Raw genomic sequence first — 144179 nt, forward strand, 5'->3', positions numbered from 1 at the left:
CACAAATGGAACATCTGCAAGGATGATATCTTTCTGAATGCCATGTACAATGAGGTGGTCACACCGCAGGTAAAGAGTGCACAGGCAGCAAGGGAACGGGTGACTGCCAGACAGAGTAAAACCACTCGGCAGGTAGTGCAGGAGTCCCCTGGGTCCCTCTCCTTCTCCAACAGAATTTCCGCTCTGGATACTGCTGGGGGAGAAGGTTTCTCAAGGGAAAGCAGCAAGAGCCAAGTCTGTGCCACCATGAGTGGCTCAGCTGCACAGGTTGGGAGGGGGACAAAAAAGAGTGCGAGAGCAATAGTGATAGGGGATTCTATTGCAAGGGGAACAGATACACGTTCCTGCGGCTGCAGAGGTGACATCAGGATGGTATGTTGCCTCGCTGGTGCCAGGGGTCAAGGATGTCACTGAAAAGCTACACGAACTTCTGAAGGGGGAGGGTGGACAGCCAGAGGCCGTGGTCCATATCAGTACCAACGACATTAGCAAAAAGAGGGATGAGGTCCTGAAATCAGAATATAGGGAGCTAGGAAATAAATTAAAAAGCAGGGCCTCAAAGGTAGTAATCTCAGGATTACTCCAAGTGCCATGTGCTAGTGAGATCAGGAATAGGAGAATAGGCTGGATGAATGAGTGGATGGAGAGATGGTGTAGGAGGGAGGGATTTAGACTCCTGAGGCATTGGGATCGATTCTGGGGAAGTTGGGACCTGGACGGGTTGCACCCCAGCAGGACCGGGACCAATATCCTCGCAGAGGTATTTGCTAGTACTGCGGGGGAGGGTTTCAACTTAGGAGGATGGGAATCTGAATGGGGAGAAACAAGAGAGGGAAACAAAGATAGGAATGAAAGACAGAAAATTAGAAAGCAAAAGTGGGAGGCAGAGAAAACAAGGGCTAGCAGCTAATAGGGCCGTAGTACAAAAAAAAGTGTAAAAATGTTAAAAAGCCTAAAGGCACTGTATCTGAATGCATGGAGCATTCACAATAAGGTAGACAAATTAACAGCGCAAGTAGATGTAAACGGGTACAATGTGATTGCAATTACGGAGACAGTTGCAGGATGACCAAGGCTGGGAACTAAATATCCAAGGGTATTCAATATTTGGGAAGGACAGGCAAAAAGGAAAAGGAGGTGGCATGGCATTGTTAGTTAGGGATGAAATCAGTGTGATAATGAGAGGGTATTGGCTCAGAATCAGCCTGGGTGGAGCTAAGAAGCAACAAGGGTCAAGAACATTAATGGGAGTTGTCTATAGATCTCCAAACAGTAGTGGTAAGGTAGGGGATGGCATTAAACAGGAAATTAGAGATGCATGTAACAAGGGTGCTACAGTAATCATGGGTGACATATAGACTGGGCAAACCAAATTAGTAATAATACTGTAGCGAATGAATTCCTGAAGTGTGTACAAGACGGTTTTTTAGACCAGTATGTCGAGGAACCAACCAGAGAATAGGCTATCCTAGATTTGGCATCGTGGAATGAGAAGGGGTTAATTAATAATCTTGTTGCATGGGGTCCTTTAAGGAACAGTGACCATAACATGATAGAGTTCTTCATTAGGATGGAAAGTGAAGTGGTCTGATCCGAAGCTAGGGTCCTAAATCTAAACAAAGGAAACTACGAAGGTAAGAGGTGTGAGTTAGCTAAGGTAATGGCTAATATTTAAGGAACAAATGTATGCTTTGCAACAGTTATACATTCCTTTCTGGTGCAAAAACACAACAGGAATAGCAGCCCAACCATGGCTAACAAGAGAAGTTAAGGATAGTATTAGATCTGAAGAGGAGTCATAAAGAGTTGCTAGAAAAAGTAACAAGCCTGAGGATTGGGAGCAGTTTAGAATTCAGCAAAGGAGGACCAAGAGATTGATTAAGAAGGGAAAAATAGAGTAGGAGAGTAAACCTGCAAGGAACATAAAAGCGGACTGTATAAGCTTCTATAAATATGTAAAAAGAAAAAGATTAGTGAAGACAAATGTAGGTCCCATACAGTCCAAAACAGAAGAATTTATAATAGAGAACAAGGAAATGACAGAGTAATTAAACTTTAACTTAATTTAACTTAAACTTTAGTTCTGTCTTCACAGAGGAAGACACAAATAACTTCTCAGAAATGTAAGAGAACCAAGAGTCTAGTGAGAAGGAGGAATTGAAGGAAATTAGTGTTACTAAACAAAATAGTACTGGAAAAATGAATGGGACTGAAAGCTGATAAATCCCCAGGGCCCGATAATCTACATCCCAGGGCACTAAAGGGGGTGGCCGTGGAAATGGTGGATACGTTAGTTCTCATCTTCCCAAATTCTGTAGACCCTGGAACAGTCCCGGCAGATATAGTTCCAAGTCAGGATCATGTGTGGCTTGGAGGGGAAATTGCAGGTGGTAGGGTTCCCGTGCATTTCCTGCCCTTGTCCTTCTAGGTGGTAGAGCTTGCAGATTTGGAAGGTGATGTCGAAGGAGGCTTGGTGAGTTGCTGCAGTGCATCTTTGTGGATGGTAAGGCAAATGGAGTGCAGCTGGGCTAACTGAGTGAAGATTTGGAGTTTGATGAGAGGGGGAGTTTTAAGTGTTAATCTTAAATTTTGCTCTTAAAATCTAATCTAGTCTGTAATTAGCAGTAATTGGAAAATACTGTCTAAGAAGGCTAAGTTCTTTCTTTCTTGCAGTTTAGTCAGGGTAAACTCACTCTCAGCTGCAGGAGCGGAGTAATTAATTAGCTAACTGGTTGAATATGGTTACTGTAGCCCCAGTTCAGTTTACTATAAATTCAGGGTTCTTTAGTGCAACCTTGGCAAACGGAGTGCAGCTGAGCTAACTGAGTGAATTTGGAGTTTGGTGAGCGGGGGAGTCAGAGGAAGTGTTTGTTTCCTATTTCTATTTTTCAGTTGTTTTTTGCTCTACTGCAGGGGAAGGAGCTAGCTGTTTGGTGAGTATCTGGTAAGTTGGTAAGTTCTATTCTATCACTAAGATTTAAAATAGTAGACAAACTGGTGATAAAGCTAATAAAATATATTAAAAAAACCAACACAAACAAGTGATTAATATAATTAAATAATTGTTTAAAACACATTAAGGATGGCAGGACCGGTGATGTGTCAAGACTGCAGCAGGTCACGTTGTGATCCAGGGTAAACACGTCTGCAGTAAACGTTTGCAGCTTGAGGAACTTCAGCTCAGAGTCATTGAGCTGGAGGCTGAGATGCAGACTCTGTGGCATATCAGGAAGGGGGAAGTTACCAGGAGCCAGTCACACCACTTAGCATAGAGTCTTGTGATTTGGTCAGTGGTCAGGGACAGAAGGGTGTTACTGCGAATGAGGCAGGTAAGGGGACCCAGAGGGCAGGAGCGCAGGAGTGTTAGCCTCTGCAATTGTCTAATAGGTTTGAGGTCCCCTCAGCTTGTTTAGATGAGAGCAGGGTCTGCTGGGTGGGTGAGAAAACTGACCATGGCAGCGTGACAGGAAGCCATCCAAGTGGGAGGGGAGAGCAAAAAGGAATGTAGTGGTAGCAGGGGACAGTAAAGTGAGGGGAATTGACACTGTTCTCTGTAGCAAAGAGCAAGAGTCCAGATGCCGTATTGCTGCCCAGTGCCAGGGTTCAGAACATGTGCTCAGGCCTGGAGATGAACTCTCAGCGGGAGGGGTTGAATCTGGTTGTCGTGATCCACGTAGGTACTAATGACATAGATAGAACTAGGAAAGAGGTTCCGTGTAGACAGTATGAGGAGCTAGGCACTAAATTGAAAAGCAGAACCTCAAAGGTTATAATCTCTGGATTATTACCACAGCCACGTGTACGTTGGCATGGGGTACATAAAATTAGAGAGGTGAATACATGGCTGCAAAACTGGTGTGGGAGAAGTGGGTTCCAGTTTGTGGGGCACTGGCACCAGTACTGGGGAAATTGGGTCTGAACTGTTGGGACAACCTACACCTGAAGTGAGCTGGAACCAGTGTGCTTGTGAACCGCATAACTAGGGAAGTAGAGAGGGTTTTAAACTGAGAGCAAGGGATCAAATGTGGAAAGGTGTGGTATATCAAAGTGTAGAGACAAGGTAAGAGAGGAAAATAGTAATATGGGAATTGAAGGTCAGAGAATGGCAGGAAGGGATAGAGAGAAAAAACCTAAAAATGTACAAAGAATCAAGCCAAGATGTCATAAAGATAACTAAAAGACTAAACTAAAGGTTCTGTATCTGAATGTGCGTGGCATTCATAACAAAGTAAACAAATTGATAACGCACATTGAAGTAAGTAAATATGATCTGATAGCCATTATGAAGACCTGGCTGCAGGATGACAAGGATTAGGTCCTGAATATTGAGGGGTATATGATATTCGAGAAGAATAGGAAGCTAGGTAAAGATGGAGGGGTAGCACTGTTGATCAAGGATGTTATCTGTGCAATAGTTAGAGATGATCTTGGTTCAGAGGATCAGGGTACGGAATCAGTTTGGGTGGAGATGAAGAATAGTAGAAGTAAGTCACTAGTTGGAGTGGTCTACAGGCCCCTAACAGTAACCACAATGTAGGACAAGGTATACAAGAAATATTGGGCGCTTGTGATAAAGGACCGGCAATAATCATGGGTGAATTTAATCTACATATAAACTGGAAAAATCCGATTGGCATTAATAGCCTGGATGAGGAGTTCATAGAATGCTTTCGAGATAGTTCCTTAGAGCAGCACATTCTGGAACAAACCAGAGAACAGGTTGAATTAGATTTGGTATTGTGTAATGTGACAGGATTAATTAATGACCTGAGAGTGTTTTTTTTTATTCCTTCATGAGATGTAGGCTTCACTGGCTGGGCCAGCATTTATTGCCCGTCCCTACTTGCCCTTGAGAAGGTGCTGGTGAGCTGCCTTCTTGAACCGCTGCAGTCCATGTGGTGTGGGTACACCTACAGTGCTGTTAGGAAGGGAGTTCCAGGATTTTGACCCAGCGACAGTGAAGGAACAGTGATATACTTCCAAATCAGGATGGTGAGTGGCTTGGAGGGGAACTTCAAGTGGTGGTGTTCCCATGTATCTGCTGCCCTTGTCGTTCTAGATGGTAGTGGTCATGGGTTTGGAAGGTGCTGTTGAAGGAGCCTTGGTGAATTCCTGTAGTGCATCTTGTAGATGGTACACACTGCTGCTACTGTGTGTCAGTGGTGGAGGGAATGAATGTTTGTGGATGTGGTGCCAGTCAAGCAGGCTGCTTTGTCTTGGATGGTGTCAAGCTTCTTGAGTGTTGTGGGAACTGCACTCATTCAGGCAAGTGGGGAGAATTCCATCACACTCTTGACTTGTGCCTTGTATATGGCGGACAGGCTTTGGGGAGTCAGGAGGTGAGTTACTGGTGAGGTGGCTGGCAGAAAACAGAGTGTGCATAAATGGGTCTTTGTCTGATTGGCAGGATGTGACGAGTGGAGTCCCACAGAGGTCTGTGCTGGGGCCTCAACTTTTTCTAATTTACATCAATGACTTAGATAAGGGTAGTGAAGATATAGTAGCTAAATTTGCAGATGACACAAAGTTAGGTAGGAAAGTATACTGTGAAGAAGATATAAGGAGCTTTCAGATGGATATAGTGAATGGACAGAAATCTGGCAGATGGAGTATAATGTGGGAAAATATGAAGTTCACTTTGGCTGGAAGAATAAAAAAGCAGAGTATTACTTAAACAGAGAATGACTGCAGAATTCCGAGGTGCAGAAGGATCTAGGTGTTCTCGTGTATGAGTCACAAAAAGCTAGTATGCAGGTACAGCATGTAATCAAGAAGGCTAATGGAATGCTATCCTTTAGTATGAGAGGAATTGAACATAAAAGTAAGGATGTTATGCTTCAGTTATACAGGGCATTGGTACTCAAATGCTGTGTGCAGCTTTGGTCTCCTTATTTAAGGAAGGATGTAAATGCATTGGAGGCAGTTCAGAGGAGGTTTACTAGATTGATACCTAGAATGAGTGGGTTGTTTTATGAGGATAGGCTGGAGAAGCTGGGCTTGTTTCCACTGGAAATTAGAAGAGTGAGAGGTGATTTGATTGAAGTATTATAAGATCCTGAACGGTCTTGACAAGGTGAATGGATGTTTGCTCTTGTGGGTAAGTCCAGAACTAGGGGACACTGTTTTAAAATTAGGGGTTGCCTTTCTAGGACAGAGGAGGAGAATTTTTTCTCTTGGGGTTGTGTGACTTTGGAACTCTCTGCCTCAGAAGGCAGTGCAGGCGGGGTCACTGAATACTTTTAAGGCAGAGGAAGATACATTCTTGTTAGGCAAGGGAATCAAAGGTTATCAGGGCTAGATGAGAATGTGGAACTTGAAATACAAACACATCAGCCATAATCTGATTGAATGGTGGAGCAGGCTCAAGGGACCGAATGGCCTACTTCTGCTCCTATTTCGTATATTCATATTATTGCCACTGTGCCTTGGTGGTGGAGGGAGTGAACGTTGAAGGTAGTGGATGGGGTGCCAATCAAGCGGGCTGCTTTGTCCTGGATGGTGACAAGCTTCTTGAGTGTTGTTGGAGCTGCACTCATCCAGGCAAATGGGGAGTATTCTATCACACTCCTGACTTGTGCCTTGTAGATGTGCCTTGGACAGACTTTGGGTCTACTTTCTTGCGATCAGTGAAAGCAGTTGGGTACATTTAAGTCTCAATTCCAGCCTCACTCTAAAGCTTTGAGCATATAACCCAGGCCGACATTTGAATGCAGTTGAGGGATTACAGCACTGGTAGAGATGCTCTCTTTCAGTTGAGACATTAAACAACGGACCCCTCTGCTCTAGCAGGTGGATGTAAAAGAACCCTTGTTAAACAGGAACATCTTAGTGATTGGTCAGAATGACTTACTCTTAACTCAGGATTATGGCATGACTTCATTGAATTATCAGTTTAAAAAGCAGTAATATTGTGCCATATTTGTGGAGTAGTGATTCCAGAATATGGAACTAGGAACCTGGAGGGTACAGGAATTCTAGGATCCTAGAAGATACGGGAATTCTTCTGGACTCAAGTGAAGAGGTGAGGCCATTCAATTTGGCAAAGTCATGCTTTAACCATACAGTACAACCAATTGGAATGGCCACAGGAATGGGAAAAATCCTACTGGCTTTTAGCAGTGTTTGAACTTGAATTTGTCACAGCCTCGGGACATTCCAAAACACTTCAAAAAAGGAAGAATTTGCACTTTTTACAGACTTCCACGGCTTCAGGATATGCCAAAACACATTACAGCTAATGAAGTACGTTTGAAATGTAGTCATTGCTGTAAATGTAGGAAACACAGCAGCCAACTTGCACACAGCAAGCTCCTGTAAACACCAATGTGACAATAACCAATTAGTGATGTCAGTTGAGGGAACAATATTGGACAGGACACCAGGGAGAACTCCTGCTGCTCTTTTTCCGATGGTGCCAAGGGATCTTTACGTTCATCTGAAAGGGCGATTGGGACCTTGCTTTAATGTCTCATCCAAAAAAAAAGGCACCTTGGACAGTCCCTGAACTGCACTGAAGTAAATGGTTTGTTTTGAAGTGCAATGCTGGTTGTTGTATTTGCAAATACATTATTCATTATGTTTACAGCAAAATCCCACAAAAGTGAAGTTGCTTATTTGCATATTAACTTTTCAAAGCAACATTAAAAAGTTTTTTAAACTACTTTTTTTGATTTGTTAACATTTACTATAGTAGCTGAATTAATATCAATACCAATCTAACCATTAACTCTGGGGTCGCTTCTGACACATTAGTTAAGATACTGTCCAGCACAGTGACTGAGCATCATCAGCATTCACTGAATTAACATAATTACACACAAAATGAAACATACTCAATGATATAGGAAATGGAAACTGCCATTCGTTTATTAAATGTGCTCGACATTGACAGTGTAAAATGTGACACCCACCCACACCCCACTTGCTGAGGAGTCTAGTTACTCTAAGACATCAGGCTCTCCCTTCATTGCGGCTGGGTCAAAATCCTGGAGCTCCCTGACCCTGATAGGGTGCTGCAGCTGTTCAAGAAGGCGGCTCACCACCACCTCCTCAAGGGCAATTAGGGTAGGGCAATAAATGCCGGCCTGACCAGCGACACCCACACTCCCTGAAAAAAACAAATAAAAAAAAACCATAGGCGTACATACGTGAAATATCCTGTTCCTTTACAACTTTCCAGGAATCAATTACTGTACCCCTTCATTTCAATGCTCTTGGGTCTCCAGACATCGGAATCGTGCAAGGAATTGTCTGAATGCCTTAAGCCTGAATCAAATGAAGCTCCGAATGCTTGTTTGATGGTTGCAAAGGTCAGTCCCAGCTTCGGGTCGGCTCTACCTTAACCTCAGTTCACTGAGTGACCTCACAATAACCTAAAGTGACGGTGAGGACCATTCCCTCCCCCCCACCCACAAGTTTCGAGCAACAACGGAGTGTTGAGCGCGAAAACCAGCAGACCTGCCATTGAGTTGCTGGTGTGGTTAATCTAGGAATAATCGCAGTACAAATGGTAGAAAGCTGGTGTGATAGATCACTTCGACCAGGAAATCCATTCGGAAACACACATGTCCAGACCTGGCTGCAGCTGATGCCCAATTGCTACTTCCAAACCCAAGAACACATGAAAGGCAGAGCACAAGTCTGTAACGACATCTTTCCTCACCATTTCCTCGCATCCATTTCCACTGTAATGAAACATAAGCACCTTATATTGTGACCTCCTCTACCTCCCCATAATAATAAGTAATTGACGGGAACCTCAGTCTAACCTTCCAGCATCTGGGAATCAGAGATAAGATCCCTAAAAACTGGTCCAGGTTGCAGCGCCGTCTGAAGTATTAAAGTGACGTTTAACATCCAATGATTTTTCTCCAGGGTTGCACACAGCAGTGACCTGGAGATTTATCTTCAATTCAAGGAGACTCCAGGCCAATCCTGGAGGGTTGGCAACCCTACTTTGTCCTAAAGCTCTGGAATTCCCTCCCTAAACCTCTTTGTGGCTTACCACTTCCTTTCTTTTAAATGTTCCTTATTATCTCTTTGACAAAACTCCTGGTTACCTGTCCTAATGAATTTCATGTGGCTTGGTGTCAAATTTTGTTTGATAAAGGCTCTTTGAGGTCCTTTACTATTGTTAAAAGTGATGTCTAAATGCAGGTTGCTTGTTGCTGTACTGACACGGTAATGTTGCACATATCCCTTCACACGTTTCTCCCATCTTCTAACCACTGCAGTGAAATGAAAAGAATAGTAAACTATCAAACTGTGTTAATGTAATTTAGTCTAATTTCTTCTGCTCATCCTAGCTTCAAAATCAATGAAGTATACCATTCTCTCCAGTAGTGAGTTGAATTCCACCACAAATTAGCCCGATCCTCCTGTGGAGAATTTACGCCACAATTTACCTGAAAAATAATTAGAATACGCTGCAGCAAGCATAAGACAGATAATGACAATGGTTAGTTAATTAATTTCAATTGTTGATTTCTCTGGGAATTTCAAGTCAGATTGTACAATTAAATGCTGTGGGAGTATAATGATAATTATATCTAAAAAAAAATCTAATCCAATACTTTTCACAAGAGTATTTTGAAAGTTTCATTTTATCACTGTTGACTGGAACCAGGATCAATTTGTCGTGGAATCGTTAAGAAATTAATCAAAACACAGCAGTGCTGATAATAGAATGCTGCATTTAGTCAATGTTCATTTACATGGGGCAGCAAATTATTCAAAGATATAAACAGGGACAATATTGAATAAATATAAACACCAAGAACAACTGTTTTTTTTATGTAATTCTCACTATTGTGAAGCAATGGCTGGGAAATGTGTTGTACTTCATCTGTAAATTGACATCAACAAGTGGCTTCAGGTGCAATACAAAAACATATGAACATAAGAAATAGGAGCAGGAGTAGGTCTCACAGCTCCTCAAGTTCCAACCAAGTCTGATCTTTTACCTCATTTCTACTTTTCCTTTGATCCATTCAGTATCCAAAAAAAAATTCTTTCTGTTTTGAATATAGTAAATGATGCAGCTCTCTGCAATAGAGATTTGCAAAGGTCCACAACCCTCTTATCTCAGTCCAAGAGGCCTGACCTCATCCTGAAACGCTAGATTCTCCAACCTAGGGATATAGTCTCTCAGCTTCTAGCTTGCCAAGCCTCCTCAGAATTTATACATGTCAAAGAGATCACCTCTCATTCTTCTAAGCTCAATAGAATATAGGCACATTCTACTTGATCTCTCCTCATAGCTCTCTCATCCCAGAGATCAGTCCAGTGAATCAATCTTTGATGCACTGCCTCCAAGGAAAGTACATCCATTAATTAAGGAGACAAAAACCATACACTCTACTCCAGGTGTAGACTCACAATACCCCTATATAATTGCAAGCCTTCCTTATTTATACTCCAATGCTCTTGCCATAAAAATTAACACACCATTTTTACCTTGCAAATTGTTTGTTGTACCTTGCATGCTAACATCCTTGTGATCTATTCCCCTGAAGGCCAACATTTAATATTCTTCCACCATTTAAAAAAAATGTCACATTTCTCCAAATTATACTCCATCTGCCAACTTCTTGCCCACTCACTACAGGATCTGTTTCCTAGCCACTGCTTTGATCCATGTGCTAAAATTTTTTTTATAAAGCAGCTGCATCATCTCCAGAAGCAATGTTGTCTCTTTTATGTGTTTCTGTTGTGATTCTTGTATCTTGACCCACCAGATGCAACAATCTAAGTGAGATTGGTGATCTCAACGACGTTAATTAAGCAATTTCATCGTGCCACTGTATTTACTGGGTTTGGAGCCATGACAAGTCAAGGAAAAGAGCAGAGTGGCACAGAATTATGAGTCACTCACGCCATAACTTCCTGAATAGTAATCGCATGGCTTTATATTGCTCAGGGAATCCCTGCTGAGACATCAAGAGACCATGAAAGCTGAGATAAAGGAAAAAATAAAACTAGGATGTGCATACTTGTAAAGAAACCAAGAGCTTGGAGGGAAGTTTCAACCTGATCAGAGGAATTAATGAGGATGTTCCTGGACCAATAGTTGTGGTGAGACAGATAAATCAGAATATCTAGCTCATCATTGGGTGAGTTTTGCTGTCAACAGGCCCTGTACCAATTGTCATTCAAACCAAATTAGACAGAAGTTGTGAAAATTTGCATTAATGAGATTTCCGAATGCTGCTACTACAGATCGAGCGTACTTTTGTTAGGTTTAACAAAATTCCTAATGGACAATTGATGGTTTCACATGCCTGGATTCACAATAACGACTGATTTGTTCTCAGTTATGCATCTAGGGCACTGCATACCATTTTCTGCAGTAGCAGCTTAGTTGCAACTTATTGTGCAAATTATCTCTTTTAATAAACACCCAAACACTTGTTTGGACATTGCATATACATGGTAGAACATTTCATATTTTTTAACCTTAATTTGTTCATTAGTCTGATCAAAAAACACTCTCCATTACCTCCAATATATGTTGCCATGAGAATAAAAGGAATGATCCATAGTTCCTGCTTTCATGCCATCTAAGTTATTACGTGATCTTTTTCATTTGGCTTATGATTTTAATATTGGTAACAGGAAGTGGAAAACTAAATCAAAAGCTGATTATATTTATTGAAATGCATTTTATCATCAGCCTGAGAGAATATTTTTGTTATTCATTCCAAGTAGTGGCATTACACCATGCCACCACCTTCCAAACTCCACCGTGTCGCCAGTGTTAAATCATTTAACTTTCACTTAGATTTAATTATGCAGCAGTTTGAATTGCGCATAAAGCCTGACACAAGGCCAGGTTTTGCTTAAAGGGGGCATCTCAAGGTGTTCCTCAATTTGTTGGTGCACGTTTAGGTTTTAAAACTTTGCTCTGTAGGAATGAATGAGGCTTCACACATTATTATTTACTTTCTGGGTCAGAGAGGTGGCCTGCCAGTCAGTAATAATCATTATGCTGTTAAAAACTTGCTGGTGCTAATAATTACCAGACTTCACTGTGGTGAGTTTGATGGGCAAGTAAAATGCAGATAACAATTCTGAAAATCACAGGAAGGTTAAGTGCAGTTTCGCAGATACAGCAATTTGCAATTCATGGTGGACCTCTTTCTTGCTGAGGGCCGCTGGCTGATTTATGCATCAATAATAGCTTGCATCATTCAGATGCTGTCAGATTCAGATGCTATCATTTTTCAGCAAAATCTAGGCAAATGGCATGAATTTCTCTCTTTCCCGATGTTTGTTTGAAGCCAGAGCCGATTCAAGAGAATCTAGGTATCCAGCAACAGTGATGGCGTTGAGCAGGGTATGTTGTCAATCATGTTGAAGTATTCTCACAGACAGCAAACCACAAAGTAAATACAATGATGATCCTTCACTTTTAATTAAATTTGACAGAAAGTAATACACATGGAATTAGAAGCTGAAAAATCATGGACATATTTAAAAAGATGAAATTTTGTCATAATGGAGAAATTTAACATTCCACAGTTTTTCAGGGTCAGAGAGGTTCTTGAGCTGTAATTATGAACTTAGTACACCATTGAAAACCCAGTTACACCTTTTTCTATAAAGATGTAACTTTTTCAGGGCCTTTACAGTGAAACTAATAGTATAAAAGGGCAAGTTTTTGGTAGTTCAGCGATTTCCAATTATTTGCATTCTGGGGAGACTTTAACATTGCGCCCTCTGTAGATGCGTAATAGAATCACTCACGTTAACTTCTAGATTTCTGCATTTAATTTTACATGTGCGGACTCCAGAAGTTGCATCGGTTTCAGAGGAGTAATGATAGCCAATACTGACAGTTTCACCATCATTACTATCGCAAAAGTTCGAACTGATGTTAGTTCCTCTCATTATGTTGATTCATGTGCAACAAAATAAGACACAGGGGGAATGAAAACAGAATAAAAAACATCGCAAATCTTGTATTTGCATACTGCCGCATCATGCCCTGTTGTCATTTTTTACATAACCATTGCAACTCAAATTGTGACTTTGTAGTAAATTAGCAGGAAGTAACTTTTGTCCTACAGTCAGCAGAGGAAGATCAAACTTTATTAATTGAAACTGCTTGCATACAAAATATATTGCACTTCAACCAAACAATATCAACATAAAACCAAATTATTTGTTTTCACTACTATGTACAGAGAAAAATATTGCCCCTGTTGCAGATTCATATACTGTAAGGTCAATCTACCCTTGTTAATCATCTACACTAAGTTAACACAATAGTCCATAGTGGACAGGTACATAAACAAAGCTTTTTCCTCCCAAATACTGTACATTCCCAAAAATAAATAACTACAAATCATCAGTTTGGCAACAATCTTCAGGCATTTTATGCCTTTCAAACAGTACACTATTTAATTCTTTACATTTATGCTTGTACATCAAATGCAGAGCTGTAAAGAAAAAAGTGCCCTCCCACAGACTGATCAATGCCATACAAACTTCAGTGCAAGGATTTCTGATCCTTTACTGTTCAGCTAGATGCATATATAAGGAAAATCATGAAATCATGAAAAGCATGCATTCTTCTGTAAAGGTTCCCCAATATTTAACCACACTTTTTTATCTACATACATGTATAATACAATGTAACTGTCTTCTGCTCATTTAGCTTCCCTGATTTCTGCAACTATAGTAAGGTTACCCCCTTCTGGCAAGTTATATTGAAGGCACAGATCAAACAATATACTCTGTTTTTAATTTTCTTCTTAAAAAGGAGTTTTGCTAAGTGAAATGAAAATGGTTACATCACAAATATTCCACCTGTCCACCAAAAGACAAAGTGGACCGTGTGCATCAAATGTGCACAAATGAGTTTTATGTCTTTGGCCTAATAGGTTTCTCTAAATGACATGTAAGCATCCGGTTTGTATGGTTAATGAAAGGAAATTTAGAGAGAACAACACTCTACAGGAATGCGCTTTAAGATACTCCATTCACCAGCACTTGCTGGTTGTCTGTGGGACTCTCTGGCTTCTCTTTCTTCTGAGCACGTTCCTTGCCCACGCGTTGTCGAGTGCTCTCAGCAAAGACATTTGGGCTGTGTGAAGCTTTCGTCACGACACTCCTCTCATTATTGCTGTCAATTCTGATCTAGAACAAATCAGAAAGTGTTCAGAAATGAAATGTTGAACCCGTAACATTTAACATACATCAGAGACAAGGTGCAATATTGGAACTTACAAAAAATAGTTGATAAAATTAGAACCGTATTAAACTTAAAGAGTGCAGCACAGCCAATACCTTGAATAGACAGATTTTCCATACATATTCTTGATAGTCTCACAGCTCGTGGCTTGAGGCAGATGAACAGATCAAACTCTCAGATAGTGCAGCAAATGCTGATGTTAAAGAATGGATCCATCCTTGTTTTCTATTGATGGAGATATCTTTCTAAGCTATGATTGCAACCTTGGTCAAACATGTTTCACCAGGATAGTACCTTTAACCTTTCCAGTCAGCCTTTTATACAAACTCTGCCACACACAGCCTGCCTCACATTAAGTCCCAATCACCCATCACCCTTGTCCTTGAAAGGAACATAGGAACAGAAGGCCATTCAGCCCATCGAACCTGCTCCGCCATTAAATTAGATCATGGCTGATTGTCTACTTCAATGTCATTTCCCCACGCTATCCCCATATCCCTTGATGTAATTAGTCTCCAGAAACCTATTGATTTCTGTCTTGAACATGCTCAATGATTGAGCATCCACAGCCCTCTGGGGTAGAGAATTCCAAAGATTCACCACCCTCTGAATGAAGAAATTCCTCCTCATCTCAGTCTTAAATGGTCTATCCCTTATCCTGAGATTATGACTCCTGGTTCCAGGCTCACCAGCCAGGAGAAACATCTTGTCTACATCTACCCTGTCACGCTCTAAGAATTTTGTAAGTTTCAATGAGGTCACCCCTCATTCTTCGAAACTCTAGGGAGTAAAGACCCAGTTTCCTCAATCTCTCCTCATAAGGCAATCCCACCACCCCAAGGATTAATATGGCAAACCTTTGTTGCACTCCCTCTATGTCAACTATATCCCTCCTTAGATAAGGGGACCAAAACTGTGCACAATGCTCCAGGTGAGGTCTCACCAAGGTTCTATATAACTGCAGTAAGACATCCTTACTCCTATTCTCAAATCCTCTAGCGATTAAAGCCAACATACCATTTGCCTTCCGAATTGCTTGCTGAACCTGCATATGCCAGCTTTCAGTGAATCATGAACAGGACACCCAGGTCCCTTTGGACACTTGTACTTTCCAACCTCTTACCGTCTAAGAAATATTTCCCTTCCTGTTTTTTCTACCTAAATGAATAAATTCACACTTATACACATTATATTCCATCTGCCATGTTCTAACCCATTCAGTTAGCGAATTTGGAAATATTACAATTGCTCCCCATATCCAAATCATTTATATAGATTGTGAACAGCTATGGACATTGCAGTACCCCCCACTAGTCTCAGCCATCGTGAGAATGATCTGTTTATTCCTACTCTCTGCTTTCTGCCTGCTAACCAATTCTCAATCCGTACTAGTATATTTTCTGTAATCTCATGTGCTCTAATTTTATTTACTAACCGCCTGACTGGGACCTTATCAAAGCCTTTTGAAAATCCTAATACACAATATCCACTGGTTCTCCTTTATCCATGCTACAAGTAACATCCTCAAAAAACTCCATCAAGTTTGTCAAACATGATTTCCCTTTCATAAATCCATGTTGACTCTGCCCAATTTTACAATTCTTTTTTTAAATGTCCAGTTTTCACATTCTTTATAACAGATTCTAACAATTTTCTTAGTACTGACATCAAACTAACAGGTTTGCAGTTCTCCAATCTCCCTCTTCCCCCCATCTTAAATAGTGAGCTGACATTTGCAACTTTCCAATTTGCAGGAACCTTTCCAGAATCTACAGAATTTTGAAAGATAACCACCAATGCGTCCACTATCTCTACAGCCACCTCCTTCAACATTCTGGGATGGGACAGCTGTCTCACAGATTAGTCAAGCAACACCCTGACATAGTCACACTCACGGAATCATACCTGACAGAAAATGTCCCAGACACCACCAACCCTGAGTATGTCCTGTCCCACCGGTAGGACAGACCCAGCAGAGATGGCGGCACAGTGGTGTATGGTCAGGAGGGAGTTGCCCTAGGAGTCCTCAACATTGACTCCGGACCCCATGAAGTCTCATGGCATCAGCTCAAACACGGGCAAGGAAACTAGCTGCTGATTACCACGTACCATGCCCCCTCAACTGATGAATCAGTGCTCCTCCCCGTTGAACATCGCTTGGAGGATGCACTGAGGGTGGCAAGGAGAAAGAATGCAGTCTGGATGGGGGGCTTCAGTGTCCATCACCAAGAGTGGTTCGGTAACACCACTACTGACCGTGCTGGTCGAGTCTTAAAGGACATAGCTGCTAGACTGGGTCTGCGGTAGGCAGTGAGGGAACCAAAAAGAGAGAAAAACATACTTGATCTCATCCTCACCAACCTGCATGCTGCAGATGCATCTGTCCATGACAGTATCGGTAGAAGTGACCACCGCACAGTTCTTGTGGAGATGAAATCCTGTCTTCACATTGAGGATACCCTCCATCATGTTGTGTGGCACTACCACAATGCTAAATGGGATAGATTTCGAACAAATCTAGCGACTCAAGACTATGCAATGATGAGGCACTTTGGGCCATCAGCAGCAGCAGAATTGTACTCAACCACAATCTGTAACCTCTTGGCCCAGGACATTCCCCACTTTACCATTACCACCAAGCCAGGGGATCAACCCTGGTTCAATAAAAAGTGGAGGGCATGCTAGGGGCAGCACCGGGCATACCTAACAATGAGGTGCCAACCTGGTGAAACTACAACACAGGGCTACTTGCATGCCACATAGCATAAGCAGCAAATGATAGACAGAGCTAAGTGACTGTACAACCAACGGATCAGATTTAAGATCTGCAGTCCTGTCACATCCAGCCGTGAATGGCGGTGGACAATTAAACAACTCACTGGAGGAGGCGGCTCCACAAATATCCCCGTCCTCAATGATGGAGGAGCCCAGCACATCAGTGCAAAAGATAAGGCTGAAGCACTGGCTACAATTTTCAGCCTGAAATACCGAGTGGATGGTCCATCTTGGCCTCCTCCAGAGGTCCCCAGCATCACAGATGTCAGTCTGCAGCCGATTCCAATCACTTCACATGATATTAAGAAACGGCTGAATGCACTGGATAGTGCAAAGGCTATGGGCCCCAACAATATTCCGGCAATAGTACTGAAGACTTGTGCTCTAGAACTTGCGGTGCCCCGAGCCAAGCTGTTCCAGTACATCTACAACAATGTGGAAAGCTGTCCAGGGATGTCCCATATACAAAAAGCAGGACAAATCCAACCTGGCCAATTACCGCCCCACAGTTTACTCTTGATCATCAGTAAAGTGATGGAAGGAGTCATCAACAGTGCTATCAAGTGGCATTTGCTTAGCTATAACTTGCTCACTGATGGTCAGTTTAGGTTCCGCTAGGGCCACTCAGCTCCTGATCTCATTACAGCCTTGTTTCAAATATGGACAAAAGTGCTGAACTCTCGAGGTGAGGTGAGGGTGACTGCCCTTGACATCAAGGCCGCATTTTACCGAGTGTAGCATCAAGGAGCCCTAGCAAAACTGGAGTCAATGGGAATCAGGGGAAAAACTCTCCACTGGTTGGAGTCATACCCAGCACAAAAGATGATGGTTGTGGTTGTTGGGGTCAGTCAACCCAGCTCAGGACATCAATGCAGGAGTTCCTCAGGGTAATGTCCTAGGCCCAACCATCTACAGCTGCTTCATCAATGATCTTCCTTCCATCATTAGGTCAGAAGTGGGGATGTTCGCTGATGATTGCACAATGTTCAGCACCATTCGTGACTCCTCAGATTCTCATGCAGTTCATGTCCAAATACAGCAAGAGCGGGACAACATCAAGGCTTTGGCTAACAAGTGGCAAGTAATATTCATGCCACACAAGTGCCAGGCAATGGCCATCTCCAACAAGAGAGAATCTAAGCATTGCCCCATGACATTCAATGGCATTACCATTGCTGAATCCATCACTATCAATGTCCTGGAGGTTACCATTGTCCAGGAACTGAACAGGACTAGCCATATAAATACTGTGGCTACAAAAGCAGGTCAGAGTCTCGGAATCCTGCGCCGAGTAACTCACCTCCTGACTCCCCAAAGCCTGTCCACAATCTACAAGACACAAGTCAGGAGTGTGATGGAATACTGCCCCCTTGCCTGGATGAGTGCAGCTCCAACACCACTCAGGAAGCTTGATACCATCCAGGGCAAAGCAGTCCGCTTGATTGGCACCCCATCCACAAACATTCACTCTCTCCACCGCTGACGCACAGTGGCAGCAGTGTGTACCATCTACAAGATGCACTGCAGAAACTCACCAAGGGTGCTTAGACAGCACTTTCCAAACCCACAAGTACTGCCATCTAGAAGGACAAGGGGAGCTGATGTGTGGGAACACCTGGAAGTTCCCCTCCAAGCCATTCACCACCCTGACTTGGAAATATATCGCTGTTCCTTTACTGTCGCTGGGTCAAAATCCTGGAACTCCCTTCCTAACAGCACTGTGGGTGTACCTATGCCTCATGGACTGCAGCAGTTCAAGAAGGCAGCTTACCACCACCTTCTTTAGGGCAATTAGGGATAGGCAATAAATGCTGGCCTAGGCAGTGAAGCCCATATCCCTCGAATGAATAAAAACTCATCTGGTCCAGGGGGTTTATTACTCTTCAATCCAGTTAACTTTTCAAGTACTACCTCTTTACTAATACTAATTTCTGTTAGTTCCTCAGGGCAGAATTTTCCCAGAATTGCACTAAGTACGGTAGCGGGCGGGTAAAATGGTGTCCTACCTGCCGATGAAAATGGTGGATTTTCACGCCGTATCTTCCTGAGCCCGCCTCATTATATATTCATTCCCGTGAAACACGCCGTTTCCATGGCAGGCGGGCTCTCATTCACCCGCTCGCCATCACCCCACTGTTGCATCACGCCGGCCGCCATCTTTAAAAGGCAGCCACCAGCAAAGCACTCATCGCCACCAGCTCACCACCACTGCCCGGAGACATGGCCAGCAAAGGAAAAAAGACTACAGCCCCCGCTTCAACGTCAGGTTTCTCAAGTGACTGCTGGATGCTGTGGAGGTCCACTGGGAAGTGGTCTACCCCCACTCTGGCCGCAGGATGGGTAGCAATGTCACCAATATGGCTTGGGAGGCGAGGGCAGCGCGAACGCCCTGCAGAGGAGTCAGCCACCCAGTGCTGCAAAAGGATGAATGATCTCCTTCATTCCACCAGGGCAAGTCACTCTTTTCATCGCTCCCAACTCACAAAACCCCTCACACACCCACAGGGCCCTCACTCACTGCCAGTGCAAGGGACATCATCATTCACTCTTTCACATACACCGTCATTGTCTTCATCCAGTCCATGGGACCACTCACCACCCACAGGCCAGGCATACTTATCATCTGGTCCGGCAGGTGTCCTGACACACACTCCCCATCTCTATCCATGCAGGACAAACTGGCTCACAACAGGAGGGAAAGGTTGCAGGCAGCAGGAAGTATGCTGGAATTCAAAGTTCTGACAGAATTCGAAAACAGAGCCATCCAGCTGGACGGCGAGGATCTGCACCAGTCCTGTGCTGATGGTGAGGTCAGCGCTGCTCTACCAAGTGAGGATCCAACAGTGCAACATCCATCAGACAACCATGCCGTGAGTGAGGTGTCCTCTTTTACAGGCCACTGCCATGCACTAATTATCTCCCCTTGCTTTCGCAGGCACATCTGGGAAGCAGCTGACAGAGTCCACGACCCAGAGCCTCCAAGCCAGCTCCAAAGAAACCTCTGAAGAGGAATCTGAAGGCACCCTCCCTGAAGTTCCGTCACAGCGCTCACCCACACCCACCACCAGCGCAGAGACACACACCTTGGTGGGACCAGCCTCGGGATCACAATCTGGTGAGCACATTGCGTTTTCTGATCCGCAGCAGGCGGAGGCAGCGACTTGCCAGATTTCCGGCACTTGGAGGACTGCTGGAGGCCAGAACGTTGCTGATTCCGAGTCAGATGATGAGCCTCTGGACTCGGTCATGGCACAGTTGCTGGAGCTGCAAAGGCAAGCTCGGGAACAACAGGAAGCGCTGTCCACTGCACTCCTCAGATTGCAAGGCACAATGGAGGAGTCTGTCCGTCTTCAGACTGAGGTGATAGTGCCAGCATTGCAATGCACCGAAGTCAACACTGGCAGGATGGCAGCCGCCATGGAGACCTTGGTCCTCGACCTCACTCCTGCACTGCTGCGCGAGCTTAACTCCATCGCTGATGCCATAGTTGGCCTCCAACAGTGTGTACGCGAGAGGGGTGCTGGTCAGCTTGATCTCACTCCAGCTACCCCTTCCGCTCACGGAGTCAGCCAGGGGTCCTCGGGCACTCATAGGGAGAAGGATCAGCAGGTGCATGCTGCGGGGCCATCCAACCAGGCGACTCTGGTAGGGATCGGTCCATCTGACTTTCCTCTTCCTGTGACCTCCACAGATCCAGCTTCACAGGCCGAGGAGGGTGCCACTGCCACACAGCAGGACCCCGAAAGCAGGCTGAGGTCCTCCAAGTCTTGCCCCTCCAGAGGATGCCCACCAAAGTCATCACAGACAGGGCGTCACAGTTACCAGGCTGCCTCCATCTCTGCTGTGGATGTCCGGGAGCACCAAGGCGTAGCGGCAGGGTTAGGAAAGTTAAGGAGAATTAGTTGCACAGCCTGGGCACAGATGTTAATCACTTGTACATAATGTTCACTACTGTCAATAAACTCCCAAGAATGTCTCCCTGCCTATGGCTCCTTGTTCTTATGAGCAGTGTTCTTGTCATTCAGATGTGAAACCTTTCTGCAAAAGATAAAAGGCAGGTGTCTCAGTCCAGGGTCTCTTCCCTGTGCTCTGTGCAGCCTTCAGGCCACAGTGATGGTCCAGCCTCACACTCCCTGGAAACATTACTGATGCCTGCACCTCGGCAGTGCTGGTCATTGCTGCCAGCAGGTAGTGGGCAAGCGCCACAGAGTTCTCTCATTCTCTCTGCGTCCTCTCAGCACATTTAAGGTGGGGCTGGCCCCCATCACACTAGCATCTGTGACCGGTGATGCTGTGCACCAGCTCCTGAAGGGTTGAGGTGCTGAAGATGGACACGGCATCAGATGCGTCTAATATTTCACGGCTGCGTCTCTGAGATGGCCCTGATCATGGAGGGCAAGCGAGCTGCCCTCGGCAAGACAGGAGTCCGACATTCTCAGAGGCTGTGTGAAGATCTATGGAGTGTCCTCACTGCATCATCCTTCTGCGATCTAGCGACTATTAGGGCCTCCACTGAATCTCCATGACAGGAGCATTCTCACAGAGGCTACTGGTGCTGCAATAAGCCAGACTTGAGTCAAACGTTCACAAGTGCGATGTGAGGACACCTCACTGCAAGTCGTCATCAGCCTCCACAAATCTGGCAACTATCAGTGCCTCCCGGGTGCTTCTGCCTCATCTAGCCAGTGCGAGAGCCTCAACCCCGTCGTCGTCACCACCAAGGACCCCCTCACCCACATCCCCGTCAGCGTCCTCCTCATCAGAGGAGACATGCAGCTCCTCCATCTCCTCCTCAGCCAGCTCCTCAGCCCATTGTAGCGGCAGGTTGAAAAGGGCGCAGCAGATGATGGCGTTGCGTGACATCCTCTGCTGACTGTATTGCAGGGCTCCACCAGACCGGTCCGGGCATCGGAACCGCATCTTCAGCATCCCGACGGTCTGCTCCACCAAGTTGCGGGCTGCTGCATGAGCCTCATTAGGTATGGGTATCATCAGCCACGGCCTCTGCGAGTAGCCCTTGTCCCCAAGGAGCCGATCCTGCAGCCTCTGTGGACCCTGGAAGACTGCAGGGATCTGCTAGCGACTCAGGATGTAGGTGTCGTGCACACTCCCTGGCAACTGTGCGCATATCTGCACACATGTCCCCCATGTCACAGGTTGACAGGGCAACCATGCAGCGCACTCATCTCTGGCCATCCGAGGGGGGAACCAGCATTCTCCAGGAAGCATTAAGAGGCAGCCACACAGGGTCAGGAAAGGTGCTAAGTACAGCCATGATAACCACGTCTCTCTCTCTTTCATGTTGTAGGAGGACCACGTCAGGATCATGGATTCTGGTGACCTAGCTGTATGCCTGATGGTCTACAGAGACCGTAGAAGGCGGAGGAAAGAGCAATTGAGGCACCTGGCCACGCAAAGGCAGGAGCAGCAACTTCAGGAAGAAGGGGCAGCAGGGGCTCCCGCACACGCTGCCCAGGAGTGACAGTGAACCGTGGGTGATCGGCGCCTAGCAACACCCAGGGTCTATAGACAGCACCTGCCATTCCTGCAGAGGACTGAGAACCAGTGTCGCCGATGACTGCGTAGGTCTAGGGACCTGGTGGTTCATACCTGCCACTTACTGCAGGACTTGGCACCAAGGGGACATGGAGGGCATCCACTGCCAGTGGTTGTGAAAGTGACCGTGGCGCTTTCTGGTGGTCACATATCAGCTGCACGTCTAGTGAGTGGAAGCACTTGCGGTTGATGAAGTTCACTGAGTGTGGCGATGGTGACGCGAGCGCCACGAGTGCAGTTAATCGCACTCTGCACCTGCGGGAACCCCGAGATCAGGGTGAATCCAATGGCCCTTGCATCCTGGCTGTCCCGGTCCTGGGCGGAATGCACAAAGTTGTGTGCCATGGAGAAGATGGCATTCGTGACCTTATGGATGCATCTGTGGGTGGTGGATTGTGAAATCCCCCAGAGGTCACCTGTGGAGCTCTGAAAGGAGCCACTGGCATAGAAATTGAGCACTGTGGTCACTTTCACAATCCAAACCAGGATGCTGAGATTGCAAGGGGCTGTGAGTGCCTCCAGCAGTGACTGCTACATGGCCAGCATTGATGAGGAGATTGTATGTGTGCAGTCCAACTGCTCCGCAGTCCAATAAAGTGGTTGCGGACTTGAAGTCTGTGCCGGGTTGGTGGGTGTCGTGGGGGGTATGATATGGAGCACATGGTGGCCTTTTGATGGCTCCGCTTTGTTTGCATGGACGGGCAGGGTAGGAGCCTGGCCCCAATCATATCACTGTGACTGCGCCTGATCTGTCTTAGTTGCAGAGTCACGGTCACTTTATACAGGTGTCCCTAATGCGTGGATACTTTCCTCGCTTACCCTGCCCCGCACCTGTGTGCGGGATGCAGCGGCAGGGCACCCCTCACACCACCCCCCACCCCCCTCAGCAGTTGCTTCTGAGGCTGGCCAGCACTTGCCCCCAGACACCCGCCACCCCTCAGCAGTCGCCTGCGGGGCCAGGCATCCGTTTCCCATGCACCCCTGGCGCCCGAGGCCTGTAAACAACAGGCGAGCCGTGGAGAACGCTGCTGCTCACTCACCTCAGTTCCCCCAAAGTGAAGGCCGCCAAGTGCACGTCGCCTGCGTGCTGTTGTGAAACACGTCGGCGTGCTTTCCTGCCGACGTGGACAGACGATATGGCGGGGTTCCAAGAGCCTGGCGGGATGGCCTTTTAATTATATGCTAATGTATTACAATTAGCTCCCCCGCCAACCGATGGCGGGAAACGCGGTCCGCCGTCGGCAGGAAGATCGCGACCTGCCTTCATGCCATCGTGAAGTGGGTCCCGCCATATTTTCCGCGCACGCCACCTATCACACCCGGCGCCAGCGGGCTCAGAAAATTCCGCCCTCAGTTTCACAAGTCCCTTGGTTGCCTAGTATTTCTGGGAGATTTTCTGTAGCCTCTTCTGTGAAGACAGACACAAAATAGCTGTTTATTTTCTCTGCCATTTCCAGTTCTCCATTATAAATTCCCCTGCCCCCACCTGTAATGGGCCCACATTTGTCCTTGTTAATGTTTTCCTTTGAAGGTTTTACAGTCCACCTTTATGTTCCTCACTGCTTTGCATTCATATTTTCTTTTCCCTTTCTTAATCATCTCTTCATCTTCCTTTTCTGGGTTCTACATTGCTCCCAATCCTCAGGCTTACCATTTTTTCTGGCATCCTTATAATCCACTTCCTTTGATCTAATGTGTGATCTCCTTTGGCTCTCACCTTGACCTTGTTTACAAATCCACCCCCGCTGTGGACTCATCTTTTCCAATTGCTGACAGCCTAAACCTTCTACCCCATGTTCAATAGTCTTTGTGCTCGATCTGTTTTTGGCATGCTCGTTACCCTGTCTCCACTGCTCCATCATCAGTGAGTGGGTCTTTAGTTGAGCTACCCTTGCCTTACTACTACTTTCCTCACATTAAAAAGCCTCCTCAAATCCATGTTTACAGTCAACCCTGCCAACTGCTTTACTGTTGTGTACCATCTTCATCTGTGAACCACCTTGGGAGAATTTACTGGATTGTATTGAAGGGTGCTATATAAATACAAGCTCATGTGTCAAAGATTGTTTTGCCATGCTGCATCATAATGTGGCAGGATGCCAATTCTTTCATACCTGTGATTCCCCATATAGTGGCTTCCCAATCTTGATAGTGCCAGCAAAAAGAGAGAAAAGTAAAAAGTATGTTTAAAACATGCTGGGAAAAAATGTTCAAACAAGTGTACTTTCCATGAAATCTCCTAAGCAGCAGGCTAAGAACGCAGAACTTTCAACATATATATATTGCCTTGCTAGTACAACATTTTATACATTTCAGAATGCCAAACTTCCATTCTCAGAGAGATAAACAGGAGAACCCACCTGAAGGCAACTCAAATGCCAATGACCCAAAATGATTACATCAAATACAAGTGGATATTTTAGTAAATGTGCACAGCAGACAAAAAGAGAAAAACATCAGTTGCTGACTGCAAAGGATTGCCATCTTGGGTTAAAATTTGGTTGGCAAACAGTGATTCATCACAATATCCAACTAATTTACTGATCAAACAGCAGAAATTTAACACATGTATTCGGGTAAAGGGGTACAAAAAAAAAACTGGAAAAAATCTGACACTTCTTGATCTGAAGCAATGTAAATTGAAACTTTTGTATAAAGTCAGTGTGGGAACTGACTGTGTAAAAGGCTGGATTGGGGTCAAAGTGGTGGATGTTGGTACTGTACAGTGTGTATGTATGATGGGCCACTAAAAAAATTGAGCATCACTCTGCAAACTTACGACACTTAATCAAGACTCAGCTGAAGTGCTCTGTGTTTTGCATTTTATGCTCTTATTTGTCAAATTTTCAAAAACCAAACCCCAGCCTTCAGCGATGCACAGCTTTCCTGCCTCTTTCACAAGATGCTGTTATTTGTACACTGGGTCTTTCACTTTGGTAAACAGGTCTATATATTCTGCAATGAAAGGTGCCATTGGATCATTGACAGTATATCTGAAGCTAGGACAGGGAGATCAAATGTATGACATTTGAAAATCTATAACATCTATAAAGCTGAAAATCCTAATTTTTGGTCTGTTTTAGTTAATATTTCATACTTGTTTATTTAAGGAAATAAACTGTGACCAGTTTTATTAGATTTTGAAGATCATTTGTTTTGTCAAAAGGAACAATCTCCACAGATGCAATGTGAAAGACGCAGCTCCAGACCTTTTAAGTAACAGAATATAGTCTTTACAAACTGTGCCTCTCTGAACTGTGCAACAGAAAAGCACAATTGAAAGGTTACCTGCAGTGAGCTGTCTGTCGTCCTGGTTTTTGAGTCTCTTGATGAATTGCGTTTACGGATGTCTGCCCTCAAGAATTCATCTAAAATGCCAACCAAAAAAAAATCATTTTAGATCAGGACTGCAGAGTACAATTAAATTATTCAGGCAGTTGTCAGCTAGTGATAGAAACCCACACACACAGATGCACACACACAGACAGACAAAATGAACTTCAATATTTCCAATCCTCAAAGCGAGACTGTTATCCAGCTACGTAAGCATGCACAATATTGCAATCTGTTCAGACGCAGAACGTGTCCGTATTACCCAGCTACACACACACTGTCAATACCGTCAAAAAATAGCACACAGTCTGCACACTTATTCAGAGTTCAATTTACAAACTTAATTCACTTGGATTGTAATGTTAAAAATTGTGATTTAAATTAGTTACATGTTCACTTATTTAATATTCTCCATTTGGATGCTAGGTGCATCCAAAAAAGACAGCTAAATCTCTCTTTAAAAGTTGAAATGCATGGAGATGGCAATAGTACACTCTTGCTAATTACCTGAAGTTGCCGATGGATTTTTGTTGCTCCCACGGCCACGCCCTCCACCGCGGCCACGCCCAGCATTTCCCCGCCTACGACTGTCACCCCGACGTGAATATGGTTCCCTTTCTTCATCTGTTGGCGCCAGCGACCAATCACTTAGCTCATCTCTGTGTTCAGATTCAGTCTCAGAGGCATTGGATGCTTCAGAGTTATTACCTTAGCAGCCAGGAGGAAGAAAAGCAAAAATCAGTTATGGCATAGTAAAACCTCGCTTAAGAAAAGCTAGTCTATTCCCATTTAACCCTTCCATTTGCATCCTCAGTTCCTTCAGCCAGAAAGATGGGATGTCCAGGCAGCAAGTATAAGCCAACCATTCCATTCACTGCAAAAACACAGCAGTAACCATCTGTTATTGAGTAGGAAACTTGACGCTACACAATGGTGGGTCTTTCAAGAACACAAGAAATAAAAGTAGGCCATAGGGCCCGTTGAACCTGCTCCGTCACTCAATACAATCATGGCTGATCTTGGGCTTCAACTCCATTTTCCCGCCCACTCCTCATATCCCTTAATTCCCTGAGAGACTAAAAATCTATCTCAGCCTTAAATGTATTCGATGATAGACCATCCATAACCCTCTGGGGGAGAAATTCCAAAGATTCACAACCCTTTGAGTGAAGTAATTTCTTCTCATCTCAGCCCTGCAGCAGTTCAAGAAGGCAGCTCACCAACACCTTCTCAAGGGCAATTTGGGATAGGCAATAAATGCTGGCCTTGACAGCGATGCCTACATCCTATGAATGAATAAAAAGAAAAACAATTGGCCGCTTATTCTGAGGCTGTGCCCCTGTGTTTTAGATTCCTTGACCAGCGGAAACAATCTCTCAGCATCTACTCCTTCAAATTCCTTCAGAATTTTATAGGTTTCAAGGAGTTTGCCTCTCATTCTTTTAAGCTCCAGATAACTTTGATCCAAATTACTCAGCCACTCATCATAGGACAACCCCTTAATCACAAGGACCAATTTAGTGAACTCTCGCTGTGCTGCCTCCAATGAAAGTGTACCCTTTCCTAAATTTGGAGACCAAAACTGCACACAGTACTCCAGATGTGGTTTCACCAAAACCCTGCACAATTTTAGCAAGGATGGATGAATGAAAATGGGCCAAATGGCCTTACTCAATAAGGTCAGGTAGAATGGATCACTATTAAGGCTGGGATTCAAAAATCACACACACATGAATTTTTCACTGGGTAAAAAAGCTCCACATTTATTAGAATTTGAAAAAGTAAAATTGTTTTAAAAACAGAGCAATAATCCTGCAACAAACTTTGTTGCTTGAAATAGCGAATTTTCTCCTAAACTGGGGCTATATATATTTAAGAATATTGAACCTGATGCATAGCCTGGACCTCGTCTGCCACGCCCTCGACTGCTGTAGGGTCTGCCCCCACGCAAGTAACTTGTACTTTCATCGGTTGAGTAACCCCTTTCTTTGTCGGGGCGGTTTGCAGGGGTCCTCAATCCTGCGCCCATCTGCCGAAGTTGTTCATCAATTTGTAAACGTTCCATGCGCAGCTGGTCAACCTCCTGTACAAAAAGCACAAAGGTCTTTAGTGTGGCCAAATTCACCAGAACAAGAATTACATATCAGGATCTCCAGAACATAGAAACCAGGGCTTGACCAATGCTCGCAGGACTATTTATTCTCAAGATTTGATCTGGCTCGTAATTCACATTATTTGAATTGGGTGGGGGGTGGACGCAATGAGTAAGAGAATGCATCCATTTTGGCAGATTTTGGCATTGTTCTCTGCACACAGATCTACAACGCCCAACTGTGGAATATCAGTTCACAGGAGATTTAGAACACAAAATGCTGCAGCTTAAAGCCTGATTTACCGATGACGTTTTTCAGCTGACATACATGTGCCAGAATGGGCATCAAACATTACACTGCACTTGACCCTTCTACTGACAAGATGACATTGAGTCTTAGCAATAACCTTGGAAACAGGCTTTTTGGTTTTTTGAAACTTTTGCAGATCGACAATAGCTTAACTTTTTCTACTGCTAACCCAAACAAGCTGGCATTTTCATGCCAGATCGTGCGGTTACGAATAGATTAGGTGCTCTTTGTACCTGAAAAACACGGGGGAGATTGAGTGCTATGAAACCTCTAATACTTAAGAAAGGCTCAAGGGGCAATTAGCAATTGTGGCATGGGAAAACTGTTGAAACAATTCTAATGGATGAACACTAAAGAAATGTTAACTGGTAAGCATGAATTTAGGTAGCAGAAACTATGCTGAAGTAACTCATCACAAGATATAACGTGGACAAATAAAATGCAACTGTTTTGCATTTGGATTTCAGAAGCTAAGGAATCATAGAACAAGAGGTAAGTATAATCGCTGGATAGAGGATTAGTTTAAAAGTAGGAAACAGACTACAGCTAACAATAGGGACTTCTCAAGCTTGAAAGTTCAGCCTGGATAGGGGAGAAACCGGTATTGGGTCTTTGCTGTTGAATGCAGGCAGTGTAAACAAAACCTTTGTGACACCAAAACTGGAAGCACACCAAATAGGGGGGAAACGATGTAACCAGTTCAGAGGGAATTTGGTTCTTTCAGTTGTGGATAAATGGGACAAGGAGCCAAAGTGAGGGATATGTATTAAATAGAACAGTCGAACAACACTGTGTTAAGTAAGGAGATCCAGAGGTTATGGTGGATAAAGCTATTAAGATGTCATTCCAGTGTTCATCTGTATTAAAAAAAAATCAAGGTAGATGACTAAATTGAGGGATGAAGTACATCTAAAGCAATGCTCATGTTGCTGTGCAAGACCTGTGACAACTCTGGTCAACTAATAATAGAATGGATATTATGTTTTTATATACAGATATTACTGTCCTTGGGACACAATTCCAGGTGTCAAATTGATCAAAGTTTGAGGAAGGCTTCAGGTAGTTAGGCAAATTACTTAAGAAACAAAGGAATAGGAGTAGGCCATGCAGCCCCTCATTCCTAATCTGTCATTCACTTAGATCATGGCTGATCTGCACTTCACCACCATTTACCTATTGTTCCATATCCCTCGATACCCTTACCCAATAAAGGGTGAGCAGAATGCGAAGACCATGTCTGATCCTTCATCATTAGTACATTTCACTTGAAACAGCACGAAACTCAAAAATCTTCTAATAAGTGGGTAGTTAGAGGCAGGGTGGGTCCTATTAGGGACAAAGAATGTGATTTATGCTTAGAGGTGCTGGGCAAGGCTAGAATATTAATGGCCCAGGTCTACCGGCCTCCCAAAGATGTGCTGGGGACCTCTCGGAAATCCCCACGCATTGATTACATGGAAATTGCCTGGGAAGTTTCAACTTCCATTGGGCAATTCCCCTGCGCCTAGAACCCTCCGAAATTCTGAGTTAAAGTCAGAGACATCAGATGGTTCCAACTCTCTTAGCAGAATAGTTACCCAGGAAAAGTTAGAAGTATTAAAACCAGTTCCAAATCTAGGGTAACTATACTGATGACTCACCGACTCCTCTTCCTGAACCTCCCGACTACCTCCTCAACCCAACTACATCCCCCCAAAAGGCAACTATCCTCTCCAACCCGAATACCCTCGCCATCCTGGCTATCCCAACCCCCCAACCGTCTCCAAGTGCCAATTAAACACCCCCACCCCGACTACCCTCCTGAACACCTGACTATTCCCCCACCCTCCCAACCCACTCCACACCCTCACCCACTTACCTGCTACCCTACCCCCTCACCCACTTACCTTACACACTTACCTTCCTTCTGTAACTTCCCAAAGTGGATTGGAACATTTAAACTTATTGGGACATGGTAGCTGGTGCCGTAAGATGGGGGCATGGGTTGGTTTCTCCCAATGCTGCTACACTACAAAGGAAGGACTGCAGGAGCAGGTATGCTCCATGTTTCTCCTTATTTAAGGAAGGATGTAAATGTGTTGGAAGCAGTTGAGAAAAAGTTTACTAAACTAATATCTGGATTGGGTAGGCTGTCTTATGAGGAAAGGTTGGAAAGGCTAGGCTTGTGTCTGCTGCAGTTTAGAAGAGTAAGAGGCAGCATATAAGATAGAGGGGTCTTGACAGGGTCAATGTGGAGAGGGTGTTTCCCCTTGTGGGATAATCTAGTACTGAGGACACTGTTTAAAAATAAGGGTCGTACATTTAGGACAGAGATGAGGAGAATTTTTTTCTTAGAGAGTTGTGAGTCTTTGAAACTCTCTTGCTCTAAAGGCGGTGGAAGTAGAGGCTTTGAATATTTTTCAGGCAGAGCTGGATAGATTCTTGATAAGCAAGGGGGTGAAAGGTTATCGGATGTAGGCAGGAATGTGGAGTTGAGGTTACAATAAGATCAGCCATGATCTTTTTGAATGGCGGAGCAGGATCAAGGGGCCAAGTGGCCTACTCCTGCTCTTAACTCGTATGGCACAGTTCTAAAGTGTGCCGGGTCAGAGGGGCCTAGGGTTAGGGTTCATGCATATAGATCTTTGAAGGTAGCAAGACATATTGAAAGGGTAATTAGCAATGCGTACTTGGACTTCATAGATAGAGGTACTGAGTTAAAAAGCAGGGAAGTTATGCTGAACTTTTATAAAGCTCTGGTTAGGCCACAACTGAAGTTTTGTATCCAGTTCTGGTGATCACACTTCAGGAAGAATGTGAGGACTCTTGAGAATGTGTTAAGGAGTTTTGCCAGAATGGTTCCAGGTATGGGGGCTTTTAGTTACAAGGTTAGGCTGTTTTCCTTGGAGGAAAGGAGACTAAGGGGAAATTTGCCAGAAGTGTACAAGATTGACAGGTATACAAAAAAAAAACTTCTCATTAGCTGATCATACAAGAATGATGGGACAGATTTAAGGTTTTGTGCACAAGATACAGGTGGGGATACAAGGAAGGCTTTTTTGTACCTAGTTGTAATGACCTGGAAGTTGCTGCATGAGGGTGGTGGAAGCAGTGACGATCAATGATTTCAAAAGGAAACTGGATTCGCACTTGAGAGAAATTAACATGCAGGGCTATGGGGTTAGAGCAGGCAAATGGGACTGATTGGGTTCCTCTACAGAGTGCCGGCATTGATTCAATGGGACGAATGGTCTCGTGAGCCATAATGATTCTATAACCCTAACCAGTGTCGAAAGTCTGTGCAATGAGCCATTTCTACGGGTTACAGCGGGATTAAATTTTCATTAGCCTTACAACCTGCAGTTTACTCTGCAACAAATGGGGTACAAACAGAGGGGCCTAACATCAGCAGCCTCGCCGAGGGTATCTGATACTGGAGGATGTTGCTAGCCCTTTTTATCCAATGATTTAGCTGATTAAGGCAGTAAGTAGCTTAGTCACAAAAACTAGGAAACCCTCAGGCTCAACAGTCAGCTAGTGTCTGTCTGGTCAACAGATAGATCTCATTTTAAATATATGCCTCGAAGGTGTGTGACTGGCAAGGCAGCACAAATCACCCATTTGCAGTATTATGACAACTTTCAGCAACCCTAGGTTTAGGGGGGCAAGGTAGGAAAATAATTAAAATGGGCTAGCGTTCCCTGTGGTGAATATCATGTTTCTGTGTACATGCATGTGTGGGACACTGGGGAAATTATTATTTTTTATTATTCATTCATGGGATGTGGGTTCGCTGACTAGGCCAGTATTTATTGCCCATCCGTAGTTGCCCTTGAGAAGGTGATGGTGAGCTGCTTCTTGAACCGCTGCAGTCAATGCGGTGTAGGCACACCCACAGTGCTGTTAGGAAGGGAGTTCCAGGATTTTGACTCAGCGACAGTGAAGGAACGGCAATATATTTCCAAGTCAGGATGGTGAATGACTTGGAGGGGAGCTTCCAGGTGGTGGTGTTCCCATCCATCTGCTGCCTTTGTCCTTTTAGATGGTAGCGGTTGTGGGTTTGGAAGGTGCTGTCGAAGGAGCCTTGGTGAATTTGTGCATTGCATCTTGTAGATGGTACACGCTGCTGCTAACGTGCGTCGGTGGTAGAGAGACTGAATGTTTGTGGATGTGGTGCCAATCAAGCAGGCTGCTTTGCCCTGGATGGTGTCAAGCTTTTTAAGTGTTGTGGGAGCTGCACTCATTCAGGCAAGTGGGGAGTATTCCATCACACTCCTGGCTTGTGCCTTGTAGATAGTGGACAGGCTTTTGGGGTGTCAGTGGGTGGATTAGACGTTGCACGATTCCTAGCCTCTGACCTGCTCTTGTAGCCACAGTATTTATATGGCCAGTCCAGTTCAGTCTCTGGTCAAAGATAACCCCCAGGATGTTCATAGTGGGGGAATTCAGTGTTGCTAATGCCATTGAACATCAAGGGGTGATGGCTGGATTCTCTCTTGTAGGAGATGGTCATTGCCTGGCACTTGTGTGGCGCGAATGTTACTTGCCACTTGTCAGCCCAAGCCTGGATATTGTCCAGGTCTTGCTGCATTTGGACATGGACTGCTTCAGTATCTGAGGAGTCACAAATGTTGCTGAACATTGTGCAGTTATCAGCGAACATTCCCACTTCTGACCTTATGATGGAAGGAAGGTCATTGATGAAGCAGCTGAAGATGGTTGGGCTGAGGACAATACCCTGAGGAACTCCTGCGGTGATGTCCTGGGCCTGAGATGACTGACCTCTAACAACCACAAGCACCTTCCTTTGGGCTAGGTATGAATCCAACCAGTGGAGAGTTTTCCCCATGATTCCTACTGACTCCAGTTTTGCTAGGGCTCCTTGATGCCACACTTGGTCAAATGCGGCCTTGATGCCAAGCACAGTCACTCTCACCTCATCTCGGGAGTTCAGCTCTTTCGTCCATGTTTGAACCAAGGTTGTAATGAAGTCAGGAGCTGAGTGGTCCTGGCAGAACCCAAACTGGGCATAAGTGAGCAAGTTATAGCTGAACAAGTGTCTCTTGATAACACTGCTGATGATCCCTTCCAATACTGATGATGGAGAGTAGACTGATGGGGCACTAATTGGCCGGGTTGGATTTGTCCTGCTTTTTGTGTACAGGACATACCTGGGCAATTTTCCACATAGCTGGGTAGATGCCAGTGTTGTGGATGTACTGGAACAGCTTGCTAGGGGCACGGCAAGTTCTGCAGCACAAGTCTTCAGTACTGTTGCTGGAATATTGTCAGGGCCCATAGCCTATGCAGTATCCAGTGCCTTCAGCTGCTTCTTGATATCACGTGGAGTGAATCGAATTGGCGGAAGACTGGCATCTGTGATGCTGGGGACCTCCGGAGGAGGGTGAGATGGATCATCCACTCGGCACTTCTGGCTGAAGATTGTAGCAAATGCTTCAGCCTCATCTTTTGCACTGACGTGCTGGGCTCCTCCATCATGGTGGATGGGGATATTTGTGGAGCCTCCTCCTCCAGTGAGTTGTTTTATTGTCCACCACCATCCACGACTGGATGTGGCAGCACTGCAGAGCTTAGATCTGATCCGTTGGTTGTGGAATCGCTTAGCTCTGCCTATCACTTGCTGCTTATGCTGTTTGGCACGCAAGTAGTCCTGTGTTATAGCTTCGCCAGGTTCTCACCTCATTTTTAGGTATGCCTGGTGCTGCTCCTGGCATGCCTTCCTGCACTCTTCATTGAACCAGGGTTGATCCCCTGGTTTGATGGTAGTGGTAAGAGTGTGGGATACGCCTGGTCATGAGGTTACAGGTTGTGGTTGTATACAATTCTGCTGCTGCTCATGGATGCCCAGTCTTGAATTGTTAGATCTGTTTTGAAATCTATCCAATTTAGCACGGTGGTAGCGCCACACAACACGATGGACGGTATCCTCAATGTGAAGGCAGAAGTTCGTCTCCACAATGACTGCGTGGTGGTCACTCCTATCGATACTGTCATGGACAAATGCAACTGCGGCAGGTTGGTGAGGATAAGGTCAAGTATGTTTCTCCCTCCCGTTGGTTCCCTCACCTACTGCTGCAGACCCAGGTTAGCAGCTATATTATTCAGAACACCGCCAGCTCGGTCAGTAGTGGTGCTACTGAGCCACTCTTGGTGATGCACATTGAAGTCCCCCACCCAGAGTGCATGCTGCGCCCTTGCCACCCTCCATGTTCAACATGGAGGAGCACTGATTCATCCACTGAGGGAGGGCGGTACGTGGTAATCAGCAGGAGCTTTCCTTGTTCATGTTTGACCTGATGCCATGAGACTTCATGGGGTCTGGAGTCGATGTTGTGGACTCCCAGAGCAACTCCGTCCCGAATGAATACCACTGTGCCGCCACCTCTGTTGGGCCTGTCCTGCCAGTGAGACAGGACATGCTCGGGGGTGGTGATGGTGGTGTCTGGGACATTATCTGAAAGGTATGATTCTGTGACGATGACCATGTCAGGCTGTTGCTTGACCAGTCTGTGAGACAACTCTCCAATTTTGGCACTAGGGCCCAGATGTTAGTAAGGAGGGCTTTGCAGGGTCTAGGTCACTGCCAGGTGGTCCATCCGTTTTCATTCCTTTTTTGTGACTTTGTAGAGGTTTGATACAACTGAGTTGCTCGGCCATTTCAGAGGGCATTTTTAGAGTATACCACAAGAGTCACGTGTAAGGATGACAGATTTCCTTCCAAAAAGGGCATTAGGGAACCAGATGGGTTTTTACAACAATTGACAATGGTTTCATGGTCATCATCAGACTTTTAGTTCCAGATTCTGATTGAATTCAAGTTCCACCATCTGCCGTGGTGGGATTTGAACCCGGGTCCCCAGGACATTACCCTGGGTCTCTGGATTACTAGTCCAGCAACAATAACACTACGCCATTGCCTCCCCTTGACAGGATCAGACTGGGGTGCGATGATCCCTGTGGAAATATAGCTCGCTGATACTTACTGTCTTGACACAATAAGAGGTTTAAGAGGGGTTCAGGGAAGGAACGGAGAAACATGCAAGAAGGAGATTAAGAAATTTCTCTTGGTCTATGTCTCTTTACTGGAGTCTGTTCTACATAACAGAAAGAGATCGCAGGGCAAGTAATGGACTGTGGTCCACATTGCGAACAGGATACATTTACATCAGAAGAAGTTGAGCAGCAGTGCAAACCCTTCTGACAAATTCAACATAGATGCTTGGATAACCAAAGATATACAAAAGAACTACCCTAACTGAGCTGGAGAAATACAGAACACCAAAGGGAAGCTTCAGCCACTGTAACCATGTGGCTACTGGCAGCTAAGAGGATCAAGGGTTTCGGTTTTTAATGTTTGCATATCTGGGGAGTAGGGTTTTCTTTTTGCACCCTACAAATCTCAGCTTGTAAACAGGGAACCAGAAAGCCGAGGTCTAGATTGCAGAAGAAAGAAAATTAAAAATCACCAATTTACGTTTCGAAATACTGTAACCCTCATGTGGTTTGCTCATTATTTATGCAAATTTGCGCATCATGGACTTGCATACAAATGAAGGCCTTTAAACATATAGAAAACAATTTACAAATATTTGACATTCAGAGAAAATGCAATGTTTCCTCAGAAAAAAATGCATCTGGTGTGGAAAGGATGCAAAATTACCAAGTCATCTAAACACTGGCAACAGCAGTGTGCCTCGGAATAGGGGAGGAAGAGAGAAGGTTCAAGAGAAATGTGGAAGAGGAATAGAAGAGGGGGGTGAATGAGAGGTTGGTTGTTTAAAGTGAAGAGGCAGAAGGATGCTGAGTGGTAAGAGGAAGAAACAAAGGAGGGAGGTGCAGGGAAATGGGGAGAGAGGAGAGGGGTAGCATGGCAAAGGAGAATGGAGATGGTAACAGAGGGTTGGAGACATATGCAAGTGGAAGAGATGACAGGGAGAAAGAAATCACTATGTCTCCTGTCAACGCAATACAGCTGCGCAAGATGGCTACCAATACCCATCTGCACTGGTCCATGCATGCGCAGAAATCCAATGATGTCACTGCTAGAGTCTGCAGCCTGGAACTCAGTGTGGCAAAAGGGGGAGGGAAGGATTTGCAGGCAGGAAATTAAGATCTTTTCCTTGTGGGATATTTTACTTCAGTCATGTTAGTGAGTTTTTCTAAACTCTGTCTCATTGTCCCAGTAATGTAAGTGGATTGTAGGTTGCTGTGAGTGTTAGAGGAGGCAATATAGCCTAACACTCACAGCAACCTACAACCCACTTACATCACTGGGATAGAGAGGCAGAATTTAGAAAAGCTCACTAACATGACTGCAGTAAAATACCCTACAAGGAAAGGATTTTAGTTTCCCATCTGCAGATCCTTCCTTTCTAACTTCCCCTATAAATATGGCGGTCGTTAACCCGGGCCTGTCATCAGCAGACAAGTGCGTACGCATGGCATTGGCAGCAAAACGCTGCCGAAAGAAAAAGGATTGGAGGTTTGGAGCTGGATGGGAAGAGGCAACTGCTGGAGATCTTGAGATGATGAGGTCATGGAAAAGGAGACAGGGAGAGAGGTGGGAGCAGCTAAGATAGGGCAACTACCACATTAGGGAGTGGGCAGTAAACTTTCACAGCAGAAGCTAGGGATGGGCCTGCTTACATTTTCCCAATGAAGTGATGGGGTTGAGGTCAACATTTCAAATCCCTTCCAGATGGATAACGGGCTGCAAATTCAAAAACTCTTCTGTGGAGTGGTCAAACACAAAGTATTAAACTAAAATTGGGTCCACATGCCCATAAACACTCCTAGTAGGGGGTGGAACTGAGATCAGTTTGCAAGACTGAAAACAGCCTTAAAAGTGGGTGGAGCCATTGCATTTGCAGATGAAGAGAATGCGCAACAGGTTGGTGGTGGCGTATGGTCAGTGGAACAGCAGGACTTGAAGACCCAATCAGCAAAGGGCAGGATGGAGTCAGAATAATGTGCCTTTAAAAGACAGGGGTATTCTATCTGGCTTTTAGTTACTGCATTTCCTAATCTTTAAGGAATCAGAAATGGTGCTCCTTTGGAGCCACCTAGAGGACTGTGGAAATTATTGGGGACTGCTAAGGATATTTCACTTCATTACTTACTTCTAAATCAATTTTTAAAATTGTTTTCATTCTTTTTAAACACTATATTTTAAGCTTATAATGCACAACCTGACAATGTGCAAGGTGTTTCACATATGGTTGTGATCCATGACTGTTTAACATGTTAAAGGATGTTAATTTTTCATAATTGAGTTAAGGTTGGGAAACGAATCACAATAAGCACAACAGTAGGTAATTTACTGAGGTTATATTTCAATGCATGTACGAGCATCAGCCAAGTACTTGGTAACAAATGAAAAAACACATAACAAAACGTTATGTCCTTTAGCAGAAGCAAAATACTGTGGATGTTCGAACCTGAAATAAAAACAGAAAATGGTGGAAATACTCAGCAGCTCAAGCAGCATCTACGGAGAAAGAAACACACTCAGCAATTTGGGTCTATGATTTTTTTCATTCAAACAGGGAGAAGTTGTAAGAAAATACAGAGACAATGAAAAGGGGGCAGGGAGAAAAGAACAAAAGGGAAGATTTGTGAAAGGACAGGAGTGATTAAATGACAAACGTAATACTGCAAAGTTAAAAACAGAAGCAGACAAGACAAAAAAGATGAGTCCAGAGGAGGTGCAAATGTTTCAGCAATATAGGAGAAGAGGGACTCATGGAAAATTCAGGCGAAGAGAAGTCTCCCATGGCCCAAGAACGTGGTGGAGAAAAGTGGTTAGACCCCGGTGGTGTGGACTACCCAGCTGGCAGTGTACCGTTAGGAAATTGCCAAACCCAAGTATCAGCCAACATATCCTCCACTCCTGGTGGCTATGGTGCAGCCATCCTCCATTAACAGCACCTGCTCTCCCACAGAAAATAGGAGTGGTGCTTCAGGTCTAAAGTATGTTAAACTCTCTTTGTTGAGTCTGGAAGGCTGTACAAGTGACCAGTAGAAAGCTGAGAAGCTGTTCCTTGAGCTTGTGTTGAGCTTCATTGGAATGGTATAGGAGGCCAAGGGTGGAGAGGGCAGACTGGGATGGAGAACCCTTTAGCACTATTTAGGCACAACAGTAAAACATTGAAACTGAGAGGGGCAAAAAGTTAAACGAAATTTTGTTAAAATAGATCAATCCTGGCCGACTTTATTCACTTTTGACAATATCAGTAGTGATGCCAGTGAAACCATTCCTCTTTTATTAAATAGCCAGAACAGAAACATTAAGTTAAAAAAAAAATCAAAATACAGTCCTGTTAAGGGAACTTTCATCTCTTACCTTTAAGTAGTTCAGATGGTAGTCCAATAGAACACGTGCATTGCTTATGCTCTCCTTTGTTCCAACAAACACAAAAGGAACCATGCCCTGTAAGTGATTTTTGGATTAAGTGCCATATTTAAGCCTCATATAAAACAAATACCTCCCTGATTAGCAAGTTATTTTTGGGAAAAAATTATAACAAAGTCATTCTGAAACATTGAAAACACATGATAAAATTGCAAGATATACTGTAAGCCAATCTCAATCTTATTTTTAAACAGATGGTTCATGCCTTGTTAGCACATGTGCAAGTCCTGGTTCATTTAAGAAGCTTTGTTAATTCATGACACACACACACACAAACAAAAAGACACTCTCACAGCATTCAGGGTCACTGGTCATGGCAGCTGAGAAGTTACTTTATTTTTTTTATATAATTAAGTGGGATTCTTAGATGTTTAGCTGTGTGTTTCAGAGAAGAGATTGAGCGATTCCATTCATTTTCCCCACCTGGTGAATTCAGCAGCTTTGGTTATTTTTGTGAAGTAACCATTGAACATTTCATTCTATTTTTACCAAATTCTAACAGATGGAATAGACTGAAATTTTCTGAAAATCTTGCTTTTTAAGCCAGCCTGATTTATAGAGATGACATTTTTTTGTTAATGCTGAAATATTTCCACTTTTTCGATCAATAAAAAGAAAATTATAAATTCGTCAGAAGGGAGCCTTTGAAGTGGATAAAGCCATGCCTGCAAAATTCTGCCTTACAAATTTTCATCCAGTACAGAAGGTCAATCAAAAGAGTAGAAAAGATTTTGTCTAATATTTACACAGCATTATGATTTCACTAACAACATTATCCCCAATTTCTTCCCATTTACTTCTTGAAGTGACTCCTGCAAGGGTTTAGTTCCATGGTCACCAACTGTTTACAAATAGCATAACCTGGCCTTGTGTAAAGAATTAGCTTTCTATTTATATCATTTCATCATGTTCTCAGGACATCACAAAGAAACTGTGAACTATTTTCAAATACTTTCATGCTCTCTTGTTATATAGGCAAACATGGCAGCCAATTTACACACTGACACAAGCAAATGAAATAAATGTTACTCTGCTTTGGGCCATATTGGTTGAGGAAGGAAACTTGCCCGAGACACCAGTTAACCCTGATGATCTTTAAGTGTCACAGTATGTTTTACATCACCTGAACAAGCAGACAGTGTTGCGATTTACTATCTCGTCTGAACATTAGCATCTGACAATGCAGCACTTCTTTGCACTGACATGAAGTGTTGTCTGATGTATTTAAGTCCTACAGTGGGACTTCCGATTCAGAGGCAAAGATGTTTCAGCCACATATTCTTAGTTAGATTGATCAGAGGGAAGGGCTTAACAAACAAGCTCTGGCAGCTTAGTGAATGACTCACCTTGCTGTCAGAAGTCAGAATACAAACCCAACCTCAAAAGTGTTGGTGTTCACTTGATAAGACAAGTAGTCATTAACCACATTCCAGGAATTGCAATGCACCAATTTACAGGCATTCTTGGAGTTTAGTCAAATAAATGCTTCAATTGTTTCATTTAGTTCCAGGGTGATAGATCTGGGAAGCTTTATGAACTCAAACTGTAGGGGAACAGTACTTCAATGGAAAATGTCCCAACAGGCAACTGCATTGCTAAGTTTAATCAATTTCTTATAAATGTTGCAACATTAAGTTTAGAAGTTTACTTTTAAAGTACTTTTTGAGCTGGATGCTCTGTATAGTGAGAAAATGCAAAATGACACATCAAAAAAGATCTTTTTGCAAAACAAGAACACTTAATAATTTGACTGGCTTTATATTCCATTTTAAACTACTGGTAGATTTATAATCAGCCCTTTTTATTTCCATGTTACTTGTATATTGGTAGGCTTGTGGCCCTGCAAAGTTGCGATGTGCAACTTTATCAATATGACATTTGAGACAAAACAAGTGCCAGTATGACAGGCAAACAATAAATGCTGTGTAATTAAGGTTAATTAGAACCAACAATCTATGCTTCAAATGTTTTTGTTGCTTGTGGAGTCTCTCTGCAGATTGCAAATAATGGCTTCATAGTAAAATAAAACAGTGACACAAAATTTTCACATAGAAAAGTGTGACACACATCACAAAATAATCTGCCTAAAAATTGTAAATCTTGCATCTAAGCAGGATTCTTGCCAGCAAAGACTTGTGTCCTGTTGTCACATATGCCAGGTGTCAAATTTTCTCAATGTCCTTTTCTTTATAATGGTAACCCATTTAAAATGATTGTAGCTGCAGGGTGTGGGCTGTATTTTCCCCACAAAACTTATCATTTTAAATCTTACCTCCCCTGTCACTCAAAATTTCTAATTTCTAAAATAAGGATTTATGCTTTTAAAAAAATCTTACCTTTTGCAATAACTTGACCACATTTATCCACTGAATTGTCCCTCTAATACCTTTTATTAAAATGTTTCTTTAAAGGGTTTAGACTTTCTGCGAAGTGTGGTCTTGGACTTAATAATTTTATCTTAAGTTGTGATGATGTGGTTAATTTGGTCTGTACACTTCGAGCATGTGCAGCATACCTGATTTCCCAGAATGTATCAGTACCACTGAATAAGCTGTACTGATGCAACATTTTCTTTAGCTTCTAACCGTTTCTGTTCAGGTGCTTTTCAAAATTAGTTGAAGAAAAACTAGAGAATAAATTTCAAAATCTTAAGGCAAAACTTGTATCGAGTATCTTGCAAACATGCATGTCTAAGGCTGAGAAAAACAATTAATTACACATGTGCTGCACCTTGTGTTCTTTTAAATTTCATACTGACCAGTGAGAGGAAACATAAGATTTCCTTATGTTAATTTTAGATAAAATAAAAATTGCATTTTGAAGCCACCATTTATCTCACCTATGTATATTCGAGTTAGGTCACAACGACAAGACAGAGGTTCTAATCTCTAATATCCATGAGACAATTTGAGAAAGGGGAAAAATGGTGGTGCTTATTCCTTATTCCAATTTAGTTTCTTCAAAAGCTAAGTTATCTGGAAGGATGAATTCTAGGACCTGGGTTTGCATGAATTTTGTGGCTAGGAAATTGAGTGAGAGTGATTTCACTGCTAAAATAACTCAAACATTTGTGCATGTTTATATTTTTCTTTGGCTAAACTTTAAAACAGGCAAATCATACCAAAGTGGTAAATAAAAAAAAATCAGTTTTTTCAGTGCATTCAGATAATCAGTTTCAACAATCTCCTTGAGTTGTTGCCCAGAAAGCCTTGTTATTAAGGTCCCACATTATTATTGAGTGGTTACTTGGACTTGCTGGTTCAAGGGGAAAGTCTTAGGAAATAAATGGAGGGTTGTTATGGTTTTCTGTCGATACTTTTCCAGTGTTAGGCCTTTTGATTTAATTAGCTAGATATTTAATTGGTGACTTGAATGAAAAGAGGTGATTTTGAGCCATTTATGATTGTTTTACTCCATGGAAACGTGATGCCTTACAAGGGTGAACTCTAAGATGTGACACTTGAGCTGTGATGCCACTGAGTCCACACTTTCAGGTGTGATACCTTTCCAAGGTATCATGTAATGAATATGTGCAAGCTCAGGCCTTTCAAATTCGTGCTGACAAATCTCACTGCGCTGCTCACAGCAAGTTAGAGATAGTGCTACTTTGTAAGGATAGGAATATTACACTATGCGGAATATAGCGCATTAATCTTTTGTTTTATGTGTAGATGCACCTGAGGATGCAAAATTTAACTGCCATTACGTAAATACAGGGTGAATTCATTGAAATCAATTAAGGGTGCGCAGACATTCCAACTCTGATGTTTGGCGTTTACACAGAGTACTTCGTTTCTCCTTGGTTTAAGCTTGAGCCAGAAATTTCAATTTCCCAAAGGTGCATCCCAGAGATAAAAATGTGCACTAGAGGTGTGTTTTTTCCTGTGGCATTGTATGGTAATGAGGTTTTAGAATGATAGTGATTTTATGTCATGTATTATGAGGGAAACTGATTTCTGACAACTGGAAAAATCAAATTCTGATGCAGTATTCTGCAATTTTTAATTGGTGCTTGAGATCTAATTCTTTAATTCCTTCCATTTTCTGTGAAGCCTGTACATGTAACCTTGATTATTATGCATAGTTACCTGTGTGTTTGAGCTTTATCTCCTTTTAAAAAGAAGAAATAATCAGAAGACGGTAGGCAACAAGTAACACACTGTAGGCAGGTATGTTGAGGTTAGCAATACCTCTGCCAGATTTAGTAGCACATATAAAGCGCTTCAAGGGCACTGGGGTGTGGTGCTGGGTTTCACAGTATTAATATGGTGGAGCCTAGGACTTGGTGATAACCAGCAATTGGAATCTAGGACAAAAACAAAAATATCTGGAAAAACTCAGCAGGTCTGATAGCATCTGCAGAGAGGAATACAGTTAACGTTTCAAGTCCGAATGACTCTTCATCTGATGAGTTTATCCAGGTATTTTTGTTTTTGTCCTAGATTTCCAGCATCCGCAGTATTTTGCTTTTATATTGGAATCTAGGATTTTGATTTACTAGAAAATATGGGCCTGAGTTTACTAGATGATTTCAGGGTCTTAACGGGAGCAGGGTGTGGAGTGGTGGGAAGTTGTTGCTGAATGGGCATCACAAGTGTCAACCTTCTCAAGTATGTCAGATCCTAAGAGAGATTGAGAGGAGCAGGGGCGTGAAGAGAGATTCATTTGGGCCCTGGAGGACAAGGATGGTACATTTGAATTTATCATCAGAATTTGGTAGGAGTTGGTCTAATGCACCATACTTGGATCAGATACATTTTCCTCAATAACAAGCAGTATACCGTGCATCAAACTATCACAACAAAAGCACAACTCACCTCTTCCCGTGGAATCTTTTTATCACCATCTCCTTCAATTCTCACTCGGACAACTCCCGATTTGTCTACAATTTCTTGTATGAGCTTCCCGTTTTTGCCTATTACTTTTCCTGGAGAAGGAATGGATCAGTTCCATTTTATAAGTTCAAAAATAAATAATATTTACTCAAGGGAGTTTCTTAAGATGGGCTTACCTACTAGATTCCTCGGTACTTGTACAGAGTCTTCCGTAAACTCGAGATAATTTCTGGCCTGCTTGACTGCCTCCTGGTCCTATAAATCAGATTGATATTAAAGGAAGAATGTCGCCTAGAGAAAACATTAATTTCAACTAAATTAATTACATTAATGCTACCATTTCTGTATAAAGTTATATTGCAATGCAATTTGAACCGTGTTTTTTGCCAATTTGCTTCCTTCTCCTCTGCCAAAAGCATTGCTTCCTTGCAGTGTAAGGTGTTCGGGATTCAGCTTCCAATAATTTGCTTAAGGAGAGACATGTAGGCACACATGGAAATTATAAAACCTCACAAGACTATTTGAAAATGGGAAATACTCATGCAGATACAGAGGAAAGTTACTTAACTTGAAAGGGCTTCCTTTAATTTTCAAATGAAACTATCCTTCACAATGCCCCATTGGGAAGATCACCACGTATAAAAGTACCTTTAAGAACAGTTTTGATGTCAAGCAAGTCATCATGCCTTGACTCTCCCTCCCTGTGCTGTTTACAGGTACATCAGCTCTTTCCCGGAGGAGGAAGACGAAAAATACATTAAGTTTAACCATGTGCAGATATAAATATAGGAGATTAAGGGCATTGTGATATCACTACCTGGGGAGCGTTTTCATTCGTAGAGACTTTACAAGGTCAGAAAAACTCAGCTTTTCTCTCCACATAGTATATGATTCTAAACCAGCCACACTTGCTGGGTTGGTGGGGATGGTGGTGGTGGGGGCGGGGTACCGGGTGAGTGAAAATAGCCGACTTTCTAATCTGGACAAAACACCAGCAGTTAAAATATATTGACAAGTTACAAATCATCTTTAGCTGAAATATCAATAATGCAGCATTGGGTGCAAGAAAAAAACAAACCTCTAAATATTGCTTACAAACGCATTAGATCAACAAATTCAGGACCTAATGGAATTATACTTGTTGTCCATAGGTTTCATGTCCATTAGAATTTGGCCAAACAAAATATATTAATTCAACCATTTGTCCACTGCCTACCTTGGAGACTATAGGCTATGTCCCAAAGAGGGGGCATTTATAAGAAAATGGAAAAGATCTTCCAGTATTTATATCATGTTACATACACTCCATTGCCAATTCATTTGGAGATGGGCAAACCGTAACTTTTTGTTGGAGATTAACTTAGCTAGGAACATGAATTCTTACAGCCTACTGCAAATAAAATACAACTTACCAGCCACAACTGCCTGTAGTTGATCAATGCTCTTAGGATCAAAGCAATTAGAATCATATTTCTCTACACACGTAACTTTAATTTACCAACAGCACAACGGTTTGAATGGATGAATATACAAAACTAAGAGCCAAATTTAATCCAACAGGGAATCAGATGGAATTAAATTTCAATGCATTTTTCAGAAAAGATCCAGAGACTATTCCTCAAGGGAGCAACATCAAATGGTGCATTAAAAAGATGATCAGTTGCATTATGCACCCTGACAAAACTTAAGTTCTGAAAAACTGAGTCAACAATGTTCAACAGCAAGAATCTGAAGCAATCACTAATAAAAAAGATAAAATCAACCACTGAGGAGATCACTTATTAATGTGGCTGATTGCATTGTTATTAAATTGCTATATTTTTCTCCATTTCTCTTTTCTCTCCCCCTAATTAATGTGCTGTATCACAATTAACTGTGAATGACTATTGGTTTCAATCTGCACTTCCCAGGCAGTTTACTTGCATCATTAAAACAAAAATATGTTAGGGCACAGGAAAAAGGAATAATGGACAAGTAAAATACTTGCATTTATACAGTGCTACATCCCATCTCCCAGAAACATGTCATAGTGGGAGTGTTAGAGACAACGCTATTGCCTTTTTGGATCCCAGAACAGCAGTGCGATTAATGATCAGTTGTTGGCATTGTTCGCTGAACGTTAGTTAAGACACCAGGAGAAACTCCTGTTTGTTTTTAAATAGCACTATGGAAACTTCAACATCTACCTGAAAAGGCAAGACCAGATCTTGGCTTCATGCTTCATTTGATGGATAGCACCTCGAGCAATGCAGCATTCACCTAGTCCTACATTGAAGTGACAACCTAGATTGCATGTTTATGTCCTGGAATGGGGCTTAAACCTCTTGGCTTAGGGACAACATTTAGCCAATGATAATAGTTTTTTTTTGTGCATACTGTACAGCAGCATGAGATCTCAAAGTAAAAATGAAGAACTTAAAAGTTTTATTTGATGCCTGCCCCACATTCACGTGGTCCTGACCAGGGAAGAAACAAAATCAGGAACCTGAAGCTTAAATGGAGAAAAACAATTAGTCCTAACTGAATCGAGATCTTATCTCTACTGTTACATTACCTCATTTCTAGTCATGTCCAAAGATTCCATGTCTGTTGCTTAGGGCAGAAATGATGACTGATCTGTGCATTTCCTCAGGGTTCACTTTATAGTCATCAAGAATTTTACTGGTGGCTTTTCAACAATTAACTGTAGTGCTTAAAAGTTATAAGAACCAAAATAGGAATACATACTTTGAAAATAAATCCCACAAAATCCAATTTGTCTTTATCACTTCTTCAGTTGAAAGGTCTAAGGGCACTAGACTTCTGCATTGTTGCAATGTCAGCTGACGATAGCCTAAGGTTTCTTGTTAGACCAGGTTAGTCTCATCCATTTTACCCCAATTCTCCCCCATTTCCTCGATTTGGAATGATGCAATGCTACATCAGGTTTACTTCAACAACCCCTCCCTTCAGTGCAACTGCTACGACCAAGGAGGATAAGAGCAGGAATATCAGTGGGACTGCGACACACACCTTCATCCCTTTGACCATGACTGGGTTAAAGGCCTGTAATTTCCCCGATATCGTGGGAACACCATCACCACAGATGGGCCGCAGCAGTTGGAGGCAGCCCACCACCACCACCTTCTTGGAGGAACTAGACACAGGCAATAAAAGGTAGCCTGGCCAATGTCTCACACATCTCGTGAACAAACAATAAAAAAATTTAACAAAGCAAACAAGAGCTGTGAGAATTTGACCAATGAAGACGGTCAAGTACAATAACAGGTACTTATATAGGGTCTATAACATAATAAAATGCCCCAAGGTGCTTTAAAGGAAGGAGTGTCACAAAGCAAAATTATACACCAAGCCACTTATGGAGATATTAGGGCAGATTGCCAAAAGCTTGGTCAAAGAGATAGGTTTTAAGGAGAGTCTTAAAGGAGGAAAGAGAGATTGACAGTTGGAAGGGTTTAGAGAGGGAATTCCAGAGCTCAGAGCCTAGTCAGCTGAAGGCCAGAATTAGATGAGCAGGTAGCTCGGGGGGATGGGGTTGTGGGGTTGGTAGAGATTGCAGAAGATAGGGAGGGGTCAGGCCATAGAGGAATTAGTGGGAACTTTTAAATGGGAATTTTAAAATCAAGGTGTCGTTTGACCAGGAGCTAGGTCAGCAAGCACAGGACTGACAGATGAACAGGACGTGGTGCGAGTAAGGACAGGGGGAGCAGCATTTCCGATGACCTCAAGTTTACAGAGGATAGAGTGTGAGATGCCCACCAGGAGTGCATTGATATAGTCAAATCTAGAGGTAATAAAAGCATGAATATAAAACATCAAGATTATTCATACCTTCTATTCAATGTATCCCCCCAACATCCCTTCATCTGTTCAACAGGCCAAACAGAAATGCCAATCAAAGTAGTTATCTGAAGAGAAAACTGACCAAAATTGAAAAGCCTTTTCCAGGTAGAGCTGGGGGAGGGTATAAGCATCCAGAATGAATTCCCTTCCTCTTTTTAATGTCAATTTAACCCTGCATAAATTGAATCCTATTGGGTGCTACACACCTCAAAACTTCTCAAGTATCCTACAACTTTTCCTATAGATTAGTGATATCCAAACTATAACTTGTGAATGATAGACAGCACCTCAGGCCTGCAAATCAGCTTAAAAAGCCCAGGCAGCTTGGTCCTATTCGTACTTAGCCTGCTTGTCATGTTTTGGCTGGAGGTTGGAATGGACAGCACCTAACACTGGTGCTTAGACCCCAATTCTAAACATAAAAATATTAATGTTAGTACCTGACATGTTTGGAAATGATTGGGATGATGGGTTTAAGAACATAAGAAATAGGAGCAGGAGTGCGCTTTATGGCCCCTTGAGCCTTTTCCACCATTCAATAAGATCATGGTTGATTTTCTATCCCACTTTCCTGCATAATCCCCACATTTCATGACACCCTCATGCTGTCCAATAATCAATTGATCTCAGTCTTGAATAGACTCATCAATTGAGCATCCACACCTCATGGAGTCAAGAATTCCAAAGATTCACAACCCTCTGAATGAAGAAATTTCTAATATCCGTTCTAAATGAACCCCTTATTCTGACACTGTGAGCTCTGTTTCTAGACTCTCCAGATGGAGAAAACAGCCTCTCAGTATGTATCCTGTTAAATCCTCTTAAGAGTTTTATACAATTCAATTAGACTGCCTCTCATTCTCCAGTGAATATAGGCCCATTTTAATCAATCCTCATCCCATTTAAATGTTACGGCTGCTCAAGATCCATGACACACACCACTGAGGTTGATAAAATCAAAGAGCTCAGAAACCACAGCTATACTGGCGTTAATATAATAATATATTTGCAGCCACAAAAAATGACTTTATTCTTTCAACATATTCTTCCATTGAAACTGGTGTGATGAATTTTTTTTAAATAAATGAAACTCGGCAGTTCCACTCATGATAATATTAAACACACATTTCCATTTATAACAGTTTCTAAAGGAACCCACCTCACCGTAGATGTGGAAAGTGCAAGTCTCTTCATCCAGTTCAATTGCAGTGACACCTGGCACTTTCCTAGCTTGCTGGATGTTGGCTCCATGCGTACCAATGGCAAGGCCCATGAGGTCTTCTCGTACAACAAACTGCTCATGGAAGCGTGACGCAAGCTGTCGAGAGCTCTGAAAAATTAAACAAGCACAAGAGACGTAGTATCAGCAGAGATACTTGCACTATCATCTTACAACATTCAACTTGGAAAATTGTAGTGGCAAAACAAATAAAGGAATCTTCCCTTTATTGCCAACTTCTCAGCTGTCAACAGTAGCAATAAAAACTTGGGTTTTGAATCCATCCCAACTACAAGTTGCAATGAAAAAAACTTATAAAGCTGACTTTATAAAGTGCATTTCTTTTATAACTCATTTCTCTTTTCATTGAATAGTAATTTTTTCAGCAACACCTTAAATCTGCTCAGAAATGTTACCGTATTGTTAAGAATTATGAGTCAAAATTAAACAGACAGTTTTATGTCTTTATCTAAATAAGGGATGTTGGTTCTGGGAAATGACTTCTCTCCATCTTGCCTCCACCCAATCTTCGTCTCAACATCAGTCCCAGGACAGCATGTTTCCTAACAGTTTTAAAACATTGTTGTAGTTGAGGAGGGGGAAGGTAAAGAAAGAAACGGAGGTTAGCAGAGAAGCAAAGATTATCAGTAGTGTTTTGAGAGATAGGATCCTGAAAAGGTAAAATAAAAATTCAAGTTGCAATAAGTGGCAAGACAAATGCAGCATAGCAATAATAGTTAGAAAGGAGAGTGCGCCTGTACATCAGCAAATTAGATTCAAAGGATACTGGGAATTTGGAGAAAGAGACCTAACACATGAAATAACGGGAAACAGAGCCACAGAATCAGGTTATTTTGTTAACACTAGATTACCACATTTATGTGAGTCACCATTATGTCTGTTTCCAACTTCTTGAAAAATGCACCAGAAACAGACCATCTGGCCAAGTGGTCTATGCCAGTGTTTATGCTCCATGCAGCTTTCTCCCAGCATGTATGCTACTCTTCCTTCTTCACTTATCTAGCTTCCCCTTAAATGCATCAATGCTATTTGCCTCAACTACAAGTTCCGCATTTTAACCTTCTGGGTAAAGAGGTCTTGCTCTGTGATGTCCAAATGCTTACCTGACAACAAGCCCTGGATAAGTCAAAACATGTTGCAGTTCAACAATTGGCAAAACAGAATAATCCCAACTTCGGTGATGGTCTAAAATGGGAGATATCAGATGAGCTGCCTGTTACATGCTCACACTGATTTTCCATGGGGGAAAAATGGATGTAATGTCTTAAAGGAGAAAAGTGAAGAAGAAAGACAGAGAGGTGCAGGGAGGGAATTCTAGCTCTTGGGAGCTAGGCAGCTAAAAGTATGGCCACTAATAGTGGAGTGATTAAAATTTGGGATGCTCAAGAGGGCAGAATATCAAGAGTAAATATCTTGGAGGATTGTGGCACTGGAGGAGATTACAGAGATAGAGAGGGGGATTTTAAAAGGGTGAGAATTTTAAAATCAGGATGTTGCTTGACCAAGAGCCAATATAATTCAGCAAGCACAGGGGTGATAGGTGAATGTAACTTGGTGCGAAATAAAACACAAGCAGCAGAGTTTTGAATGACCTCAAGTTTACAGAAGGCAAGATGTGGGAGATCAGCCAGGAGAGCACTGGATTGGTCAAGCCTAGAGGAAACAAAAGCATGAATGAGGATTTCAGCAGCAGGTGAGCTGAGACAGGGTAAAGTTACAGAGGTGGAAATGGGCTGACTTATTGATGTTGCGAATCTGTGGTTGGAAGCTCATCTTGAGGTTAAATATAATAGCAAGGTTGTGAATAGACTGGTGTAGTCTCAGACTATTACCAGGGAGAGGCAAGGAGTTGGTAGCTAGAGAACAGAGCTTCGAGTGGGATCGAAAACATTGGCTTCAGTCTTCCCAATATTTAATTGGAGGAAATTTCTGCTCATCCAGTACTGGATGTCGGATAAGCAGTCTGACAATTTAGCCACAGTGGGGGAGTCGAGAGAAATGGTGATGAGGTAGAGCTGGCTGCTGTCAGTGTACATGTGAAAACTAACACCGGGCCTTCTGATGATGTCGGTGATTGGGAGCGTGTAGATGAGAAATTAGAGGAGCTAAGGACAGATCCTTGGGAAACACCACAAGACAAAAAAAAAATCGAGCCTTCAAGTCAGCAGGCAATCAAGATCATGAAATTTAAATGTAGATTTGAAACAGGCTTGGAATCCAGATCCTTGATTGGCCTGGAGAGTGTGATAGGGTTTCAGAATTCACAATGGGTCTATACATCAATGGTTTGGGTAGGTAACTTCCTTCTTGTTATTGTTTTTCCTATACTCAGTGTTAGATAGAGACGTAGACACAATAGCTTCTCTATGGATATTAACTGCCACAGAGTAGGGGTGCATACAAAGTAATACTATGGGCTTTCACACGATACAGCAATTAACTATTTAACCTTGTGTTCCCTTCCAAGAACCGCCAGTGGATTCCAGCGCACACCACAATAGAAGACAGTTATAAACAAGAAACAGCTGAGTGCAAAGGCTACAAGCCCTGACACCATCCCGGCTGAAGTGCTGAAGATTAGTAACTCCAGAACTAACTACATCCTTAGCCAAGCTGTTCCAGTACAGCTATAACACTGGCATCCACCATACAAAGTGGAAAATTGCCCAGCTACGCCCTGTCCATAAAAGCAGGACAAATCCAAATTGGTCAATTATTACTCGATCAGCCTGCCCTCAAACATCAGTCACCAAAGTTCTAAAAAGTAGCACTTACGCACCAATAACCTGCTCATCAATGTTCAGTTTGGGTTCTACAAGGGTCACTAGGCTCCAGGTCTCATTTTAGGTTTTGTCCAAACAAGGACAAAAGAGTTGAACTCAAGAGGTGAGGTGAGAGTGACTGCCCTTGACATCAAGACAGCATTTGACTGACTGTGGCGTCAAGGAGCCCTAGTAAAATTGAAGTCAATGGGAATTAAGGAGAAAACCCTCTACTGGTTGGAGTCAAACCTATCACAAAGGAAAATGAATGTGGTTGTTGGAGGTCAATCATCTCAGCCCCAGGACATTGCTGTAGGAGTTCCTTGGGTAATGTCCTGGGCCCAACCAGCTTCAGCTGCTTCATCTACAACCCCTCCTCCAAAAGGTCAGAAGTAGGGATATTTGCTGAAAATTGCAGAGTCTTCAATTCTACATACTGCCAGGTAATGAAACAATCACACATGTAGCTAGACCTGGAAAACATTCAGGCTTGGGCTGCTATAGGGCAAATAACAATTGTGCCATAAGGGTGCCAGGCAATGATCACCTCCAACAAGAGAGTCTAACTACCTAACTTGACATTGAATGACATTAACATCGTTGAATCTCCCATCATCAATATCCTGTGGGTTACCATTGACCAGAAAATGAGTTGGACCAGCCACATAAATACTGTGGTTACAAGAGTAGGTCAGGGGCTGGGAATTTTGTGGTGAGTTACTCACCTCCTGACTCCCCAAAGCCTGTCCACAAGGCACAAGTCAGGAGTGTGATGGGATACTCTCTACCTGCCTGGATGGGTGCAACTCCAACATTTAAGGAGCTCACCAACATTCCAGGGCAAAGCAGCCCGCTTGACTGGCACCACATCAACCAGATTAAACATTCATTCCTTTCACCACTCACGCATACTGACTGCATTCTGTACCATTTATAAAATACACTGCGGCAACGTGCCAAGACTTCTTTGACAGCATCTTCCAAATTCACGATCGCTACTGCTTAGGGGGACAAAACTAGCAGGAAAACAGGAATTTATTTGCAAGTACCCCTCCAAGTCACACAACGACTTGACTTGGAAATATATTGCTATTCCTTCACTTTTCTGGGTCAAATTCCAGGAACTTTCTACCTAACAGCATTGTGGATGTATTCACACCACATGGATTTAGTGGCTCAAGAAGGTGGCTCACCGCCACCTTCGCAATGCAAATTAGGGATGGGCAATAAAATGCTGATCTTGTCAGCAGCACTTACATCTCATGAACTAAAGTCACAAGTAACCACCAATATTGTCCCAGGCACCAGAAACAGAGCCAGCTGGACCTTCACAACCTAATGAGTCACCAACACAGGAGCACTTGGAGAATGAACGAGGTAGAAGCTCCACAAGTTAAATGTGGTTTGAAAAGGCCAGTGAAGGCATCATTGAATAGAGGTTCTAGGAGGACACAATCTTGCAAGTACCCCTCCAAGTCACATAATGACTTGACTTGGAAATATATTGCTATTCCTTCACTTTTCTGGGTCAAATTCCAGGAACTTTCTACCTAACAGCATTGCTTACCTTTAAATTGAGCATAGTGGAACACCAGCACTAGGCACACTAAGGTGGGAGGAAAGCAAGGGGCAGGATAGATACTATAACAAAAAAACTCTACGGTTACCGTAACATAATTGGGTCTCAGAGATAAAACTCCCACTTGACATTCATAGTGCTCTGGCCCAATTGCTGGCGGAAGTTGATATCTTGCTGAGTCAAGGTCTCGATAAAATCGATTATTATTCTACAATGTTTTGACTGCTGCAGTCTACTCTTCAAGAAAGCATATGGTTAGGGCTAGATAATAGTGAAAAAAGGTAATATAATGAGTTTTGCTCACTTTTAGAGACACAATTGTTCTGTCCTAGTGTAAATCAGTCCATCCAGGAGGAGTTGCCCAACTAATGCAGGGCACCTCAGAGGAAAAGCAGTAAAACTAATGATGTCAGGTGGCCCTAGTCACATTTCTTCTGGTGTTCCACAGGACAATAGCCGCATCGCACCCCGCCTCACCCCCCCCACCCCTCCACAAACACTGTTCAAAATATTGCTCTCTTTGATACTGGAAGGACTATTGCTGACCCTTCCACTATTCACTATGAGTAATCTGTAGCTCCACAGTGTACTGGTGGTATTACTAATGGAAGCATTCCACAAAACGGCACCACCACATGCAAATACTCCCATGATGAGCAGTACCTGGTCTGTCAGAACAGGCCACAAATTCCAGCATGCAAAGATGAAAATAAATTTGTTTGCATCAGCATGCTTGCTTGTTCCTTTAATAATAGATGTCCAACCAGGTTCATGTATTAATGAGTTTATGTATTGGCCATGGCTGTTTATGTGACAAGCAACTCAGCTGTGGTTCATTGTAGAAGATTTACTGTATCTTTTAATTATAATGTACTGTGTAATGTTTCCTATGAGTCCTATGCTCTTTTGATGGATATGCTTATTTACAAGATATCAGTCAGATTAGTATTTGACAATTGGCCTGGACAGAGAAAATTCCTTTTTATACATCCCTTCACCTGCAAGGATGAGGTCGCCCTCTAAGCACAAATGTCAGTGCCAACATTGTTTAGCTTGGCAAACATTTCCAACTATTCAGTAGTGGCTTTGGACTGGACCTGTCAGGAACAGATTTGCAGACCCTCTTACACGTGAGCAAATTGGAAGGTGGCATCTTAACTGGGTTTAAAAGCCTCAGTTGATTACTTAACACCTTCGTCAGCTCACTCCCAATATTGGAAAGTGGTGGTGTAACTTTTGTCTCCATTGGATATGTTCATTCCAGTTTCCGTGCCATTTGGTTCGAAAAATTTCTCATGGGCAGCATTTCATCCCCGTGATTATTGGCGTACAAGATTTCTCTCAAGTTTATCAGCACAACAACGGTTTAAAAGTAAAATTCAAATAGTATCTCATTGGAACCTCCTTTATAAGCCATAGTAACCATTGTTTTAAAAAAACAAGGGTTTAAAAGCGGAAGTAAATCAGCCAAAGCTTCTACCAAGTAAGTTTTTGCTCAGATTAGAAATCAAAGCGGGTTGTCAAAATTCCCCAACACATTTGTACAAAGTGTACTCAAATATCAAATTTAATCAATGAATGACTCAGCTAAACACTACAATTTTATAATTATCTGCATACAGCAATTCTGTAGTAATTGCCTAGTTTGCTACAAATATATCACAGTGGTCTCTCCTGTCCTGATCAATTACTAAAGGAGAAGACAACTTTCCAGCAAAACATTTTAGACTTAAAAAGCCTAATTTTAAATCCTAGCAGATTCCAATGACTTTTCTCAAGGTGAGTTGAAGGGTGTATTATTTTATAATATCATGGGTGTCGTCAATAAACTATGATGCCAAGTAGGTGTGACACACAAAGGAAGTCGTGCACTACACATAAATCTTTTAATAAACTACGTGGATTTGATTTCACAGGTTTTAAGAAGCCATGCACCTCTTAAGTTTTCTTTAGTAAGGAGTGCAACGAACATCAGCCAATAGCACATGCCTGTTCGATAACACTTAGCATCAGTGGCATACTTATAGTCAAACCCTATAAAAAAGTTCTTCGGCAGTTTTTTATTGCTCAGTTGATACGCTATGATTCCCGGTACTGTGCTGATCTCAGCTGAGATGATAGTGGAATCCCACTTCCGAAGATTCTTCAAAGATTCCTGGCGGAAATTGGACAAGTACACAAGCAGGCTCGGAGATGATGCCCAAGTGATCAAACAAAACTGACTATCGCTGTTAAACCTCACAAATGAAAAGTAATGCCACTTCGGTGAGGTACCGCAGAGCTACCAGGGTCATTGACACTATGACCAAGAATGTGTCAGTGCCTTCATAAGAAAAAAAACTGGAGGATAGAAAAGCTGGCAAAACTGCAAGGTACGGTCTTAGAACTTAGGAACAGATTCTGCAATATTACATGACTAAAAAGTACTTAAAATGTCTGAAAAAAGTCACCAATATTTCAAAGCAACATAAGCATTTTGAGCGCTAGCACATGAAAAGAAACAATTAGTCTTTTGTTTTACAAATTGTTGATTATTTTCATACTTGGCATACATAATTGTATAGAATATATGCCCTTGACAGATGTTTCACGACCATTGGAATTGTTTTAAACTCCTGCCTTTACTATTATAAGCACCATGTCAGTTGAAATGTGCTCATTTCCTTTCATTACTAAAATAAAAAGGTCATAGGACACATTTTTTGATTTCAATGGACTGAAATGATTTATAATGCAATTAAAACCTCAGCTAGTTAGTCATCTTACCTCAGCTCCAGGTGTATTTATCATCCACATACTTCTGATATTTAAAAAGGGTGCAATGTGTTACCCTCGTGCAGCTCAGCAAAACGGGACTGAAATTGCCATCAACAAGCTGCCATTTGCAGAAAGTCAGTTTGTAAATTCTCCCATGATAGTTTGTCCAGTTTTGAGGGAGTGGAATCATGTTAAAACATGATTAATCACAATAAGGAAGAAAATGATTTTTCACTGTGTATCTTTTTGTTTCCAGCCTGCCAATCTTTCACAATAAGCTTTCACTTGGGACTTTCTTTTCTGTTACGATCCCAGCTGATGTTAGTACTGGTCAAGTCAAATCCCAAAGTGAAAGCTGGCTCGATAGAGCCTAACCTTTTTTTTTTAGAAACCGCGGAGGAAGGTTACTGAACAAATTCACAGAGTTTGATGAACTTTTAATGCAAAGAATAAAATATTTTTTAAACAAGTAAAAAGTGAACTATATTACACCAGACAAAAAGGTTGGAAAAATCTCAACACAAACACAAGATGATTCAAATTTCCGCTATTCCTTTACCCCAGCAATGTCTTTACAGACAAACAAACCAGTGAAGAGTTTTGGATTTCCAGCATCCGCAGTTTTTTGCTTTTATCTAAGATTTACCACTAGCTTGACACAAAGGCTTCTCTCTTGGGACTGGCACAGTTGCAAATGGTTTTCTTCCAGAGGGTTCCAGAGCATTCTCTCCCAACTCATACATCTTCCCCCAGAGACACCCAAAAACTGCAGTCTAAACTCACTATTTCTTCAATTTCAGAGCAAACAAATGGGTTCCCTAAACTCAGTCTTCCAGTAACACCTTTGCTAAACTGATCGCTTAACTGAGTTCAATAATTGACTATTTGGTCAACTACTGGCTCCAATAGCCTTCTGGTCTTTCTTATCGGAGAGCTTAAAATTCCTGTCTTCCCTCTCTGACACACACTGAACTCTCCTTTTCTCTGTAATCGCTTGACCATTGTCACTAGGCAACAGGAAAGTTTTTTTCTCCAGAATTATGAAACTTTTAAGTCCTTTTAATCATCTCTTTAACTTCAGGGGTTGTAAAAGCTCATTAAAAATGTATATATACAAACAAACCCAAAAGGTCTCACCTTTTAGTCAGAAGTCTATCTAGACTCTCAGGCACCAAGACTCTCAAACAACCTAAATGAAACTAAAACCACTTGACCTTTCTTAAACAAATCTATATATATATATATTCAACTTAAATTATACATTGTTCGTAACACCTCCAAGTTAGATCACCAGAGAAAGGGACATTTAAAGAAGCACCATCCGAACGTACCTCCAACTGCTTGCTAGCTTCCTCATTCCTCAACATCAGAGTTAACTTTGTCCGGATGCTTCTGAAATGCATGTCACTCAACATGCTTGCTCGCTTTGCTGTCATTTCGTTGGTGGACTGGAGTTTTGCAAAGAAGCCATGCATTAGGGTCAATTTGGTACAATAAAGCTCAAAAATTAAACCATGATAAAAGCACCAAGAAAGAAAATCCCGCACATACCAAAACAACTAGTTGATTACTTTCTGAATCAAAGTACACACAATAAGCGCCAATAGCCTTTTTAAAATCCTTATGTGCAGATTCGTTGGCACACCTAGAAATAATTGAAATACACAATCGGAAACGCTGAATGTGAGTTAAGGCTACAAAATACATCAAGGCTTATTAAGCACAACAAAGTCTAGATTTAACATAGTAGTCATTAAATTCTGAAAGTTATTTCATTAACAGTTTAAAATTTTACTTACGCACGCCTCAGGTCATCTGGAACATCAAGTTTTACTTTGTGGAATGTGCTTTTTGTTGCAGGCTTATTAGGATTAATAGGTCGTAGCCGTTCTACTGTGACTATTTCATTGAAAGTGGCATCACAGACAGCGTATTCTATAACATAAAACTGAATAATTTTTTTCTTTTTAAAAAGCATTTCTTTAAATTTATGCTTACTTTGACCTAATGCACCAAAAACAGAATTAGCCAAAATTACATTAAAAGCAGGTGGGAATGGGAAATTCCTTACTGCTCAACATAGAACATAATAACTAGGTTATGCTTGGAATACATCACTGGACAATTCATTCCATTTAACCTGCGCCTCGTCAAGTCCTAAGTGGCAACATGGGATACTTTGCTCCCCAACATAATCAATGCTGCTGTTAATCCTATTTAATTCTAGAAGACCTATTTCTATATAAATTTTAGACAAATATTTTGTAAACCAACCAATGCAAACTCCAAATCAGAATGAGAATGATTATAACAATGTGCAAACATCAGCTCCAAGTCACGATTCAACGAATTTATGGTTATAATGGAGAACAGACAGTATGACATTAACGCAATGCTCATTAAGTAGTTACCACTACCAGATATCAAATAATTAGCCTGTTTGCCGACAAAGCACTTTGCATTATCTACCTCTGCATTGTATGGGATTAGCTGTGAAAACGTAGTCAAAATAAACGTTTTCTGAAAGTAGTTTCTCCATGTAAGGGTGCCACCAGTACCATTTCACATCCCCTCACTCCAACTCCCCCAGTTTGCAGGTTTGTAGCATTAATAAAATTTCATTCCATGAGTCCAAAGAAAATAACATGTAGGACGAAAACAAAATTTCAAAATATAGAGGAACAGCAATTAATGTAATTTAAAACATGCATTTTTGCATTACTTAATTTGCAGCATCCTCAGAATAAAAAAAATTGCCTTCCAACATTTTCTACAATTTCAAATCTTACTAAATTTTAAAATCAAACCAGAACATAATCTGTACTTTTAAAATATCAATGAAATTAATGTTAAATTGAAACCTGAATAGAAGCATAACAAATTTCTTACTTCACCCTTCATCATTCTAACTTTTGCCAACCACCAGCCGCAAGGTTCTTTTTCATTTGCTCGGGAATACACCTGAGGAAAGAAAGATAATTCCTAATTTAGACAGGAAATCTTAAAGAAGTTTAGCAAAACAAAGAAAAAACTGAATGGGCTTTCCATGTTGATAAAAGTTTAGATTATTTACTAAATATTTTCAACAAAAAGGCCTAACAAAAAGTCAGAAACATACTTAATACAAATGGCTTGGGATTGGGGAAGGGTCGAGATTCTACACCTTTGGTAGCGTATATGTTGTGTAAGTATTGTGATAATACTACCATAGATGATGAGTTCATTGTTTGTCAAAACTAGCTTTTCTCCAAAGACATTCCCAGACAAAACTATACAAAAAACTCCTACAACTAGCACTTATTCTTCCAAATTTTATCAGACTTAGTTTTCACTCTCTTTCCCTACATGCTTGTCAATCATGTATTGTATTTATCTAATTGTCACCAAATCTCACATTTTGTGTAATTCTTTCCTTTCTCTCTTTTCTGTGCAAGCCTCTCAATTGTACTGGCTCTGGCACAGATCGCTTTATCGCTCTGCTCAATTTTTAATCTTAGCTTTTATAAAGCACAAGGTAACCAACAAGATGGTAGGCAACATCAGGAGTGGGTACCAGGCAGGAAAGGCTATCCAGGAACATGCAGGTAAGAAAGTGGGGGAGCTGGAGTGTCAGACTGGTAAGCAGGGACAGATCCTAGACTTGACATTTGGCACGCGTGGAGAGAAGGGGTCAGGATGTGTTTGTAGGATATGGGGTCTGGGAAATCAGGAGGTTTGGCATTCAGAAAGAATGAGAAATCAGTTTGAAGTAGGACCAGGTGATCTGGTTTGGAAATATAGACAGTGGCAAGAGAGGAGGAGAAAAGGAAATGTTTAAGGCTGCACTCAAAAAATTCTGGTTAGAATTGGGATAAAGATTTTTTAAAATATTTATTTATGGAATGTGGGCATCGCTGGCTAGGCCAGCATTTATTGCCCATCCCTAAATGCCCTTGAGAAGGTGGTGGTGAGCTGCCTCTTGAACTGCTGCAGTCCCTGCAGTATTGGTACACCCACAGTGCTGTCAGAGAGGGAGTTCCAGGATATTGACCCAGCGACAGTGAAGGAACGGTGATATATTTTCAAGTCAGGATGGTGAGTGGTTTGGAGGGGAACTTCCAAGTGATGGTGTTCCCATGTATCTGCTGCCCTTGTCCTTCTAGATGGTAGCGGTTGTGGGTTTGGAAGGTGCTGCCCGATGACCCTTGGTGAGTTTCTGTTGTGCATTTTGTAGATTGTACACACTACAGCCACTGTTCGTCGGTTGTGGAGGGAGTAAATGTTTGTGGAAGAGGTGCCAATCAAGCGGGCTGCTTTGTCCTGGATGGTGTCAAGCTTTGAGTGTTGTTGGAGTTGCACTCATCCAGGCAAGGCAAGAGTATTCCATCACACTCCTGACTTGTGCCTTGTATATGGTGGATTGGAGAGACAGGAAGTGAGTTACTCACTGCAGGATTCCTAGCCTCTGACCTGCTCTTGTATTTATGTGGCTGGTCCTGTTCAATGGTAACTCCCAGGATGTTGATAGTAGGGGATTCAGCGATGGTAATGCCGTTGCATGTCACAGGTGATGGTTAGATTCTCTCTTGTTGGAGATGGTCATTGTCTGGCATTTGTGTGGTGCAAATGTTACTTGCCACTTGTCAGCCCAAGCCTGGATATTGTCCGGGTCTTGCTGCATTTGGACATGGGCTGCTCAGTATGAGGAGTCGCGAATGGTGCTGAACATTGTGCAATCATCAGCGAACATCCCCACTTCGAACCTTATGATGGAAGGCCATTGATACAGCAGCTGGAGGTTGGGCCCAGGATCCTACCCTGAGGAACTCCTGCAGTGATGTCCTGGAACTGAGATAATTGAACTCCAACAACCACAACCACCTTTTTTTGTGCTAGGTATGACTCCAACCAGTGGAGAGTTTTCCCACTGATTCCCATTGAGTCCAGTTTTGCGAGGGCTCCTTGATGCCTCACATGGTTAAATGCTGCCTTGATGTCAAGGGCAGTCACACTCATCTCACATTTGGAGTTCCGCTCTTTTGTCAATGTTTGAACTAAGGCTGTAATGAGGTCAGAAGCTGAGTGACTCTGGTGGAACCTAAACAGCGTCAGTGAGGCAGGTTATTGTTAAGCAAGTGCCACTTAATAACACTGTTGATGACTCCTTCTATCACTTTACTGATGGGGCGGTAATTAGCCAGGTTGGATTTGTCCTGCTGTTTGTGTATAGGACATACCTGGGTAATTTTCCACATTGGCGGATTGAAGCCTATGTTGTAGCTGTACTGGAACAGCTTGGCTAGATGTGTCGCAAGTTCTGGAGCACAATTGAGTACTATTGCCGGAACATTGTCAGGGCTCAAAGCATTTGCTGTATCCAGTGCCTTCAGCCATTTCTTGATATCACGTGGAGTAAATCGAATTGGTTGAAGGCTGGCATCTGTGATGCTGGATATCTCCGGAGGAGGCCGAGGTAGATCATCCACTCGGCACTACTGGCTGAAGATTGTTGCGAGTGCTTCAGCCTTATCTTTTGCACTAATGTGCTGAGCTCCTCCATCATTGAGGATGGGGATATTCGTAGTGCCTCCTCTTCCAGTGAGTTGTTTAATTGTCCACCACCATTCACGACTGGATGTGGCAGGACTGCAAAGCTTAGGTCTGATCTGTTGATTGTGGAATTGCTTAACTCTGTCAATGACTTGCTGCTTGGCAAACATGTAGTTCTGTGCTGTGGTTTCACCAGGTTAACATTTCATTTTTAGGTACGCCTGGTGCTGCTCCTGGCATGCCCTTCTGCAATCTTTATTGCACCAGGTTGGGTCCCCTGGCATGTTGGTAATGGCAGAGTGGGGGATATACCGGGCAATGAGGTTACAGATTGTGGTTCAGTACAATTCTGCTGCTGCTGATGGCCCACAGCGCCTCATGGCTGCCAGTCTTGAGTTGCTAGATATGTTTGAAGTCTATCCCATTTAGCATAGTGGTAGTGCCGCACAACACAATGGAGGGTCTCCACAAAGACTGTGCTGTGGTCAGTCCTGCTGATACTGTCATGGACAGATGCATCTTCGACAGGCTGGGTGGTGAGGATGAAGTCAAGTATGTTTTTCCCTCTTGTTGGTTCGCTCATCACCTGTCGCAGGCCGTTGAGCTCGGTCTGCAGTGGTGCTATCAAGCCACTCTTGGTAATAGGCATTGAAGTCCCCCACCCAGAGTACAGTCTGCGCCCTTGCCACCTGCCGTGCTTCCTCCAAGTGGTGTTCAACATGGAGGAGTACTGATTCATCAGCTGAGGGGGGAAGCAGTAGGTGATAGTCAGCAGGAGGTTTCCTTGCCCGTGTTTGATGCCATGAGACTTCATGGGGGCCGGAGCTGATGTTGAGGACTCCCTCCCGACTGTGTATCACTGTGCCACTTCTGCTGAGTCTCTCCTGCCAGTAGTGTCTGGGACATGATCTGTAAGGTGTGATCCTGTGACTATGACTATGTCAGGCTGTTGTTTGGCTAATCTGTAAGACAGTTCTCCCAATTTTGGTGCAAGCTCCCGGATGTTAGTGAGCAGGGTGGGCAGGGCTGGGTTTGCCGTCGTCAGTCCTAGTACCTAGGTCCGTCCGGTTTCATTCCTTTTTATTGACTTTGTAGCAGTTTGATACAACTGGGTGGCTTGTTAGGCCATTTCAGAGAGCATTTAAGAGTCAACCACATTGCTGTGGGTCTGGAGTCCAGATAACAGATTTTCTTCCCCAAAAGGACATTAGTGAAGCAACATTTAGCAACTTTACAACAATGGTTTCATGGTTATCATTAGACTTTTAATTCCAGATTTTTATTGAATTCAAATTCCACCATCTGCCATGGTGGGATTTGAACCCAGGGTCCCCAAAGTATTACCCTGGGTCTCTGGATTACCAGTCCAGTGACAATACCACCGCCTCCCCTGGAGATTAAGGCAGTGCTTCCAGTGCTACCTGCTGCAACTGATGGAAATCTTAGGGAAAGCATGGACAGTTGCAGTTTCCCCGCCACACCTGACTGTGCCTCTACCACCATCAATGGCTTGGAATGGCTGCTGGGTTTTTGCTGCAGGATGGCCAAACCCTTAGTTTCAGGTCACAGGCACCAAAAGCCCCAGTCAAGTCCTCAGTGGTCACGGAAGTCACTCAAAAGACACCCTGAGAAGTCTTGGAAGTATAGGCTATTCTAGTCAATTTATTATGGTCCATTTCTGGGACACACTAGTGGAAGGAGGGTGAGAAATTCACTGGTTCCTTTTATTTGTTGCTTCTATTTGCTGAAAAGCAACTAAAGTCCACAAAAAACGGGGGCCTTTCTTCAAGCAGGCAATTGTTTGTAACTGGTTCAAACGTCCTACTCACTCAACAAATCAGGATGTTGTGCAACAGGGCTTCCCAAACTTTTTTCCCCAGTGTGACCACATTTTAATATCTCAGACTTCATGTGACCGCAGAGTGAAATTTTTGGAGTTAGAAGAGTTGTTCAGCGGGGGTGCGGGAGGGAGGCTATAGTAGTTGTTGGGGAGGGGAGGTGGTGGGCTGCTGGAGGTTTTAATTGTTGAGCAGGTGGGGAGGTGATGAAAAGACAGGGTTTCTCAAAAAAAAAACACCTATCTATTCACAGGCTTTTTTTGCAGCAAGAATCAGGCCTCAGAAAGCAGTCCATTAGGCCTTGCCCACCAACAACAAAAAAAGAACCTAAGCATTTAAAGGGCCTTGCAGTTGTCAGAAATCAGTCCAAGCTCCACGGCAGCCATTGCTGTATTGGTCGGGGCCCACAGTTTGGGAAGCCCTGCTGTACAAGTTGTGGACATTTTCTGTCCTTACTTACAAGTACCAGATCTAGTTGGATTTATTTTAAAATACTTTAAAAAAAAACCCACTGGAGTTTGATGCAGTGGATTAGAACCCTGCTTTTCCACTCCTCTGTGCTGAGAGGTCACTAATGCAGTGCAAAAATGCCCATATTCATGGTTGCTGGTTTATGGTGACTAAATACATAGAAGGTTCCTGGAATTTTTAAATACACATTTGAAGGACGTCATATTCTAGGATTACATCAATTTCTCACTGAAAATAAGTGACCTTACATATGGGTTGCCTGGCAAATGGGTATGGCAAAGTGTAGTTAAGATACTGAACAAATAACTCAGGTGCTATGAATTCAAATTCCACCACGTTACGCAACTGGTCGAAAAGCATGCATTTTAAAAAGGAAAATTTCGCAGGGGCCTGGGCAAAGTGCCGTGTAGTTGGACTAATTAGATAGCTCTTGTAAAGAACTGGCAAGGGCACAATGGGCTGACTGGCTTCCTCCTCTGCTTTGAGATTCCATGGTGCTTTGTGGGTTAGTACCAGAAAAATGGCCACGAGCCACCATGTTGCTTTAGAAAAACAGCAGCTTCACCAATGTTCTGCAAGGAAGAAAATCTGCCATCACAACCTCCTCTGAACTCTAGTTTTCTCATATGCATTGAACTCAGAATCTCAAATGGCCTAAGCAAGTCACTCAATTGTGGAAAAGGAATCAAGTCAAGTCGGTGGTATTCAACAACCTTTCCAGATTAATAAATGCAGCATCATTCATACTCACAGAAGAGAAAAAAATGCAATTTTCTCCAATAAACTGGCTCACTGGCTTACGTTCACTAATTAAACCAACAGGGATTGCAGGATTTTGTATGAAAACCAATGGCTTTGCCCATATTTGAGAATTAATTGGTCGTATCAAAGGTACAGGCATAGCTTGTGTGGAAAATACAAAGGTGCAAAGGTACAATAACAGTGTTGCTCCGGTTAAAGCATTTCCTTAGCACAGGAGGAGCTTGATTAGACAGCTGACTCATTTTATATGCAAAGTGGAACATTAGGTCTTAACAGTAAAAAACAAATTAAAAAAGCCCTGTCTCCAGTACAAAGAAAACTTACACAAAAGTTTCTCCAGGATTTCATAGATAAAGTGAAAACCTAGTGAGAATGCTATCTTGTATATTCTCCTCTAGAAGATACATAGTCATTATACTGGTAATGCAAAATGTATTATTACATTCTTAGGCCACAAAATAATTGTTCCCATAGGCATATCAAGTTCAATTTAGGCTAACTGTTCCAGAATTTCCTGACTGCTGGAAAGTTTAGCAGGTGCTTGTAAATCCCGAGATCAAAGCTGGCAGAAGTAACAGCTTTAAATAAAAGAACACCAGTAACTGAGAAACTTGCAGGCATGACAAAAGTAAGATGTCTGATGTGCGAAGGGTAGATTGATGTATGGAACTCTAACTTATGTTGCGCTTGTACCAGGATTTAAATGCTGTTCCATTTGCAAGAGTTTAGCCTTGTCCCCCCGCTCAGGTCTGAAGCACTAGTTGTTACAGTGAGTCAGCTTTTGATACATTAGGAGGGCAAGCTTGTGCAAATTATGTAAGTCATAAAAAATTCAATATGGTTAAAATGATTGGCCATATCTATGTATACACACATTGGAAAAAAAAAATGGTTGGACGAAATGTTCAGGAGCTCTGTCATACAATCTAATGTTTCTTCAAGTGCAGAAATAACTCAAACTTCAAAAAATTTGAACCAAAAACACAGTAGTAAAGATACTAGATTCTGCACCCAGCTGGTGACTCATTTTGTAGCCTTGGAATTCAGTACTCAGCAAATTAAAAGCAGCTGAAATCAGATCGATCTGCACTGGGAGCCCCAGAAATCCAATCCAGCAACAGGTTCTTGAGATATTGAAGTTTATGTTTCTTCGATCACTGTCAACGCTTCATAATATATCGCGCCTCCCTATCTTGGTAACTTCATCCAGCCCTATAAATTTTCAGAATCTCTGCTGCCCTCCAGTTGTCGCGTCTTGCGTAAGCTCAATAGTCACTGTTTCATTATTGGTTGCCATGTCTTCAGTTGCCTAGCCCTCAAGCTCTGGAATTTACCTCTGTAAAGCTCTCTGTCTCTTCTCATTTAAGGAGTTCCTTTCCTTTTTGACCCAATCTCCCCTTATACGGCTTAGCAGCAAATTTTGTTTGATAATGCTTCTATATAAGTTGTTGTTCTAACCCAAGTAGAATTTCTGAAGGAAAAAATAAAACTTCAGAAATACCTGTACGTATGTGTCATTGATTCAGCTTGTCTGGCGACAATGATTGGTCCGGGTAAAGAGTTAACTTGACCCACAGTTCGCCCATGAAATCAATTAGTTTAAAAATTGTACTAGTGTGTTAACTTAATCTTTGGGAAGTTAAGCATCTTGACTGTAAAAGTTGAAAACTTTCACCATGGAATTCAAGGTCCAGGTTCTACAGTCAGTGGCAAAAGTGACAGTGCTAGCTGCTGACCTCAAAGTAAACTGCCACAAGGACCTGGTATTCGCTGTGGCATGGACTTCACCTTTTCTGTCATTAATTTTATTCAGCTATAGAGGATCTCAGTGACAATGAAGTCATCAAGCAGGCTAAACAGCCAATCATAATGACAAATTCTCTCAGGCTGCAAACTCGCCAGTATAAGAATTTTTAAAATTTTGTAGAGGGTGTCGTTACAACCAGATGAGGAGAGGTCGAACGGTTCCCTTCTTTGCCCTCTCCTTGATTGACCGCAACAGGTTTCTTTCTGAAAAGGATGTACTTGCCAAATCAGTGAGTACTTAATTGATTACAAGCTGTGATCATAAAAAATCCAAGAAGCCAGATTTTCTTAAATTTAACAAAGAATGTGATTAGCTTTATTATACATATTGTATTTTATCATGTACAATAATATGACGTTCGCACGCACACACATTTTAAAAATTCTTTCACGGGGTGTAGATGCCGCTCGTGAGGCCAGCATTTATTGTCCATCCTCAGTTGTCCTTGAGAAAGTGATGGTGAGCTGCCTTCTTGAACTGCCAGAGTCTATGTGGTGTAGGAACATCTACAGTGCTGTTAGGAAGGGAATTCCAGGATTTTGGCCCAGCGAGAGTGAAGCAACGGCGATATAGTTCTGAGTCAGGATTGTGTGGGGCTTGGAAGGGGCACTTGCAGGTGGTGTTCCCATCCATCTGCTGCCCTTGCCCCTCTTGGTGGTAGAGGTCGTGGGTTTGGAAGGTGTTGTCGAAGGAGCATTGGAGAGTTCCTTCAGTGCATCTTCTGAATTGTACACACTGGCCACTGAGCGTCAGTGGTGGAGGGAGTGAACATTGAAGGTGGTGGATGGGATGCCAATCAAGGAGGTTGCTTTGTCCTGAACATTGTCAAGCTTGAGTGGTGTGTAGTGTATTCCATCACACTCCTGACTTGTGCCTTGTGAATAGGCTTTAGGGAGTCAGGAGCTGAGTTACTCTCCACAGAATTCCTAGCCTCTGACCTGCTCTCTTATTATTATACTTTCACGGGATGTGGGCTAGGCCAGCATTTATTTATTCATTTGTTTTATTCATTCATGGGATGTGGGCATCGCTGGCTAGACCAGCATTTATTGCCCATCCCTAGTTGCCCTTATTCAGAGGGCATTTAAGAGTCAACCACATTGCTGTGGGTCTGGAGTCACATGTAGGCCAGACCAGGTAAGGACAGCAGATTTCCTTGCCTAAAGGACATTAGTGAACCAAATGGGTTTTTATAACAATCGGCAATGATTTCATGGTCATTAGGCTTTTAATTCCAGTTTTTTAAAAATTGAATTCAAATTCCACCATCTGCCATGGTAAGATTCAAACCCAGGTTCCCACAGTATTACCCTGGGTCTCTGGATTACTAGTCCAGCAACATTACCACTATGCTATCACCTCCCCCTAATTGCCCTCGAGGTGGTGGTGGTAGTTGCCTTCTTGAACCGCTGCAGTCTTATAGCCACAGTATTTGTATGGCTGATCCCGTTCAGTTTCTGGTCAATGATAACCCTCAGGGTGTTGATAGTGGGGGATTCAGCGATGGTAATGTCATTGAACATCAAGGGGAGATGGTTGGATTCTCTCTTGTTGGAGATGATCAATACCTAGGACTTGTGTGGCGCAAAAGCAACTTGCCACTTATCAGCCCAAACCTGAATGTTGTTCATGCCTTGCTGCATATGGAGAGCTTTAGAATCTGAGGAGTCACAAATGGTGTTGAACATTGTGCAATCATCAGTTAACATCCCCATATCTGACCTTATGATGGAGGGTAGGTCATCGATGAAGCAGCTGAAGATGGTTGGGCCTAGGAAACTCCTACAGTGATGTCCCGGAACTGAGATAATTAACCTCCAACAACCACAACCATCTTCCTTTGTGCTAGGTGTAACTCCAATCAGTGGAGACTTTCCCCCCGATTCCAGTTTTGCTAGGGTTCCTTGATGCCATACTTGGTCAAATGCTGCCTTGATGTCAAGGGCAGTCACTCTCACTTCACTTATTGAGTTCAGCTCTTTTGTCCATGTTTCGGCTAGGGCTGTAAAGAGGTCAGGAGCTGTGTAGTCCTGGCGGAACCCAAACTGAGCATCAGTGAGCAGGTTATTTCTGAGTAAGTGCTGCTTGACTGCACTGCCGGTGACCTCTTTCTTCACTTTGTTGATGATAGAGAGTAAATGGTCGGGTCGGATTTGTCCTGTTTTGTGTGTACAGGACATACCTGGGCAATTTTCCACATTGTTGGGTAGATGCTGGGGTTTTAGTAGCACTGGAACAAATTGGCTAAGGACATGGCTAATTCTGGAGCCCAAGTCTTCAATACTATTGCCAGAATACCGTCAGGACCCAAAACCTTTGCAGTATCCAGTGCCTTCAGACGTTCCTTGATATCATGTGGAGTGAATCGAATTGGCTGAAGACTGGCATCTGTGATGCTGGGGACCTCAGGAGGAGGCCAAGATGGATCATCCACTTGACATTTCTGGCTGAAGATGGTTGCAAACGCTTCAGCCTGCCTTTTGCACTGATGTGCTGGGCTCCCCATCACTGAGGATGGGGATATTTGTGGAACCTCCTTCTGTTAGTTGTTTAATTGGCCAACATTCATGACTGGATGTGACAGGAATGTAGAACTTAGATCTGATCTGTTGGTTGTGGGATCGCTTAGCTCTGCATATTGCAACTGCTTCCACTGTTTGGCATACAAGTAGTCCTGTGTCGTAGCTTCACCAGGTTGGCAAGTCATTTTTAGGTATGCCTGGTGCTACTCCTGGCATGCCCTGCTGAACTCTTCATTGAAGATTACCAAGTTGGGGAGGATAGGTTGGCTAAATTAGAGTCCATAAATAAAAGTAAAAGAGTGCATAGTCTGTTGTTTGGTGACTGATGGCTACAGGCTGAATTTGATGGTCTCAATGCTTCTGATTTAAAGATATAGACAACTGAGTTGGTTCTTCTTCAGGAGATGGCAATGCTGGTTTGGATTCCTTTAAGAAATCTGTGTCCACAGAAGGACATCCCTGGAAGATCATAGTCAGCATACAAGGCTCGAAGTTTAACAGGTGGGTTGGTGAAAAAATGGAGGCAGGAGGGACCCCACTTGGGTCTTCTCCATAAACTGCTGTCCTCCATCCTGCTGAGAAAACATGTGCTTAAAACTTAAGAGGGTTGGCTTGTCATGTGATCTCTCTCCAGTGGATTCAAAAAAGACATTATCCGTGCATTCTAAAGGTGACTTGATTAGCTCATGTTTGGCAGCTAACTTAGCCAGGGTCCCAATGTCCAAGTGATTCGTCTTAATGGCCCGTCTCCAACAGTTGGATACCTCAGGTGATTGTAACAGATGCCTTGCTAATGAGATAAGAGCCTTTCACACTCCCCTGAAGTCATTGTCTTTGATGGGTTTTGCAGACAGACTGGCTCCATTCCAATGAACTGGTTTGTGGAATGTATAGTAATGCAAATTGGGGTTAGCCATCTTGTGCTATGAGTTCAAGTCACTTTAGTCTCCGTGCTGTTAAAAAGTCTGTCTTTTTAGAAGTTCAGGTTTCCAGCCGGTGGATTAAAAATCATTATTTGGCATAAAGCACAACTTCATGATATCTCTACAGCACGTGAAATGAAATGTGATGTGACAGGAACATTTCATTATAAGGCTGTGATTATAAAAATACATACCCACCCATTCATCCTCAAACACTCACATCTCAACCTTACACTGCTATAGCTATGCTCTGATTACATTTTCAAAACGAGTTGGTTTTTTTGCCGAGTTAAACTCTGGACAAAGCATCAGCGGTCACATTGTTCTTTCTCTGCAATATGAGCAATCTTTAGGTGTTAAGGTTGTAAAAGCAAGCTCCAGTGAAAGAGCCTTGCATTCTGGGTTTTGAATTTCTCCACAAATATTGACGGGTTGTGATATGTATAAACTAAGGTTTTTCTATATCAATTTCGGACATATGCTTCAAAGTGTATGAGAGTCCATAGTAATCTGAGAGTTTTCTCTACCACAGTGGAATATCTCTTTTGGTGTCTGTTTAGCTTTTTGAGGAAACACGCAGCTGGTTTCTCAATGTCTGATCCATCATCCTGAAGCAGGGCGGCACCTACACCTAGGTCACTAGTATTGATTGCTGCTTTAAATGGTGCTTCCAGCACCGGCCCGTTGGTTAAGATGGCTTTCAGTCTCTCAAAGCTGTTCTGCACTTCCCTAACCACACTACCTTTGCCTTTTTCTGTAACAATTCTGTCAGTGGGGCAGCTATAGTGTTGAAGTTTGGGACAAACTTACGGTAGAACCTACACATCCCCCGAAATTGCATTATTTTCCATTTAGTCGTGGGGTTGGGAAAACCCATCAATGCCTGCACCTAGTCCAGTTCAGTTTCTGGTCGATGGTAACCCCCAGGATGTTGTTAGTGGGGGATTCAGTGATGATAATGTTTAACATCAAGGGGCGATGGTCTGATTCTCTCTTGCTGACCATCTCCAACAAGAGAGAATCCAACCATCATCCCTTGATGCTCAATGGCATTACCATCACTGAATCCCCTACTGCCCCACTTGACTCACAGCATGCCCGAGGTCGGCTACCTGAGCTTTAGCGAACCTGCTGTTTGAGAGGTTTACCACTAAATCAGTTGACTGTAACCTTTAGAACAGGGCTTCTAACTGGTCTAGGAGCTACCTGCAGGTATACTAGCAGATTATCCAAGTACACTGTACAGTTGGATAAGCTAGACACTCCCCTGGTTCATCAACCTTTGGAAGTTGGCTGGACCATTTCTTAATCCAAATGCCATAACATGGCACCGGCACATGGGTGATGAAAGCCAAGATCTCTTTAGCTCGGGTAATTAAGGGAACCTGCCAGCCTCCTTGCAACAGCTCTATTTTTGTTGCATAAGTGACGTTTCCCACTCTATTGATATAGTCTTCCAGGTGGGGAATTGGGTAGGAGTCAGCTCTGGTCATTACATTAACCTTTTTGTAGTCAATGCAGAGCCTGGCTGAGCCACTGGGCTTAGGCACAAGCACAACTCCAGCTTCTTTGACTGGGTTCAATCACGTTGTGCTCTGAATTTCTTATCGAACCTGGGTCAGTTTCCCCGGACCTAGGCAATAGGGATTTTTCTTCATGGGAGGGGTCTCTCCTATATCCACATTGTGTAGGGCTATGGTTGTGCACCCTGGTTTGTCCTACAGATCTCTTTAAATGCTCTGCGCAGCCTTGTCAGGTCTCTTCTCTGTTCTGCATTTAAACAGGAGAGCATGGTGTCTGATCTCCCTATCAATTCAGCGTTAGCTAACTGGACAGTAGGGGGTTTGATTTGGGAATCATCCAGGCCTCCCTCTAACTCATCCTCACTGTCCCTTTCTCCCTCCTCTGTCTTGACTGCCTGACAGACCACTGCTTGTTTGTCCCCTTCCCAGGTCTGATACAGCTTCAACAAACTGACAGAACATAGCCTTTGCTTTCTGCTAATGCCTGGGGCGTCAATTAAATAAGTCACCTTGCCAATTCCCTTTACCACTCTGTATGAGCCACTGAACCCAGCTATTAGCTGTTCACTCAGTACTGGTAGTAACACATGGTCTCCTGCTGAAATGTTCTGGCCTTGGCATATTTATCTAGCTGCCTCTTCATAGCTGTCTGAGAGGTTTTAGGGTGCTCCTGAGCCACAACACAGGATTTTGAGAGCTGCTCCCGGAACACGGGTATGTAGTTTAACACGGAAGATTCTATCCTTTTTCGCTAAAAACCTCTCTTTGATTAGTTTGAAGACCCCTCACCTCATGTCATAAACTAATTCAAAGGGATTAAAGCCAGTGGACTTATTGGCTGAGTCCTGGTGGCAAACAGGAGAAATTCCAGCCCTTTGTTCTAGTCAAGGGGTAATCATAGCAGTACGCCCTGATCATTGTCTTTAGGGTCTGGTGGCACCATTCTAAAGCCCCTTGTGACTGTGGGTGATAGGCTGAATTATTTAGCGGGGTTATGCCTAGCTTAGCATAGAACCATAAAAAAGTTACTCCCCAGAAAGAGGCCATTCAGCCCATCATGTCTGCGCCAGCCAAAAAGAGAAAAAAGAAACTAGCTGCTCACTTTAATCCCACTTTCCAACTCATAGCCTTGCAAGTTTAGCACTTCAGATACAGATCCAGGTACCTTTTAAGTAAGTTGAGCAATTCAGCCTCAACCACCAACTTAGGTAGTAAATTCCAGACACCCAACAACCTCTGGGTGAAAAAGTTTTTCCTCATGTTCCCTCTAATCCTTCTACCAATCACCTTAAATCTATGTCCCCTGGTATTTGGCCCCTCAGCGAAAGGGAACAAGTCTTTCCTATCTACTCCATTTAGGCCCCTCATAATTTTGTACACCTCAATTAGATCACCCCTTAGACTTCTCTGTTCTAAGGAAAACAACCCTAGACTATCCAAGATAAAAGCAAAATACTGCAGATGCTGGAAATCAGAAACAAAAACAAAAATTGCTGGAAAAACTCAGCCGGTCTGACAGCATCTGTGGAGAGAAAGACAGAGTTAACGTTTCGAGTCCAGATGACTCTTCTTCAGAATTAAACAGAAGTAGAAATATGATGAAATATATACTGTTTAAGGGGGATGGGACGCGTGAAGCTGGATAGAAGGTCAGTGATAGGTGGAGGGAAAGGAGAGATTGCAAAAGATATCATAAACAAAAGGTCGAAGGGGTGTTGATGGTGGTGATACTGGCTAAAGGTGGTGCTAATGGCGACATTAAAAGTAGAAAGCAGGATGAGCAAGTGACAGATGGCCCGAGTGGGGTGGGGGCTGGGGACGGCATGGGAAAAAAGATCAGAATAGGCTAAAATAAAAGCAAAAAACTGCGGATGCTGGAAATCCAAAACAAAAACAAAAATACCTGGAAAAACTCAGCATGTCTGGCAGCATCTGCGGAGAGGAGCACAGTTAACGTTTCGAGTCCGCTTGACTCTTCAACAGAACTAAGGAAAAATAGAAAAGAGGTGAAATATAAGCTGGTTTAAGGGGGGTGGGACAAGAAGAGCTGGATAGAGGGCCAGTGATAGGTGGAGATAACCAAAAGATGTCACAGACAAAAGGTCAAAGAGGTGTTGAAGGTGGTGATATTATCTAAAGGAATGTGCTAATTAAGCGTAGAAAGCAGGACGAGCAAGGTACAGATAGCCTTAGTAGGGGTGGGGTGGGGTGAAGGAATCTAAAAAGGCTAAAAGGTAGAGATAAAGCAATGGATGGAAATACATTTAAAAATAATGGAAATAGGTGGGAAAAGAAAAATCTATATAAATTATTGTAAAAAACAAAAAGGAGGGGGAAAATCGGAAAGAGGGTGGGAATGGAGGAGAGAGTTCATGATCTAAAATTGTTGAACTCAATATTCAGTCCGGAAGGCTGTAAAGTGCCTAGTCGGAAGATGTGGTGCTGTTCCTCCACCTCTTTTCTATTTTTCCTTAGTTCTGGTGAAGAGTCATGCAGACTCGAAACGTTAACTGTGCTCCTCTCCGCAGATGCTGCGAGACCTGCTTAGAATAGGCTAAAAGGTGGGGATAAAACAATGAATGGAAATAATGTGGGAAAAAATTTATAAAAAATTAAAAGATAGTGAAAAAAGGGGATCAAAAAGGGGTGAGGATGGAGGAGGGAGTTCATGGTCTGAAGTTGTTGAACTCAATGTTAAGTCAGGAAGGCTGTAAAGTGCCTAATCGGAAGATGAGGTGCTCTTCCTCCAGTTTGCATTGAGCTTCACTGGAACATTGCAGCAGGCCAAGGACGGACATGTGGGCATGAGAGCAGGGTGGTGTTGAAATGGCAAGCGAAAGGGAGGTCTGGGTCGTGCTTGCAGACAGACCGAAGGTGTTCTGCAAAGCAGTCACCCAGTCTGCATTTGGTGTCTCCAGTGTAGTGGGAGCAGCGAATGCAGTAGGCCAAATTGAAGGAAGTGCAAGTGAAGCACTGCTTCACTTGAAAGAAGTGTTTGGGCCCTTGGATGGTGAGGAGGGGGGGGAAGTAAAGGGGCAGGTATTGAACCTTATGCGATTGCATGGGAAGTTGCCATAGGAGGAGATTGAGGTGCAGGGGGTGATGGAGGAGTGGACCAGGGTGTCCCGGAGGGAACGGTCCCTACGGAATGCCAACGGGGGGAGGGGGGGGGTGAAGGGAAGATGTGTTTGGTGGTGACATCATGCTGGAGTTGGCGGAAATGGCGGAGGGTGATCTTTTGAATGAGGAGGCTGGTGGGGTGAAAAGTGAGGACAAGGGTGGCTCTATCATGGTTCTGGGGGGGAGAGAAGAGGAACAGAAGATGGGTCGGTCACGGGTGAGGACCCTGACAACCACCGTGGGTGAAAAACCTTGGTTAAGGGAGAAGGAGGACATGTCAGAGGAGCTGTTTTTGAAGGTAGCGTCATCAGAACAAATGCAACGGAGGCAAAGGAGCTGACAGAATGGGATGGAGTCCTTATCGGATGCAGGGTGTGAGGAGTTGTAGTCGAGGTAGCTGTGGGAGTCGGTGGGCTTGTAATGAATATTGACGGACAGTTTATCACCAGAAATTGAGACAGAGAGGTCAAGGGAGGGAAGGGAAGTGTCAGTGATGGACCATGTGAAGATGATGGAGAGATGGAAATTGGAAGCAAAATTAATACATTTTTCCAGGTCCAGACAAGACCATGAAGCAGCACTGAAACAGTCATCAATGTACCAGAGAAAGGGTTGTAGAGGGGGCCTGAGTAGCACTGGAGCAAGGAATGTTCCACATACCCCATAAAGAGAACGGCATAACTGGGGCCCATGCGGGTACCCATAGCCATACCTTTTATTTGGAGGAAATGAGACGAGTCTAAGGAGAAATTGTTCAGTGAGGAACATGTTCAGCCAGGCAGGGGGAAGTGGTGGTGGATGGGAATTTTTCGGGCCTCTGTTCAAGGAAGAAGTGGAGAGCTCTCAGACCATCCTGGTGGCGGATGGAGGTGTAGAGGGATTGGACGTCCATGGTGAAGAGGAAACAGTTGGGGCCAGGGAACTGGAAATTGTTGATATGATGTAGGGCATTAGAGGAATCGCAGATGCAGGAGGGAAGAGACTGAACAAGGAGAGAGAGAACGGGGTCAAGATAGGAAGAAATGAGTTCCATGGGGCAGGAACAGGCTGACATGATCAGTCTACCTAGCCTATCCAATCTCTCCTCATTGCTGCAATTTTCAAGCCCTAGCAACATTCTTGTAAATCTCCTCAGCACTCTCTCCACAGCAATTATGTCCTTCCTGTTAAGTGGTGACCAGAACTGTACACAAAATTCCAGTTGTGGCCTAGTGTTTTACACAGTTCCATCATTACCCCCTGCTTTTGTATTCAATGCCTCGCCCAATAAAGGAAAGCATTCTTGGCCACAATGACCACCTGTCCTGCCCCTTTCAAAGACCTGTGGACATGCACTCCAAGGTCTCTCACTTTCTCAACCCAATATAGTGTATTCCCTTGCTTTGTTTGCACACCCCCCCACCCCCAAATGCAGAGTCAGGAAAATGCCAGGAACCTCCTCCTGGAATAGATCTGCCTCTCTAACCTTGTTCGGCCCCTGTAAGACCACTGGGGAAGCTATCATCTTCGTCCCACCAGGTCATACTGAGGAGCAGGTCGATTCCATCCACAGGGAAACTAGGGACAATCCTCATGGTTACCAGCCCTGAAATAAAGTTGCGCTGCAGGTGTGCCTGATATAAAGGTATGGACATATTCCTCCCTGTGATACCATTCACTAATACTTAACATTTACTGTGCTCTCTGGTGGAAATGTCATGCCCTTTCTCAGCAGAAAGGATTGGGTGGCCCCTGGAGCTCTAGATATGACTATATATTGTTTCACTCAAGGAGTATGGGGGTCACTTTTCCTTTAGACACAATATCCTGGTAACTCTCAGGGATTTTGTTAAATTCTCCCACACTCTCAGTGGTATATCTACAGGGACTTACTGCCGCTGCTAGGGGCACAGCCTTATCTGCTGTGCTTTCTATTAGGGCCCCTCTTTCTGCACTGGTCTGGTGTTATCCTGACAAATCCTATGGACTTTTCCTGTAACTTCCAGCAGTGAGCTTGAAGGTGACTTGCCTTGCTGCAATGGAAACACACAGGCTTTCGAACTTCAATCCTCATGTCAGCACCTTCCATTTTGACCTGAGGAGGGCCCCGTGTTTCCAGCTTTCACTCTGCGCCCATGGCTGTTCATCCTCCTATCACCCTCCCACCTTCTATCCTTTTCAGGTTTTTGGGGGGGTGGCTAGGGAAGGGTTTCCCTTGGGGCAAGGGCTTGTGGACAAGCTCATAATCGTCATCTAGAGTTGCTGTCTGTCCAGCTCTTGGAACTTTTTGTTCCTCAACTTGAGTTTTTATGGAAAGAGGAAGTGAGTTTTGGAACGCCTCAAGGATGATCACCTATCCGAGGCTTTAAAGGTGGACTCTATCTTAAGCTTCCATATCCATTGGTCGAAAGCAATTTGCTTAACCCTTTTGAACTCAATACAAGTTTGTGCGGGTCGTTTTCAGAGGCTTTAGAATTTTTGGTGGTATACTTCGGGTACAAGCTCGTGTGCACCCAGGATAGTGGTTTTTTTGTCATCTCATAATTTGACAAACTCTTATTGAACAATAGGGAATAAACCTCATGGGCCTTTCCTGTTAATTTGCTTTGCAGCAGCAGGATCCAGCCGTTTGATGGCCACTTCAGCTGTTCTGCAAGCTTTTCAAATGAGATGAAAAATGCTTTCACATCTCCCTCGTTAAACTTTGGTATCAACTGGGACAGCTTAGCACTCAGTATTGAGCTAGGAGCAATTCCCTCACTAATGGTGCCTTCACTAGCTACAGTGGATCTTCCCTAACTCAGTTCAAGCTGCCTTAACTCCTTTTCTTGTTTCTCTCCCTGGAAAGCTCAATCTTTCACCCTTTCTTCTTTTTGGAATTCTCTTTCCTCCTTTTCCCTTCTCTCCCGTCTCTCGCTTTCCTCTCTCCATTTCTGTCTCTCCCTTTCTTCTCTCTCTCTTTCCCTTTCTTGGAATTATAGCTCCAGTCTCTGCTGTTTCAGCTGTATCCTTGCTAGCCTGTTTGTTTGAGACTCTATGGCAGTCTCTGGTTCTTCAAATTCAATTTCAAGATGGTTGGCTACAAGTTTTAGGAGTTCGGATTTTCTAGCTTTTGGATGGATATTTACCTCAAAATGCCTATCTATACTCCTTAACGCTTCAATGGACAGACCTTTAAAACTATCCCAAGTTACCTCTCACTATTCTATGAATGTACTGGCTTTGAATGCTGACATTTTAATACTCTAGCAATGCAAACCACAAGAAAACCTGCATTGAAATTTTAAAATTACTTTAAGGAATCAATTTGGTTCTCTGTTTCTAATTTCTCTTCTGTCTGTGTATTGCTCACAGACATAGCCCCCAAATTTCTGTGACATCCAAGTGAGGAGTTGAATGGCCCCCCTCTTTGCCCTCTCCTTGTTTAACTGCAACAGGGCTTTTTTTGAAAAGGATATACTTGCCAATTCAGTGAGTACTTAACTATTTATGTGCCATAGTCATAAAGGAATCAATAGGATAGGTTTTCTTAAGTTTAACAAAAAAAAAGGTTAGCTTTATTATATTAAACCGATCTAAGTAAAATAATAAATTGCACAAAAATATAAATTTGACGTGCGTGCACACACTCAAATATCTCACACACACACAAATACAGATTACCGAGTGGGGAAGGATAGGTTGATCAAATTAGAGTCCATAAAAAATGTAAAAGAGTATAGAGTCTGTAGCTTGGTGACTCAGCTGGCTATAGGCTGAATATGATGGTCTTGATTTAAAGATGTAGATGACTGAGTTGGTTGTTCTTCAGGAGATATAAGTGCTGGTTTGGATTCTTTTAAGGAATCTCTGTTGGCAGCAGGATGTCACTGGAAGACCACAGTCAGCAAACAAAGCCCGAAGCTTACCAGGTAGGTTGGAGGAAAAAGGAGGCAGGAAGGGCCCAACTTCTCCCTAAACTGCTCGTCCTCCGTTCTGCTGAGAAGACATGAGCTTAAAACATACAAAGGGTTGTCTTGTCATGTGACCTTCCTTTGCCACCTGCCAGGGGGATTCAAAAAGACATTGCCTGTACATTCCAAAGGTGACTTGATTAGCTTATGTCTGGAAACTAACTTAGCCAGGAGCTCATTGTCCAAGCATTGTCTTAATGGCCCATCGCCAACAGTATACCTCAGATTTCCATAGATGCCTTGCTAATGAGATAGGAGATGTGAGTCCTTCACACTCCCCTGAAGTCGTAGTCTTTGATGGGTTTTGCAAACAGACTGAAATAACAAACTTCGAGAAAGAAAATTAAATGCCGACTCCATTATAATGGAGAAATTTGATGATCCGCAAATACAAAGTTACATTTTAGATTTTCAGGGCCAGAGAGGTTGTTCAGCAGTCATTATAACTTAGTGCGCTGTTAAAAATCCAGTTATACTTCATTCAACAAATTGCAACATTTTCAAGGGTTTTTACAGTCAGACTAATAATGTTAGAAGTGGAAGTACATGTTTTCTGAGACTCCCATCTGTGGGAACATGAACAGCACACCCTGGAGAAGCAGGGAAATACTGACAGCCACTTCTGAAGTTCTGCACTTAACAGTACATGTGCAGGAAACAGGAGTTGTGGAGGTTTCACAGTTATAGCATCACTACAATCACAAAATTTGGGCGCTAAGGTCATTCTTCATGTGGAATCTGGAACCACGAGAACAAATCTTACGAGATTATCCAGGAGAAATATTTCAGCACCAAGGCACAAGCAAAGTCAGACGCGGACAGAATTAACATGATTTTCTCAAGAGTGAGATAATGATAATATGTGATTTACTGAGCGTTGTGCTAATAAGATAATTTCCTTTGGCTGGAACTGATCTGGATGCAGGTGACTCAGTTACCGATTACTTGTCTAAGTACACTACTGGCTGGCTTGTGGCTTTGAAACATGCAAAATGTTGATCAAAACCTGTTTGTGACATCAATCTTTGACCATCTGGTTGTCAATTAGTTATAAAACTAGCCTGTAAAGCCAATCCTTAGCTAAGGGCCATTCCCCACCTCCCCATCCAAAATATGGATGTGGGATCACCAGAAATCAAGCTGCTGTGGGTTTCAAACTTGAAAAATGGAAAGAAAGTTCAAATGGCAAGAACACAATATACTAGCTGAAAATAAAGAGTGAAGTTAAAAAAAGGAACAAGTTAGAAAAACATACAACAACATTGCTCAAACATTATTTTAATTTTCTTTGGCTAACTCCAAGTGCCTGCAGGTGCAGAGGAAACACTTTTTAAGTCCTTAACTCATATGCCATGACATGGAACAAACATACTATTAAAATGCCAAGAATAGCTTTTTTAAATTCTTTCACAGATGTGGACATCGCTGGCTAGGCCATCATTTGTTGCCCATCTCTAACTGCCCTTGTGAAGGAGGTGGTGAGCCGTTGCCTTAAACTGCTGCAGTGCATGTGGTGTAGGTACACCCACCGTGCTATAAAGAAGAGAGTTCCAGTATTTTGACCAAGTGACAGCGAAGGAACGGTGATATATTTCCAATTCAGGGTGGTGTGTGTCTTGGAAGAGAACTTGCAGGTGGTGGTGTTCCCATGCAACTGCTGCCCTTGTCCTTCTAGGTGGTAGAGGTTGTGGGTTTGGAAGCTGCTGTCGAAGGAGCCTTGGTGAGCTGCTGCAGTGCACCTTGTCGATGGGACACGCTGCTACCCATGTGCATCAGTGGTGTAGAGAGTGAATGGAGTGCTGATCAAGCGGGTTGCTTTGTCCTGGGTGGTGTCAAGCTTCTTGAGTGTTTTCAAAGCTGCACTCACCCAGACAAGTGGAAAGTATTCTATCACACTCCAGACTTGTGCATTGCAGATGGCGGACAGGCTTTCGGGAATCAAGAGGTGAGTTGCTCGCCACAGGGGAGGTGGTGGCATTGTGGTAATATCACTGGATTAATATTTCAGAGGCCCAGGCTCATGCTCTGGGATGTGTTCAAATCCCACCACAAATTCAATTAATAAATCTGAAATTGAAAGCTACTCTCAGTAATGGTGACCATGAAACTATCGTTAAAAACAAAAAGCTAAAAGCTACTGCGGATGCTGGAAATCCAAAACAAAATAAAAACAGAATTACCTGGAAAAACTCAGCAAGTCTGGCAGCATCGGCGGAGAAGAAATCAGTCAACGTTTCGAGCCCTCATGGCCCTTCAGCAGAACTGGTTCTGCTGAAGGGCCATGAGGGCTCGAAACATGAAACTATCGTTGATTGTTGCAAAAACCCATCTAGTTTACTAGTGTCCTTCAGGGAAGGAAATCTTTTATCCTTACCTGGTCTGGCCTACATGTGACTCCAGGCTTATAGCAATGTGGTTGCCTTTTAACTGCCCTCTGAAATGGCCTTGCAGCCGCTCAGTTCAAGGGCAATTAGGGGTGGGGGAAATAAATGCTAGCCTTCCCAGCGTTGCCCACATCCCATTAAAGAATGAAGAAAAAAAAATCCCATCCTCTGACTTGTGATCCAGTTTAAGTTTCTGGTCAATGGTAACCCCCCAGGAATGTTGATAGATGTTTATTAAGCAGAATGAATCAGAACTTTGAAACACTTTGTTTCTGCCCTCCTGTCATATTTCTCCTCCACCCCAGTTCGCCTCTAAATCTCTATCTGATTTTAATAGGCTATTTCATAGAAACCCCCAACTCCAAGCTCTCTAACTTCCACCCCCTCCTAACTCTAATTGCCCATTTCTGGGGTGTGAATAACATCCGAATAAAGAATTGTTCTACGAATAGTTGAAACTGGTCCAAGACCAGAAATTACTGCCTTTGAATGATAAAAACATTTTCGTGATCCCTGGAGCCTTACAGGGCCCAAATGTCATGCAAAAGTTAAGAGTTTTCCAATACAGTTCTGGGCGCTTCATTAGAACTAAACCAGGATGAGAAATTATAGTTATGAAGAAAAGATTGAAAAATTGGAGCTCATTCTACTGGAACATAATATCCAGTGGAATCCAACCATTTTTCCAAGATTATGAAAAGCTTTGTGGGGGCAAATTGTGAAATACTGATTGGTTGGCAAATCAGCATCAAAATTTGGATTCTGGATTAACTAACATACATGCGAACATACGAATTAGGAGGAGTAGGCCACTCAGCCCCTTGAGCCTGCTTCGCCATTCAATAAGATTATGGCTGATCTGAATGTAACCTCGGCCCCACATTCCTGCCTATCACCGACAATCTTTCACCCCCTTGTTAATGAAGAATCTATCTAGCTCTGCCTTAAAAATATTCAAAGACTTTGCTTCCATCGCCTTTTGAGGAAGAGTTCCAAAGACTCTCAACCCTCAGAGAAAAAATTTCTCCTCATCTCTGTCTTAAACGAGCGGTCCCTTTTTAAAACCGTGACCCCTAGTTCTAGATTCTCCCACAAAAAGAAACGTCTTCTCCAGTTCTAACCTGTCAAGACCCCTCAGGATCTTAAAGGTTTCAATTAAGTCGCCTCTTACTCTTCTAAATTCCAGTGGATACAAGCCTAACCTGTCCAACTTTTCCTCATAAGACAACCTGCTCATTCCTGATATTAGTTTAATAACCTTCTCTGAACTGCTACTAACGCATTTATATCTTTCTTTAAATAAGGAGACCAGTACTGTATGCAATACTCTAGATGTGGTCTCACCAATGCCCTGTACAACTGAAGCATGACCTCCCCACTTTTGTCATCAATTCCCCTCACAATAAATAACACTCTATTAGCTTTCCTAATTACTTGCTGTACCTGCACACTAGCCCTTTGTGATTCATGCACTAGGACAACCAGATTCCTCTGAATCTCAGAGCTCTGCAATTTCTCACCATTTAGATAATAAGCTTCTTTTTTATTCTTCCTGCCAAAATGAATGATTTCACATTTGCCCACATTATACTCCATTTGCCAGATCTTTTGCCTACTCACTTAACCTATCTATATCACTTTGTAGCCTCATGTCCTCTTCACAATTTACTTTCCCACTGATCTTTGTCATCAGCAAATTTAGCCACCATTCCTTCGGTCTCTTCATCCAAGCCATTTATATAAATTGTAAAAAGCTGAGGCCCCAGCACTGATCGCTGTGGCACATCACTCATCACATCCTGCCAACTACAAAAAGACCCATTTAAGCCAACTCTCTGCTTCCTGATAGCTAGCCAATCTTCTATCCACGCCAATATGTTACCCTCTATGCCATGAGCTTTTATTTTCTGCAATAACCTTTGATGTGGCACTTTATTAAATGCCTTCTGAAAATCTAAGTATAGCACATCCACTTCCCTTTTATCCACAGCACGTGACTCCGTCAAAGAACTCCAATAAACTGGTTAAACATGATTTCTCTTTTACAAAACCATGTTGACTCTGCCCGATTGCCTTGAATTTTTCTAAGTGCCCTGCTATAACATATTTAATAATAGCTTCTAACATTTTCACTATGACAGATGTGAGGCTAACTGGCCTATTGTTTCCTACTTTCTGTCTCCCTCCCTTTTTGAATAAAGGAATTATATTTGCTATTTTCCAATCTAATGGAACCTTCCCCGAATCTAGTTAGTTTTGGAAAATTAAAACCAGTGCATCAACTATCTCACTAGCCACTTCTCTCAAGGCCTTAGGATGAAGTCCATCCAGACCAGGGGATTTATCAGTCTGCAGCCCCAACAATTTGCTCAATGCCACTTCCCTAGTGATTGTAATTTTCCTGAGTTTCTCCCCACTTCCATTTCCTGATTTACAGCTATTTCTGGGAACTTACTTGTGTCCTCTATAGTGAAGGCTGAAGCAAAATACCTGTTTAATTCATGCACCATCTCCCTAGTTTCCATTATCAATGCCCCAGAAGCACTCTCTCTAGAATCAACTTTGTTAACTCTTTAATTTAAATATCTACAGAAATTCTTTCTATCCGTCTTTATATTATTAGCTAGCTTTTTCTCATACTCTAATTATTCCCTCCTTATTCATCTTTTTGTCATTCTTTGCTGTTCTTTATATTCTTTCCAATTTTCTGACTTGCCATCCTTCTTTGTGTAATTATATGCTTTTTCTTTAAGTTTGATACTGTCTTTAACTTTTTAAGTTAACCATGGATGGTGGGCCCTCCCCTTGGAATTTTTCTTTCTCATTGGAATGTACGTATTCTGTGTATTCTGAATTATCCCTTTAAATGTCTGCCACTGAGCTTCTAATGACATATCCCTTAACCTCATTTGCCAGTTCACTTTGGCTAGCTCTGCTTTCATGTCCTCATAACTGCACTTATTTAAGTTTAAATACTAGTTATGGATGCACTTGTTTCTCCCTTAAAATGAATGTAAAATTCAATCATATTATGATCGCTGCTGCCTAGGGTGCCTTCATTAGTAGGTTAACAATGAATCCTATCTCATTGCTCAATACCTGCTCTCTGGTTGGCTCCACAGCATACTGTTAAGAAACTATCCTGAAAACAAACTCATCTACGCTACCTCTGCCCATTTCATTTTTAAAATCCCCCATGACTATTGCTGTACCTTTCTGGCAAGCTCCCATTATCTCTTCTTTTATACCCTGTCCTACTGTGTTGTTACAATTAGGGGCCTGTACAGGAAAGAAAATTTTTATCCCACACATATGGTGTTTGGGGTGGGGGGGACAACATTAAAATTTGATCTGCCTTATTTACCTCAAGAAGCAGAGGCTGTATTAAAACAAAACTGGATATATATTTAAAAACTAAAGAAAAGAACAGAGAAAGAGGGCAGGAAAGTAGGATTACAATAATTTTCAATATTCTGGCCTGCAGTCTCACAGCCAAAAAAAATGATTCACTAAGAGGAGATCCCACTTTTAGGCACTCATTTCAGGCTAAGCATTTTAGAATGTTCTATGTACTCTGTATTTTACATGGAACATCACAGCAAATAACATGGGGTCATGGAAATTTCAGCACATAATGGGGCTATTTGGTTTATCGTGCAGGCTCTTCAACTGGAGGTATTTAAAGGAAGCAAAGAAAGGCAGACATGCATTTCTATAGTGACTTTTACAACCTCGGGATCCCCAAAGCAGTTTACAGCACAATGAGGTCATTGTTATAATGTAGAACATTAAATTGAAGAGTTATTTCAACAACAGGAAGGATCATTTTAGTTCTAAAACACCCATCATAAAGACTGAGCTTGAAAATGGGATTTTCTCTGACTTAATTATTTTTATTTTTTGCACTCCAAATGTGCAGGTCAGAATACTGAAAATTAAGGTTGCGTCACAATCCTAGCAAATAGTTTTTCAAAAGATTTGTATATACTCTTGTAAAAGTCAAATTTCTGAGGCCCTTTTTTTAGGCAAAAAGTTAGGGGGTCGACTTTTAACACAGGCAATGTTTTTGGGGGGTTTACTTTCAACTAAAAGGTAATGGGGAAAGCCATCACTGAGATGTACGGAAAACACTCGATCAGCACTCTCATCATTTGGGTACGTGTCTATGAACAGTCCTAAACCGTGGAACTTATCTTTGCTTCCAGACATGGTGTCAGGACTTAATCTGTCCTTGGTGTACCAGATAATTAACCCTATCACCTTGTAGACTCTTTTTTCCAGTCTCATAAACTTTGAACCGGGCATGGTACTCCCAATCTTTCAGGGAATATGGCAGTCGGTTCCACTTTTACTGTGCTCATCGGGGTGTTAGGCGAATGTAATGACCCGTCAACATGGTGCTTCCACCAAAATCCCAGAGGCACTGAGCTCAAGCCCACTCGCTAATACAGTTTCATCAGGCTGTGCTCCCGCTTCAGGGACCCTTTCCCAGTCCCCCCACCCCCCACCAAAGTCTGGGAGAGGAGGCGGTGGGAATGGCTGGGCCTGCAGTCGCAATGCTGCATGGCGATTGGGGAAGGGAAGAAAAGGGAAGGGCTGTGCTTTTGGAAAATGTCACGCTGACAGCCCCCAGCCCTAAGCCTTGGTGCAGGGGGAGTCAGCATTTGCAAGAACTGTTATAATGAATGATGAATTTAGGTATTTGAAAAATTAAGGATTTTTTTGGCCAAAAGTCAGGGGTCGGCTTTTACATGAGATTGACCATTACTTGAGTATTTACGATATATCCTAGCTAACTTTAAACGTCAAGTGCTCAAACCTATTACGTTAACTTAATGGGTGAACCCTTCAATAACTTGGAGAAACTGCAAGACTCCACAACACAATCCCTTCATGGATATTTACATACCTCAACGTCATCACCTTCGTTAATGTCTTTGTGATAGTCTGCCGGTGGTGGAAATCGAACATCATGGAAAGGAATCTGTCGCTCAGGTTGCCAGCTGAAACCAGAATTTAAATGAGCTGATTCAGAAAATAAAATGGGGGTAACAAAAAACAAAATCAAACCAGCTGATAGCAAAAGCCGAATTTTTAGCCCTGCTACTTGTTTGAAATGATTTGGCAGCTTACTGTTGCTCCTGTAAAATATCTAATCTTGTCTTTTGCTAAAACAATTTCTTTGAATGCTACATCCAATCAAAACTCACCCATGACAGGAGTTGGTGCTGGCTGCATGGAGAAGGGGTGTTCACATTTTCCAATGCCCAACTGCTGTTTCTCTCTTCTTGGAGGATTCTGATTCACTATTGTGTTTCCACCTCTGCCACTCCTACAACTGCCTTCCTGCTGTCACCTTTCCTGCACGTAGACCCATCACCTCAACATGATTTCCAACTAGGACCCAGCACACTGCCATAATAATAAAGGCATCCCTGGAGCACCCCACTTAGCCCTTTGCCTTCCTGGACATAACTCATGCCATAGGGAGACCGCAAATTAAAAACAGCGGAGTAGCAGTATCAATAAAGGATGAATAGCCCAACGGCAATAGACTTGCGAGCCAGAGTTTGAGAGCCTGTATTCCTGCCAAGGCAAGTTGAGCAATTTAATTCAGTAATTGCAGGCCACAAATTAGCAGAAAGTCACCAGGTTATCAAAATGTCCTTCATTGAAAGATCCGCCCGCTGCCACCCCACCTGATCTAGCCTTGGTGATTCCAGCTTCACATGACGTTGTTGACTTACAACTAGGGATGAATATCAACTACTGCATTATCAGTATCTCCCACATCACAAGGCCAAAAAAAAACCATTCATGATGCATCCTATCTAGTGGTCTGTAACACAATTCATACCCTGCATCCAGGCCATTCCATGTTAGGTCAGTCCTGATCATCCTACCATCTCATCTTACCATGGGAAAGAGAAGCAATTTTATTAACTTTAAAAAGGAGCAGTTAGTTAAATTCTTCAACTAATTAAAAAAAACATACAGTGAGAGAACACACATCATTTCACAGTGATAACAGTAAGCCAGTGACTTATATTGAGAGCATAATCTTTTCTTAAGAAAAATTTCAAAAATAATTGTTCTGGCAGCAAGTTGTCAGGAATCCAAAACGCTACAGCCAGTTTAGACTGTCTTAAGTGGCTGGAAGTCAGTCAGATGCTATCACCCAAATAATCTACAGGCAAATAAAGGAACTCCAGTTTAGATCTTCTGCTTCTTTTTTTGATAGTCCCTCGAAGCCAGTGGGAAGAATCTGCACTTGGAGTCTTTTAACACGGGGAGGCCATTGTGCTGCAGCTACCACACGGTTTGGCTGACCAGGAGACTCTCCCACTCCTACTGCCTGCTGTTGTCATATTGGAAGGATTTACATGTTGAGAATCAACCTGTTTGGCCACGTCATGAATGCTCCTTCAAGCTTATATAAAAGCAAGTTCACTCATAAAAACTTTCCACAAAACTCCCCAGCAGACTTATCCAGCTGGGACATGGGAATACAGCATGGAATTCTCTCGAGTTAGCTGATTTGAGCAGAGTAGGATTAGAATTATTGCAAGCGGCCTTGTCATCCATAGATCAGTGTAGAGAAAAACTGGCAAAGCTCCTCATTGCAATCGCTGGAAGCTCAAGTGTGTGTGGACATCAGATAAGAATTGGGTTAGACTTGGCTAGGCTTCAAATGCTGCCGATAAGCATTGTGAAAGGATAGTTGAAAATTAATATTTGGACAAGATACTCAAGAATTGTTCAAAAGTCCAGAGAAAAACAAAGACACTTTTATTCAGAAAATTACAAGTGCTCGGAATAAAAAATAAAATTAAGGAAATCATGCAGCTTTCATTTCTACTCTCAATTAAAACCTTACATTCTCTTCAAAAACTAACAAGAGGCAGTAATGTTACAAAGGAAATACCATGCAAGACAACGACTTACTTGTTCTCAAAAGCAACAGTCAAAGCCTCGTCATGCACATCCTTTACAAATGCCTGTAAGGAATAAAAAAGACATAAAAAGTGTGATAAAATAAATGCAGTCTGTGGAAAATGCACATCTTGGCAGTGATAACCATGACTGATACATATGTTTTAAATCATGTTAGTTAAACAAGTACCAACTTGGCATTGTGATTTGAAAGGTTATTGCAAATGAAATGCAACATTGATCGTATGAAAGAAAGTCAGAATGAAGATTTGTACAATAGTACAAATAATATGGATTCTGGTTTAAAAAAAAAGCCAGACAGAGCAGGGAGCATTCACCTCGGCATCAGATACAACGGAGGTGCACCCTGCCCATCAATGCAAAGTCTTCCTCACAAACTTCTGGGGATTTGTACCCCAACAAGGGAGATTTGTCTCATAGACGAGTCAAGCAACAGCCTGACAGACACTCGCAGAATCACATCTTTGAGCCAACATCCCAGACTTCTCCATCACCATCCTAAGTATGTCCTATCCACCGGCAGGGTATATTCAAAAGATGTGGCAGCATAGTGACATACAGGAGGGAGGGAGTGGCCCTAGGAGTCCTCAACATTGACTCAGGGCCCATGAACTCTCATAACATCAGGTCAAACAAGGGCAAGAATGCCTCCTGCTGATTAGCATCCACTGCCCTCCCTCAGCTGATGAATCAGTACGGCTCAATGAAGAACAGCACTTGGAAGAAGCACCGAAGGTAGCAAGGGCATAGAATGTTCTCCGGATGTGGATAATTCTGATCAAGTTCTGAAGGACAGAGCTACCAGACTGGGCCTGAGTTAAGTGGTGAACTAACACTACTTGATCTCATCCTCACCAACCTGTTGCAGATGCATCTGTCCATGACCATATAGGTAAGAGTGACCACTGCAAAGAACTGGTGGATACAAAGTCTTTTCTTTACACTGAGGATACCCTCTACCTTCTATCGTGCTGTGTGACACTGGGCATCCATGGGCCACTGCAGAAGAATGATATCCCAATATAATATGTAACCTCATGGCCTGGCATAGCCCTCACTCTGTCATTACCATCAAACCGAGGGATCAACCCTGGTTTGAAGAGTGTAGAAGAAAATGCCAGGAGCAACACCAGGGGTGCTTCAAAATGACATGCCAACCTGGTGAAGCTACAACACAGGACTACATCATACCAGTGAAGTAGCACGCTATAGACAGAGCTAAGTAATCCCATAACCAACGGATCAGATCAGATGTGAACGGTGAGTGAACAGTTAAATAACTGACCAGAGAAACTGGCTCCATGAGCATCGTCATTTTCAATGATGGGGAGCCCAGTACATCAAAGACAAGACTGAAGCATCTGCAACTATCTTCAGTCAGCAGTGCTGAGTGGATGATCCATCTCAACCTCCTCCTGAGGTCCCTGCCAGAAACTAGTCTTTCAGCCAATTCGATTCACTCCACGTGATATCAAGAAATGGCTGAAGGCACTGGATACAAGCAAAGGCTATGAGCCCTGGCAACATTCCGACAATAGTACTGATGACTTACGGTCCAGAACTAGCCGCATCCCTAGCCAAGATGTTCCAGCACAGCTACGACACTGGCATCTACTTGACAAAATGGAAAGCTGCCCAAGTATGCACTGTCCACAAAAAAACAGGACAAATCTCATTGGCCAAGTACTGCGCAATCAATCAATCTACTCTCAAACAACACCAAGGTGCCCCAAGAATTTTTCTATCCATGCTCCTATTGTTCCCTGATATCCCATATCCACTGCATGCCTTTTACACTTTTGAGCCCATGATACAACAAGTTTCACCAGCTTTCTTTCATGCATCAGCTCTAACCTTGCCATTCTGTCATATGCATAATCAGTACGTACTCTGACCACAACATCTATCTTGTCTAAAATTGATGCTACCTATCTGTATTAGAAAAGTACCTAGTTTAAATAAGAGGGGGTTGGGTAGCAGTTGTGGAGTGGTGTAGAACAGGAAGGTTAAGGGGTTCTTGGGAACCATTTGCTTCCAACCACTTTGTGTGGGCTGGAGCTCTGATCCAAATAATCATGAACAAGGGCAGAATTTATGACATTCTAAGTAAACGTAGGCCTAAGATAACATGGCTGCAATGGTTTCCAAAAATTTACCCACCTCCGTCTCTGATTCGAATAACACAAACAAAACTTCAAGAAATGTGGCAAAATTATTTGACACAGTACAAGCACCATTTCATTCAAAACATAAGATTAAGTAGGTGTGCCCATCTGTCTAAATTTTTAAAGAGGATTTTAAAACAATTTTTCAGTAGATTAGATTCGGGCAAAAAACACTGACAGAAAATATAACACGAGACATGGTTCACAAAGAAAATTACCACTGTAGAGGAAAATTTGAAGCTGCAACTATCCGTCAAGTTTGGATGTAAGATAATCCTCCAAAAACTCGACTTTGCAGCTGATTTTATGAAACTGAGGGGAAAAAAGGGACAGAACAATCGTGTAAAAATTGATACGTTGGCAAAGAAAAAGATACTTATAATGATGTATTGATAAAACTCAATCAAGGACACAGTATTCCAACCTTGGACCAAGATGCACTACTCACTAGAGCCAACTAAGATTGCACTGAACAAACCAATTTTGTTGATTGTCAAGTTGCAAAGCAAATATACATTCCAATGATTGCAGTAAGACAAAGATGGCAGAAGGGTTTGCAAAATTGGTTTAAAGTACTGTAGCAGGATCAAATGTGCAAACTATACAGGCTGACTCAACAATATGATTACAGTGATCAGTTTTGAAACTTGTATTATAAAGGATCAGTATTGTTCATCATCTTGTTTTAACAGTACAGTATTTAACAAGCTCATTACCACCTGTTAATTTGGTCTTCAGAAAAATATCTGCCACCATATACAAAACAATATGACAAGACCATCATATTATCTATACCAAGCGGAGCAGAGAATGCACTTTATGTTATTACTATGTCCCAGTACAGTGCAATGGAATATGCTCAACATTTTCATAATCTGTTTACTTGGACTGAAAACTCCCTGCTTGGATTGTTTCTGGAAAGGGCACTAAGCTTTATAACATTAGGCTACTGGTTGGAACATTTTGAGGTATATTTAGGGTATCCACACATGTGTTTCAGCTCAAGCAGAGATATTTCCTCTAAGAATGTATTATCTCAATTCATCAGGCTCTCTCTCCTCTGAGTTCACTTATCTTATCCTCCCTTAATCTCTCCCTCCATGTAAACTCCCTAAACCACATTCACATTGACCTTGCCGGCTCACGTGGCCTCACTCTTCTCCCCGATAAAGCCATCTCTGATCGCTTCCTTGTATCGTTTTCCACTCACATTCCCCTTCCCCCCTCCCAATCATAATTCCCTCCGTATCTGTCCTGGAGAGGGGGCGGGGGAACGGACCTCTCTCCCAATTCATTTGCAACTGCACTATCACAGTCCCAACTGTCTAACCTTTGAGTCTGCATTCAAAGCATTTCTGCAGTTACTGATTTGCTCAACCACACTCCCTCACCATTTATGCCCTAATTCCCATTTAAATCATCATTACTCTCTCCCCCTAGCCATTCTGCCAGTACAGCCCTCATCTCCACGCCTTTAAGCCCAAGGAAGACAGACAAATGGATATGGTGGCTTAGCCCTTCACTGCCAGCTCTGGTTGGTCCACAAAACATTATTGGATCTTTCTGTCAACTGTCAAAATTGCTCACCATTCCAGGATTATCCTTGAATGCAAAATAACCCTCAGCTTCTTTTCGCTACTGCAAACCAGCTTCTTAAACCCTTCTCCCATCTTCTCCACCCTCACCTCCAACACGTGCAAGGAGCTCGTGGACTTGTCACGAATACTGCGACAATCGATCAGCTGCCTCGCCACTTCCCTCCCTTCCCCTAGCTCATTGGGCCAAACTCCCTCAATGGTTCCCACCACCACCACCTCCCAGCCCCTCACATGTCCTAGCCCTGAACTTGTATTGCTCTGCAGTTTTCAATCTCCCCTCATGCCCCATCCATGTTCATCTTGTGCATGAGACCCAGCTACTGCTGCCTCAACTCTATTCCCATTAAACTAGTGATTACCAATCTTCTCTTCCTGACTCCCGTGCTAATTATACAAAATTAGGGTTCATGGAATTGAGAGTACAACATATTAAAGGTTGGTTAACAGACAGAAAACAGAAGAATAAACAGGTTATTTTCAAGTTGGCAGGCTGTAACTAGCAGGGTACCACAAGGGTTAGTAGGTTCTCAGCTATTTACAATCTATATCAATGAATTAAATAAAAGGATTGAATGTAATGTAGACAGTTTTGCTGACAATACACAGCTAGATGGAAAATATAGCTGTGAGGAGGATATAAACAGGCTATAAAGGGAAATTGGTTAAGTAAGTGAAGAAGGATGCAGCACATGGAATATAACGTAGGGGGTAGTCAAGGTATCCACTTTCGAATGAAAAATAGAAAAGCAGAATGTTTTTTTAAATATTGAGAGGCCTGATATATTGGTAGTCAGATGGATATAGATATTCTTTTACATGAATTACGAAGTTAAAATGCAGATACAGCAAACAATTAGGAAAGCAAATGATATGTTAACCTTTATTGCAAAGGGATTTGAATATAAAATTGAAGACTTACTGCAATTATCCAGGACTTTGGTAAGGCCATTACTGGGATAGTGTATACAGTTTTCGTCTCCTTACCACAGGAAGGATAGACTTGCCTTAGACCGTGTGCAATAAAGGTTCACTAGACCAATCCCTTGGACGAGGGGATTGTCCTATGGAGGAGAAATTGAGTAGACAGGGACTATATTCCCTTGAATTTAGAAGAATGAGAGGTGACCTTATTGTCACTTAAAATTCATAAGGAACTTGATAGGGCAGATGCTGAGAGGATGCTTCCCCTGGCTGGAGAATCCAGAACTAGGGATCATGGACTCAGAATAAGGAGTTGGCTATTTAGGACTGAGATGAGGAAAAATTTCTTCATTGGATGGGTGGTGAATCACTAGAATTCTCTACCCTAGAGGGTTGTGGATTCTCAGTTGAGTATATTCAAGAAAGAGATCGATGGATTTTTGGGTACGAAGGGATATGGGGATAGTGCAGGAAGCTGGAGTTGAGCGAGAAGATCAACCAGTGATATTGAATGGCGGAGCAAGCTCGAAAGACTGAATGGCTTCCTCCTGCTCCAATTTTTCCAATCTTACTTAAGCTGTTACATTTAATGGTTCTCTTTCCTCACATACAGTCCCTTTCTCTTTCAAATCTGTTATTGCCTCCCAAATCTACTCCCATCTTTCCCAGAGTTCCATATGTGAATCCTTCCAATCAGGTTTCTGCCCCTGCCAAAGGGTCTTATCGAAGTCACAAATGACATCCTATCTGACTATAACCATGATGTCACATCACCATCAGCCAGTTGGGTGGCATTGATCTCACCAGGCTTCATTCTTATCTATCTAACTGTTGCCAAAGAATCACCTTCATTGGCTTCTCTTCTTGCGCCTGCACTGTTATCTCTGATTTCCCCAAGGATCTATACTTGGACCTCCTCCTATTTCTCATCTGTATGTTGCCCCTCAGCAACATCATCTAAAAAGTTAGTTTTCGTATGCGCATTGACAATACCCGGCTCTGCTTCATTGTCAGCTCTCTCAACCATTCCACTGTCTCTAAATGGTCAGACAGCTTATCTGCCATCCAGTACTGAATGGCTAAATTTTTTTCCAACTAATTATTGGAAAAACCAAAGCCATTGCCTTTGGCCCCTGCCACAAACTTTGTTCCCTAGTTGCTTACTCCACCTTTCTTTCTGATGACTGTCTGAGGTTGAACCTGTTTGCATCTTTGGTGTCACACCTGGTCCCAAAATGAGCTTTTGACCACATTTTCATGTCATAGCTAAGACACCCTATTTCCACCTTAGTCCCTTCCTCAACTCATCTCCTGCTGAAACCCTCACCCATGCTTTTGTTATCTGTAGGTCTGATTATTCCAATGCATGGTTGGCCTCCCACATTCTACCCTTCATTTTGAGGTGATCCAAAACTCCGCTGCCCATGTCCTAACGCACACTGAGTCCCATTCAGCTATCATCCCTCTTTTCACTGACCTATGATGGCCCCCGGTCAAGTAATGCCTCGATTTTAAATTTTAATAAGATCGGTAATCTCCTCCAACCTTCCGAGATATCCGTGCTCCTCTAATCCTGGTCTCTGGGACATCCCTGATCTTAAGTGCACCAGCATTGGTGGTTGTGCTTTCAACTGCCAAGGTCCTAAGTTCTGGAATTCCTTCTCTAAATCTCTCTGCCACGCTATCTCCCTTTCCTTCCTTAAGATGCTCCTCAAAACCCACCTTTTTGAGCAAGCACTCGGTCATCTGACATAATATCTCATGTGGCTCGGTGTCAAATTTAGCTTTATAATGTTCCTGTGAAGCACCTTGGGTGGTTCTATTACATTAAAGAATTTTTTGAATACAAGTAACTGTTCTTTAATTAGTATAAATTTGCTTAGCGTATGTGGTAACATGATCGTTGGAAATAAATTGTAAAACAAGCTACTCAGTGTGTGGGTGTATGGAACTAGCGACGGCGCACATCCACCATGCATCAGACCCAGTCACATGCACATTGTTACTACCAAATGTTTGTTATTTATATATCTTTTCTTCCACACCACACCACTATTCAAGACGGGTGGGTGAGAGAAAGCGGGAAATGATTAGCTAGTTAGACTGACAGCAGAAACAGGGAAAATGCAAGGATCTGTTATTAGGGGCATGGTAACAGTGCACTTAGAAAATCATAATGAGATCGGGCAAAGTCAACACCTATTTATGAAAGGGCAATAATGCTGGGCAAATCTGTTCCACTGTTTTTGAGATTGTAACTAGCACAGTGGATATGAGAGAATCAATGGAAATAGTGCATTTTGATTTTTGGCAAGTATTTAAGATGCTACACAGGAGTTTGCAATACAAAATTAGGGCTCATGGTGTTGGGGGGCAATGTATTAGCATAGATTGAAGTTTTGTTAGGAATCAACAGGTCATTTTCATGTTGACAGGCTGTAACGATGGAGTGACGCAAGGATCAGTGTTTGGACCTCAACTATTTATAATCTATATCAGTGACTTAGATGAGGGGCTAGAGTGTAATGTATCCAACTTTGCAACAATGCATAGTTTGGTGGGAAAGAAAAGAGAGGAAGAGGCAAGGAGGCTGCAAAGGGATAAACAGGTTGAGTGAGTGGCAAGAACATGGCAGATGGAACTGTGAAGTTATTCCCTTTGGTAAGGAAAATGAAAAAAAACAGCACTTTTTAAAAAAAAAATGGTGAGAGATTGGAAATGTTAGTGTTCAGAGGGACCTGTATACAAATCACAGGAAGTTAGCATTTAGGTACAGCAAGCAATTCAGAAGGCAAATGCTATGTTAGCCTTTATTACGAAAGGGTCGTAGTAAAAGGGTAAATAAGTCTATTGCAATTATATAGGGCCCTGGTGAGACCATACCTGAAGCACTATATAGAGTTCTGATCTCCTTACCCAAGGAAGGATAGACTTGTCCTGGAGGGAATGCAACAAGGTTCATGAGACTTACTCCTGGGGTGAGAGGATTGTCCATAGAGGAGAGATTGAGTCGGCTAAGCCTATATTCCCTAGAATTTAGAAGAATAAAGGTGATCTAATTGAAACATATGAATTCTTAAAAGGATTTGAAAGGGTAGACACTGGGAATATGTTTTCCCTGGCTGGGGAGCCTCAGAAAAAGTTGTCAGCAATTTAGGACTGAGATGAAGAGAATCTTCATCTAGAGCCTTGTGAATCTCTGGAATTCTCTGTCCCGGAAGGTTGTGAATTCTCAGGCAGAGTATATTCAAGGCAGAGCTTGAAAGATTTTTGGGTACTAAGGGAATTAAGGGATATGGAGACAGTGTGGAAAGGGGATAGTGCGGAAAGATGGAGTTGAGGTACATCAGCCATGATCTTATCGAAGGGTTTGATGGCCCAAGTGACCTCCGCCTGCTCCTCTTTCTTACATTCTCACTTGATTTTTCAGCACAAACCAAACAATATCGAGACTGAAATACAGTTCAGAGAATGGTCAGTACAAGTTTGCAAGACAATTACAAGCAAGAAGGGAGGGGGAGAGAAAATAGGGAATTAGAGTTAGCCTGACATCAGCTATCAGGAAAATGCTGGATCTATTATTAGGAGGTCTTAACAATACTAGAAAATCTTAGTCAAAGTCAACATGGTTTTACAAAAGGGAAATTGTGTTTGTCACATTTATTAGAGTAGATAAAGGGGAAACTTTAGATGTAGTGTATTTGGATTTCCAAAAGGCATTTGATAAGGTCCAACACAAAAGACTAATACAGAAGATAAGGGCTTATGAATTGAGGGTAACTATTAGCATGGATAAAGGATTGGTGAATGGATAGAAAGTAGAGTAGGGACAAATGGGGCATTTTCAATTGGCAAGCTGTGACTAATGGAGTGCTGGGGCCTCAGCTATTTACAGTTTATATTAATGCCTTAGACGAAGAGACTGAGAGTAATATATCTAAAGTTACTGACGATACAAAGCTAGATGGGAATGCAAGATGTAATAAAGACACAATGAGACTGCAAAGATATGCTAAGTGAATGGGCAAAAAAGTGGCAGGTGGAATATAATGTGGGGAAATGTGAGGTTATTCACTTCGATAGTAAGGACAGAAAAGCAAAATATTTTTGAAAAGATGTGAAACTTTTAAATGCTGATGCTCAGATAGACTTGGGTACATTTGTCAAAGAAACAAAGTTGGCATGCAGGTGCTAAGGCAATTAGGAAGGCAAATGCCACGTTGGTCTTTATTGCAAGGAGATTGGAATACAAGAATAAGGAAGTCTTGCTACAATTGTACAGGGTTCTGGTGAGGCCACACAATAGTTGTGCAGTTTTGGTCTCAATAATTAAGGATACACTTGCATTGGAGGCGGTACAGCTAAAGTTTACTAGATTGGTTCCTGGGATGAGAATGTTGTCCCATAATGAGAGGCTGAGTAAATTGGGCCTTTACTCTATACAGTTTAGAAAAATGAGGTGATCTCATTGAAACACACAAGACTCTGAAGGCGCTTGACAGGGTAGACACAGAGGTTGGCCCCCGGCTGGGAAATCTAGAACATGGAGGCACAATCCCAGGATATGGGGTCAATCATTCAGGACTGAGATTAGGAGAAATGTCTTCACTCAAAGCGCTGTGAATCTTTGGAATTCTCTACCTCAGAGGGTTATATATTTGTGGACACTCCATCACTGAATATATTTAAGGCTGAGATAGACAGAATTTTTGTCTCTCAAGGGGAGCATGCCAGAAAATGCAATGAGGCAGATCAGCTGTGGTCATATTGAATGACAGGGCAGGCGCAAGGGATCATAAGGTCTACTCTTGTTCCAATTTCTTATGGTGTATCAAAATTCCAACTAAGGACCCAATTCCTAGCTCTGAGCATTCTGATATTATGTTAACTCATGGCTGCTTTTTATTTTAAATGAAAAAAATCTGAATAACCCTGTACTCCCACATCTCTCCATTCAGGTAAAGAATTGATCACCCACAGCACAATTGTATTGCCTGCCCACTATTATTAGCATACTACACTGTTCCTAACTGTAAAGCTTACTTCATTATTTTTGGTGTTAACAATGTTGGTTTTATGTTTATTCCAACTTATAAAAAGATTAAGCATGCAAGCAGTTCCACACACAATATTTTTAAAGATAAAGGGAACTTCATTAACCAGGCCACTCACATTCTCAGGACGTTTTGAAGCATTTCACAACCAAGGAATTACTTTTGAAGATTAACTACTCTTCTCCAGCCAAGTGCAGCTGCCAATTTACACACAGCAAGGTCCCACAGACAAGTGAGACAAATGACAAGTAAACCTGCCTTGCTTGCATTAGTTGAGAATTGAATACCGATCAAAGTACCTAAACTCCCTGTTCTTCAAACAATGCATTGAGAGGTTTACATCGATGTGATCAGGAAAACGGGCCATAATTTATATCTTCACCAAAAACCAAACACCTCCAACAACGTAGCACTCATCATGACTACATCGAAGATTCAGTTTATATTGTCATAGCATGCCGCTTGAACTCAAGAGTTTAGAAATGATGAAGCAAAACTTTTTTGATGATCCACTGAACACTGATTGGTTTACAGCTGGGAACACAGTTCCTTACACCTGTAATTTCCTATGTTTTGTCGTTTGCCAGCGTTGCCAAATATGTTGCCAAAAGCAGAACACCTAAAAGTCATTAAACATTAACTTTGTTCCTCTCTTCACAGATGATGCCTGACTTGGAGTATTTTGAGCATTTTAAGTCTTATACCTATATATGGATCAAGCACTTAATGGGCATCAACATTTAGGAATCAAAAGCTGTTCCCCGACCCCCTCACCACATTGTAAAGTTAAAGATGTCTTTTTTATATTTTTTAGGCAGACAACGTGTTAGGAATTGAACAATTAGAGGAAAAGATCAATTAACTGTAAAGTAATCAATTACCCCTTGACAAAAAAAAAAGCTGGAAAGAGAATCCAACACCTTTCAGCGACATATTCACATATCACGGTAAATTAGCGGCACTCCACGTTACTCTGGCATCGTTTTGGATGGTATAAATTATTCGAATTTTAAAATTAGAAAACGTTAAAACGTGTCGGCGGTTAAATTAGGAAGCGGGCGATGTGTGATTTGAACGCCGATCCTTAGGGGAGGGTGAAGATTTCACAACTGTTACCGAAGACGAAACTGCAACTTGGGAGAGTCCAAAACCTCAGCTCGTTTCACAGATGGAATACGCCCACACGTTCACCCAAACACAAAACGCCTCACCTAAAACAAAAACAATCCACGGGAGCAACACGAAACACCTATTTGTAGCTGGGCATTCCCCCAGACACACGCACACACACAAAAAAAAGTGTCAACACGAAAGGGAATAAGGTTGGGGGGGGGGGGGTGTGGGGGGGGCCTTCTTTTTTTCCTCACACGGCCAAGCCTGAAGCTACAGGCTCACACAAGAAATAAAACACACACATCTCTAGACTGGATTCAGGGGCCTTCCCCCCCCCCCACAATGCCATTGTAGTCAGACAATAACAAGCAGCAGCTTGGTCTACAACCGAGGAGGAGGAGGAGAAGAGACCCGCCCACCCCCAAAGCAAAGCAAATCCTGGGGACTCCTGAGGTAAAAAAAAAACCATCAGAGAAGGAATAACCTAACATAGTATGTAGAGTACACAATAATTCCAACATTGAACCTTCTGACCGCTGTGCGAGAGGGTGTATAAAATGTGAGCGGAGGTTGGGTTGGGGGGAGGGAGAGAAAGAGGTGGATGATTAAAAGCCGCCGCCACCGCCGCTCCCACTACCTTGTAAAAGGCTCCATTAGAGCCGCGCACCTCCACCATTAAATCCTCCATCTTGGCTTGCCGCGATGCACTCTGGGACGGCAGGCCAGGCGATGGAGGGGGGGGCGCGCCCCGCAGAGTGCGCGCTCCTTGGCCGCGCGCGCGCCTCACTCCTCTCCTCTCCCCTCCCCTCCCCCCACACACCCTGTGTCAGGCTGAGAAACCAACCCCGCTGCGAGAAGGGGAGGGGGAGGGGGAGGGTAGACGCGCGACAGGGAGCGCACGCGCAGATTCCCCGCCTGCGACACCGACGTCAGACGACTTTTTAAAATCTAATTTTTAAAAATTATTTCTTTTCCCCCCCTCCTCAAAAGTTGTGAATGTAAAAAAAAAAAATGATTACAACGCATCCGAGTTTTTTAATAGCATATGGTGCGTGCGTTGAAAGTAATCTCCCCGTTGCGCGTTCAAGGTGTTGGGGAGAGGGCGGACGCGAGTGGAGGCGGGGTTCCAGTGGGTTGATTGACGTTGGGAGAAGCCGATCGTTTATCTGTCATTTCGCCAATCGCACGGAGAGGGCTAGATGGTTGATTGACATCGAGAGAAGCCAATCGTTACCTGGCATTCCGCCAATCGGTACGTAAGGGGAGAGGGCGGGGCCCTGGGTGGGTGATTGACGTTGGGGTAAACCAATCGCTCCCTGGCATCCGGCCAATCGGTGCGCGGTTTAAGGGCGGAGCTACCGAGCTGAGGTACCGTCAGCAGTTGTTTGGGTCGAGGAAGGGAAGATTGTCATGGTGACAGGGGATGGGGCCTACTTTCCTGTCCGGAGCCTGGCGCAGCCTACACTGTGACTGACTGGCCGGCGCTTCAGCCAGGATGGAGAGGCGGCAGGGGCTGCAAGCAAAACCAGGATTTATCTGGAACTCTGCATCTACTTTCCGCGAGGTTTGTTTCTGCTGATGCATCCAAGCTGACACAGGACCAGGAGTAACATGGTGCAAGAGAGGGTAACACAAGCTGGTGTATGAGCAGCATATTAACATTGGGCCTGACAGCATCTGTGGAGAGAGAAACAGAGTTAACATTTCCAGAGCTCTGTTACCTCTCTCCACAGATGCTGTAAGACCTCCTGAGTCTTTCCAGCATTTTCGTGTTTTTATTTCAGATTTCCAGCACCTGCTGTCCTTTGCTTTTATATTAACATTGGGGTTGTTTTTAACTTGGAAAAACAGAATGATATTACACAGAAGTAGGCTATTCTGCCCATCGAGCCCATTCTGGCTCTTTCAAGCTCTCCAATTAGTCCCGCTGCCTCCCCCTCCCCCAGCCCCATCCGCTCTTTCCCCATATCCCTGCAAAATTTCCCCTTCAAGTATTTATCCCTTTTCAATGTTATTGGTGAATCTGCTTCCACCGCCCTTTCAGGCAGCGTATTCCAAATCTTAACAACTCGCAGTGTGTAAAAAAAAAAAATCTCCTGTTTCTTGTGCCAGTCATCTTAATTCTGTGCTCTTTGGTCACTGACTCTTCTACCATTGGAAACAGTTTCCCTTAACTAGTCCATGAAAACCCCTCATGATTTTAAACACTTTCGTCAAATCTCCTATAATGAAAGCAACATAATGCCAATGCTGGATATTTGAAATAAGAACAGAAAGTGCTGGGAATACTCAGCAGGTAGGCGGCATCTGCGGAGCGAGGAACAGAGTTAATATTTCAGTCTTGGTTCGTACATGGGCAAAACAGCTGAACTCCCAAGGTGAGTTGAGAGTGACTGCCCTTGACATCAAGGCCGCATTTGACCTAGTGTGGCATCAAGGAGCCCTAGCAAAATTGGAGTCAATGGGAATCGGGGAAAACTCTCCACTGGTTGGGAGTCATACCTAGCACAAAGGAAGATGGTTGTGTTGTTGGAGGTCAGTCATCTCAGCTCCAGGACATAACTGCAGGAGTTTCTCAGGGCAGTGTCCTCGGCCCAACCATCTTCAGCTGCTTCATCAATGAACTTCCTTTCATCATAAGGTCAGAATTCGGGATCTTTGCTGATGATTGCACAATGTTCAGCACTATTCGCGACTTGTCAGATACTGAAGCAGTCATGTCGAAATGACAATATCCAGGCTTGGGCTGACAAGTGGCAAGTAACATTCGCACCACACAAGTGCCAAACAATGACCATCCCTATCAAGAGAGCATCTAACCATCTCCCCTTGACGTTCAATGGTATTATCATCACTGAATCCCCCACTATCAACATCTTGGGGGTTACCATTGACCAGAAACTGAACTGGACTAGCCATTTCAATACTGTGACGACAAGAGCAGGTCAGAGGCTAAGAATCCTGCAGTGAGTAACTCATCTCCTGACTCCCCAAAGCTTGTCCATCATTTACAATGCACAAGTCAGGAGTGTGATGAAATACTGTCCACTTGCCTGGATGAGTGCAGCTCCAACAACACTCAAGAAGCTGGACACTATTCAGGACAAAGCAGCCCGCTTGATTGGTACCCCATCCTCAAACATTCACTTTCTCCACCGCTGACACATGGTGGCAGCAGTGTGTACCATCTACAAGATGCACTGCAAGAACTCACCAAGGTTCCTTGGACAGCATCTTCCAAACCCATGACCACTACCATCTAGAAGCTCAAGGGCAGCAAACAGAAGGGAAGACCACCACTTGGAAGTTCCCCTCAAAGTCACTCACCATGCTGTCTTGGAAATATATCGCCGTTCCTTCACTTTCGCTGGGTCAAAACCTTGGAACTCCTTCCCTAGCAGCACTGTGGGTGTACCTACACCATAGGGACTGCAGTGGTTCAAGAAGGCAGCTTACCAGCACCTTCTCAAGGGCAATTAGGAATAGCCAGCGATGTCCACATACCATGAACGAATTTTAAAAAAAAACATGGACTGCTGCAGTTCCATTACTACCGTCGTCAAGAAGGATGGTTCAATTTGGTTTAGACCTGATGGCTTTTCTTCCAAACATAAAGACACTAACTGATAAGCCGCTGTAAGGTGTGAACAACCTTGGCCCTTTTGTTCACTGCAGGTAGTAAGGAAACTTTGAATAATTGTAATGGAATTATCATTTGCCTGAAATGGGAAGTGGCTTGGCATGCTTGTACATGTCACATGATGATGGTGGCCTTTTCGCTTACCTGCAAAAAGCCCTGAAAAGGGCAGGAAGCTGTCCACAACACAGAGATCCCACTTGAACCAATTAGAAGAAGCTTCAACCCAGGGAGAGATAGAGAAAAAATATCTAGAAACCGCCACGGCTTCTGCTGTAAGTAACTAGGCAATTTGAAAGTGCCATACCTGCTGAACCAGAAGAAAGGAACCTCTCTCCTCCCTGTAAACCTGATTCCACCTACTAAGCTGTTCAAGTGCCCTCTGGCTATTTGACAGTAGATTCCAATACAGCTGCAGAAACAACTCAAGACCTTCGCCACGCAATGCAACATCTTGACTTCAAAACATATCAGGCCCGCACTGAATATGGACTAAACTTAATTTGTGTTTATAAGTATTGTTTTATCTTCATTTGTAACTAATTGTTGTTTGTGTGTGTGTCAGTAACTTTATCTTTTCTTGGGTAACTCCCAGAGCAAAAGTGTGAAATAAACTAACCTTTTCATTTTTAAGTCGAAAGGCTTTGCTGCTGGGTTATTTCTAAATTGAATTACTCACTCCTGAGGTAAAATATCCTCACTCACAAACAAATATATTGCTCATGGGCAACATTGGGTTCATGTTTTGGATTAGGCGTTCTACCAAGCCTACCTCTGCCCTTTCAGGGCGTAGAAGAATCCATGGAACGACTTGAAGGTGACCAGGGAATTTTGCTGTTTCCTGGCATAAAAGGATCTATCAATCAATCAATGCAGGACCAAAAATTAATTAGCTGGGCATCAATTTAATTGTGGGACCTTGTGGAAATGCCTTTAAAGCACCTGTGACATATGCAACATATTATCTCAGCAAACAAACCAGTATATATCACAATGGTGTGAACCACACTCCTTCAAGGTGTCATCACTCTCAGAAGTCTCCAATGCTAAGTATCAGTTTGAGATGGTACACACCTTGAAGACTCCTGCACTTCCTGTATCTTCCTACTCTCAAATGTCCACCCATCTACTATCCTGAATTTTTACTGACCACCTCCTGGAACGTACCATCCAGAAAGTTCTTATCCTCCATGATGCTCCGCAGTGATTTCAGCTGCCCCTCAAACGCGGAAATCCTAAACTCAAGCTCAAGCAACTGGAGATACTTCCCACACACGTGGGACCCAAAACACTTGAAATGTCCTGAAGTTCCCATGTGATTCAGGAATTGCAAACAACAGGTCTCAGCTGCCCATGCATGATCTAAAAAATCTCTATTCCCTCTTCTAGAATTTAGCTCGGTGGAGGTGGTGGTATAGTGGTATTGTCACTGGACTAGTAATGCTCTGGGGACTGGGGTTCAAATCACAACAGCATCCAGTGAAATTTGAATTCAGTAAAAAATCTGGAATTGACCATGAAACCATTGTTGTAAAAATCCACCTGGAAGAAAATTTACTGGCCTGCCCCAGACCCACAGCAATGTGGTTTGCTCTTAAATAGCCCAGCAAACCGCTCAGTTCTCAAGAGCAATTAGGGATGGGCTGGCCCAGCCAGTGACACCCCCATCCCATGAATTAAAAAAAGTTAGTACCTTGTTTAATTTATTAATCTTAATGAATGCCTTTAGACATGCTCTGTGCTACTACTCTTATTATTAGCTCACTTACTGTTATACTTAGCCCAATTGAAATCTTTAACTTCCCGGCTCCTAGTTTAAATGAATACCGAGTTTAGAAAGAGAAAAAGAAAAAAAGAACACTCACCAACCAATCACCTACTTTCTTGCCTGTGATTTTCTTTCCTCAAAACGGTCTGCTCCAAAACTCCCAGCTGTTTATATCCTGTTGCCGGTTTTGCCCTGCTTTGAAGGAGGTGGCTAGCCTGAAGGAACCCTCAACCTCGCTGAAGTCTCGCTTTTTATAACCCACTCTCCTTGATGGCAGGTGTGCAGTACGGCGGAGATGAGTCAGGAGAGAAGAAAACTTTATGAAGGTTAGTGGCATAAAATGGTTAGGAACATAGGAGCAGGAGTAGGCCATTCAGCCCCTCGAGCCTGCTCTGCCATTTAACTAGATCGTGACTGATCTTCTAACTCAACACCATCTTCCTGCGCAATCCCTGTATCCCTCGATGTCATTGGCATCTAGGAATCTATTGACCTCTGCTTTGAACGTACTCAATGACTGAGTAGAGAATTCCAATGATTCACCACCCTCTGAGTGAATAAATTTCTCCTCATCTTAGTCCTAAATGGCCTACCTCTTATTCAGAGAATATGCCCCCTGGTTGCAGACCTCCCAACCAGGGCAAACATTCTCCCTGCATCCATCTTGTCAAGCCCTGTAAGAATTTTGTACACTTCAATGAAATCACCCTCATTCTTCTAAACTCGGGAGAATACAAGCCCAGTCTCCTGAGTCATTCCTTATAGGACAATCCTGCCATCCCAGGGATTAGTCTGGTGAACCCTCGTTGCATTCCCTCTATGACTTGTACATCCTTCCTTAGGTAAGGAGACCAAAACTGCACTAAATATGCCTCGTGTGGTCTCACCAAGGCTCTATACAACTGCAACAATACTTCCTTGCTCTTATACTCAAAGCTCCTTGCAATAAAGGCTAACATACCATTTGCCTTCCTAATTGCTTGTTGTACCTGCATGTTAGCTTTTAGTGACTTATGAACAAGAACACCCTATAAAAAACTCCTACCAATGTTTGCTGCCCCCTGCTGTTTCTTAGCTTCCCCCAAACTGATTCTACATTTTGATCTTATACCCCACTCTCCTCCTGAAGTCTCTCTTTGTACCCCGCTGTGCTCACTGAAGTCTCGCTTTTTATACCCCACTCTCCTTGTTGAAATGTCGCTCTTTATACCTGTTCTCTTTGCTGAAGTCTCTCTCTTTATGGCCCGCTTGCCTCGCTGAAGTCTCGCTCTTTATACCCTGTCCTCTTAACTGAAGTCTCACTCTTTATACCCCACTCTCCTTGATGCAGTCTCACTCTTTACAGCTCTGCTCTCCTCACTGAAACCTTGCTCTTTATACCCCTTATTTTCCAGAACAGGAGGTCATTCGGCCTGTCGCGTCTTTGCAAGCTCTCTGCAAGAGCAATTCATCTAGTGCCTCTCCCCCGGCAGCTTTTTACTCTTCAAATAATGACCCCAATTCTCTTTTGAAAGCAATAAATTAATCTGCCTCTACCACACTATCAAGCAATGCATTCCAGATCCTGAACATTCGCTACATAAAAGCTTTTCCTCATGTCACCATTGCTTCTTTTGCCAATCATCTCAAATTGGTGTCCCTTAGTTCTTGATCCTTCCACCAACAGGAACAGTTTCTCGCTATCTACTCTGTACAGACCCCTCATGATTTTGAATACCTCTATCAAATCTATGGTGTCAGATAGTGAATTACCTACCTTACTTACAGCAGGACACAATGAGGATAAGGTAGAAGAGCTATTGAAAGTGGCAGGAAGGGACATACTGATGGTAGTCCATGTGGGGGGTAAATACATAGGAAAACTTAGTCTGAACACAATGATTGCCAAGGTAAAGCATTCAAAACAATATTCTCTAGGATACTTCTAGGGTTTGGGAAATGCAGGAGGGAGTTTACTAAGTAAACTGTGCATGTTAATGATTGGCTGACAACATGGTTTGAAACCAGCAATTCTACTGCATTAGATATAAGAAACACTTACAGAACCCTTTTACAGGTGCCCTTTTCATCCTACTCGCTCCGAAGGTGGCCCACCTCTGTTCCCAGGCCCTTCCAGCCTAATTTGACAGCAGACCTGTCCCTTACCTAATTAAGACTCTGATCTGGGGGAAAGATTTCTTCGCTGGTTCAGGTTTTGAATAGAGTGTAAGCATCAGCACAGGCCAATTGACCTGTGGCCTGTTTCTGTGCTGTATATTTTAAGTAAATCAATGTAATACTCTGCTCTATCTTTCTTAGGTCCAAATTGGATATTCTCACACTTCCTCACACTGAACTCCATCAGCCACAGTTTTCCCACTTAACTTATCAATGACCCTCTGCAATTTTCTGCTCCCACCTGCATTATTTACCATGCCACTTTCTGCCATCAACAAACTTGGCTATATGGCTCTCTATTCCTTCAGCTAACTTCTTGATAAATGATTTTGCAAAACATTTGTTTGGATTTTCGTGTCTCTATTGCATTGAATGGGGCTGTAGTTGATTTTTTTCCTTAACTCTTTAAAGGTCCAATGTAGAGCGAAATATATTACATACCAAGCCCAAAATGTATAGCATATGGTTTGTGCTGCATATTTTTAAGTTAATATAGCGTGTGAATTAAAGTTTCCAATGCAACTACTTTTCAGTCCCCTAGCTGCTTGCTCCAGGGAGTTCTGAACTCTCTTGGCTGCTTGTTTTTTCTTAAGTTTCCACAGTCTAATGTTGAAAACGTTGTGTCATGACACAAAGGCAATACTCAGGTGTTTGTAGTTTTATAGCTGATTATATTGTACAGTGAAGAGATTATTCTTAGCCATCTTAAATTTAAAGGGAACAATTTTCACTGAATACTTCAGGCATTTGTGACAGACAGAATCTGTGTGTTTTCTTACTGCCTGTGATCAGTATGTTTTTTTATCAGTATGTTTTTTTACGGAAAGGTGTGTGTTTTCTTACCCCTTTGAATGTGTTTTCCAATTAAATAATTTCAGCAACACGTTTTTGTGAGTCAAAAAAATGAAGAAGGTTATTTATTCTGACACACTTACCCCAAATAAACACGACGTTACTCACTCGATCTCTCTGTTTCTCACACACACACACACACACACGCGCACACACACACACACACAAAGATTGGAAATAGGTGAAGGTAATGTACGTTTACAGATTACAGGTATCTCAGGCTCTGATTTACAATCTCTGATCTCCCACGTGTAAGGCCTGTAGTTTCTTGGATGGTTTTGATTCTTTAAAGTTAAAAGGAAGGCCTTGTACAACATAGAGTTCACAGCAGGTTATGTGGTTTCTTGTATTTGAATAGCTAGGTTCTCAGGTGAACTTTAAACTGGAACAGGTTTTTGAGTGGGGGAGTCCTCTTGTTGAGACCTCCTGCTTTCAAGGTATTGCTTTTAATTTCCTGGGCTGCTTGATGGCTGGCAACTAGTTCATGATATGACTAACTGCAAACAGCTTTTCGCTGATTTTTAAAAGCAGACAAACATAGCAGCCCCCAAGTGGCTTTTCACAAGCTCACATCCTTTTCAAAGAAAGGGGCGGTGATTGTCTTGATTTCATATCCTGTGTTTTGGGTTTCATTCTTCCCTTTTTTTTAGTATGGGACATGTAGAGAAGGCAATCTCGTAACTCTATAGTCTTTTGTGTTGGCCCGTCCTTAAAGAGATGTGTGAATATTATGACACAGCTGATGGTAAAGGCTGAGTTGTTCAAATCCCAGAGAGAAACTTGAAACAACTGTAATAATCTGTTTTTACAATTTGTATGTTTTGGGATGCAGGCTTTGAATTCAGTAGTAATACAACAACTGAGTCTCAAGAGATTTTTATAAAACTAAATTAAACATTTATTGATACAATAAAGATTGTAAACACATACATACATCTACAAAATTACTACTATAATAATTACAAAGATCCCCTAATTAACCTGACTTGCAGTATGGGACATGTTAAAGCAGCAGCAAATTTCACAGATTTAAACAGACACCTGGCAAAGCACACCCTGTACAGTCACATTCAAAATGAGTTTCTTTCAGCTCTGGGTCCTTGCAGACAGCAGCTTGAGGCTTACAAACTGGAGGCTTCTCATGCTTGTTGGATGTTAAAATGCCTCTACCTTACACACAATCTCCTTTCCCCTTTATACATATCTTTCTATTTGAAGGTAAATTTTCCATTGTATCAATAGGCGTTTAACTTTACCTCTTCTAACAATAACACCCTTTCATCCCATCAATTTTATTGGTAAGCTGAAAAAAATAAAGACCTTGCTTGGTATCTTCTAGCTAGGTGTAAGATTTCACCTGCAGTCTTGAATGGTTTCTTTTCACAAATGCAAATTTACACTTTACCTTCTACCCTCCTTACGTTTACCTAATTAACATCTCAAAACTACTATACATCAACGCATCCAGACTAGCTGGCTTTAATCTAATTAAGACACACACAGACCCCACTATAACTCTGGTTTGATGGTAATGGTAGAGTGGGGCATATGCCGGGCCATGAGGTTACACATTTTGGTTGTATACAATTCTGCTGCTGCTTATGGCCCAGAGCACCTCATGGATTGCCAGTTTTCAGCTGCTAGATCTGTTTGAAATCTATCCCATCTAGCACGGTGGGCGTGCCACACAACACGATGGAGGGTATCCTCAATGTGAAGAAGGGACTTTGTGCCCACAAGGGTTGTGCGGTGGTCACTCCTACTAATACTGTCAAGGACAGATACATCTGTGCCAGGTAGATTGGTGAGGACGAGACCAGATAGGTTTTTCCCTCTTGTTGGTTCCCTCACCACCCACTGCAGACCCAGTCTAGCAGTTATGTCCTTTAGAACTCGGCCAGCTGTGATGCTACCGAGCCACTCTTGGTGTTGGACCCTTACCCCCACCCAGAGTACATTCTGTCCCTAGTCACCCTCCGTGCTTCCTCTAAGTGGTGTTCAACATGGAGGAGCACTGATTCATCAGCAGAGAGGCGGGGTAGGGGGTTGGCGGTAGTAATCAGCAGGAGGTTTCCCTGCCCATGTTTGCCCTGATGCCATGAGGCTTCATGGAGTCCAGAGCTGATATTGAGAATGCCCAGGGCATCTCCCTCCTGACTGTCTACCACTGTGCCATCACCTCTGCTGTCTCTGTCCTCTTGGTGGGACAGGATATACCCAGGGATAGTGATGGTGATATCTGGGACATTGTCTGTAAGTATGATTCTGTGAGTATGACTATGTCAGCCTGTTGCTTGATTAGTCTGTGGGTCAGCTCTCCCAGTTTGGTGACAAGCTTTCAGATGTTAGTAAGGAGGACTTCGTCCAGTGCCTAGGTTGTTTCTGGGTGATCTGTCCAGTTTCTTGTAGACTTTGTAGAGGTTTAATACAACTGAGTGGCTTGCTAAGCCATTTCAGAGGGCAATTAACAGTCAACCACATTGCTGTGAGTCTGGAGTCACAGATGCGCCAGACCAGGCAAGGATGGCAGATTTCTTCCCCTACAGGGCATTAGTGAACCAGATGGGTTTTTACAACAATCAACAATGGTTTCATTGTCACTATTACCTTGACTAACTTTTTAATTCCAGATGTAATAACTGAATTTAAATTCCACCAACTGTCACTATGGGATTCTACCCCATGTATCCAGAGCATTATTAGCTTGTACCTCAGGATTACCAGTCCAGTGACATTACCACGACACCACCACCTCCCCATAGTTGTCCACCAGCACTCATTAAAGAGGCTGCACTGCATTTTGGTGGTCAGCGCTTCAATTAACACCTTCCTTTTCCAATAACCAGTAAGCAGCTGTTTTGGAATAAATATAGTACTGGTATCAATTTCAAGTGTTGCTTAAAGAGATGAAAACAAAAATTGCTGGAAATAGCACATCTGGCAGTATCAATGAAGAGAGGACATTTACTCCCTCCACCACTGACAGACAGTGGCAGCAAGCTGCATTGCAGCAGCTCACCCAGGCTCCTTCGGCAGCACCTTCCAAACCTGCAACCTCTTCAACCAAGAAGGACAAGGGTTAGCAGATGCATGGGAACACCACCAAGTACAATAAGATTCTGAAGGGACTAGATAGGGTGGATACTGGGAAGATGTTCTCTCTTGTGGGGAGACTGGAACCAGTGGACACAATTTAAAAATAAGAGTTCTCCCTTTTAAACGGAAGTGAGGAAGAATTTCTTCTTTCAGAGGGTCGTTAGTGTGTGGAATTCTCTTCCCCAGAGAGCAGTGGAGGCTGGGTCTTTGCATATATTCAAGGCTGGGTTAGACAGATTTTTGATCTCCAAGAGATTCAAGGGTTATAGGGAGCAGGCAGGACAGTGCGGTTAAGACCACAATCAGGCAGGTAAGGGGATCTTATTGAATGGCGGAGCAGTCTCGATAGGCCGAATAGCCTACTCCTGTTCCAATTTCTTATGATCTTATGTAGCCAGAATATCACTTGAAATGGCCTCTTTTGCCGCTCCCACATCATCACATTTGATGTCTCCCATGGACCTACCTTTGCCCCCACTTCTGTTTCTCATCTAACTGCTGCCCTCGTGCTAACGGCGACATGGTGTGAAGACACAGCATCAGTTTTCACATGTATGCTGATGATACCCAGCTCTATCTCAGCACCTCCACTCTCGACTCCTCTACTGTAAGTTATCAAGCTGCTTGTCTAGTTATCCAGTTCTGGAGGAAATTTCTGTCCATCCAATTGAGAAGACCAAAGCCCTTGCCTTAGGTCCCTGCCACAAACCCTGTACCCTAGCTGTCCACTACATCTCTCTCCCTGGCAATTGTTTGAGGTTGAACTGGATTTTTCACAAATCTTGACATCATATTTGACCCCCGAGGTAAGCTCCCGACCACACACTCGTGCCATCACCAAGATTGTCCATCTCCACCAACACAGAGCGTGAGCTTAGGAATTGAACGAGTGAGGGAATTTGGTGCAGTGAGGGAGGAGGCACTGTTCACTTAAGTAGCTACCTTATAAAGATACTTCATAAAAGAGCATGAAAGCGGTAGGCCAGGTGACTTCATAAAAGAGTTTGCTCAGTACGTGGCTCCAGAGGGGAGCAGCTGAGCTGTGAAAAAACTCAAGTGTGGTGTCACAGGAAAACAAGTGGTTGATTGGTTGGTGAGTATTTTTCTATTTACCTTTCAATATTTGGGTAATTTTAGTAATTGTAATGTTTTATTGTAGTAAATAGTTTACTACTAGTATTAACGTTTATTAGATTGACTGATGAGTACTTCCTATTTTTTTTAACTGGGGAATGGAGAGGAACTTGCAGTGGGAGGGGGAGGGATTCACCTAGGTGCCAATGACAAAGATAGGTCTGGGAAAGAGATTGTGCTTAAAAAGCATGAGCAGCTGGGGGCTACATTAGAAAGCAGAACCTCAAAGGTAATAATCTCTGGATTATTACCTGAGCTACAGGCAAATTGGTGCAGGGCAAATAAGATTAGAGAGTTAAATGCAAGGCTGAAAGATTGGTGTCAGTTCATGGAGCACTGGCACCAGTACTGGGGAAAGTAGGAGCTGTACTGTTGGGACTATCTTCACCTGAACCATGCTGGGACCAGTGTTCTGGCGGTTCTGTCCATGCCCACTGGTGTTGGGCGGAATTGTCTGTGCCCGCTGGCGTCATGCATGTTCAGTGGCGTGAGCAGACAACATGGCGAGAAGGCCAAAAATCGGTTTCACAATGTTGTGAAACCAGTTTGCGATCATCCGCTCCACCTACTGATTGGGGGGGGGGGGGGGGGCAGCATTTCCTGCTATCGGACATCGGGAACCTCATTGTAATACATCTGCATATTATCATAAGCCCAGCCCACTGGAATCATTCTTCCCCCCCCCCCCCCCCCCGCCCCGGCTGGATCGTCTGCCCACGTTGGCATGATTGCACGCCAACTTGTTTAACAACAGCATATAAAAGGCGTGCACTTGGCAGGCTGCACTTTGAGGAGAACACGGAGGTCAGTACATAGTAATGTTGTGGAGCACACACCCGAGTCACCTATTGGACTTCAAGCTTGAGGTGCTTTGAGTGGGGGAGGCAAGGGCTGCCTACAGTTGAGGCGCATTGGACAAGAGGGGAAGGCGGGGGCAAGGGCTGCCCTGTTCAGGCGCCTTGTATGGGGGCGGGAGTGCAAGGGCTTCCTTGCAGTTGAAGGTAGTGCATTAGCACGTGAGGGGGGCGGTGGGGGGCCGGGGTTGGGGGGGGGGGGGGTTGCTGGGGGTAGGGTGGTGGGCAAGGGAAGTGGCCACACATTAGGGAAATCTTGTATAAAGTGACAATTCCTCTGCAGCTGAATCAGTTCAGGTGCAGCCATATTAATATGATTGGAGTGGACCTCTATCTTCTCTGCCCACGCAAACAGCGCAGAGTCATCAAGGTGCCACCAATTGCTCCAGAGCTTTTCACCCCTCAGGCACAGACTGCAAAGTAATGAGCATTTTAGTGGACTGCAGAGCAGTTGAAAGATTGGGCGCATTATACACTCTCCTTGTGTCATGAAGCTATTAGTGTATATAATGTTATTGGAAATTATTTTTATTAAATAGAGGTTTAGTCTGTGCGTGCGTCTGAATTAGATTAAAGCCAGCTAGTCTGAATGCTTTCATGTATTCTAGTTTTGAGATGTAAACAGAGGTACAGGTACATTTGCATTTTGTTGAATAGAACATTCAAGAGTGAGAGTGAAATCTTGCACCTAGCTAGGAGAGACCAATCAATGTTTATATTACTAATAAAATTGGTGCTACGAAAGGAGTTCAAAGGGCAGTATTTTCCCGTTGGTGAGCAGGGGGCGGGGCCCGCTCGCTGATAAGTAAAATGACGCGTGGTGACATCGGGCATGCGTCCTGACGTCACCGCGCATCATTTAGATTTTCAGTTCGGCGGGCATGCAGCCAACTCGGCTGCGCGCCCGCCGAACTGTCAACGGCCACTTAAGGCCTTTAAAAAAGCAATTAACCCAATTAATGGACCTGCCCGTCCAACTTTAAAGTTGGCGAGCAGGCGAAGATCCCAGGCAGCCTTCAGAAAAAAATCATGAAACCTCATCCATGGGCGGGATGAGGTTTCCTAAAGGATTCAAAATGCGTATAAAATTTTAAAATAAAAGTAATTGACGTGTGCCTGCTCATGTGACAGTATCACATGAGGAGACACGTCAGGAATATTTTTTTCTCCCTTTAATAAAGTTTTCAAACTTGAGCCGAGCTCCCTGAGGCAGCACTTAGCCTCAGGGAGATGAGTGCGCTCTTTCGTGCGCATGCGCTAAAGAGTGTACTCCCGGCTCAGGGAATCCCCCCCCTCTTCCCGCACAGGGAGTGCATAGCGCTTCCGGGTGGACGTCACGCTGGGTGAGCTTTAATTGGTCCACCCATGTAAAATGGCGGCGCGGCCCCAACTGGGGGGCGCCGATCAGAAACCCACCCACCCGCCCACACCCACACCTCCCCCACCCCGGACGGGGGAAGAATGCTGCCCAATGAGAATTTACATTCAAAGAGAAGCGCTGGGTATAACAGAAAGCAGTTTTATGTGTGCAGAGCAGAGGCATGTAACATCTAAGCAGCTGTAAGCGTACAACTGCTTGCAAAGGAACTAAATTGAAAGGAGCCTCATTTTGAATTCGTAAGGTTAAAATGCTTTGCCTGGTGTTTGGTTAAGTCTATTGGTTATTGTTGCCTTAGTGGAGATTAATTTGGGAATTTGTTCAAAGTTATGATAGTAGTAATTTGTAGCCATGTCTATATGTTTAATTTGTTGTAAATTAATAAAGGTCTAATTTAGTTTGATATAAAAACCTCTAGAGAACTGGTGGTCTTATTCCTGAATTTAGAGCTGCAACTTAAGACATATCAATTGAAAATACAGGTTATGACAGTTGTTTAATGTTTCCCTCTGGGATTTTAAATAACTCACCTTTAAAAGCTGCTGTGTCATAACACCTTGCTAAAGCTGGCCACAAGCAGTCACTGGTGGAGACGCTCACAGCCCCTTGCAATGCCATCATCCCAGTTCGGACCAGTCTCCCCCATGGTTCAACCTAAGAGTGCAGCCTTACAGTGTGGGTTAGGAGAATGGCTGCACCTGAGCTGAGAGCACAGCATGCAGTCCAATGGGCAAAGCTGCTGCCAATTGGTCAGGTGGAGTGGGGCGGAGGTGGGTAGGGTTTTGGGCAGCCATGCAGTGCACTAATCTCTGGCAATCCAAGTGGTGAGCAGCATTTTCCATTAAGGGGCCTTCGACTTAATCAAGAAAAATGGCCTTAATATACCCATGCTAACCCACGCATCTCTCTGTTTCATCCTGCAGGAGGAGTACATCAAGATCATGGAGCCTGGTGAATTAGCTGTATACCTCGTGGCTTACAGAGAGCAAAGATGACTGAGAAGAGAGCAACTGAGGCTCTTAGCTGCGCAGAGGGAGGAGCAGCACCCTCTGGAAGAAGAGGCAGCTGGGACTCAACCACATGCTGCCGAAGAGCCACAGCAAGCCATCACTGATCGGTGCCTAGCTAGACCCAGGGTCTATAGACGCCGCCTTTCATTCCTGCAGGTAACCAAGAACCAGCGTCACTGAAGACTGCACATGCCTAGGGAACTGGTCGGTCATATCAGCCAGCTACTGCAGGATTTGGTGCCACGGGGACATGGAGGACATCCACTGCCAGTGACTGTGAAAGTGAGCGCAGCGCTCAATTTGTGCACCGGTGGCTCCTTTCAGGGCTGCACAGGTGATCTTTGTGGGATATCACAAGCCTCCACCCACAAATCCATCCATGAAGTCATGGATGCCACCTTTGTGAGGACACACAACTTTGTGCATTTTGCCCGGGACCAGGACGGCCAGGATGCAAGAGCAATTGGATTTGCCCAGATCTTGGATTTCCCACAGGCGCAGGGTGCCATCGACTGCATTCACATTGCGCTCAGATCGCCATTGCAACACGCAGTCAACTATGTAAACCTCAAGGGTTTCCATTCGCTGAATATGCAGCTGGTGTGCAATCACCACAAATGCATCTTGCAGGTGTGCGCACGGTTTCCAGGGAATGTGCATGACTCCTATATTTTCAGTTGGTCACAGATCCCTGGAGTCTTCTAGGGTCCACAAAAGCTGCAGGGGTGGCTCTTCAGGGACAAGGGCTACCTGCAGAGGACGTGGCTGATGACATTCGTGCAACAGCCTCAGACTGCAGCAGAGCGAAGGTACAATGAGGCTCATGCTACAGCTCGCAACTTGCTGGAACAGACCACCTGGATGCTAAAAGTGAGGTTCCAATGCTTGGACCGGTCATGCATCGTTGTTGCCTGCTGCACCCTTTACAATCTGGCACTGCAATGGGGAGAGGAGCTGGCTGAGGAGGAGATGGAAGAGCTGGAGGGCTCCTCTGATGAGGACGCCAATGGGGATGAGGGTGAGGAGGTCCTCGAAGACGACGATGATAGGAATGAGACCCTCGCACTGGCCAGACGAGGCAAGTGCACTTGGGAGGCCCTCACTGCTGCTAGATTTGTGGAGGATGATGATGTCATGCAGAGAGGGAACACCATAGATCCTCACATTGCATCTATGAATGTTTGACTCCAGTCTGGTTTACCCTGTGTGATAATGCTCCTGTTATGGAGAAGCAATGCAGGCCCTAATAGTCACTCGATTGCAGGAGGATGATGATGACTGTAGTAATTATGGTTTTATTTAGTGTGTAATGTACCTTTAAGATAATTCTTGTTAAGAAAGATCGCATGATCTGTAGTAACCAATAGGAGAGCAGTGCTGGCTACCTCAGGAGACAGTCCAGAAATAGAGTTGGAGTTAAACCACACGTGTAGTTGCTGCTGAGTAAATTGTAAATAAACTTAATGTTCCCACCCAAGAAGCATCTGCAGATCAACTCTATCATTAATAGTACAACTTGGCCCTAGAACAACAACATGCAGTGACAATACTCTATAGATCTTCCACATAGCCTCTGAGAATGTCGGATTCCTGTCTGGCCGAGGGCAGCTCGCTTGCGCTCTGTGATCAGAGTCATATCATAGAGATGCAGCCATGAAACTTTAAAAATGTCTCATCCTTTGTCTGCCTTCAGTACCTGATCCGTTTAGGAGCACAGCGTCACTGGTCACAGAAGCTGAAGAGATGGGGGCCAGCCCCACCTTAAAGGTGCTGAGAGTACTCAGAGAGAATGAGAGAACTCTATGATGCCTGCCCACAACATTCTGACAGCAATGACAAGCACCGTCGAGGTGCAGGCATCATTAATATGTTCAGGGAGTGTGAGGCCAGACCATCACTTTGGTCTGAAGGCTGCAGAAAGCACAGGGAAGAGGCCTTGGACTGAGACACCTACTTTATCTTGTGCAGAAAGGTTTCACATCTGAGTAACATGAACACTGCTCATCAGAACAAGGAGCCATAGGGAGACAATCTTGGGAGTTTATTGACAATAGTGAACAGTTTGTAGAAGTGATTAACACCCATGCCCAGGCTGTGCAACTACATTTTCTTAACTTGAGGTGTCAGCTGTGTCTCAGTTCATAGCACCCTTGCCTTTGAATCAGAAGGTTGTGGGTTCATGTCCCACTCCCGGAAACCAAGAACTGTGAATGTACTTGAAAGAGTTACATTTTCTTAACTTTCCCAACCCTGCTAGTTCGTCCTGGTGCTCCCTGGCCATCCACGGCGGAGTTGGAGGCAGCTGCTGACTGCAACACCCTGTCTGTGATGACTTTGGCTGGCGTCCTCTGGAGGGCTGAGACCTGGAGGGCCCCGGCAGCTTTCGGGGTCCTTCTGTGTGGCATTGGCACCCTTCTCGGCCTGTGGAGCTGGAGCTCCTGAGGTCACAGGAAGAGGGGATTCAGATGGGCTGGATGCTCCTGGAGTCACCTGGATGGATGTCCCTGGGGGTACACTTGCTGATTCCCCTCCGTATGGGTGTCCAAATGCCCCTGGCTGACTCCTTGAGGATCAGGGGTAGCTGGAGTGAGATTGAGCTGCCCTGCACCCCTCTCACATACACACTGTTGGAGGCCAACTATGGCATCAGCAATGGAGTTGAGCCTGCGCCGCAGTGCAGGAGCGATGTCCTGGACCAAGGTCTCTATGGTGCTTGCCATCCTACCAGTGTTAACCTTGGTGCATTGGCATGCCGGCACTATCAACTCAGCTTGAAGGAGGACGGTCTCCTCCATCATGCATTGCAATCTCAGGAGTGCAATGGACATCCCTTCCTTATGTTCCTGAGCTTGCCTTTGCAGTTCCAGCAACTGTGACATGACCAAGTCCAGAGGCTCATCATCTGACTCGGACTCAGCAAATTTCTGGCCTCCAGGAGTCCTCTGAGTGCCGGACAGCTGCAAAGTTCCTGCCACTGCCTGCAGCTGATCAGACAGTGCGATGTGCTCACCAGATTGTGACCCTGAGGCTACTCTAAAGCTAGGACCCACTGAGGTGTGTGTCTCTGCACTGGTGGAGGGTGTGACGGGATTTCAAGAAGGGTGCCTCCCAATTTCTCTTCAGAGGCTTCTTCGGGGCTTGATTGGAAGCCCTGGGTCATGGACTCCGTCGGCTGTTTGGCAAATGTACCTGCGGAAGCAAGTGAAGATAATTAGTGCATGGAAATGATCACAGATGCTGAAGAGATGGGGGCCAGCCCCATCTTAAAGATGCTGAGAGTACTCAGAGAGAATGATGGAACTCTGTGATGCCTGCCCACAACATTCTGGCAGCAATGACGAGCACCGTTGAAGTGTAGGCATCATTAATGTGTCCAGGGAGTGTGAGGCCAGACTATCACTTTGAAAAGGTCACATCAGTCACAGCATGGTTATCTGATGAATATTGCACTGCTGGATCTTCACTTGGTGGAGCACCGCCGACCTCACGTTCAGCACAGGGACGGTCCAGATCCTCGCTGGCCAGCTGGATGGCTCTGTTTCCAAATTCCGTGAGGACCTTGATTTCAGGAATTCCTCCACTGGTCTGCAACCTCTCCCTCTTGTTATGTGACGGCTTGTCCTGCATGAATACAGGTGGAGAGAGTGTAAGCAGGACGCCTGCCAGTCAAGATGATAAGTATGCCTGGCACGTGTGGGTGGTGAGTAGTTCCATGGACGGGATGAGGAAAATGAAGGTGTGTGAGAGAGAGTGAATGGTGATGTCCCTTGAATTGGCAGCGAGTGAGGGCCCTGTGGATGTGTGATGGGTTTGTGAGTGTGTGAGTTGAGTGACTTACCCTGGCCGAACGGAGGAGATCATTCATCCTCTTGCGGCACTGGGTGGCTGACCTCCTTTGAAAAGCATTGGCCACCGCTGCCACCGCCTCTCAAGCCGGATTAGTGAGGTTGCTGCCCATCCTGTGGCCAGAGTGGGGGTAGAGAACATCACGGCGAGCCTCCACTGCATCCAAAAGGCGCTCGAGGGACGCATCATTGAACCTGGGGGCTGCAGTCTTTTTGCCTTTCAGGGCCATGGCTTCTTTGAAGCCGTCGTGGGCTGGAAGCACTGAGAGGTGTGCACGCCACTGGACTTTAAATATGGCGCCCAGCATCCTGAAGCAGTGAGGTGATGGTGTGGTGGGCAAATGAGAGCTTTTCCACCATGGAAACAGCGTGTTTCATGGGAATGCAAAACTAAGGCAGCGGGTTTGGGACGATACAGCGTGAAAAGCTGCCATTGCGGCTGGCGGCTAAAATGGCATTTTACCTGCCCACTACCACACTTAGTGCAAATTTGGGACGATTCCGCCCTTGTTCTTAATGTATGCAGCATTTGCAACAAGGTAGATGAATTCACGGCACAAATAGAAGCACACAGATAGATACGGAGACATGGCTGCTGTGTGACCAAGGCTGGGAATTTAATGTTCAAGGGTATTTGACATTTGAGAAGGATTGGCAAAAAGGAAAAGGAGGTGGGGTAGCACTGTTGATAAAGGATGTGATCAGTACATTAGTGAAAGAGGACCTTAGATAGGAAGATCAAGATGATAGGCTTGGGTGGAGTTAAGAAACAGCAAGGGGCAGCAAACATCAGTAGGAACATAAGAACTTAATAAATAGGACCAGGAGTAGGCCATTCGGCCCCTCAAGCCTGCCCCATCATTCAATAAGATCATGGCTGATCTGCCCCAGGCCTCAACTCCCCTTTTGTGCCAGCTCCTCATAGCCCTCAACTCTCCGATATTTCAAAAATCTATCTACCTCCCCTTTAATACTTTCAGTGATCTAGCCTCCACAACTCTCTGAGGTAGATAATTCCATACATTCACTACCCTCTGAGAGAAGAAATTCCTTCGCATCTCGGTTTTAAATATGTGCCCCCTTATTCTGTAACTATGTCCCCTAGTTTGGGATTCCCCCACTTGTGGAAACATCTCAACATCTGCCCTGTCAAACCCCCTCAGAATCTTGTATGTTTCAATAAGATCACCCCTCGTTCTTCTAAACCCTAATGAATAAAGGTCTAATCTGTTTAGCCATTCTTGATAAGTCAACCCCTTCATTCTAGGATAAAAGCAAAAAACTGCGGATGCTGGAAATCGGAAACAAAAACAAAAATACCTGGATAAACTTAGTTCTATTGAAGAGTCATACGGACTCGAAACGTTAACTGTGCTCCTCTCCGCAGATGCTGTCAGACCTGCTGAGTTTTTCCAGGTATTTTTGTTTTTCCTTCATTCTAGGAATCAGCCTAGTGAATCTCTTTTGAACTGCCTCCAATGCCAGTATATCCTTTCTTAAATATGGGGACCAAGACTGTACACAGTAGGAGTTTTTTCATAGGCCACCAAATAGCAATGGTAATGTCGGGCATGGTATAAATCAGGACATTAGAGGTGCGTGTAACAAGGGTAATTGAGGAATCATGGGGGACTTCAATCTACATATAGACTGGCTAAACTCCATTAGCATTAATGCCTTGGAGGACAAAATCCTGGAATGTATATGAGATGTTTTTCTAGAGCAGCATGTTCAGGAACCAACTGGCTATTTTAGATCTGGTATTGTGCAATGAGAAAGGGCTATTTAATAATCTTGTTGTAAAGGAGCCTGTCGGGGACAGAGACCACAATATGATAGAATTTTACATTAAGTTTGAAAGTGATGTTGTTCAATCCGAAACTAGAGTCTTAAACCTGAACAAAGGAAGCTACAAAGGTATGAGGGGCAAATTGGCTGTGGTAGATTGGGAACCACATTAAAAGGAGTGACAGTAGAGAGGCAGTGGCTAGCATTTAAAGAATTAATACATGATTCACAACAAATTTACATTCCTTTAGGACACAGAAACCCAATAGGAAAAGCGATTCAACTATGGCTGACAAGAGAAATTATGGACTGTATTGGATCAAAAGAAGAAGCATGTAAAGTTTCCAAAAGATTAGTAAGGCTGAGGATTTGGAGCATTTGAGATTTCAGCAAAGGAGACTAAGAAACTGATAAAGAAAAATAAAATAGAATATGAAAATAAATGAGTGAGAAACATAGAAATGGACTAAAGCCTTCTATAGATATATAAAATGGAAAAGATTAGCAAAGGCAAATGTGGGCCCATTACAGGCAGAGACAGGAGAATTATAATGGGGAAAAAGGAAATAGCAGTGAAACTAAAATAATTTTTGTCTGTTTTCACAGAGGAAGATACAAAAAACTTTCCTGAAATACTAGAGAACCAAGGCACTAACGAGATTGAGGACCTGAAAGGAATTAGTAAAGAAAGTAGTACTGGAGAAATTAATGGGACTGAAAGATAAAAAAAACTCCCCTGGATCTGGTAAGCTACATTTCAAGGTGTTGAATGAGGTAGTTGGAGCGATAATCGGTGCATTGGTGATCATCTTTCAAAATTCTATAGATTCTGGAACAGTGCCTTCAGTTTGAAAGGTAGAAAATGTAACCTCCAGTAGTTAAGAAAGGAGGGAGAGAGAAAACAGGGAACTACAGACCTGTTAGCCTGACATCAGTAGTCGGGAAAATGCTAGAAATGATTATAAAGTTTGTGGTAACTGAACACTTAGAAAATAATGGAAGATTGGGCAGACCCAACATGGATTATGAAAGGGAAATCATTTTTGACAAACCTGATAGAGTTTTTTGAGGATGTAACTAGTAGAATAGATAAGGGAGAACCAGTGGATGTGGTGTATTTGGATTTTCAGAAGGCTTTTGATAAGGTCCCAAACAAGAGGTTAGTAAACAAAATTAGAGCACAAGGGATTAGAGATAATATACTGGCATGGATTGAGGATTTGGTTAATGGGCAGAAAACAGAAATAGGAATAAACGGGTCATTCTCAGGTTGGCAGGCTGTGACTAGTGGGGTACTGCAAGGATCAGTGCTTGGGCCCCAGTTATTCACAATATATATCAACGATTTGGATGTGGGGACCAAATGTAATATTTCCAAGTTTGCCAGTGACACAAAACTTGGTGGGAATGTGAGTTGTGGGAGGATGCAAAGAGGCTTGAAGGTGATTTCAACAGGATAAGTGAGTGGCTAAAAACATGACAAATGGAATATAATGTGGAAAAATGTCTTGCTGGAGTTGCATAGAACTTTGGTAAGATCACACCTGGGGTATTATGTACAGTTTTGTTCTCCTTAGCGAAGGAAAGATATACTGGTCATAGAACCAGACTGATTCCTGGGATGGAAGGATTGTCATATGAGAAGAGATTGAGGAGACTGGGACTGTATTCTCTAGAGTTTAGAAGAATGAGAGACAAAATTCTCACAGGGCTTGACAGGGTAGATGCAGGAAGGATGTTTGCCCTGGCTGGGATTCTAGAGCCAGGGATACAGCCTCAGAATGAGGTAGGCCACTTAGGACTGAGATGAGGAGAAATTTCTTCACTCAGAGAATGGTAAATCTTTGGAATTCTCTACCCCAGAGGGCTGTGGAGGCTCAGTCATTGAGTATGTTCAAGGTAGTGATGGATAGGTTTCTAGATATTAAAGATATAAAGGGTAATGGGGTTGGTATGGGAAAATGGCATTGGGGTAGAAGGTCAGCCATAATCTGGTTGAATGGTGGAGCAGGCTCGAGGGGCTGAATAGCCTACTCCTTCTCCTATGTTCCTTCCTCTTTGACCAAGATTTAGCTATGTGCCCTAGCATCTCTTTGTGTGGCTCAGTGCAAATTTTGTTTGATAATGCCCCTGTGAAGCACCTTGGTATGATTTATTACTTTAAAGGCATGAATTGAATGCAAGTTGTTGTTCCTTCCCATGTTTAACTCATCTTGTCCGGCTTTCCAAGTATTGGGAATCCTGGCAGGTATAAAGGAGTTGAGAAGGGCTGGATCCAGAAGCTAAATTTTGGTTCTCAGATTGGGTTCTGCCAGAGACACTCATTATAGCCTTGGTCTAAACAGAGACAAAAGAGCTTAAGTCAAGGGAGGATGTTAAAGTGACTGATCAAGGCAGCATTTGACCGAATTTGACATCAAGGAGCCCTAACAGAACTGAAGCCAATGAGAATCAGAGGGAAAACCTTGAACTGGTTGGAGTCATACCTAGCACAAAGGGGTATGGTTATTGGAGGCCAATCATATCAGCCCCAGAACATCATTGCAGGAGTTCCTCAGGGTCGTGTCCTAGGCTGAGCCATCTTCAGCTGCTTCATCATTGACTTTTCCTCCATCTTAAGGTCAGAAATGGGGATGTTTGCCAATGGTGGCACAATGTTCAGCACCATTCGTGACTCCTCAGATACTGAAGCAGTGTGTGCCTGCATGCAGGAAGACCTGGACACATTCAGGCTTGGGCTTTTAAGTGGTAAGTAACATTCGTGCCACACAAGTGCCACGCAATGTCCATCTCCAAAAAGGGAGAATCTAACCACCTCCCCTTGACATTCAACGGCATTACCATTGCTTAACCCCACCATCAAAGTCCTGGGGGTTACCATTGACCAGAAACCAGTCACATAAATAGTGTGGGCAGGTTAGAGGCTGGGGATTCTGTTGAGTAACTCATGTCCTGACCAGCATCGCCCCCACTCCACCCCCCACCCCTCAAAGCCTGTCCACCATCTACAAGGCACAATTCAGCAGTGTGATAAAATACTCTCCACTTGCCCGGATGAGTATGACTCCAACAACACTCAAAAATCTTGACACCATCCAGGATGAAGCAGCCCACCTGATCAGCACCCCATCCAGCAAGTTAAGCATTCATTTCCCCCACCAGTGGTGCATAGTGACAGCAGTGTGTACCATACAAAAGAAGCACTGCAACAACTTGCTAAGGCTCCTTCGACAGCACCTTCCAAACCCTGGACCTCTACCACCTAGAAAAACAAGGGCAGCAAAAGCATGGGAACACCATCACCTCCAAGCCTCCTCCAAGTCACATACCATCCTGACATGGAACTATATTAACGTTCCTTCACTGTTCACTGTTGCTGGATCCAAATCCTGGAACTCCCTAATGGCATTGTAGGTGTTCCTACACCACATGTACTGCTGCAGTTCAAGAAGGCAACTCACCACTACTTCCAGGGAAATTAGGGAAGGGCAATAAATGCTGGCATTGTAAAAGACACCCACCGCCCAAGAACAAAAGAAAAATGGGATTCTACATCAAGTTTTCCTTCTGCCAAGCACTTTAAATGTGCATTTATCTATCATGTTGCTGCCAATGATAACCCCAGATCTCCCTGTGCTGCTACTGTTTTGAGGCCAGCCCAGTAAGCTATATGAGGTAGCTCCATTCCCAGTATCTCATGGAGTCAGCAACGTTAGGGCAGCATTGTAAGGATTGCTTCAGTGCTATTGCCAGGTTCCTGACTGCCCACAATGTAAACTAGGGAGATTCCACAATAACAATGGCTAATGTTTTATAGAACCCTATCTGTTGAAGTATTTGTGAAGTAGAAAAGCAACATAAAATAGGAAACTCCCTGCTTTCAATGATAAGTTCAACAGTTGAATAACGGAGCTCATAATCAATCACCAAAAGGCCATTGCTTTTCAATGTTATTAAAGAAGTGCTTTCAACCTTCAGCAAGTAGATGGTTATCACTCTCTTTAACGGTGTGCCATCATTTCATACATACAGCAAGCAAATCTCATGTATCCATCAATTTTGCTAAGTCTCATTTTTCAGGCAAGCCATTACTCATTGCTTTGGGGGACTGTTTTATTAACGGGAACTTCAAATCATGATCTTCAGTGGGTACAGGGAATGCAACAGTGCATATTTCCAATCTTTCCATTATCACATTGGCCCCAGGAGAAAGTGGGGGAATTGCTATACTTGCTCAAAATGACAGAAGCAGCATATAATTCCGTAATATTGTCAGACAGCATTTCCTACCAAAGAGAGATATCCTAACCTGGGAACCCATTGCAAATCTTTGATCCAATTTTATGCTTTCAACTACTGCAACAACAACTTGCAATTATATAGCACCTTTACCATGGCAAAACATCCCAAGGCACTTCACAGGAGCTTTATCAAGCAAAGTTTAATAGTGAGCCACATGAGGAGACATTAGGTCATATGACTAAAAGCTTAATCAAAGAGGTAGCTTTTAAGCAGCATCTTAAAGGAGGAAAGAGAATCATAGAGGTGGTGAGGCAGAAAACTGCAGGCATGGCCGCCAATGGTGAAACAATTCAAATTGGGTTACTCAAGAGGCCAGAATAGGAGGGAGGTATCTTGGAGGGTTGTCGAGGAAATTACAAAAATAGGAACGGGTGAGGGCCTGGTGGGATTTAAACAGGGGGATGAGAATTTTAAAAGCGAGGCATTGCTTAACCAGGAGCCAATGTAGTTCAACAAACATGGGGTGATGGGGAAGTGGGACTTGGTGTGAGTTAGGAACTAGTTAAACTTTTTCTTAAAAAATTCTGTAATTTCTAGTTTTAATTTTCTATAGCTTTAAAAATATTGCACAGCTTGGAAAATAAGTATTTCATATGACTGAAAGTACATGGCAACTAGGGATGCAATTGTGTTGAAGGCCAATGAGAACCAACAAACTAGGAGGACACAGGATGGAACTGATGACCTTCTGGGTTTCCCATACTGGCTAGTCGAAAAGTGATTGTAGAGCATCACATGGCTTGGTGGGAGAGGCTAACACACAGCTAGGAGGCAACAAAACATACAAGGATCTCGGAGAGAAAGGGCAGGTAGAATGTCAGTTTGCAGAAAAAGGGGAGGTCAAAATTAGGACTTTTAATGATGGGGGATGGCGATTGACTGTGTTAATGAGTTTGGGCAAAGAAAGGGCAGGGGGTTTGGGTTAGAAAAAGAGGGATTGGGAGTGAAAGAAAGCACTTAGGTGGTCAGTTTTGTTACCTTTCAAGCTTGCTCCCAGCACTCTTACAAGCTCTCACAGCAGAATGTATAACCCAACCTGTACTTTTTATGAACTTAAACTTCACCTGATGAATGTAATGCAGAATTCCTCGGGGCCACAGTCTATGTCTTTACATCTATAACATACTGTCATTTTACCATTTACTCGTAACTTGATAGCAGAAAACATCTTGCTAACAGGCCACAAGTTGCAGGCTAGACTACAAATGGTGTGTTACCAGGAAGAAATAGAGACTGAAATCAGACTCAGGATTATCCCTAGAAAAAGAAGAGAAATTGTAATAATTGTTTTCACGTCTAGGGTTATTAAAAAAGGGAATGCTTCACATAAGTTACTACTAGATTTAATAGAAAAATAAATGAGCAATTGGAAAGGAAAAATCTGAAAAAAGTACAAGAAAAGAGCTGAATGATGGTGCTGGAGTTGAATGCTCTAGTTTAAGAGTTAGGATCGACACATGTGTGATGGGTCAGCAGCCTCCACCTGACTGCAAATTATATGAAATTCACAGTTAAATTAATAATAAAGTACTGGTTTTCAATTACAGCTAGTTACACATGATAACAAAGCAGTAAATACAAAAGGTGGGTATTAATCTAACCCTTTGGAGAGAATCATTGAAATTTATGGCACAGAAGGAGGCCATTCAGCCCATTGTGTTTGTGCTGGCCAAAAAGAAGCTTTCTAGCCAAATCCTGCTTTCCAATGCTTGGTATGTAGCCTTGTAGGTCACAGCCCATAAAATGCAAATCCAAGTAATTTCCAAATCTGATGAGGGTTTCTGCCTCTGCCATTCTGTCAGGCAGTGTGTTCTAGACTCTCACTATCTTCTGGATGAAAACAATTCTCAACTTCCCTCTAATTACTTTAAATCTATACCCACTTGTCATTGAGTTCTGCTAACCAAAATAGATCTCTCTTATTCACTCTATCCAGGTCCCTCATAATTTTATACATTTCAATTATTTCAATTCCATTAGCCCCCTCTGTTCCAAAGAAAGCATCTCCAGCCTATCTAATCTTTCTTCATAACTAAACCTCACCAGTTCTGGCAACATCCCTGTAAGTCTCCTCTGTAGCCTCTCTAGTGCGATCATATCCTTCCTGTCATGTGGTGACCAGAACTGTACAATAGTGCTTCCCATACTTTTTCCCATTCTGACCCTATTCTAATGCTTGAAAATTATTGCAATCCTAGACTGAGAACAGGGGTATAGGGGGGAATTGTTGAGCATGGTAGGGGCAGGAGAGAGTTATTGAGTGGGAGGAGTAGAGAGTTGTTGAGCGAGAAGGAGGGAGAGTTGATCAGTTGAGGGTGTTTACAGTTCTTGAGTGGGGTCAATGATTTTGTCCACAATCGTTTTGAAGGCTCTGATGTGGCCTTGGAGCTAAGAATTATGCACATGCGTATAATGGCGCCTTGGTGCCGATCCCAGGACTTTCCCACCAGAGTCTCCATTCGATAGCCGCCTTAGTATCTCGGAGCTCACAACCCCCAACTATTTGCACTCTATATCAATAACTGAAGGGACCAAGTTTATTGTGGCCAAATTTTCTGATGGTACAAAGATAGATAAGAAATCAAGCTGTGAGGAGGGACCTGTTCTCTGCAAACAAAAGGAATATGTTCAAGCCTTGCACCTTTTTTGAATTACCTGGGAGCATGGGGAGCCTATAGTTCTCAGTTGCTTTTTCCATGGCAGTGCCTTGGCCAATCGGAGTCAACTCGCCAACCAATCAGTGCCCTTTTCTCCTGTAGGGTAATTGATGTGATGATTTGAAATTTGGCATTCTTGTGTTTGTCCTGATGAGCGCAAGGTGAAAATCTTCAGCAACATGTCCCTCTTTTCAAAGATGTAATGATTGCGTTATTATCTCTTCAATTCTGAGTGCTACAAATGTTGTACTTAAATTAACTGCAAACATACCTTTTAGCAGCAAAAGACAAAAATAGCAGCATTTCAAGTAGTTTTTAGGAGATGAGTAGATCCAAACCAAGAAAAATTTTCCTGCTTTTTTTCCTGTGATAAATGATCATGAGAATGATTGCACTCTAACACATTCAGGGATAGATTCATTTTTAAAAAGATAAACATTTTTTAAACAAAGTGCTTTAGCTTGGCGATACCAAAACACGGTTTAAAAATAGAGGATCTCCCGTTTAAGACAGAGATGAGAAAGAATTTCTTCCCTCAGACATTCATTAGTTTGTGGAATTCCCTTTCCCAGAGAGCAGTGGAGGCTAGGTCATTGAATATTATTAAGGCTGATTAGATAGATTCATGATTGACAAGGGAGTAAAAGTGTATAAGAGGTAGCGAGTAAAGGAGAGGCCACAATCGTATCAGCCATGATCTGATCAAATGGTGGAGTAAGCTCGAAGGGTCGAATGGCCTACTCCTGCTCCTAATTCGTATGTTTGTGAGCAGTGCCAAAGGGATCAGTGCTGGGTCCTCAACTATTTATGATCTATATCAATTACTTGGATGAAGGGATCGAATGTATGGTAGCTAGACTTGCCGATGACTCCAAGATAGATAGGAAAATAAGTTGTCCCTAGAGAACAGTAGAGGCTGGGTTATTGAATGTATTCAAGGCTGAGTTGGACAGAGTTCTGATTGACAAGGGAGTCAGGGGTCATGGGGGGGGTTGGGTTTAGTGGGGGAGGAGTCAGACAGGAAAGTGGAGCTAAGGCCATAATCAGATCAGCAATGATCTTATTGAATGGTGGAGCAGGCTCAATGGGCTGAATGGCCTATGCCTTCTCCTCTTTCTTATGACCAACATCAAAACAATGCACAAAAGCCTCTTTAGAAATATTTAAAAATAATAATTTGAAATGTGAGTGTCATAATGTAAACAGAATGGTACCAAGAATGAGGAAAAAGGTGTTCTGCTCAGTAAACTAGTGACCCATCCTTCAGTGGACCAGCTATGTCTGTGGGTGCAAGTGGAGAGCAGAGGCTGAAGCTCTGGGAAAATGATCAGTTAGGTGCCTGTGACTCGTTCACTGGCAGCTGGTGACTCCCTGAAGAATGAAGCGGTGAGAAAGGGAGTGGGGGAGTTGGGATTGAACGCAAATGAGGAGCAAGGGGCCAGCAGGGGTTGGGGGGGTGGTGGGGGTGGGGGGAGGGGGGTGGGGGGTGGTGGTGGGGAGGGGGTGGGGGGTGATGTGACTCTGAACAGCCTGCAGTGGGGAGGCAGGTGGCATGGGTTTGGAGGGGAGGAGCGAGTTTGAAGAGTTGGTGCTGGTTTCTGGTGGATGATGCTTTCGGTGAAAGTCATTAAGAAGCCGGGTCCTGATGATGCAAACTCACATAGTTTACATGCCAGTTTCTCTCACCTAATGAACATATCATCACTCACACTCTATTAAGCATCTTTAATATATGCATGTTTCTGAAAGTTTGTGTTCTTAGTATTTCAACAAACTTTGTAGTTCAAAACATTGCATAATACAATCTGTTAATAGTTCTGGTAAAACTGTTCTTCCTTCCTTTCTTTGACATGTAATATAAACAGTTGTTTGCAACTATAGAACTTGAATATTGCTGAAAAGAGAAACCAGCTTTGAGTCTTGCACTCATCAGGACAAACACAAGAATGCTGAATTTCAAACAATCACAACAATTTATACTACAGGAGAAAAGGGTGCTGATTGGTTCATGTATAGACTCGCCCATAGTTCCCTGTTGGGAAGCAGTATAAACTGTTGTGATTGTTTGAAACCTGGCATTCTTGTGTTTATCCTTATGAGTTCAAGATGAAAAGCTTCAGCAACATGTCTTTCTTTTCAACGTATAATACAAAAGTTTTATTAACATCTCCGTATGTATGTTTTGATGATGCCTGTTTACTGATCTCAACCAGTATAACAGTCTCCTATTTCCAAGTAACCAGAAAAACTCTGAAAGGACTGGAGCAGAAAATGTTTGTGTGTGCGTACGCATGGGGATGTGGAGGCCTGGGGGGGTGGCAGTGGGGTCTATGACTGACATTCCTGGTAGCTAACCTGGTGGCCACCTTGTTCCCTATCCACTCACTCTACCCCTCATCCAGACAATGGTCTGAGGATGAACCAGGCTTGGTGTTATATTTGACCCCCAAGATAAGCTTCCCAGTACACATCCGCACCTTCACTAAGGCTGCCTATTTTTTTCACCACCATAACATCGCCCAGCTTCGTTCTTGCCTCAGCTCATCTGCTAATGGAACCTTCATCCATGCCTTTGTTACCTTTACACCTGAATATTCCAATGCACTCATGGCCGGCCTCCCTCATTCTACCCTTAAGTAAACTTGAGGTTATCTAAAGATTTGCTTATTCGCATCAAGTCCTGTTCACCCATCACCCCTGTGATCGCTGACCTACGTTAGCTCTTGGTTAAGCAACATCTCAATTTTAAAATCCTCATCCTTAATTTCAAACTTCTCCATAGCCTTAGACACCCCCACCTTTGTTATCTCCTCCAGCTCTACAACACCGCCTCCACCCGCCCCCTGCACAGCCCCCCCATCCTCCCGCAACCACCCCCCTGCAGACCTTTGCATTCTGCCAACTTTGGTCTCTCGAGCATCCCCAAACAAGGATGGCTGCAGTCACAGAGGACCTTAGTGATTTTGGTAGTTTGAGCTCTCTGCCGTATGTCGGCAAGGCAGAAATGGTATCGAAGGGATTTGAAAAGGCAATTTTGGGAGAGATAGGTGGTGACAACACATTCATAGATCTTGGACATAAAAGAGAGTTCAGATGTCGGACAGTAGTTTGAAAGGCCATAGAGATTCAGGGTTCTGTTGGAGGAGTGGGAGGACAGCGGGACATTGTGATCTAATTCTTCTACCCCTGCATGATTCTGTACCTTCTCTCCTCTGTAAAATACCGCATGACATTTTATTACAAGGAAAGAAATATATCACTGCAAGTTGGTGCTGTTGATGATGACCACATCCTCTCCTCCACAACTTAAAAAAGAATTGTGTGTCAAATTCACAAACCAATGCGAGAAGTGAACAAGCCTCATGCACAGTGTCCATCGGATTATTGGGTGTGGTTAGCCAGCAACATAAGCAACAAACAAACAGGTCACTGTCTAAGTCCCACCTTCTGACTTTAACGCAATAAATTTCAGTGTTCCCTTCCCTTCAGGGTCTTGCTTTTGTACAGTCAATGTCCATGCTTGACAATTGGCGTCAAATCACTTTGTCATGATTTGGAGGGGTATGGTTTGTTTTGTGCAATCCAGTACTTGTCACTTTTATTGTGTACCGTTGAATCTGTTTGTTTGTCATGACAACTGTCTATTTATTCTAGCAGATCTCCTGAGGTACTGTTCACATTGACTGAGCATAGAATCATAGAATGATGCAGTACAGGAGGAGGCCATTCAGTCCATTGTGTCTGTGCTGGCTCTGAGAAAGCGCTATCTAATTAGTCCTACACAGCTGCATTTTCTCATAGTCCTGCAAATCTTTCCTGTTTAAGTCTTTATTCAACTCCTTTTTGGAAGTTACTATTGAACCTGCTTCCATCACACATTCAGGCAGCTCATTCCAGATCACAACAATAAGTTGCATTAACAAAAATATCCTTATCTTCCATATAAAATTTCTATTCTCCTTCAGTTCTGAGGAAGTCACATTTGACTCAAAATATTAACTCTGTTTCTCTCTCCATAGATGCTGCCAGACCTGCTGAGTATTTCCAGCACTTTCTGTTTTTATTTCAAATTCCCAGCATCCAATCAGTCCCACACATCTACACTTTCCCCATAGGCCTGCAAATCTTATCTAGTTTCTCCGCAGATCCCTGGTATCATTGGAGGCTACTTTGTTTTATAATAACACTGCCTAACACATAGGACAGAATTTTCCAGCTGCCCCCACCCTGACCCCCCCACCCCCACTCCCCGCCGATGGCGGGTTCCCCCACGGCTGGACCGACGAGCCATTGAAATCTCTGTTCAGACTGGCGGGACAGGAAGATCCCGCCGGTGTGAGGGGCTGGAAAATTACGGCCATAGTGTGGTGTTATCAGGATCACTGCTTTACTGTGACTCATCAAAATATACTCTTTACTGCCAAGGCAACAAAAAGTGAAGAGGAAATAGGAAATCATGATGATGTATACAAGATATGTACACTTTCTGCAAGACTTAGGATATACATGGACAGAAACAAATATATTCAATGTCACCCATTTCCTAATTTATTTCCTCTAAACCTATTGCACATTCATAATGGCTAATATTCACGTCACCCATAAATTACTCTGTGTGATTCGATTTCAGGTTGACCAATGAACAATGGTCTGTTAACAAGACTAAATTATGGGCTGAGTCGTCCCAGATTTGCACTAAAGTGCGGTAGTGGGTGGATTAAACAATGTCTTACCCACTGACCACAATGGCGGATTTTCATGCCGTATTGTCCCAAACCCGCTGCATTAATTATGCATTCCTGGGAAACACCGTTTCGATGAACATGACTCGGTCATGTCACAGTTGTTGGAGCTGCAAAAAGGCAAGCTCGGGAACATCAGAAAGGGATGTCTGCTGCACTCCTCAGATTGCAAGGCACAATGGAGGAATCTGTCTGTTTTCAGCCTGAGTTGATACTGCTGGCATGTCAACGCACCGAGGTCAACACTGGTAGGATGGCAGGCATCATGGAGACCTTGGTCCAGGACGTCGCTCCTGCACTGTTGTGTGGGCTGAACTCTACTGCTGATGCCATAGTTGGCCTCCAACTTGAAAGGGGTGCATGGCAGCCCGATCTCACTCCAGCTACCCCTTCTCCTCAAGGAGTCAGCCAGGGTCCCTTGGGCATCCATAGGGAGGAGCATCAGGAGGTGTACTCCCCAGGGGCCATCCATCCAGGTGACTCTGGGAGTGTCTGGCCCATCCGAATACCTGTTTCCTGTGACCACAGCAGCTTCATCTCCACAGGCTGAGGAGGAGCACCAAGATGTAGCGGCAGAGTTAGGAAAGTTAGGAAGATGTAATTGCACAGCCTGGACAAGGGTGTTAATCACTTGTACATACTGTTCACTATTGTCAAAAAACTCCTAAGAATGTCTCCTTGCCTATGGCTCCTTGTTCTGATGAGCAGTGTTTGTGTCACTCAGATGTGAAACCATTCTGCACAAGATAAAGGCAGCTGTCTCAGTCCAGGGTCTCTTCCCTGTGCTTTGTGCAGATTTTAGACCAAAGTAATGGTCTGTCCACACACTCCCTGGACACATTACTGATGCCTGCACCTCAACAGTACTTGTCATTGCTGCCAGAACGTTGTGTGCAGGAGTCACAGAGTTCTGTCATTCTCTCTGTGTGCTCTCAGCACCTTTAAGGTGGGACTGGCCCCCCCATCTTTACAGTGATGCTGTGCTCCTGAATGAGTCAGGTGCTGAAGGCAGACAAGGGATCAGACGTTTTTAAAGATTCATGGCTGCATCCCTATGATATGACCCTGATCACAGAGTGCAAGCGAGCTGCCCTCGGCCAGACAGGAGTCAGATATTCTCAGAGGCTATGTGAAGATCTATGGAGTGTCCTCACTGCATGTCATCATCATTCTCCTGCAATCGAGCGACTATTAGGACCTGCACTGCGTCTCCATGACAGGAGCATTATCACAGAGGTTATGCGCGCCGCCATAAGCCAGACTGGAGTCAAACATTCATAGATGCAATGTGAGGATCTATGGTGTCTCCTCTCTGCATGACATCATCATCCTCCGCAAATCTAGCAGCTATGAGGGCCCCCTGAGAGCGGCCTGCTTTGGTCAGTGCAAAGGCCTCATCCCCGTCATCATCGTCTTCGCGGACCTCCTCACCCTCATCCCCATGGGCGTCCTCTTCATCGGAGGAGACCTCCAGCTCCTCCATCTCCTCCTCAGCCAGCTCCTCTCCCCATTGCAGCGCCAGGTTGTGAAGGGAGTAGCAGACGACGATGACGCGTGACACCCTCTGCGAGCTGTATTGCAGGGCACACCAGACCGGTCCAGATACCGGAACCTCATTTTTAGCATCCCGATGGGCTGCTCCACCAAGGTGTGAGCTGCAGCAAGAGCCTCATTATAATGTAGCCCTGTTGCAGTCTGAGGCCGCTGCAAGGGTGTGATCAGCCACGTCCTCTGTGGGTATCCCTTGTCCCCGAGGAGCCATTCCTGCAGCCTCTGCGGAGCCTGGAAGACTTCAGGGATCTGTGACCGACTGAGGATGTAGGAGTTGTGCACACTCCCTGGAAAATGTGCGCAGACCTGCAGGGTGTGTTTGTGGTGGTCGCACATCAGCTGCACATTCACCTTTTGGAATCCCTTGCGGGTACTCCTCTCTTGGTTAAGTCTGAAGGCCCCTTAAGGCATCCCAGAGAGTGCTGGCCACCACTTGGATGGCCAGATATTAATGCGCAGCATGGCTGCCCGAAACTCCACCCACCTCCAGCCCCACTCCACCCGACTAATTGGCTGAAGCTTTGTCCATTGGGCTGCATGTTGAGTTCTCATCTCAGGCGCAGGCATTCTCCTAATCCGCACTGCAAGGCTGCAACATTAGCTTGAGCCATGGGGGAGACTGATCCAAACCGGGATGGTGAGCACCTCCACCAGTGACTGCTCCATGGCCAGCTTTAGCAAGGAGATTGTACAACGTGCCCAATCGTCCAACTGTTCTGCAGTCCACTAAAATGCTCATTACTTTGCAGTCTGTGCCTGAGAGGTGAAAAGCTCTGGAGAACTTGATGGCATCTTGATTCCTCTGCTTTGTTTGAGTGGGCAGAGAAGCTAGAGGCCCAACTCCAATCATATTAATGTGGCTGTGCCTGAACTGTCTCATCTGCAGAGGAATGGTCACTTTATACAAGGTTTCCCTAATGTGTGGCCGCTTCCCTCACCCACACCCCCCCACCCCGCTCATGCTTGTGCGCTACCTTCAACTGCAGGGCAGCCCTTGCCCCCCCGCCCCCCCCCCCCCCCACCCCCCCACCCCAAATGCACCTCAACCGCAGGTCAGCCCTTGCCCACCCCCCCCCCCACCCCCCCAACCCCATCCCCTAGCAACCTGGAAAGCGCTCCACAGCGCTACTGTGCACTCACCTCCAAGTTCCTCTCAAAGTGCAGCCCGCCAAGTGCACACCTTTTATATGCTGCTGTGAAACACGTTGGCTTGCAATCACACTGACGTGGGCGGACGATCCAGTGGAGTGGAGGTGATTCCGGCGGGCTGGCTTTATAACGATATGCTGGTGTATAACAGTAAGGTTCCTGACACCCGATGGAGGGAAACGTGGTTTCACGACGTTGTGAAACTGATTATTGGCCGTCTCGCCATTTGGCTGCTCACGCCACCGAACACGCCCGACACAAGTGTGTGTGTAAAATCCCGACCCATGGACAATATACGCTGGCCCAGCCGGCGAAGCCCACATTCAGCAAATGAATGAAAAAACACATCTTAGTCACTGCGGTAGGAATGGGAAGCTGTGTTCATGAGACATTATGTATATTTCTTGAAAATTTTTCTTGAAAATTTGTGAAACTTCATGGCAGTTGGATTATTGAGAGATGGAATGAAACAGTGTGATTTACCAGATTTATTTAATGCTCTTTTAAACGCGACAGCTTAACTGTCGATAAATTATTTGCAATACTAGGAATGTTGTATCTGCTGATTGAGTCCAAATTACTTTACACTTTAGGTTCTAATGCACCTAAGCATTAAGAAATTAATTTTTAAATTTGTAGATTGAGGAACATAGGAGCAGGATTAGGCCATTCAGCCCATCGAGCCTACTCCACCATTCACTTAGATCATGGCAGATCATCCACCTCAATGCCACTTTTCCACACTCTCCCCATATCCCTTGAGGTCATTAGTATTCAGAAATCCATAGGTTTCTGTCTTGAACACGCTCAATGATTGAGCTTCCACAGTCCTCTTGGGTAGAGAATTCTGAAGATTCACCACCCTCTGAGTGAAGTATTTCCTCCTCATCTCAGTCTTAAATGGCCTGCCGCTTATTCTGAGATTCTGTATCCTGGTTCTGGACTCACCAACCAGGGGAAACATCCTAACTACATCTACCCTGTCACGCCCTGTAAGAATTTTGTAAGCTTCAATGAGATCATCTGTCATTCTTCAAAACTCTAGAGAATACAGGCCCAGTTTCCCCAATCTCTCTTCATAAGACAATCCCGCCATCCCAAGGATTAGTCTGGTTAACCCCCATTGCTCTCCCTCTATGGCAAGTATCTCATTATCTAAGGAAGGATACCAAAACTCGGCATAATGCTCCTGCTGCAGGCACACTAAGGCTCTACACAGTTGCAGCAAGACATCTTTACTCCTGTACTCAACTCCCCTTGAGATAAAGGCCAACATACCTTTTGCCTTCTCAGTTGCTTGCTGCACTTGCATGCTAGCTTTTCATGACTCGTGAAGAAGGATATCCAGGTCCCTTTGGACATCAGCACTTCCCAACCTCTCATCATGTAAGGAATACTCTGCCTTTCTGTTTTTCCTACCAAAGTGGATAACTTCACACTTATTCATGTTATATTCCATCTGCCATGTTCTTGCCCGTTCACTTAGCCTGTCGAAATCCCTTTGAAGTCTCCTTGCATCCTCCTCACAACTTACACTCCCATCTCGTTTTGTGTCATCAGCAAATTTGGAAATATTACATTTGGCCCCCACATCCAAAACATTCCTATCGATTGTGAACAGCTTTGGCCCCAGCACTGATCCTTGCAGTAGCCGACTAGTAACAGCCTGCCAGCCTGAGACTGGCCCATTTATTCCTATTCTCTGTTTTCTGTCTGTTAACCAATTCTCCATTCATTCCACTATATCACCCCCAATCCCATGTGTTCTAATTTTGTTTGCTAACCTCCTGTGTGGGACCTTATCAAAAGCCTTCTGAAAATCCAAACACACCACGTGCAATAGTTCTCCTTTATCAATGCTATAATATCCTGAAAAAAACTCCAACAGGCTTGTCAAACATGATTTCCCTTTCATAAATCCATGTTGACTCTGCCCAATCATATCATTATGTTCTGAGTGTCTAGTTATCACATCCTTTGTAATAGATTCTATCATTTTCCCTCACTACTGACGTCAAACTAACGCGTCTGTAGTTCTCAGTTTTCTCTCTCCCTCCCTTCTTAGTTAGTGGGGTTACATTTGCTATTTTCCAGTCTGCAGGAAGCTTTCCAGAATCTACAGAATTTTGAAAGATAACCACCAATGCATCCATTATGTCTAAAGCCACCTCCTTCAACACTCTGGGTTGTAGCTCATCAGGTCCAGGGGATTTATCCCACAAACTCCTCGGTTCCCTTGTATTTCTGGGGAGTTTTCTGTATTTTCTTCCGTGAAAACAGACACAAAGTAATTGTTTAGTTTCTTGGCCATTTCACTGTTTTCCATTATAAATTCTCTTGCCTCTGCCTATAATGGACCCACATTTGTCCTTGCTAATCTTTTCCTTTTCACGTACCTAAAGAAGCTTTACAGTCCGCCTTTATGTTTCGCGCTAGCTTACATTCATATTCCTTTTCTCTTTCTTTATTAGTTTCTTGGTCTTCTTTCGCTAGATTCTAAATTGTTCCCAATCCTTGGGCTTACCACTTTTACTGGCAACCTTGTAAGCCACTTCCATTGATCTGATGCAATCTTCAACTTCTTTTGTTTGCCATAGTTGATTCACCTTTCCTGTTGAGTTTTTGTGTCTTAGAGGAATGTACATTTGTTGTAGACCATGTAATACTTCTTTAGATACTCACTATTGCTTATCTATCGTCAAACATTTTAGTGCATTTTCCCAATCCACCATAGCCAACTTGCTTTTCATACCTTGATTGTTTCCTTTGTTCAGATTTAAGATCTTAGTTTCCGAATGAACTACATTGCTTTCAAGCTTAATGTAAAGTTCTATCATATTATGGTCACTATTTCCTACAGGCTCCTTTACAGTAAGGTTATTAATTAACCCATTCCCATTACATAATACTAAATCTAAAATAGCCTGATCCCCAGTTGGCTCTTCAATGTATTGCTCCAGAAACCCACCTCGTACACATCCCAGGAATTCATTCTCCATAGAATTAGTGCTAATTAGGCTTACCCAGCCTATATGTAAATTGAAGTGGCCCATTGTTACTGTATTTTCCATGTTACATGCAGCTTTAATTTCCTGATTTAAACCATGCCCAATGTTAGCACTACAGTTTGGTGGCCTTCAAACAGCTCCCACCAGTGTTTGCTGCCCCTTACTGTTTCTTAGCCCCACCCAAACTGATTCTACATCTTGATCCTTCTATCCAAGATCCTCTCTCACTAGTGTACTGATCTTGTCCCTTATTACAGTGCTACCCCACCTCCTTTCATTTTCTCCTATCCTTCCTAAATGATGAATATCCTTGAATATTCAGTTCCCTGTCTTGGTCAACCTGTAATCATGTATCTGTAATGGCAATTAAACCATACCCATTTGCCTCCGAGCAGAATGATAACAAATTGTAAATATTAATGAAAGGCAGAACTTGCATTTATAAAGTGCCTTTCACAACTTCAGGATGCCCCAGTGCATTTTACAGCCAATGAAGTACTTTTGAAGTATAGTCACTGTCTTAATGTAGGAAAAGTGACAACCAATTTGTGCACAACAAGGTCCTGCAAACAACATAAAGATAAATAACCAGTTACACTGTTTTGCTTATTGGTTGAGGGGTAAATATCAGCCAAGGCACCAGGGAAAAAGCCCCTGTTTTTTGAAACAATACCATGGAGGTCTTTTAGTTCTATTTGGGAGGGCAGTTGGGGTCTCAGTCTAATATTTCATCTGAAAGACAATACCTCTGACAGTGTGACATTCCCCTAGTACTGCACTGGGAGTGTCAGTCCGGATGTTGTGCTCAAGTCACTCGGGTGGAACATGAATCCAGAACTTTTGACTGAGCTACAGCTGCCAAAAGTAAAAAAATGAGTAAGTAAGTTTTAATGATAAAATGAAGAACATGTATGGGCAGGGATCAGGGATGCAGGGAAGTCAGAGGGTTGGATGGGTTTGGAGGGTGTGTGTCAGAGATAGAAAAATTAATTAAGATTAAACCAGAATAATAAAGTTTTGTCATGATTAAGTAGGGAGAGCAACAAAGGAAAAAGCATATATTTGACTAAGTGTAAATTGAAAATCAAGGTGAGGCAGAGTGACAGCAATGTTCGAAAGGACTAAGCTTATTGTCAGGCCTACAATGTGTTTAGTTGTATAAAATCATAATTAGCCCTTCATGAAGGTGCGGACTGTTGCTGCTCTTGGTGTCTGAACACATCAGGACACTGCTACCTTGTCCATCCATTGGCCATAAAACACTTTGGGAAACCCTGACATCATGAAAGGTGCTATATAAATGCATGTCTTTCTTCAGATCTTTTTATATTGCAAACAAAACCAATCCTTCATTTTTCTTAATGGTTAATTATTCCTTTGTTGTACAGATAAACAATAATTAGTTATTTCTTCTGCTGATGCAAACTCTTCTTATGTGGAGAAATTCTGACATAATGGATGGAATTCAGTGAGGCACTTGTGAGTGGTCTGGGAGGTCGTAATATAATGAGGGAAGATGGGAGTTGGAGTGCCCATCACCTTCTAACGCATGGAGTTTTATCAGTGGTGGGGAAGGTGGAGGACAGCCTTACTGTCCAGAGGCCAATTAAGGGCCACTTATGGGTCTCTTACTGCCACCTCTGACATTTTAGCAGTGGAGGGTGTGCCCTTTGCCATGCGCGGAGACCACTCAGTAAAACTTGGAAGACTCCTTGTGGTCTCATCTGGCACCCTGCGTCATATGGGGGGACCCCCTGTAAGCAAGGACTGGCCAGTGGAAAAGGCACCGCCACCCCCATCATCACCAACCTCCACCCCACCCCTCACTGGGGCCTGCCTTACTGGGCCCAGTGACCTCGACCCCACTTAACTTCTTCCAAAGGCAGCGTCCATGCTGCTTCTCTGGGCTGGGTGCAGACTCACCAGTGGCCATCGCTCCCTGTCGCATTGCTGGGGCTGAAGAGCTGCTAGCCCTCTAATTGGATGACAGCTCTTATACATGGGATCTTATCCCTTAAAGGAAGGGGAGGCTCATCTGCTGCCTAATTGCCACAGAATCCAACAGATATAGCTGAAGTGGCTTTCCAGGTCGTCTTTAGGGCCACCTATGCTTCCTCAAAATCCAGCCCAATGACATCAACCCCATGGGCAGAAAAAGCGGAATAATCACAATCTGTTGCAGTCCTACTTAGTATTGACTATTCCCCAGCCTTCCCAATTTGGTGCCATCAGCAAATTTAGAAATTATGATTTTGATTTCAAAGTCCAAATCGTTAATGTAACTTGTGTCAGCGATGGTGCCAGCACTGATCCATGTGGAACACCACTTCCCACTTTCTGCCACTCTGAATAACTACACTTTACTCCGACTCTTTGCTTTCAGTCTTGAAGCCAGCTAGCAATTGATTCTGCCACTTTTCCCGACTCCACTTTCCCTGACCTTATTCATTAGTCTATTATTGAGGCACCTTATCGATGGCATAGGAACATCGGACTTAAGAGCAGGACTAGGCCGTTCGGCCCTTCGAGTCTGCTCCGCCATTCAATATCATAGCTGATCTGGTTGTGGTCTCAGCTCCACTTTCCTATCTACCCCTCATAACCCTTGACTCCCTTTGCTATCAGAAATAATGGAATAATGACTAATTCAGACTTGAATATATTCAATGACCTTTCGAAAGACAAGATAAATTACAACTACTGCATTACATTGTCTACTCTCGCTGTCCCCTTCTCAAGATTTTCCCATTTGAAATCCATGCTGACTATTCATTACACTCTCCAGTCCAGGAATCTATTGAACACCATTGTCTGGAACTTTTTTAGAAAAACCCAAGCAGCTTATTGACTGACAACTTGACTGTTTAGCATCATTTTAGTACAGTACTTTCGGAGTGGAAACATGGAAGATACAGTATTTAGTTAAGTGAAATAATGTTTATTGGTGTTTTATAATGTTTTATCACTGTTTTATTTTTCAGGTAACTGTTTATATCTACATTGTTTTCCAGTACACACACATGTGGTTAGGTATTCTATAATCCAGAAAATTCTAAGATCTAGAAATGAATTCTAAGAACTCTGGACTGGAGAGGTTACAATGTATTCTAGTTCTCATTTCTAGATGTTCTTCTTTTGTCTCCTTTAGTAAGGATTCCATTATTTTTGCAACACCAATGTTCAGCTGACTATTCTATAGTTCGCTGGACCTGTTTGATCCCCCTTCCTAAATAAGTCTGACATTAAACAAATATTAGCTATCTGCCAGTCCTCTAGTACTACACCTTTTTCTAAGGATTGATCAATTATTTCTACTGTACTAGTGATGCAAAAGGACAAATTGCAATATTTGAAATGCTACCATAATGTTTATTTTATTTTAATTACATCTATGATTTTGCTACATTTACGAGCCATCAAAATTCTTCTCCATTAGCCTCTATAGTTATTTTTTGCATCTGTCCAGTAGCTTTTAGTGATTTCTATACTTGAACTCTAAATCTCTCATCACCTCCACTGTGCATACCTGTATATCAATTATATATAACATTTTCAAAAGCTCAGCACTTCTGTTAATCCCAATGAAAGCCTGCCTGTTAAACGCACAATAATAAGGGAGTATGGAGCTCCAGTTCATGCTCAGCATTGTAATATGTATCTGTTAATGGTTCATCATTCTACTATTTTTACACTACACTCTTCTTGATACTAAGACCTCTTCAATGTATACTCCTGAGAAGCATATGAATTGGGGTTAGAGATCAGTTATGCACTTAGCAAGGTTACATGATACCTGTGATGATAATAACGATTATTCTGAATGGGGGAAAGGCAACAGCTTCAATTTGTACTTCAATATTGCATGCTAGAGCAAACGTATTATATTATCATCTTTCAAGCTATTAAACTATGAAGCAGATTATTGCTGGGAACAGTTACATCATTGTTAAAAAGAAGTGCAGCACGAATTTGTTGCAAGCAATGTTTTCAAATCTCTACATGACCTCACCATTTTCTAACTCTTTTCTTAAACTCCTCCTGCCCTCCAACCCCTGAGATCCCTTCATTCCTCTGACTCTGGCCTCTTATACATTCCCAATTTTAATTGCTCCACCATTGGCAGCTGTGCCTTCAGCTGCCTGGCCGCTAATCCCTGAAACCCCTTCCCTATACCTCTCTGCCTCTCTCTCCTGATTTACGATTCTCCTTAAAACCTACCTCTTTGGCTAAGCTTTTGGTCATTTGTCCTAATGTCTCCATTGATAGCTCAATGTCAAATTTTCTTTGATAAGGGTCCTGTGAAGCACCTTGGGACATGTCACTATGTTGATTGTGCTTTATAAATGCAAGTTGTTCTTGGTGGGGTCCGTGAAGTTGTGCGAGTCTACTTTATAGTCTTTTGGTTTCTCCTTCAAGGGGCGTTGGAGGCACAACCTTCCAGGTGCATCTTTAAACCAAGCATCATCCACTTTGCAAAAACAAAAATCTACTGCGGATGCTGGAAATCCAAAATAAAAACAGAATTACCTGGAAAAACTCAGCAGGTCTGGCAGCATCAGCGGAGAAGAAAAGAGTTGACGTTTCGAGTCCTCATGACCCTTCAACAGAACTGAGTGAAGTTAGGAGAGGGGTGAAATATAAGCTGGTTTAAGGTCGGGGGTGGGGGGGTGCTGGTGGAGAGAAGTTGGGGGGTGGGGGTGGTTGGAGGGACAAGCAAGCAGTGATAGGAGCAGATAATCAAAAGATGTTACAGACAAAGGAACAGGGAGGTGTTAAAGGTGGTGATATTATCTAAGCGAATGTGCTAATTAAGAATGGATGGCAGGACACTCAAAGTACAGCTCTAGTGGGGGTGTGGTGGAAAGACTGACAGGGTATTATAGTTATAGATTTAAAAATAATGGAAATAGGTGGGAAAAGAAAAATCTATATAAACTATTGGAAAAAACAAAAGGGAGGGGGAAGAAACGGAAATGGGGGTGGGGATGGGGGAGGGAGTTTAAGATCTAAAGTTGTTGAATTTAATATTCATTACTCATTTCTCGTTATCTTGACTCCCTTCTCTCTCCCCTTGTCCAGTCCCTTCCCACCTACATCCGTGATTCCTCTGACACCTTACGTCACATCAACAATTTCCAGTTCCCTGGCCCCAACCGCTTCCTCTTCACCATGGACGTCCAATCCCTCTTCACCTCCATCCCCCACCAGTATGGTCTGAGGGCCCTTAGCTTCTTCCTTGAACAGAGGCCCGAACAATCCCCATCCACCACTACTCTCCTCCGTCTGGCTGAACTTGTTCTCACACTGAACAATTTCTCCTTTAACTCCTCCCACTTCCTCCAAATAAAAGGTGTGGCTATGGGTACCCGCATGGGCCCCAGCTATGCCTGTCTCTTTATGGGGTATGTGGAACATTCCTTGTTCCAGTCCTACTCTGGCCCCCTCCCACAACTCTTTCTCCGGTATATCGATGATTACTTCGGTGCGGTTTCATGCTCTCGTTGGGACCTGGAAAAATTTATTAATTTTGCTTCCAATCTCCACCCCTCCATCATTTTCACATGGTCCATCTCTGACACTTCCCTTCCCTTCCTTGACCTCTCTGTCTCAATTTCTGATGATAGACTGTCCACCAATATCCATTACAAGCCTACCGACTCCCACAGCTACCTCGACTACAGCTCCTCACACCCCGCTTCCTGTAAGGACTCCATCCCATTCTCTCAGTTCCTTTGCCTCCGTCGCATCTGTTCTGATGACACTACCTTCAAAAACAGTTCCTCTGACATGTCCTCCTTCTTCCTTAACCGAGGTTTTCCACCCACGGTCGTTGACAGGGCCCTCAACCGTGTCCGGCCTATCTCCCGCGCATCCACCCTCACGCCTTCTCCTCCCTCCCAGAAACATGATAGGGTCCCCCTTGTCCTCACTTATCACCCCACCAGCCTCTGCATTCAAAGAATCAACCTCCACCATTTCCGCCAACTCCAGCATGATGCCACCACCAAACACATCTTCCCTTCACCCCCCCCGCGGCATTCCATAGGGATCGTTCCCTCCAGGACACCCTGGTCCACTCCTCCATCACCCCCTACTCCTCAACCTCCACCTATGGCACCTCCCCATGCTCACGCAGAAGATGCAACACCTGCCCCTTCACTTCCTCTCTCCTCACCGTCCAAGGGCCCAAACACTTCTTTCAAGTGAAGCAGCATTTCACTCGCATTTCCTCTAAATTAGTCTACTGCATTCGTTGCTCCCAATGCGGTCTCCTCTACATTGGAGAGACCAAACGCAAACTGGGCGACCGCTTTGCAGAACACCTGTGGTCTGTCCGCAAGAAAGACCCAAACCTCCCTGTCGCTTGCCATTTTAACACTCCACCCTGTTCTCTTGCCCACATGTCTGTCCTTGGCTTGCTGCATTGTTCTAGTGAAGCCCAACGCAAACTGGAGGAACAGCACCTCATCTTCCGACTAGGCACTTTACAGCCTTCCGGGCTGAATATTTAATTCAACAACTTTAGATCTTAAACTCCCTCCCCCATCCCCACCCCCATTTCCGTTTCTTCCCCCTCTCTTTTGTTTTTTCCAATAATTTATATAGATTTTTCTTTTCCCACCTATTTCCATTATTTTTAAATCTATAACTATAATACCCTGTCAGTCTTTCCACCCCCCCCCCCCACTAAAGCTGTACTTTGAGTGTCCTGTCATCCATTCTTAATTAGCACATTCTCTTAGATAATATCACCATCTTTAACACCTCCCTGTTCCTTTGTCTGTAACATCTTTTGATTATCTGCTCCTATCACTGCTTGCTTGTCCCTCCAACCACCCCCGCCCCCCAACTTCTCTCCACCAGCACCACCCCCCCCCCCAACCCCCGACCTTAAACCAGCTTATATTTCACCCCTCTCCTAACTTCACTCAGTTCTGCTGAAGGGTC

General features: G+C 43.5%; 1 protein-coding gene across 6 annotated transcripts; it reads right to left on the reverse strand.

The window, feature by feature from the left end:
• Positions 1-13067: 13067 nt before the first annotated feature.
• fmr1 (fragile X messenger ribonucleoprotein 1) lies at positions 13068-99077 on the reverse strand. Of its 6 annotated transcripts, none has more exons than XM_078547693.1 (17): positions 98941-99032; positions 95108-95165; positions 87444-87496; positions 85408-85501; positions 58577-58648; positions 57487-57635; positions 57239-57332; positions 57019-57135; positions 48509-48679; positions 43683-43761; positions 43489-43598; positions 38603-38689; positions 27746-27941; positions 26366-26566; positions 25814-25893; positions 24640-24669; positions 13068-14134 (listed from the first exon to the last, which is right to left on the reverse strand). In XM_078547693.1, the coding sequence occupies exons 1-17, from the start codon at positions 98955-98957 to the stop codon at positions 14129-14131; spliced, it is 1614 nt and encodes a 537-aa protein (XP_078403819.1). In that variant the 5' UTR covers positions 98958-99032; the 3' UTR covers positions 13068-14128. The 6 variants fall into 6 exon arrangements, with proteins under 6 accessions (XP_078403819.1, XP_078403815.1, XP_078403816.1 ...); XM_078547689.1 differs by having other exon boundaries at positions 13068-14139; XM_078547690.1 differs by lacking the exon at positions 95108-95165 and having other exon boundaries at positions 13068-14139; positions 98941-99077.
• Between the last annotated feature and the right edge of the window lie 45102 nt (positions 99078-144179).

This window comes from Cetorhinus maximus, chromosome 8, assembly GCF_964194155.1.
Source record: "Cetorhinus maximus chromosome 8, sCetMax3.hap1.1, whole genome shotgun sequence".
Taxonomy (NCBI): Eukaryota; Metazoa; Chordata; class Chondrichthyes; order Lamniformes; family Cetorhinidae; genus Cetorhinus; species Cetorhinus maximus.

Coding starts and splice junctions, on each gene's coding strand:
- fmr1 (XM_078547689.1), bottom strand. Junction 85,502..87,443: donor ACTGTTGCTTTTGAGAACAA/GTAAGTCGTTGT, acceptor TTCTGGTTTCAG/CTGGCAACCTGAGCGACAGA. Junction 38,690..43,488: donor AAAAGATTCCACGGGAAGAG/GTGAGTTGTGCT, acceptor AATCACTTACAG/GGCATGGTTCCTTTTGTGTT.